This window comes from Aegilops tauschii, chromosome 2 (assembly GCF_002575655.3).
Source record: "Aegilops tauschii subsp. strangulata cultivar AL8/78 chromosome 2, Aet v6.0, whole genome shotgun sequence".
In the NCBI taxonomy this organism is placed as follows: Eukaryota; Viridiplantae; Streptophyta; class Magnoliopsida; order Poales; family Poaceae; genus Aegilops; species Aegilops tauschii.
The window spans coordinates 251,983,089-252,127,267 of NC_053036.3; positions in this window are offsets into that span (position 1 = coordinate 251,983,089).

Below are 144,179 nucleotides of genomic sequence, written 5' to 3' on the forward strand. Positions count from 1 at the left end.
ATCTTCGCGAAGGTAGCTTCACCGAGGACTTCAAGTTTTCTTCTAGACCTCCCCAGAATGCAAGCTGGCGTCGCACTCCCTCAATAGAAGATTCTGAGTATTCATCTTCGGCTGTAACTGTTGTTGCGGGAGTCGTCGATGAAGAATACGATGCCACTTCACCAACCATGGCTTCACTACGTCTCGACACTGCACCATGCCCCTCTGCACCACCAAACTCCAACGTCGACCCTGCACCTGCATCTACTCCTAATGGGAACGAGTAGATACTCTATGTCTTTGAACCTTTTTGGTCATTACTGACAAAAGGGGGAGAAGCTTATGAGTTGATAGTCTTCAAGCGGGTCCTTATGGGTGGTTGCATTATTCTTGGCTAAGTTTTTATAACTCTCGTCTTTTGAAACTTTTGGTTCTATGAGTTGTAACACTTAAACTCGATGGCGGTCTACTACCTTTTGTGCCACTTTGTGATGTGATGATAAATCTCGCATGAAGCCATTCCGCAGACGTCCATTTTTCATTATGCATGTCATTATCTTCGTTATCTTTTTATATGCATGATGAATTGTCTTCATAAGTTGAAGATGATCTCCACAAAGAAAACCTGTCATGTGCATTTGCATTCAAAGGCAAACTATACAACTATATATATATATATATATATATATATATATATAGGGTGAGTCTATTCTAATAACAGCCTTAAGACCTTATTCTAATAACACATAAAGCTTATTCTGACAACACCCTACTCAGTAGCTACCCGACCTGAACGACACAAACAGAAAAAAAGAAAAACAACGCCCCCACGCCCACCACTCGACCACCTCTTCGTCTCTCTTCCTCCACACCGACGCCTCCCCCAATTCCCCACCACCAACCACCTTCTTCTCCTCCCCCGGCGCCGCCCCCCTCCAGCTGCATCCCCAAGCCACCCTCCGCCGACGTGCCACTAGATGGGATCCGGCCTGCCCGGCACCTGACCCAGGCCACAGCGGGCCCCCGCGATGCCCTGCTGCTGGAGACAGGCCGCGACGCCCCCCCCCCCCCGCGCCGCCGCCCCACCTGCTCCCCCTCACGCCGCTGCCCCACCTGCTCTCCGCGCGCCGCCGCCCCACCTGCTCCCCCCGCACCGCCACCCCACCTCCGCGACTCACCCTTCCCTCCTCGGCCTCCTTCTACCTCCACCGTCGTGCCGGCCCGCCCAGCCCCGCCGCCATCCTCGAGCAGTGCGCCGTGAACCTGGAGCAGTGCACCACGAGCCTGCAATAGTGCACCACGAGCCCTCTACCAGCTCATCCATGGCGCGCCGTCATTTTTTTTTGCTTCTGCAGTTATGTACCCCTCCGCGTACAGCTCGGGCACGAGCATGATGTGGTTCGCTGGAGTCGATTTGGTCTCTGCTGTAGTGAACTTTAAGGAGAGCCGTGATGAGAGAAGTTCCCGTGGCATCTCAGTCTACTGCTGTTGTTTATGCGGCGATCTGTTGTGGTTCTCTTCTTCCCAAACGGCAGACGATGCGGTGTGGCTATGGCGGGGTTGAAGTTTAGGACATTTGTTTGCTTTTTCATATTTCGCGGGTCATGTGTCCGCAAGCTCTCCCCCAACGGGTCGTGTAGTTCGTCGGTCCACATCATGTGGTTCACCGGCCGCATGATTGCAGTGCAGTTGATCCCTAATGTGCGGCGTGTGCGGCGTGCAGCTCAGAGCAAAACTGCATGCAGTTTAGTCTCCTGTTGTTTGTGGTTTTTTTGTGTGTCTATTGAATGTATCTGGTTGGGATATGATGTATTTTGTGTAAAAAATATTTGTTGGGAAGTTCATTTCAAAAAGCATTAAAAATGGGTCACTTTTCAAGAGAAAAAATGGATGGATGCAGCCGACTTCGAGGAGTCTTGTGGTTCACTACATTTAACAAAAAACACGGTGGTGAATAAACAAACAAAAGCAAGCAAAAAAACAGTGTGGTTCACTCGCCTTGTCCTAGCGGTTCACTCGCCTTGTCCTCGAAGTGCGGAACAATTTCCAAAATTAAAAAGAAAACAAAAAATGTGTGTGGTTCACTTTTGAGAGTGATGTTGTTCACTTGCGCCCAACATGAAAATGCAAAAAAATTAGCAAAACAACAAGATGGTAATGCGGTACACTTTCATATATGTCGCGGCTCACTTGCCCTTGTCTTTGCGGTCCACTCTCGTCCATAAAAAAAGTTAAAAAAAAGACAACAAAAACTCGTATGAGAAAAATAACGTCGGACAAAAGAAATTATGCAGCTCGCTTGCCCGTCCGATGAAGTGCGGTTTTCATTCTGAAGCAGTGCGGTCCGCTGTGTGATGTTGTTCATCCCGTAAGTGCAAAAAAATTGTTACGGAAAGAGGAAAAAAGTAATGCGGATCACTTCTTGGTAGTGTTGTGGTTCATTTACACCCGATGTGAAGTGCACTCTACTTTCTCGTTCCTTGAAAAAATTACGTTTGAATAAAATAAACCATCAGTTCTCTAACACGTCTGATGCAGTGCGGTGTTTCGTCCGATGCAGTGCGGTTTTCACTCGGATGAAGTACCCACGTCGATTTTGGCGTTGCGAAAAACAGAGTGTCCGCATTTCGGTAAATTAAAAACTGCTCCCAAACCGTAAGGAATTAGAGAGAGTATTCTACATGAAAAAGTTGCGTCTCGTCGATATCTTTCCAACGGCATATCATTTGAATCGTTTCGACAACGCACGTCGTCCGCCACACGATTTTCAAAATTAACATAAAACTGTAAGGTATCTCAAAACCATTTCTACATATGAAAGTTGCGCCTTGTTCATAGCTTTCCAACGACGTATTACACGCCTCGTTTCGACAAATGGTTCAAAAACTAGAGCGAAAACAGTACCAAAAATTGCAAAAATAAAATAAAAACAGAATTCCGCGATTTAGTAAATTTGAAACTGCTCTTAAACCGTAACGAATTACAGAAAACAATAGTTATGAAAAAGATGCGCCTCGACGATATCTATCCAACGGTATATCATTTGCCTCATTCCGACAAGCGGTTTAGAAAAAAAGGCGAAAAAACGCTCGCTACCACTCTTTGTGGGCCGCACCGGTTTTGAAACTGCTCTTAAACCGCGGGCAATCTCAAAAAGTGTTCAACATGGCGAAGTTGCGCCTAATCCGTAGCTTTCCACCGGTATATTACACGCCTCATTCCGATAAACGGTTAAAAAATTAGAGCGAAAACAGTACCGAAAAAACACTACGCGTAGTTTTTTCCGACGCGAAGTTCACTAGTCTCTGTAATGCAGTGCTCTTGCCAAAGAAAGTGCAGTGCCCTCGCGTTGAGCATGCAGTGCGGAAGTGTTATCAGAATAACTATTCTGATAATATTATCAGAATAGACGGGTTGTATATATATATATATTACAGAAAACACCCAGAGCCAAAGAGTGTTCGGCATCACTAAAGTCTTTCTGTCCGCGTGATCTGAGGACTTGTTACACTTGAGGACTGTGAATCCTCCAGCCGGTTAGGCGTCGCATTCTGAGCATCCAAGAGGCATTGTGTATTGCCGGTGAACGAAGTTTGTGAAGGTTTGGAAGTCTACCTTGAAGACTTACCAGAGTGATAGGGAGAGGACTAAGTGTCCTTAGCTCAAGGGGAATAAGGTGAGGACACGGTCTTCTGAGTTGAATCTCATCCTCCCTAACCAGACGTACAGTTGTCATAGCAACTAGAACTGGTCCAACAAATCTTTGTCCTCACCAAACAACTGGTTCAATCTCTTACCTCTCTTTACTTACAGTTTGTCTTCGTGAAGTCATTGCCTGATTGCTTGAACTAATTGGCTTCACTGTACAAAGAATGTTTGCTATATGGCTTCGTACTATCTTCCATCCTAATCCATACTACCTAGCTGCTGATAGTCGTCGTGCTTTCACTTCATTGCTTACTTGACTATCGCTTGTCTAGTGTAGTCTACCTTCCGCTGCATATCAATAGGTTCATTTCTACTATTTGTCTTCAAAGCCCCCGTGTTTTGAAGACTTTCATGAAAATCGCCTATTCACCCCCATCTAGTTATAGGAAGAGATCCAGTGGAGATAGCTGGGCTTGTAGCTCAGAGGATTAGAGCACGTGACACTTTCAGAAACACATGACAAGAACAAGTTCAAAAAACATGGCTCAAGAATTTAAAATAAAAAGAAAAGAAGTTGCACATACTAGGTGGAGCAAGAGCTGCAGAAGCAAGATCCTCAAGGCTTAAAATTTTCTCAAGGCTCGAAGCAACCTCAGCAATCAGAGTCAAAGGAATAATAGGTGTTTTAGCCACATCAGATATTGGAGCATCAGTACTAACTTCTGAAGCTCCATCTTGATCATGGGCATTTTTTCAGAACTATTCAATTCATCACCAACTACAAAAAATGGAAGTAAAAAGGCCGCTGAGTTGTAATCCACAAACCTATACCAAAGGAAGTTCTACTTATACATGAATGTCCAATATCCAGAAGTTCAACAATACCTAACAAAGAAGTAAAACAATGAACAATCTAATATTTTACATACTAAAGATAGAACAATCTACACCAGAGGGAGTACTAAATATAGATGAATGTCCAGAAGTTCAACAATACATAACAAAGAAGTAAAACAAATTCACAAAAGAGAAGTTCAACCAAATTTCATTATAAACAACAATAATCTATACCAAAAGTTCAACTATGTGACCCAAGCAAGTAGTACATAAAAAAGATGTAGCATAAGCACAAATACTATTTCACAGCCAACCTAATTATCAATACCATGAAAATGATCACAAATATACAAAGATATACACTATAAATATGAAACATTTGGGAAGCCCAAGAACACTTGGTGACATAGTTCACCAGCAATTCATCAAATAAAAATTAAGCAACACTCTACTAACTTAAATTAAGGGTAAAATGCATACACATCACCTTTGTTAGAAGTTCACACTTTTAAGAATGGGCAGTCGAACAAGACAACCAAGTGAAGATATGGGAAAACATATAAAAGAAAACTGCTATTTAAAATACAAGATGCATATACATTAAAATACTTGGAGAAGGTTTTGAAGCCATGACAACACAACCCCCTTGATGAATGGTACTCCAAACCCTAGAACAACCTATAGAAAACAGGGAATAAATTGCATATAATTAGCAAGTAGAAAATCATACAACAAATACAAAAAGCAACTAAATCAAACCCTAGGATGAAACAACTAAAACACATAAACAATCATGAAAGATGTACAGTAGCACATCTAGGTGAGCACAGCAAAAGCAGTACTCATAAACTAACTTGCATGTGACAGAAACAATCTAGACTACGAAATCAATAAAAATAATGCATTAGGTACATCCGATCCAGCAGCAACCACCACACCACAACCTTCTTACATGCATCTCAATTGTGAAATTACCAAAAGGGCGAATCAACTCCACACAAGTATGACGGGTGAAATAGCACACACAAGCATCTCCCAGATAAAAAATGACCACGGGTGAATTGAATCCACCCACCACACGCACAAGAACCCTACCTAATCTCGCATCCAACCATCAGAAGAAAAGGGAGGAGGCGAATGCAAGAGCACACGGAGGGAATAGATAAAGCTCGTAAGATCTGGCGAGTACTAAGTGCAAGCATTGGGGGGAGGCAGCATTTGTACCTCTCCAACCGACCCAAACGCACGAATCCGCGGTGGTTCTTCCAAACCCACGACGCCACGTGCACCTTGGAACCGCGCAAACAGTTGCCGCCCTCGTTTCAAAGAAGAACAGAGCGAGCTAAGAGAGGGAGAGCGGGGAATGGGCAGAAATTGGATCGGGGCGGGCGCCGGTTACTCCACTCACCAGCGTAAGAGTCAGCGGCGGAGAAATCGGGGGAAGTTGGAGGAAGCGAGCGGAGCGACACAGAGGGAGAAGAGAGCGTGCGACAGGGGGCACTGCTTTCTGACAAGTTGTGCGCGAGCGAGTCGGGCAGTAAATGCCTCTCTCTAGCAAGTGTTGGAGCGCCAGGATTAATTACAGTTTTACCCCCAACCACTAAAAAGTAAATACATCTCCTCAAAAATGAATGCACCATTTGACCATTTGAATGCATCTGTTTTAAAAAGATAAGATCAAATGAACAATCTATTGGTATCCCTTATAACCAAAAATTGATGGCAAACAGAAGGTCAAGTACACTACCAAGGGAAATAAAATACATACACAAAGTAAGCAATTACAAACAAAGAAGAAGTTCAAAAAATAAATAACAGAAGTTCAAGTACACATCAAGAGAAGTAAGGCATATGAATAAATAAAGACTAAGAAACAAAAAGAAGAAGTTCAAATACAAAAACATATGAAGTCCATATCTAACTAAAATATACAACTTGGAAACAGTATAAAAGTTCAAAATTCACCTACACACAAAGTACACATGAGGCTCGGCCTCGCGCTACCGCATTGCTGCGCGCTAGGTTGACAGGCGCAATGCGGTTTTCAATGATTAAATATTTAAAATCCAAAAAAATTATCAAAATTTATTGATGAAGTTCAAATTGTAAAGACACAGAAGTTCGAGAGTTTGAAAAAACATTAGATGAACATGTCAAAAAAGCAAATTATACATCACCAAAAATCTAGTAGGTTAAATACGTACTTAAGTGCTACCACTGTTTGAGGTATGCAAACATGTTACAAAAAAATAAAAAAGTATGCATGCATAGTTGGGACTAATCCCATGGTTGCCCACGGGACAAACTCAAAACCAATTCGAAAATTGAAAATTACAAAAAAAACAAAGAAATATAGAGCAGAATGCTGCACCGCCTTGCAATGTGGAAACCCAGAAGTTCAATCACTGGTACCATAGAGGTACAACTTCTACTACAGACCGTGGATGATCCAAAAAACCACCCCCGAAGATAGATTAAAGATGAAGAGGATGCGTGTGTCTATGGACCAGCTCCACATTTACACATATGAGTACTGTGACATAAGAAAAAACATACACACAATTTTTATATCAACACCAACCAAAAAGATCGTATTGCAGCATCACCTAAAAACATGCATAAAAACGATAGATGTTCTAACACAAAAGATATAGAAGTCCAACTTGTAAAACAGACAGTAGAATGATTGGAAAAATACACACTATCGAATTTGGCTTCCAGATTTAATCACTTGGGTGACTACACCATGTCAGTCCGCGACCTCGAACGGTATCCTACAACCCCCTAACATCAAAACGATGCGCCACCAAGCTGTCTCATCAAAGAACAAACCAAGGCGGGCGGGAACGAGATCCAATCGCCGAATTTCAGAGCGTATGGGCTTGCCCGACCAAATTAACAACGTATGAAGGATTCAATGTCACTACTGCAAGCAAATCCACCGTCTATCTTCACAGAAAAACAACAAATCGACAGAAGCGGCGGAAACCACTCCCGCGGACAAAGACACAAACCCAAAATCAAATCCGTTGAAATTAACAACAAATTGTCCACAAAACTCGTACCTATACCCAATTCCAATCATGTTGGATGTTTGAGAACATCCAGTGCAACGAATTAGAGAAGTAATATATATGAACAATTTGCGCCTCGACGATATCTTTCCAACGGTGTATCATTTGCTTCATTCCGACGAGCGGTTTAGAAAAAATGCGAAAATACTCTCGCTGCCACTAATCGGGCACTGAACCGTTTTTGAAACTGCTACATGGTGAAGTTGCGCCTAATCCATAGCTTTCCAATGGTATATTATATGCCTCATTCCAACAAACGGTTAGAAAACTAGAGCAAAAAGGTACCGAAAAACACCGCGTGCAGTGTTTTCCGATGCGAAGTTCACTAGTCCATGTATTGCAGTACTTTTGCTACTAAAAGTGCAGTGCCCTCGCATTGAGTATGCAGTTCATAAGTGTTAGCAGAATAACTATTCTGCTAATATTAGAAGAATAGACCGGCTGTGTGTGTGTATTCTATCCATTTTTTATCGACAACAACAGTTGTCGTTTGACCAAGCGATAGATTCACTGGTCCGTCTTATGGTAGGTCATGGCGACATGCATGTATGACCAAAGTATCAGTATGTGCATCTGCCCTGCCGGCACGGAGTGGGAGGTGGGTCAAGCACCCTAGCTAGGTAGCTACGACATTATGTCTATATAGATATATCCAAGGGTGCTTTCGGGTTTCTGAGGCAGGTACCACCAAAGTTGTGCATTGTGTATTTAAAGTTTTGAACATCACACCCTATATTCCTACATATATTTGGCCACTTCCAGGTGGTTCTAGACTTCTGGCCCCTCTCATCGATCTTCGACGACGCGCCCAACCGTGGGCCCGCGCGGTCAAAGTTGTGCATTGGAAATTTTGAACATCATAGACCACCCATTTCATTCATATATATTTGGGCCACATGCGGGTTTGGCTGTCTTCTGACTCTCTCTGGCGTTTTTTTGGTGCGAAGACTCGAATGACACTCAAGGGACATGGGTGTACTGGCTTAACCATGTGCGATGCAAGTGCTTTGTGAAATCACCACGGCTGCGCAAATGCGAGCAAGGGTGGAAGTACCAGCTTAACCGTGTGCGATGCTAGTGCGCTGTAAAATCACCACCTGCGCAAGCTAAAGGCGGGTAGTTTATATAGATTGAATTCGACGTCTGCATCTGAAAATTAGGACGAACCGTGTGCGATAGACCAGCTAGCTAGAAATCTAAAAACAAACTACCCGCCTGGAGCATTGCAAAAATTGGCGGTTCTACCGATTTTTCTTATTATCATACACACATATTCTTATTGGACCGTGTGCGATCTTGGGTGCTCCCGCCCTGCATCAATTCCTTCACCCAAATTTTAGTAGCCGCAGTACTTCAACCATAGCCCCAACTCTTCTAGCACTGACCTCATAGTAAAATTGCAGTAGCCGAGGCATTTCAACCGTCGCCCTCCCTCGTCCAGCAGCATCTCCACCCACCATTACTAAAATTTTCAGTAGTCGTGGCGTATCCTCAAACACCAGCCCCCTCCACAGTCCCCCACGAACCCTAGCTCGCCACCAACCCCTGTCGGTCTGCCCGTTCCTCCTAGCTTAGATAATAAAGTTCAGGTTACCCATCCATACCGTCGACCCCCCCTGAGTTTTTATATGAGGCCTGCAGTGTCCCTCCCCGCCAGATACACATCCCTTGTTCCAGAGAGTCGCAACCTAAGCCCGACCACGTATCCCGGGGAGCCCAACGAGCGTTCGGCCAAGAAGAGGTTTATCATGGCCTCTCCGGCAGATGTTGGCGAGGTGGCTGTTGTTCCTCCAAACCTGTCGATCTCGGAGAAACACCTCACCGCGGAAGCCGGCGAGGACGTTGACTACATTGCAATGATGAAAGCTTCACGTCAGTGGGCTAGCGTATTACTGTATCTCGAGAAAGTTGGCTATGACATCAAGCTCGTCAATAGAGATGGCTTCACGCGGGCCATGTCACAGGTTAAGTGGTCCATCCCCAAACCCTCTGGGTCAACCGTCGTCGATCACTTTTGACAACCCTGCTGCTGATCTCCTCCACAACGCGGTCAAGGATTTGGGATCCTTGTACGCCATCGAGCCCATTTTGTCATCTCTATAGGACACGTTCTACGGGGGCGGCTTGGGATCCTCAATTGCCAAGTCAGGTCTCATCGACCAGGACCACGTGGAGGGAACCCACAAAGGTTCTTCCAAGGTGAAATAACCCATCTGTGACATCGGAGAGCGCACCATGGGTCTGTGCTCTTCCAACTGGAAGGATCCCATCCATGACATGTGAGGCAACATCCTATAAGCAAATCTTACCTTTTCTAGCTTGCCAACCTGTACCCTTTGTTGTAGTAGCTTTTTCCATGCGATGTTTTGAATGTGTCGTGTTTAATTATTTCAGTTATGCAAAAATGTAATGTTCCATAGGGCTATGTGATGTTTAAGTATGAATTTTCCACTTCAGTTTCACGAATGGCTATATTTGGTTGTTTATAGTGAGTAGATGCCTTGTTTATCTGTATTTGGTTGTTAGCTTGGTTACAGTGAGCATTTGTCCAGTTATCAAGCAGATGCCTTGTTTATCTGTATTGGGTTGTTAGGTTGCTTGAAGTGAGCATTTGTCCAGTTATCAAGCAGATGCCTTTTTACCTGTATTTGGTTGTTAGGTTGGTTGCAGTGAGCTTTTGTCCACTTTTCCAGCATATGCCCTGTTTATCTGTATTTGCTTGTTAGGTTGGTTGCACTGAGACTCTGTCCAGTTTTCAAGCATATGCTATGTTTATCTGTATTTGATTGTTAGGTTGGTTGAAGTGACACTCTTTCTAGTTTTCAATGGTTATATTTGGTTGTTATACTGATCATTTATGCCTTGTTTATTTCAATCATTCACAATGTGATGTTCATTTTGTGCAAGTCGGAATTGTGCCGCTCGATTTTATCAATACCAGTTTGAACGACTATATTTGGTTCCAGTTATGCCTAGTGTAGTTAACACATGCCCTTTATTTCAGTTTTACACATTTATCAAATGTGATGTTTAAGCGTGAGCTACGTTCTATTCATTTTCAACAATACTAGTTTGAATTGCAATATTTAATGGCTATTAAGCCTGTTGTGGGTAACATTCCCTTCAATTTTATATCTGCTTTAACAACATGTTGAAACCAACACATTCAAGCTATCATTTGGAGATGATGCATGTTGTTTACCTTTGGTATATTTGTTTGATGTTAAGGTTGTTGTACTTATCATGCATTTCCACTAGTTATGCAGCACAACAATGGGAGTGGCCACCATTTTCTGCCGAAGTTAGTTTCATCCCTCGGCTTGTACTACCCCCGTCGTTCCATAATGTAGTACATATAGATCCAGGCATGGACACTTGTTAGCTTCTAATATTGACTTGTTGCTTGTCGGTACATATTCCCTTGGCAAAGATCCATGCATCGACTCTTTTTGCGTATGGGGCAATGAGATATTCATGAACAAGCATCAAGTGAGTAAACTGATAAGGATTATTAGCAAAAAGATATGAACGGTGGCAAGAAAATTATTTGTTTACACTCTATCCAACACAACAATGAGCAGTTTACTCAAGATTACCTCACAAAGTACATGATTGGTGGACATGCAATGAAGGTTATAGTATTTCATCCAGACTACAATGAGCATCGAGAAGTCCTGATGAAGACAATGAAGGATGGGCAGGCAGCCATCACAAGGGGTTGGCCTAGAGTCGTGCGTGCATTACGCATGGAGGAGGGCACAATATGGGCATTCCGCCTTACCTTCTCCAGCAACCAGAATGTCTTTCTCCTCTCTATTTATAGTCTTTAGTACAACCGTGGTCCATCATTCTTACTTGGTGCTTCTGTAGTTCTTCAGTATATGTACTTGTACGTGCATCGAATTATGCATTCGTGGCTGAACCTATATTTGTAATAAACATGGTTTGATATCAAATAAGTGTTTGCCTACTTTCAGATTCAAAATCTGTGATTTTTAAATGCAGGGATTAAATTAGGGTTAAATTAGGGATTACACTGCACACCGTTTGCGAAAGGAAAACGTCTGCGATAAGTGTTTAGATCAGACACGTTTCTCGGATCCACTACGTGTGCGATCAATCTCTACTGCACACACGGCTAGCCAAGAAAAAATGTGTGAGATTAACAACAGAATCGCACACAGTTCCTTCTTATTAAATGTTTCTGAAAGTCACCTTATCACACACGCTTGGTAATTATGGACTGTTTATGATGTTGTGCGCATCACAAACGTTTGGTCATAGAAGAATGCATGCGATAGGTCTTCATCTGACACGGGTACGACGGATGAATCGTGTGGGATATATTCAAGCTTCCCATACATTTTTATAGGGTAAACTGTATGCACTCTTACATCGAATCGCATACAGCCCAGGAAAGTAAATGTGTGTGATTGTCTGCTTACCATACATGCTCTATAATCGTGAAATGTTTGTGATGGGTCGCGCATCATAAACATGTCACCATAAAATACCGGATGCGATGGCAATGCGAGCACAAACGAGTAGCAAAGATGGAGCATTTGGGATATTCGAGATATTAGAAACAGTTTTATATGCACAACTATATGCATCATGGTTCCCTATCCCCGGCGGTTTTTGGGTCGTGTGGGAAGGACCCCCTATCGCACACACTCACTTGGCGACGGTTTAAAATGCCATCGTGGAAAGGGGTTAAAAATTGTTTGTATAGCAGCTCGATGTACCAGTGATAGTAGCAGCCCTTAAGGCTTCGTATGGGCGAATGGGACCGTAGCAAGGCTATAATAACATGCAGTGCATGCTGCCTTTAACAGGAGGCTTGTTTGAAGAATGACCAGCTAGCCAAGGCGCTTACCCAAACAAAGGGAAAGCTGAAGACCGCTTTGGCCGAGGTGGAGTAGGTGAAGAAGTTCACCAGAGAAGCGCACTGGAAGTGCTATTTCTGGCATTTTTGTTAGTGCCATGGGGGAAATTAGATAGCCTGATGCCATAGTCCCTTGTACCAGCAGATGCCCTGGGTCATCTTGAGAGGGACCTTAAGTAGGACCGCGAGGATTGGATATATGCGGAGTCACAGCGTCAAGCGAACCAACATGTTATTACTCAAAGAGTAGAGGGCGTCAACGCGCTCAGGGCTGAAATCGCCCGACTCAGCCAGGAGATTGAGAGCTTAAAAGCTTGACTGGCAGCCGCTAAATTGAAGAATCATCAAACTGATGACATGACTTTTGGTAAGTCATGCTTGTTCGTGTAGTATGTTTGGAATGTAATGTAGCCGTGATGACTAGTAGGTTGACTTTCGTCCTTTTGTCAGCTTCTCTGTCCGGTTTGCCTCTTGACGCCTGAGGTCAAATATCCAAAGACGTGGCGGCTCATCTATCCATGGTGCGTGAGAGTGCACGGAAATTGAAGAAGGACGTTTTCAGGATTTATGGCTCGAACTAACGCGGGTGCCTGAAGACATGGCCATTCTGGCCGAACAACGGAAAAGAGCTCGGCGCCAGATCCATGCTTGGAAAGTGTTTGCTTGTCGAGAAGGCATGAGGGAGGCCTGGGCCATGGTGAAGACCCATTATATAGGTCTGAAGACGACGCAGCAAGCCGATGTAGGACCCATGGGGTCAGAAGGGGAGGAAATCCCTACTAGCTACGCGTACGAGAGTGTGATGTGTAATGTGTTGTTTTTGTAGAAGGATTGTCCGCTGGACTAGACCGTGTGCAATAATTGTGCATGACTTTATGTATCAAGGTACTTTATGTCAATTTTCAGACCACGCGTCCGAACTTTATCAGCCAGCCATCGGCTTCCACCTCCTCGGCTAATGGCCGAGGAGTGTCCCATACAACTGGCCAAAGTCATCAGACCAGGTGCTTCAAGTGACAAGGCAATCCTGCTATACGGCTCGAAAGAAAAGACGGTTGCAGAAAGTTATGTTATATTACTATTTAATGTAAGAAACATCTTCCAAGGAAAATAGTTCTTCCAATAGTTCCTTTCCTCGGGTGGCTGTGTCGAGCACATCGGTCCAAAGACGGGTGACCTCGGAGGTAAAGTCCCTGGTCGGGGATGGAAAAGATCCCTTCCACATTAACCCTATGTCATGGCCGACCGATTTGTACTGTAAGAATGCTAGCTTTCGGCTTTTTCCATCTAAGGTACTGCGCCGGCTGACCCAAGAGTAACAATCACAGCGGTGCTCCCTTTGCCCCTAGCCAAAATATCGGGAACGGAAGGGGCAAGCACAGGTGCTGGGCAACCCAGCTTGGCCAAATCTTATATCAAATCGATGCATATGGTGGCTTGAAAGACAATAGTCTATAAGAGGTGGAACGACGCGTGTTTTGAAAAGAACATGCCTTATTATCCCCTGAGATTATTTGATAATGTTCTCAGGTGGAAAAAACAAAAAAAACAAAGAAAAAGGTGTAAGTTATATAAATAAGCAGTGCTCGGGATGTCAATCGTAAAAGCGTCGGAGTAGCTCCGCGTTCCATGGGTTGGGTTCTATACGACCGTCCTCTGGTTCTCAAATTCAGTAAGCTCCTCTAATTAGTACTTGGTCAATAATGAATGGCCCATCCCATCTGTCGGATTTTGGGTTCCGGCAAAACCCTTGAGGTTCGAACACTGGGGTGCGCAGGAAGATCTCTCCCCTCCCACGCTCTCACACTCCGCGATCTCACGGACTAGCTTGCCGAACCCAAAGAACACGAGGACACAAGATTTCTACTGGTTCGGGCCACTGTTGTGGTGTAATACCCTACTCCAGTGTGGTGGTGGTGGATTGCCTATCGGGCTGAGGATGTACAGTACAAGGGGAAGAACAGCCTCCTGAGGTGAGGTGTTCTTGTGCTTGGTGGGTGTGAGGATGAACTGAATGAGTTCGAGACGAGTTGAGGCTCAGTTCCCCCTTTGCCTCCTACTGTGGTGGCTAGTCCTATTTATAGAGGCCATGGTCCACTTCGCAAATATTGAGCGGGAAGGGATCCCACAACGGCCAAGTTTGAAGGGGGACTGTTAGTACAACTTACCCTGACAAAAGTAGTCTTCGCCTGCCAAAGGCTCTGGTGGTGACGCCATCTTGGCCTCCACGATGACCTCCATTTGCCGTCCTACTAGTCTTGCTCTCGCTGCACCGATATGGAAACCTTTGCTTGACGCCTCGCTACTCCTCGCCTGCGCTTGCCTCCTTAGCACCAAAGAGGAAGCAAGGACACTGTGTGCACTGGCGCCCGCCTGGTCTCGATTGTCATGGCTTGCGTCACGGGAAACCTCGCGAGGTACCCCCTTGCCTTCATCTCTCCGCCCCTCACGAGCCAGCCTGGTGAGGCCGCTCCCGAGGAGGTCTTGTGACGTCCGCCTCGCGAGGCTTGGCCCCTTGCGAGGGTCTTGAGTGCTTGCTGGTGACGATGGGCCGCACGGGCCCACTCATAGAGCCACGCCGTGGGCCGCAGGCGGGCAAGTCTGGGGACCCCCATTCCCAGAACGCTGGCAGTAGCCCCCGGGCCCAAGGCGCGCTCGGACTTGGCTTCCAGGCGAAGCCAAAGGGCAAGTGCGGGGCGTCGCGGGCCCCAACAGCCTGCGGCCTTATTCGACGCGTGGCGGTTGATTGGACGTGGGTATCTCCGCTTCCCCACGCTGCCTCGCCAACTGCCTGACTCGACGAGTCCCTGCTGCATGCAAGGTAAAACCATCACCCGTGATCATGGGGGGTGCTGGTTGGCCTTCTCCTGCTATAAATGGGGAGGGGGCGGAGCCCCCGTCGCCCATCTCTTCCCATTCCGCTCGCTTCTCCCCCTTTGCTCCATTGCTAGTAGCGACACCAATGGCGCCCGTTCGAAGGTTTTCAGCTGCGGAGAAAGGAAAGACTTCCCGCGATGAGCCAAGGCTGGTGGTGATGCAGTAGTTCTCAGATTTGCCATCTCTGCACCGTCGGATTGGCTTCATCCAACGACCATCTTTCAAAGTTATTCGCACACTATATAGGGGAATAGATATAGATACGTGATGCGAAAGCCACCCATCATCTCCAATTTGAATAGCGTGTCCATGCATGGATGCAATATGGCCAAATGATGCCTGCCATCGGTATCTCAAATTCAAATCATTCTGACCTTCTTCAATGTGTATACTGTATAGAATGCTCGTTTCCAAACCACACCGTGCATATCTCAGTTATATCCATGAATGCATGGGTTTCAAACATCACGATCTCTTATTCAAATATTTGAATTCAACTTTACATTGATTATGACCTCACCTAGACTTTTACACCCACACAATCGTCTTCTCTTTCTAATTGTACCACTAACTTTCTCTCGTGCATGCATGCACACACTACCACTCGGCATTATCCATCGCACACATGCAATCTTTTTCTTCAGGTCGGTCTCCCATGCATGCACGCACACACCTCCCCCTCTTCATCACTTTGGGCATTCTTTATCTCTCACATGCATGCGCAACGATCGATGTTCCTCTATGTGTGTGTATATATATAGGTAGGTCTTTCCCAGTTTTCCACACAAACCGATCGATCTATATATCTAGTCAGGTCTCACCCTCTTTCCCATGTAGACATCGATCAATCTATACCTCTCTATATAGGATTACGTAGCTAATACACCCACATTATATATCCATCGTCCCCCTCTTATCATCCATGCCTTCCGCTTCATCTCTCAGACGCGCGCACAGTAGTGAAGACAGGGCCGGCAAGGGCCCTGGCCCCCCCCTAACATCACTATATACTGAGGCTAATATGAATGTGATCAGTAGATCAATTGCTGGTAAAATGCTTTAAGTTGATGAATTGGCCCTCCCCGTAAAGCATTAGCAATGCTCGGCCCCCAAGCTCATTTATTCTTCATGGCTCCGCCACTGCGTGCAACCGCGCACTCGCCCCCTCTCTTTAAATCTCGATCTCGCACTTGTGCACTCCTTCATAGTATCCCTCCATGTGGCCCCTCCAACCATCTTCCAGCCCCCACCCCCCGTATCCCAGTGCGTGTACGCTCGTAGAGCTCTTCCCTCTTTTTGCCTATACCGATATCTCGCGCGGTCGACCCCTCCCCTCCCTTCTCATATATCACCCCGGCCCCATGCACATACATATATGTATATAGGCCTCTCCTTCACACAAATTGCATTGACTCATATTCCCTCACCATATCTTAGTATCTCTCACACACATAGACTACGTGTGTGAAAGAGAAGAGGTTCACACATGCACTCGTTCCCACATACAAACGCGTCGGTGCACGGTGGAGCACATTTGTGCAAAAAATGAGTGTGTGGAAAGCCTTTAGATGATGTGCCAAACTAGTCTATATCTATATCTATACACCTATATTTAGTGCGAATAAATTTGAAAGATGGTCGTTAGATGAAGCCAATCAGACGGTGTAGAGATGGAAAATCCGAGCACTTCTGGCTATTGGACATCATCTATATTCCACCAGATTCTGCCACATGTACAATCTAGAAGACTCCATGGTTGAACTTAAGCATAATGCACAAACCTCCAAACACAAGTACTTCTCCTTTGTTCTAGAAACTGCCCAAACTTTTTTTCTAGTTGAATTGACATTATTTGTTTTTACTTTATGCTTTACAACGCACAATTCCATGAATCATAAAATAGATTAACTTTTTTATAAAAACTAATTGATTTTGAATGAGATGAACTACAATAATTAAATGAACGTCTACATCATGTATATATGACTTAATGATTACATGCTATAGTGTGGTATTTATTCATAATTTGGTTGCCAAATCTCATGCGTGCAATGCACGTGTACCTTACTAGTACTACCAGTATGAGCAAAACACGTAAATTATAATTCCAATGGCACGCTACTCGGTGTCTTTCCCTTTTTTAGTTAATATATTATTATTAAAATGATGTGGGGGCATCCATGAAGCCATGTGGCACATGTGGAGGCGTTGTCGCGACCTCCTTGTCTGGATTGATCACAGTTATGTGCTGCTGGTTCCAGAAGAATGTACTCGTCCTCTCGCACGCACACTGGCAGTACATGCACGAAGCGATGATGTGCACGCACACAATCATTCCCTGGCATGGACAGGTGGGTACATGGTGGGACGCATTTTTGTACGAAGATCCACCCCATGTGATAATTTGACACCTGTAAAGTCATTCACTTCATTGATGGCCAATTAATACAATGGATGCGAATTGGAGTGGACATGAGGGAGGAAGTAGTTGAGAAAGACATTACTATTGTACTGCGTGCATGCGAGTAGTTAAATCATGAGTTGCTACTTCTGTTGGTCTCCTTCGTATTTTGTGCCAATTTTTGACCGTAATTTTGAGTAACACAATATTTATGCATGTCATAAAAATTAATGTCATCGAAAACTACCTTCAAATGTGATTCCAATGACATAAATTTTTATGACATGCATTAACATTTTGTTAGTTAAATTTTGACATGCATTAACATTTTGTTAGTTAAATTTTGGTCAAAAATTGGCACAAAATAAAAAGGGGGCCAATAAACCAGGACGCGGGAAGGATGAATAATATTTGCCTGGGTTACTTTTGTTGGCCTTTGTATCTAAATATGGACGGAGTGGAGTAGTACTATCTTGATCTTAGCCTCGTAGGGCGCTCCCAGCGCCTAGGCTCGCCTCCCCGCCTCGCCCACCGGATCTCGCCTTGGATAATACTTTAGATCCCAGGATCCCGTGGGCTGCCCTCTCGCTGTTGCCCACAGCACTGCCGCCTTTGAGCGAAACGCACATGTGTTTCAGAGGGGATCCATTGCTATGGAATAACATATCGGTGGCACCGGAGGACATGCCAGGGCTGCGTTTCAGGTGGTGGGCAGCAAGTGCAAATCGGATCGAGGAAGCGTCGCATCGATTGGAGACAAGTTTGAAGGAGTTGCGCCTGGCGAAGCACGAGGCGGAGGCGCAAGTCGATCTCAGGGGAGAGATGCCGAGGGATGTCAGCATCTGGCAGCGCCGCGTTGATTTTGAGCTGGCAGAGATCAAATTCACGGAGTCGACTGTGGAGGAAAGAACGTGCGTGCCTGCGGAATGGCATGAGCAGCCGGTGCAACTGTTCAAATGGGCGGTAGGAGAAGCCAAATCCCGGGACCAGCTAAGGCGGCGCCGCTGGGCATCCATCGTAGGCGAGGTGAGCTGTCGTCCTTCCCCACCAGCGATGCAGTGACCTACTCGGTTGCTGCTATAGTGAACTTGCGGCGCCATGTCGGTTTGCATCCGTTACAATCACTCCATCTATCTGTATTGTATTCCTGTGAAAATACTTGGTCATTTGGAAAAATGTGGTAATTGATTTATCACTAGTTTTTCAATGCTTGGTTGTGAAAATCACCCAAAGCCACAACTAGAAGTCCCAATCGTGTAATACTTACGGTCGGTCGCACCAACAGATGGTCGGTGGACCCACGTCTCACCGAAGGGACACGCATCGGCTTGGTCTAACATGTACGACCGCATTTGAGTAGTAGTACTTGAAATTGTTGGCGTTCTGGGAACGAGGGTACCCAAACTTGCCTGCCTGCTGCCCACGGCGTGGCTCCATCAGCGGCCTGGTACGGCCCACCTTCAGCATCAACAACTCAAGACCCTCACGGGCGACACCAAGACCTCCAGAAGGAGCGGCCTCCTCAGGCTGGCTCCTGAGGAGCAGAGATTCCTATGCAAGCCTAACCTCGCAAGGTTCAGATGACGTGAGCCATGACGACCAAGGCCAAGCGGGCGCTAGCGGGCGCAGGAGAGCAGTTTCCTCTTTGGTGCAAAGGAGGCAAGTGCAGGCGTGGAGTCCCGAGGAATCAGCCAAAGGTTTCCATTCCTGTGCAACAAGACTAAGACCGCCAAGATAGCAGGACGGAGGTCATTGCCGAGCCCACCATGGAGTCACGACCAGAGGCTTTGCAATAACTTTAGGCGAGCCACAAGGCTCCGGAAGAGTCGCGCGAGGGGGCTAGGCATGGGGGCTATGCTGAGGTCACGCCTGGCGTACGCCACCTTGCCAGGTCCCTCAGACCTGGTCTTCACACGCCCCCCCCCCCAAGCGAGAGCCCGACGAGGAAAGGTATGGAGGTTTGTTCGTACGTCAAGGGGGACCCCTGGGCATCGCGACCCAAGGGCCTAATTGGTCACGTAGCCCCTCACCCCTTGGACTCGCCCTGGTGATCCGGGCGACCCAATGGTGGCTCAGGTATGCGCGTGGTCAGGCCCTGCTGATGCAGAACGCTAAGACCTACACTCGCGTCTCCTTCCCGAGGGTTGTTCATACATCAAGGGGGACTCCTGAGCATCGTGACTTAGGAGCCTAACTGGCCACATTGCCCCTCACCCCTTGGTCTCATCTTGGTGATCCGGACGACCCAAAGGCGGCTGAGGTATGCGCGGGGCCGGGCCCTGCCGATGCAGAACACTAAAGCAAACGGAAAGGAAATCGGAGAACCCTAGCAAATTATTGCAAAACATACTGTCTCTTAAAGTTCCAATCATAAGTTCTTATGCCTCCACGAGGCACGATACATGTTGCAAGATAAGGATAGAGGGAAGCATCACTCTCGAGCCACTTCCTCAGCCCTGGATGCCACCATCGCCCGCTCGGGGAGCCCCGTCGTTGATGACGTCCGAACGTCATTGCCATCAGCCGCAGTCACGTGGTCGACGGCGAGGAACCGCCGCAGCAGGGCCTCCACCTAATCCTTCACGGCTTCGGCAGAAGCGGCGTAAAGCTCAGAGTCCATGGACTCAAGCAAGGCACCAAGGTCGAAGCCGGGGTCCCGAAGATAGAGGTGGCTGACGACGCGTGGCACGGCAGAGGTAGAAAGCGCATGGGCCTCTCCCTCCACCATGGGGCCTACTCCGACGATGATCCCCTCGAGCGTCGCGACGACCTTGAGGAGCAGCCCGGCGGGGCCTTCCTCCGGAGTCACCAGCGGCTTCTCGTACCAGCTCTCGTGGAGGTCCTGCAGTGCCTTGCGGGACATTAGCTCGAGGGAGTCGAAGGCGGCATGCCCCACGGTAGCTGCATCCTCAACAACGGCGAGGAGCTTCTCCTTGGCCTCCAACCGAGCTTCGTCCTCGGAGACGAGCTTGGTATGGGATGCCTGGGCCACCTCCACCTCCTTCTTCAGCTTCTCCAGCCGACCGCGCTCCGTGGCCTGTTCCCGGGCTGCCTCGTCCACCTCGGCATCGCGGTCGGCAATCGCAGACTCCCGGGCCTTCAGCCTCTCCTCATGCTCCTCGAGCTCGCGGGTGCGGGTGGCCTGCTCATCACGGAGGGCTTTCAGCTCGGCCTCCGACACACGGCAGTGCTTCTTGGAGGCCTTTGTGTCCTTCAACGCCACGTCGCGAGCGGCTGTTGGCCACCTTCCTGCCCTCCTCCGCAGCCGCCTCGGCTTGGCCCGACGCCGCCGTGACGAACGAGTTCGCCTCGAGCCACCCCGAGACCAGCTCCAGGCGCCCCGACGGCCTGCGCCGGTCGGGGCCACGAAGATCCTCCTAGAGGGAGTCCAGCACGGAGAGGGCCTCCTCGAGAGCGCCGGGTGCAGCAGAAGAACCATGGCCCACCGGCGTGACGACTGGGAAGGAGACGGCGCTGGAGTCAAGACTGGCGAAGCAGCAGCAGCAAGGATGATCGGGGGCTCCAGAGCCCTCGGGTCGTCAGCAGGCGCGCTGAAGGCGAGTGCCTTCGGAGTCGGCTTGGCCGCAGGGCCAGTCTTCTCCTGAGTCTAGGCCCCCGAGCCTCAAGAGGACAAACCTGCAGCAGGAGGACGCGAGGCAGCCTCGTCCTTCCACGTCCGAGTCTTCGAGGCCGCGACAGGCTGCTTGGCCTTGGAGGCCCCGAAATCCTCCTTCTTCCTCTTCGCCACCAACACCAGCCTGGTCATCAAGAATAAAATGTTGGGTACTGCTGCAAGTGTAGGAAGCAAGACAAGGTGATACACTTACTAGTCTCCGGCGACGTACTCCCTCTTCCTGCCGAGGAGTGCGGCCCCCCCGAGCTTCCTGGGCTTAGGCTTCGCCGCATCTTTAGGGACGGACGAGCGTCCGGCCGGCTCTGCGACGGCAGCGGCCAGCAACGAGGTGGAGGCACCGCCCCGAGGAAGCAGCGTCGACCTGTCCTCCTTTGGGGTCCCCTGCCTCAGCCTCTTCAGAGGGGTACTCCCGGACCTCATGGTGACCCCGGTGGAGCGCGGCGAGCCCTCGGCCAGGCGCTCGCCGGCGTCATCATCATCAGAGAAGGCGCGGAGGAGCTTTCTCTGCCGCAGGGGAGAGCTCTCCCCCACCTCCTCCAAGGTTGCCTCTGAGCCCTTGTTCCCTCCTCCTCGGAGGAACCGCCATAGGATACTGGCACCGGGGAGTGGGAACGCTTCAGCGTTACGAGCCCCCGCTTGTCGAAGACAGGCATGGCGGCGACCACCTTCTCTCCATTGGCACGGCGGTACAATGGTCCTTCCCGAGCAGGGTGCGCACGACCTTGCTCAGCTCCTCATCAGACAGGTCGTCCGGGCGCAGCCGGAGGTTGTCTTCCGCACCCTTGAAGCTCCACAGGGGCGTGAGTGCGCCTGGAGTGGAGCCAGGCACTGCGTCAGGAATTCCTTGACGATCATGGCCCCTGTCAGCTTCTCCGCCTCTAGGTCAGCCATCATCTTCTCTAGCAACCACTCCGCGCGGGGGTTGTTGAGCTTCTCATGAGCCCACCAGTCCAGCTTCGCCGGGAAGGCGGTCGGCAGCTCTAGCCGAACGTGGGAGCGCTTGGCCTCCAAGAAGATCCATTTGTGCCGGAAGTCCTCCACCTTCTTCCTGGCTCTCGAGATCGCATTGCTGTCGTGAGCCGCGATGAAGCTGGTGCACCCAGAACACTAGTTGCCGCTTACCCGGAGGTAGAAGGAGTGGCAGAACAACACAACATAGGGCACCACCCCCACGAATGCCTCATAGTAGAAGGCGAAGATCGACAGAGGGAGGATGGAGTTGGGATGAAGATGGAGGGTGTGGAGCCCGTAATGGCTATGGATGGCGTAGAAGAAGGTGGAGAAGGGGGGACGAACCCCGCAAGGACGGTGTGCAAAAAGAAGGGGTAAAAGGTTTCACCCAAGGCTTCCGGCTTGGCGGAGCCGACGCGGAGCGCCGTCTCTCCTCCCTCATTGCCGCTGCCCGCCGTCAGCGAGAGCACGGCGGCAAGGTGCCTCTCTTCAGCAATGGGGGACGTGCTCAGGGCCGGCTCAAACCAGGAAGCCGAGCGCGCGGCCGGGGCCGATTACTTGGCCTTGTCGGTGGCCATCGGTGGCGAGCTCGGGGGAAGGATTCAGCAGATCTGGAGGCGCTCTGAGCAGACAGAGAAGGGGATCTGAAGCAAGACGAAGGAAAGGCAATGAAGGCTCAGCGGCAGGCGCTAGCCTTTTTGTCAGCCTGGGATAGTTGCTGAGGGCGCGTGGGGGATCCGATACGCCCACGTCCCATCAATCGCCATGCGTCGACCAAGGCCGCAGGCGGTTAGGGGGCTACTGTCGGTGTTTCGAGAATGGGGATACCCAGACTAGCCTACCTACGGCCCACGGCGTGGCTCCATCGGCGGCCTGGTATGGCCCACCTTCAGCATCAACAACTCAAGACCCACGCGAGGGGCCAAGCCTCGCGAGGCGGACAACACCAAGACCTCCAGAAGGAGCGGCCTCCTCGGGCTGGCTCCTGAGTTGCGGAGATTCCTAGGCAAGCCTAACCTCGTGAGGTTTGGATGATGTGAGCCATGATGACCAAGGCTAGGCAGGCGCAGGACAACAGTTTCCTCTTTGGTGCAAAGGAGGCAAGCGCAGGCGCGGAGTCCCGAGGAATCAGCCTAAGGTTTCCATTCCCGTGCAACAAGACCTAGACCGCCAGGACGGCAGGATAGAGGTCATTGTCGAGCCCACCACGGTGTCACGACCAGTGGCTTTGCAGGCGAAGATTACTTTTGTCAGGATAAGATGTACTAGTTGTCTCCCTTCAAATTTGGCTGTTGTGGGATCCCTTCCTGCCTTCATTTGGGAAGAGGACCAAGGCCACTATAAATAGGACCTAACCACCACCATAGAAGGGGACAGATCATTCAGATCATCCTCTCCCGCATCAGCTCAATAACACACCTCCTGAGGTTGTTCTTCCACTGTGCTAGGTCAACCTTACCCCATCGAGGACAATCCAGCACAATGCAGGAGTAGGGTTTTACACCGCAAGGTGGCCCGAACCTGGGTAAACTGTTGTGTCCTATTTCCTTCCTATCGTCGAGCTAGGCCATGGGATTGGCGAGTAGGCAGACTGGGGAGGTTGAATTCTTCGCACGCGCCCCAGAGATTGAACCTCTCAAGGGTCTGCGGAGACCGAAATCCGACAGAAATTTATGTTCCACTAAACTCATCGGGAGCCGTTTCGGGCCTCAAAACCAAAACCATCAATTAATCTTTAGCTTGTTCCCATCACATTCCGAAGTAGTACTACCATGCTATAATTAAGTGCAAACCTACGCACACCTAGTACGTATCAAACCTAAATGTGTTCCCACTATGCATGTTTTAGTACTAGTGCTAGTAATAGGTTTTAAAAAGGGGAACTACCTAGCCAAAAATCACTCTACCTTCCTCCTCATAAGTCTTTCTTGTCCGTCCGTCCTCGCCATGGACGGTGTGCAGAGCTGTAGGTCGAGTACTACTCGTAACAAGGTAGCGGCGACCAAGGCTGCGGAAAAAAAGAGAGGGCTCGCAGGCAGGCGAGGGCTCCCAGGAGCGCCCTAGCCGCAGAGGCGAACATGCCGAGCTGGCGGCGCTGGAGTCGTTATCTAATCGATGACATGCCCGATCAGCTCAATAAGTAGAAGGAGTTCACCGATGGCTTGGTGGAGCTGCTGAAGGAGAGCCTCGGCGACATGCCCGCTGAACTCAATCAGCAGGGGGAGTTGACCGTCGGCTTGGTGATGCTGCTGAAGAAGAGCATTGCCTCAGATAAGAAGGCGACTGGTGAAATCCTGCAACTTCAGGAGGACAAGGCGAAGCTCTGCCACGAGCTCGACCTGCTGAAGGAGGAGAACTCCTACTGGAAGAAGCTGCATGAGAAGAGTAGTTCCTCGGTGAAGATGATGCACGCCCTCATCATGGAACATAAGGAGGAGTTGGCGAAGCTCCGCATCGAGCACCTGGCTGTTGTCAAGGTACATAATGTGGAAGTGGAAGAGATGATGAAGGCTCGCATCGAGAAATCCCGTGTCATGGACAGAATGAAGAAGATGGCGGAGGAGATGCGTGAGCAGATGGAGGTCATGGAGGCGATGAAGAAGTAGTTACGACTTCGCGGCCAGTAACCCTTCACGTAGTAGAGAGCAGCGCCCCAGACTTGTGTGTGCGTCTTCCTTCTTGTTTGGGGGATAATCTTCCTACCACTTTTGCTCCTGTGTTTCTTCTTTTGCTTCGGGTGTTTCGCCGCACGCGTCATGTTCTCTATGAGGCATGAATAGCACAATGCTAATGATGAGCGGCGCCGTGGGATCGATGACTAGAAAATTAGATCATTTATTATCGGCATATCGCCGTGGGATCGACTTGAGTATTCCAGTGGAAAACTTGAGTATACCGCACGATTCTTTGCTCCTCCTCAGGTCATCGGCAACACTTATATGAGCAGTGAAATCACAAGGCCCCGCCTTCTAGCAGTAATGAGCCGTCAAATCGCAAAGGCTTTCGCCGCTTGTGAAACTAAGCAAGCGAGACTGCTCCACCCTCTAGCCTTTTAAATGTACACTTTTGTATAGTAGTAGTATCGATGGATTGCACCATGGAGCGAAACTAACAAGATGAAATTAAATAAAAAAGGTGGTACATATAGAGAGCGCTCGTCACCAAAGTATGCATATAGTACTATTAAAAAAGCTAGTATGTGCTTAGATGGGGTGCTAAAGTCTATTTAAGAAATTAGCATACGTATTTAATTCTTTGACAACTAAACTGCTGGCTATATGATGTTGGCCATATATATTGGAAGTATATAATGTGAAGAAACGAGTGGTAGTACTACCAACTAGAAGATGAACTATAAGAAATACTAGTATGTACATACTGAAGAGTTAAAGAAACGAGAAGGAACATAACATAGTTCTGCTGGGGTCTCGGCACAACACACTCCTCAAATAAAACTAAGCACCCAAAAATTAAACTAAGCAACTAATCCAGTAGACACTGCATTACAACCACCATGAGGAACGACACTGCCACCTTACTCGGACTCCTCGTCCACGTGCTCGACTTCGTCCTTGTCCCTCTTCCTCATGGCCGATACTTCTTTGCTCGAACCGCACACTTGGCTCTCACTCTTCATACAACCCTGTTAGATATTGAAACAAAGGTAGGCATCCATTCCAGCGTGATGGATGTGGTCTCTATCTCATACATTCCACTTCCTTGCAAGATCAACCATGGTTTGGTTAGTTTACCATACGCAGGATCAACCATGGCTGCTGCTAGGGTCAGCATTGAAGGCTAACGGGAGGACACCAACCCATTCCTCTGGAGGTCAAAGGGCTGGCCTACAACGAGGCCTATACGACACAGGACTTCTATGTCATTTGTAAAGTCTACAGAAACGAATTTGACTGTGCCGCCCGCGAGGAAAGTTCTTAAAATCCTCGCACTCAACATATGCATGGCATATGTTGTAGACCAAGCACAAGTTATGCACGCAAACCTTGATCACGGCGGGCTTCTTCTTCTCTACCCCCTTTAGATTCTTCTCTTTTCCCAGGAGTGTGGTGTACTCAACATCTAGCCCAGCGACCCACTCATCAACCTTTGACTTTTCGAACATGCGTCTGAAGCGAGCAAGGCATCCTTTCACCGTCGCGGAAGAACGGGTGTAGATGACGTCAAACTCATCGCCGGTGATGGTTCTAACTTTGTACTCACCGCCGATCATGGAGATTTGGGGCACCATGGATTTGGGAGGAGGGTTAGGATTAGTAGAACTGCTATAATGTGAAAGGATGGGACGACTAGGAGCGAACTGCTATAATGTTAAAGGACAGCCGGGGACGAGTAGGAGCGAACTGCTAGCGGTTTTACAATTGTAAAAATGCTGAGTGGGGCGTGCGAACGGTAGGGTAGTGGGTTGCCTGGTGGTAAATGGATTAATGCACACTACTATGGGGGCCCAATTAGATGTCATGTCTACTAGACACCTAATTAAATTGCTTCATGCATCTGCGTGTTCGCATGTCAAGCATCGGGAAAATTACAGGTGATACGAAGCTTTCCATGCTCCCATGGTACGGGCTTCCGAAAGCCCTTGGATCTGAGATCGAACGGTTGCATGGTGTGATTCTAGACCTATGAGTGAATATCCTATCCTAGAGGGTTATTCTGCAAATTTTCAACAACTTAGGATGCGACCGTTCGATCTAAGATCCAAGGGCTGTCAACCGCCCGTATCATGGTTGCGCCTACCACGACCCTCGCCTAACTCGCGCGGTCGTGCCCTTGGAGATTTCAGACGGCTATAAATGAGCATTTTTTTGCCTACTTCGCATCCAGGAAACTACTTCCTCCGTCCAGGTGTGTTAGGCTATCTGATTTTTGCATGTAATACATAGTCATCACTTAGTCACTCATACAATAAGGTTAGCTATAAGGTTGGCTATAAGAGTATTTTTCTTTACTTCTCTCTATCTCTTTATTCATAGTATTTACTGCATTTGCCAAGGAGTAAGGACTATAGTACTTGGGACCTGTATACCATGCACCTATACAACGATTTTTTTCCTGCCATGCTTATGACACTTCTATGACGATAAATGTGACAAAACCCGGTATCATCATAGATGTGGTGGGCTCCTACTTATATGACAAAAAATCATGACAGAAACTGGGCTTTTCATCCCGGGCGGGCCGGAGACGTAGCTGCATGACATTCTTTGGACCGTCCATGACGGAAAAACCCGTGGTAGAAGTGAGGGCGAGGAAAATATCGGGGAGTTCCCGGTTACAATGGGTGGTCGGAGCCGAGGGATGTATGAAGGTTTGCGCATTTCTCTCATACACGTACGCGCATGTGTGCTAGGCGTTACGCTCTAACTGAACCCGAGCGAGGCGTTGGGCTCTAACTGAACCCGAGCGATGGCACTAGCTACGTTACTGAACCCTGATCGATCCTTCGCTGTTAACTGAACTCGAGTGATTCCTTCGCTACTGCTGCTAACTGAAGCCGATTGATGCTGCCTCTTGATGAATAGTGAGTGTTGTTGGGAAGGTTGGATGAATAGGACCCCGTGGTAGTAGAGGCCGTTGCCGCTAGATGAATAGGACCCCGATCGATCGAGCCAGTTGGGGGTGGATGAACAGGACCCCGTGGAGGGTTGGATGAACAGGACCCCATGGAGGGCTGATTGAATAGTAGCCCGTGGAGGGGTGGTTGAACAACACCCCATGGAGAGGGCTGGTTAAACAGTAGCCGGTGGAGGGGCGGTGGAGGTTGGATGAACAGGAGCCCGTGGAGGCAGGATGGGAGACGTTGTGGATGAACAGTCGCAGGTTGAGGCTGGAGGAGGTCGACAGTGGATGAACAGTATCCCGTGGAGGCAGTCGACGGTGGAGATGAACAGTATCCCGTGGAGTCCCGTTTTGCGGTGCGCCACACCCCTCACGATGAACAGGACCCCCGTCTCGACCGTCGCACTCCAATACAAGTCAGTTTCCTCCGTTTTGCGGTACGCCACACCCTTCCTGATCAACAGGACCCTGTTTCGACCGTAGGAAGTCCAAGAGAAGTCCGTTTCCTCCGTTTTGCGGTACGCCAGACCCCTCTTGATGAACATGATCCCATTTTGACCATGGCCGGTCGAACACAAGGCCGTTTCCTACGTTCTGCGGTACGCCAGGCCTTGTTTCGATCGGCTTTTCCATCCAAGCCGGTTGGCTCCTGATGAACACAAGGACGCAGTTTCTCCGTTCCGACCCAACCATGTACACGAGCCGTGGCCGTACGTATGCGCGAGTAGGCGTTCGAGACCCCGCCCGTATGTACGTACGTGGCCGTATTTACTTTCTTGCACCCTGGCTATATGTATGTGTAAATGCTACATGCACACCTCTACTACGACACGTGCCCTTCCTTACACGCCCACGGTTCATCGATGCAGCCTGCAGACAGACCGATCGACCAGTATGTACGTACACGTTCGTGACCAGAATGACAACGCTACGTATGCTTCCACCAGGTGGGTCTTGACTGTTAGGGAGGATAAGGAGGCACTTCCTTTCGTGCGAAGATGTAGCTGGTGGGTCCCCGCAGTCAGGGGGAAACGTATTTTTCGCGAAATACGGTGGCCCGTCCGGTGGGTCCCTGCTGTCAGGTGGAGGAATCATTATTTTCTGTGTAATAAGGAGGCACTTCCTTGCTGCGGTCGTGGACCCAACTATCAGCCTCTCCACGTACAATACTCTTTCGATGGAAGTCGTTCATTGACCATGTTGACCATGCCGCGCCGAGAGCACCAGGGCGGTCGACGACGGCGAGGCCTAGGAAGGGGATGACGCGGAGCCGGGCAAGACGCGGAAGTGGATGCCCACACGGAGAGGAGTAAGAGGGTTCATTGGTTAGGCTGCGGTGTGAGGCTGCCGTCGCTGCAGGGCCTGGCCAGCGGTGGGAATAATAGGGGCTGTGAGGCCTCCGCGGCAGCACAACCGACCACGGGAGGCAGGAGCACGCGGCACGACCGGCGCTGGTTTGGGCGGCTAGACCAAGGAGACCAGAGGTTGAAGAAGCACTACGGCCATTGGATGGACATCGTACGGTCACTCGAGCTAGAATCATTCATATTGACTAAGTTGACAAAGCCCTCTATCCACGTCAACTTAGTAGGCCCACAAGTCAGCCTCCCACTATGGTGGGTCCCAGCTAGCAGGGGGAGTATTCATTTTTGTGTGCGTAATAACGAGGCACTTCCTTGCGTGCGAAGATATAGCTCGTGGGTCTGACCTGTCAGCGGGGGAATGTTATTTTCGCGAAATACAGAGGCCCTTCCGGTGGGTCCCAATATCAGATGGAGGAATCATTATTTAGTGCGTCATAAGGAGGCATTTCCTTGTGTGCGGCCGTGGACCCAGCTGTCAGCTTCTCCACGTACAATCGACTTCTAATGGATGTCATTCATTGACCACGTTGACCATGCCGCGCCGAGAGTACCAGGGCGGTGGACGACGACAAGGCCTAGGAAGGGAACGACACAGAGCCGGGGAATACTCGGCAGTGGTTGCCCACGCGGTGTGGAGTACGAGAGTTTACTAGTTTTGCTGCCGTCGCCGGAAAATAACAGGAGGTGTGGGTGAGTAGAGGAATGGCATGGCCAGGAATGGAGTAGGGTGGGGCGGTGCGGCCTATGCGGCATCACAGCCGGCCACGGGAGTAGGCAGTCCCACCGGCGCTGGTTTGGGCGGTTGGAGTAAGAAGATCAAATATTGAAGAAGCAGCACGGCCGTTGGATTAACATCCAACGGTCACTGCTGCGAGAATCGTTTGTGGACTAAGTTGACAAAGCCTTTAGTACACGTCAACCTAGTAGACCCACAAGTCAGCCTCCAAATCTCTCCCAAACAGCATACAACCCAAAATTTGAAGCCAGATTCAAGTTAATTTAAAAACTAAACATACCCTAATTCAAATCCAATGAAATTTTACCCGCACAAAAACAATGAAATTTAAAATATCAAAATCTGAAGGAAAAAAGTATTTTGGAACTAATTGCCTGTTTGCTATATTTTTTCATTTTACTACCCATTTATTATTACTTATGGCCCATTTCTTATTACTTATGGCCCATTTTCTGGGCAAAATGCATCCCTCCTCGTCTTGAAAGATTTCCGGCCCAGCAGGGCGTAGAAAAGCAAGTAGGCCTACGTTGGTTATTCTGCAAAAAACAAAATAGCTGGGCTAGCCATTTTTAGAAAGGAAAAAAACAAACTGGTTTGGTCATCTAACAAACATATGAAATAAAAGCCTGAGCTAGACGGGCCACAACTCCCGCACAATCCAGTTGATACCCTCTCCGTCCCAAAAAAACAAAAATTACTGCGCGCGCTACTGGGTCCTTATTGTCATCCTCACCATATACAGTCATCTCCTTGTTCCTCTCGGTTGTTGACCATGTTGACAACACCGGAGGGCGGCGCCGCGGCGAGCGAACCAAGGCAGAGGATGATGGTGAGGCCTTGGATAGGAATGAACAGGAGCCGGGGAAGATGCGCAGAGTTTTAGGGTGCGATGTGGCCATGATGCGTGCGCGGCAGCACAGCCAGCCGTGGGAGGCGGGAGCAGGTGGTCCCACCGATGTTGGTTTGGCTTAGGCGGCTCGAGGAAGAAGAGACTGAAGAAACACGCAGACGTTGAAAGTCAATCCAATGGTCAAGGTAGGCACAATTGTTTGTTGACTAAGCCGACACCAAGTAGCATATTTTTTTATATATAGGAAGAAAAGAAAAACTGGGCTCGTTCACCTGAAAACATTCCCGAAACTGCGACCATTTGAAATTGTGTCGCAACTAAAACTGTGAGGAAAATGCGTTTGTTTGTCGTCCTCCTCCCAGGGAACGTTTGCCACATAAGGGACTAGCACCCTTGGTTTTCAACCGAGCGGTCTTGGGTTCGAGTCCCAGGAACTCTCAATTTTGTCCTCCTTCCTTCCTCGCCAAAAAAAAGAAAGAAAATCAAAGACTTGAGAAGGCGTACAGAACAAGTTAGTGTACCAGTAAAGAGATGTTGCTGAGTTTTATAAAAAAGAGAGACGTGCTCCTGTAGCGGGTTCGAATCCAAACCTAGACTATGACTATATATGGGGCTATCCTACTCTGCAAGTAATGAAACTAACATATCCAACATTCGCTTCTCCTCTTCTCTACTTACTTTGCCTAGCATCAGAAGCTCTGGCCGCAGCAACCATGTCCGCTGGCGGCTCGTCCCCCTGCTCTTCAGCGGGCAACAACCAGATATGCGCCAAGTCACCACCTGTACCATCGCCTGTCGGTCTCATCACACCCCCACCGGCACACGCACCGCAATCGGTTGCTCATCGCAACCCGCTGCCGTTGGTGTGGTGCCACTTCTGCAAATCACGTAGAGTCATCTGTCGCGTCTCAACCAAAATCCTCAACCCTGGCCGAGTCTTCTACAAATGCCCGAATCATGGGGTAATAATATGTCTAAGTGTTGTTCTGCTGCTTTTAGTTGCTGATTTTTTTAATAGTTTGGTTGATGATCTTCCAATTTGATTCGTGTAGAAAAGGGAAGATTCGTGTGATTTTTATTTCTGGGAAGTTGCTGATGTGGGGGAATGCAACTACGCTGATTATTTGGTTAGACGAGGAATCCCAATACCAGCAGGTTGGGGTGTTGGACAAGTAACTAAAGGAACGGCAGAAGAGGAAGATGCAGAGCAGAAGGTTAAAGATGCAGTTCCTTAGATCATGGCCAAGCAACAGCTGCTGAACGGCCTTGACCGCAATGAGGATATGATAGAGCTTGCCAAGATAATGGGCAAAATCGATGTGCTCTGTAGGATGATTGTCTATTTATTTGCAGTATATGTAGCACTCGTGATGTATTTAGTGGCTATGTCATGAGCACTTTGTGAAACTAGTAATGAATGAAACCTGTGTAGTAGGCTGGCCGCAGTGTTGTGAACATCTAATGATTTCTATTAATGGTAATCAGGGGGTATCCCCTTTTTCTCATAAATAAATAAATAGCAGAGGACCTTTTGGTAATAAATAAATAAATTAGCAGAGGCCCTGTCGGGCCAGCTTTGTTCCCATTCGAAGACGTCGAGCAAATTGCAGGCCAACAGCAAACTATGTCATCGAATTCAAGTTTCACAGCCAAATATGAGTACAACTAGACAACAATGTCATCATGTTTTAGTCGTCATACAATCAAACACAAATCAACATACATAACAAGTGATGTTCTCACAGAAAAATACTAAACAACACGTTCATCAGGTTTCAGTTGTCATAGCGAACACAATTTCACATAGTAGATAAAAAAGTCATCTGACAGGAAAATACGACAAAAGCAATCTAATCATCATCCGCAGCAGCAGCGTCAACATCCTCGCCATGTGTATCGGTCTGAATCGTAATTCCCCACAGTGTCATCTTCTTCTTAATCCCCAATGTCCTCGAACGTTGGCTTCTTCTTGATCAACTCTTGTATGTCCACAGCACGACAGGCAATCTTTTCGCCAGCGTCATGGACGTGATGGTTCTCAAAGATATTTGGAACATCTGTAGAATCTTGTACATCGGGAGCAGTGTAAGCATCATCCTGTTGTTCAACTCCATTAAACGAATTCCTCTGCTCAAACCTTTGCAATACTCAAAAGTCATCGCTACGTGCAAATGTGTCTTCCAAGAAAAATATTTGTGTTGCTTGATTTGCCAAAATAAAAGGCTCGTTGGTCTGGTACGCCGCCTTGTGACATTTGACGGATGTGAAATAATCATGAGCTCTGGGTTTTGTGATCCTGGAAAACAGGTTATACCAACGACAGCACAACAGAACCACACACCAATGATCCTCGAAACTGGAGATATACTGCAACTGAACAATGTCTGTTATGTTAGCATACATTTCAGTTGTCTCTCTGTCGTACGTATCCGTGCTCATGATGGCACTGTTTTGTGTCTTCCCGCCTTCGTCGCGTGCAAGGGTGTTGTAGAGCACATCTCCAACAACGCAAGATTCATAATGTCTTACCCGAGTATCAGGACCCATTGCTAGTGCATAAAGGGCATCATCAACTGCCTGCCCATCCTCCCGCATCTTCTTAACCTATGGTTAGAAAATAGACAAGCTGATCATCTTATGTACTCAATATATTAAAAAAATGACAGTGCAATTCAAAAGCTTACATGGTTCTCGAACCATTTCGCAAATCCTGCCATAACCAGTTTGACAATGTTTCTTGGATTTTGTGGCAGTAACTCATTTTTGTAGATGCTGCACAACATAGTGATCACATCAAACATCTAAATATATAAGAATGTGCTGCAAGTTTAGTAGATTATGATGTACAAGCTGCAGTACTTAGCACTTACTTGATATAAGGTAGTACCTCCGGACAGTTATTCAACACATACCAAACCATTTTGTCCAAATCTATAGGTTTGTCCTCTTGTCGACACTTCCCTATAATTCGAACAGAATAATCGAAAACATTGAGCCCGGGATTGTCTTCACCCACCTCTTTGCTAAGCTGATCAGCTGTTTCAATGTATTTTGAGCAGAATGTCAACGTTTCTATAGCAATGTAGGCCTCTGCAATCGAAGCCTCGTGTCTAGCTCTGTTCCTAACATAGCCCTTGAAAGTGCCTAGCCGCCTTTCAATAGGGTACATCTACCCATACTGTACTGGACCTCTAAGTATTGCCTCATCAGGTAGATGAACAGCCAAATGCACCATCACATCAAAGAAGGCTGGAGGATATATCTTCTCAAGGTCGCATAGGATAGTTGGTATCTTTTCTCTAAGACACTCCAAAGCATCTATCCTGATATTTGTATCGCAGAGTTCCTTGAAGAATTTTCCCAACTCTGCAACTGCTCTGTATAAGTCAGGGCGGCCCAATCCTCTAAGGAAAACAGGTAAAACCCTTTGAAGTAGGACGTGGCAGTCATGAGTTTTCAAACCTTGTACCTTGTTTCCATCTGCACTGACTCTCCTTTCATGGATGGAAGCAAATCCATGTGGGAATCTCACATGTGACAGGACCTCGCAATTCTTGTCTTTTTACCTTTTCCAAGACGTACACAAGTGGTGCCATATCCCATGGTTTACCTTCATCTTCCACCTGCAAATCCTTTCTGATACCCAGGTGTGTCAAATCAATCCTAGATTTTAAGGTATATTTCGTCTTGCCTTCAATATTAAGAAGTGTGCAGATAATGTTGTCGTATATATTTTTCTCGGTGTGCATCACATCACGATTATGCCGCAGATCCAAATCTTTCCAATACTCCAAGTCCCACAAAGTGGACTTGCGGGTAAACATAATCTCTCTTCTGCCCTTCCACGCTTCCTTTTCCCGCTACCATTACCAGGATGGTTTCTCGGTGTAATATGCCTGACCTTCTCTAATTCCACTTGCAACTGATCGGCGGTGAGGCTCTTTGGAGCATCACGGTTTTCATGCTTTGAAGTGAACACATGTCTTCGGTATTTTGTAGGATGCGGCTTGTCCTTAGCAAGGAAACAGTGGTGTCCACTGTAACAAATCTTGCTAAGTATTGCGTATGACAGCGGATTCCTGTCACAGTGAACACATGCATTGTAACCATGTGTCGTTTGCCCTGACATAGTGCCCAAAGCCGGATAATCATGGATGCACCAAATTATAACAGCACGCAAAAAGAAATCAGCTGGTGAGCTGCTATATAGGTCTCGAGTGAGAACACCCCTCCATAGCTGTTGAAGTTCCTCCACAAGAGGCTCCATGAATAAATCAAAATCCTTTCTAGGACTTTTTGGACCTGGGATGAGCAAGGCCATCATGTAGTTTGATTCTTGCTACGTCTCCAACATATCTATAATTTTTTATTATTCCATGTTGTTTTATTATCAACCTTGGATGTTCTATAATTATTTTATAGTCATTTTATATCATTTTTTTGGTAGTAACCTATTGACATAGTGCCAAGTGCCAGCTGCAGTTTTTTCCATTTTTTTACATCGCGGGAAACCAATATCAGACGGAGTCCAAATGCAACAAAACTTCACGATGATCTTTATGCACCAGAAGGAGGAAGTTGGGCCCAGGTTGCACCTGGGGGGAGTCCCGAGGAGGGGACAACCCACCAGGGCACGCCAGGAGGCCCAGGCGCGCCCTGGTGGGTTGTGCCCACCTCGGGTGCCCCTGGACCGCCTCTTTGCTCTATAATTACCCCAATATTCCAGAAACCCTAGAGGCATCGACAAAATATTCATCTAGCCGCCGCAGAGTCCAGAACCACCAGATCCAATCTAGACACCATCACGGAGGGGTTCACCACTTCAATTGGTGCCTCTGCGATGATGCGTGAGTAGTTCTTTGTAGACCTTTGGGTCCGTAGTTAGTAGCTAGATGGCTTTCTCTCTCTCGCTGAATTCTTAATACAATGGTCTCTTGGAGATCCATATGATGTAACTCCTTTTGCGGTGTGTTTGTTGGGATATGATGAACTTTGAGTTTATGATCAGTCATATCTTTTTATATCCATGAAAGTTATTTGAGTTTCTTTGATATGTTATATGCATGATCTCTTATAGCCTCGTATTTCTTCTCCAATATTTGGGTTTTGTTTGGCCAACTTGATCTATTTAACTTGCAATGGCAAGAGGTGCCCGGTAGGGGGTTCGATCTTACGGTGCTTGATCCCAGTGACAGAAAGGGAACCAACACGTATGTATCGTTTCTACTAAGGATAAAAAGATGGGATCTATATCTACCGCCATAGATACACAAATCTTGTCTACATGATGTCATCGTTCTTATTGCATTACTCCGTTTTTGCATGAACTTAATACACTAGATGCATGCTGGATAGCGGTCGATGTGTGGAGTAATAGTAGTAGAAGCAGGCAGGAGTCGGTCTACTAATCTTGGACGTGATGCCTATGTTATGATCATTGCCTGGATATCTTCATAATTATTTGAGGTTCTATCAATTGCCCAACAGTAATTTGTTTACCCACCGTTTGCTATCTTTCTTGAGAGAAGCCACTAGTGAAATCTACGGCCCCCGGATCTTCTTTCTCATATATTTGCTTTGCGATCTATTTTGTTTGCACTTTTTATTCAGATCTACTAAACCAAAAATACAAAAATACTTTGGTGCACTTTATTTTATTTGTGATTTATTTATTCAATCTATTAGAACTTTCTCCCATCAACACGCGATTTTTGGCACCGTTACCCGAAAGGGATTGACAACCCCTTTAACACGTCGGGTTGCGAGGTGTTGTTATCTTTGTGCAGGGGCTGTTTACGTTCTGTTGCTTGGTTCTCCTACTGGTTCGATAACCTTGGTTTCATATCTAAGGGAAATACCTACCGTCGTTGTGCTGCATCATGCCTTCCTCTTTGGGGAAATACCGACGTAGCTTCAAGCGACATCAAAAGGAATTTCTGGCGCCATTGCCGGGGAGGATCTTCAACATATACCAGGTTCCTAATCACAAACCTCATCTCCTCGCAATTTACATTATTCGCCATTTGCCTCTCATTTTCCTCTCCCCCACTTCACAAAAATTTGCCATTTTATTTGCCTCTCTTTTTCCGTTCGCCGTTTTCTTGCCGGATCTGTTTTTTAGTGCAATCTTGTTGTGTAGTCATCATGAGTCAAGAGAACACCAAGTTGTGTGATTTCTCAAATACCAACAACAATGATTTTATTGGCACTCCGCTTGCTCCTCCCGCCACTAGTGCGGAGACTTGTGATATTAATACTGCTTTGCTGAATCTTGTTATGAAAGACCAATTTTCTGGTACTCCTAATGAGGATGCCGCGTCCCATCTTAATACCTTTGTGGAATTATGCGATATGCAAAAGAAAAAAGATGTGGACAATGATATGGTGAAGATGAAATTATTTCCGTTTTCTTTGCATGATTCTGCAAAAAATTTGGTTCTCTTCTTTGCCTCGCAATAGTATCGATTCTTGGAATAAGTGCAAAGATGCTTTTATCACTAAGTATTTTCCTCCCGTAGAAATTATTTCCCTTAGAACCCAGATCATGAATTTCAAGCAACTTGACCATGAGCATGTTGCACAATCTTGGGAAAGGATGAAAATGTTGCTAAGGAATTGCCCAACTCATGGGTTAAATCTTTGGAGATCATACAAAAATTTTATTCGGGGTTGAATTTTGTTTCTCGTAATCCTTTAGATTCCGCCATGGGTGGTACTTTTATGGAAATTACTTTGGGTGAAGCCACCAAATTGCTTGATAATATCAAGGCAAATTATTCACAATGCCATACCGAAAGGGCTCCTACTAGTAAAAAAGTTCATTCGGTTGAAGAAATTTCTTCTTTGAGTGAAAAAGTTGATGCTCTTATGATATTGGTTGCTAGTAAAAGTACTCCTATTGATTTTACTGATATTCCTTTGTCTACTTTGAGCGAGCAAAATAGTGATGCCATAAATGTGAATTTTATCTCTCGAAATAATTTCAACAACAATGCTTACAGAGGTAATTTTAATCCTAGGCCTTTTCCTAGTAATTCCTCTAATAATTATGGTAATTCCTATGGAAATCAATCTTACAATAATAATAGGAATACCTCTGATCTTGAGAATAATACTAAAGAATTTATCAAAACACAAAAAGTTTTCAACACTTCCATAGAAGAAAACTTGAATAAGATTGATGATTTGTCTAGAAGTGTTGATAGAATTGCTCATGATGTGGAAAATCTTAAGATGAAAATCTTTGTGCCTAAAGTATAGGAATCAATTAAAGCTCTTTATGTTTATATGGATGAAAGTAAAAAAAGAACTGCTATGCTTAGAGCTAAAAGAGAATTTTTAGAGAAAGCTTTTTCTAGTGATTATTCTTGCAAAGATGATGAAGATCTTAAAATGATTGGTGTTTCTTCTATTGATTCCTTGTTTAGTAAAGTTAAGAATGATCAAAAAGGGACTAGAGAAGAGTCATTTAGGTAGAAGGCGTCCCAATATTTTGGAGGGTAAAAATCTTGTTGAGAAAATTGATAAAAGTGGGTTTGGAGAGGTCAAAACTTTAGCTAGTGATGCACCCACTATTTTGGATTACAAAGACTTTAATTATGATAGTTGCTCTTTGATTGATTGTATTTCTTTGTTGCAATCCATGCTAAATTCACCTCATGCTTACGAATAAAACAAAGCTTTTACTATACATATTGTTGATGCCATGATGAAAGCTTTTGAGGAGAAGTTCGAATTAGAAGTTTCAATTCCTAGAAAATTGCATAATGAGGGGGAACCTACTATCATAAGGCCATGATTTTCCAAGCAATTCAACCCAGCATTCAAAGGTGGAAAGCCATCTTCAGGGAGGAGCTCTCTCTTCTCAGATTCAGAATTAAAAAGAGCTATGCTGGAGCATACTGTTTTTGGCTGGATAATCTTGTGCTGTAATCCTTGTTTTTTCTTAGTTGTTTAGTTTTTTTTTCTTTCTTTCCTATTTCTTTTGTTTTTTCCTTCTTGGCTTATCTCAAGCCTTTTGTACTCTGGTTCCTTTCTGGGACTTTACCTTTTTTTAGATTAATATAAACAAAAAATTGCAGTGGGGTTTTGCCCTACTGTCTACAGTCAAAAAAAAAATTATGAGTGTTTTGCCTTGTCTGACTTGGGTGCTAGTGTTTCTACAATTCCGAAATCTTTAGGTGATGTGCTTGGTTTTACCAATCTTGAAGAATGTTCCTTGAATTTGCACTTGGCGGATTCTACTATTGAAAAGCCTATGGGAAGAATTAACGATGTTCTTATTCTTACAAATAGGAATTATGTGCCCATAGATTTTACTTTTCTTGATATTGATTGCAATCTGTCTTGTCCAATTATTCTTGGTAGACTGTTTTTACGCACTATCGGTGCCGTGATTGATATGAAAGGAGGCAATATTAAGTTCCAATTCCCTTTGAGGAAAGGTATGGAACACTTTCCTAGAACAAAAATTAGGCCACCTTATAAATCAATCATGAGGGCATCTTATGGATCTCGAATCAAAGATGACAAAACTTAGATCCTTGCTTTATGCCTAGCTAAGGGCGTAAAACTATAGCGCTTGTTGGGAGGCAACCCAATGAATAAAATTTATTTTTGCTTTTTGCTTTATGTTCTTGTGTGTTTACACAATTATGCTACTGGTATGATTGTGTTTTTTTAATTAGTGTTTGTGCCAAGTAAAGCCTTTAGGATCTTCTTGGGTGCTAGTTGTTTGATCTTGCTGAAAAAGACATAAACTTTGTGCTCACAAAAATAATTTTCATAAATCACAAAAAAGAGCTTTTGCTCTGATTCTTTTTGCAGAAGATTAATACACAAATTACCTGGTCTTCCTAATTTGGTAGAATTTTTGGAGTTCCAGAAGTATTCGTAAAAGTCAGTTTACTACAGACTGTTCTGTTTTGACAGATTCTATTTTCTTTGTGTTGTGTGCTTATTTTGATGGCTCTATGGTTTTCTTTGATTAGTTTTTGCCATAGAAAAGTTGGAATACAGTAGATATAATACAAAAACAAAGTAGTGGTTAGTTGAGTTTTCCCCATAGAAAAGTTGGTTTGATACAACACTTATAGTAGTGGTTTGCTTTCTTATACTAACGGATCTCACGAAGGTTTTGTTGAGTTTTGTGTGATTGAAGTTTTCAAGTTTTGGGTTATCTTACGATGGATGAAGGAGGGATGTAAGAGCCTAAGCATGGGGATCTCCCGACATCCCAAGCTATTATCCAAGAATTAGCAACCAACTAAGCTTGGGGATGCCCCTGAGTGGCATCCGCGCTTTCTTCCAACAACTATCGGTATTTTACTTGAGACTATTTTTTTATTCGTCACATGATATGTGTTTTGCTTGGAGCGTCTTGTATGATATATGTCTTTGCTTGTTTTATTTTGTGTTTTAAGTCATCAATCCTTGCTGGACACACCTATTTGAGAGAGCCAAAATTATATCATGACTTGTTAAAATTCCTCTCTATGCTTCACTTAAATCTTTTATGAGCTAGGACTTGCTCTAGTGCTTCACTTATATGTTTTTGAGCACGGTGTGCTTTGTTAATTTTGATTCTCTCTTGCTTAGCTTAGATTTATTTGAGAGTTAGTAAAATTTTGAATAAATTCTCTCTTGCTTCACTTAAATTATTTTGACAGAAAGAAAATTTGTTATGCTCATGATCTTCACTTATATTTGTTTGAGCTTATGAAAAGCAACACATGAAAATTAGTCCCAAAGTGATGGATATCCAAGAAGGATAAAGAAAAAAATGTCATGAAGATCATTGGACAAAAAAAGGTTGATTCTTAGTAATAGTTTTGAGATATGATGATGAGATATGTGAGTTATGTTGATGAGTAATTGTGCTGTAGTAAGAATATTGGTGTTAAGGTTGGTGATTCCCTATGCGTGCACGAAAGTCAATAATCATCCAATGAAAATTATATCCTACTTGTGGTGCATTATTTGGTGTTAATTATGCTTAATGCATGCTTATGAGATTATTCGTTTCTTGGTTGGTCACTTCTCAATCTTTTTGCTAGCCTTCATTTTGCACCAAGTATGATCTCTACTTGCGCATCCAAAATCCTTTAAACCAGTTTTGCCACATGAGTCCACTATATCTACCTATATGCGGTAATCTTTTGGCGTTCTAAGAAAATTTGCATGTGCCATCTCTAATTTTCAAAATAAACTTGTCTTTTGTGCGTTTATTTCGCTCGCGGAACGGTAACGGTAACGAGTGGCTAATATTTTCCATGTTGGATGTGTTATTCTCACGATGAGTGTTTATTCACTTGTCATTGCACGAGAGTAAGGCAAAGGTCTTAGGGATGCCCAGTCCTGAAATGCAAAAAAGAATTTACTTTATGGTGTCAAATAATAAATTCATTGGAAAGTGTTGGTATGGAGGGCACCCGTGGATACAGTTAGCCATGGAAAGTGAAAGAATGGTGGAAAAAGGAATAAACTTTATTTTCTGTTTGGGAACCGCCTATGGAATATCTAGCATGGAAAGTGTTCGGAACTCTGGGTCGTTTTCTTTGGTGGGATGGATACACCTACCAAAATGTTTTTATCTCTAATTTTTTCGCTTTGAGCTCTGGCACCTCTACAAATCCCTACTTCCCTCTGCGAATGGCCTTTCTTTTACTTTATGCAATTTTTATTTTGAGTCTCCATCGTTTCTCATGAAAAGCACAAACTAGGAGGCAATATGATCGTACTTATGTATTTGGTGTAGTTAATATTCGAGTGCGTTTCATGAATGGATCAATGTTTGAGCATGATGGGCTAGGGATAACTTGTTTTAGCATTGATATTTTGAAAGACATGGTTGCTTGTTGATATGCTTGAGTATCTAAATTATTATGTCAAAACTAGACTATTGCTTTGAATCACATAAAAGTACAAATGTCCATGCTATAAAGAAAAGAATATGATATGACATGATGAACAACACTCCACATCAAAAATTCTGTGTTTATCACTTACCTACTCGAGGACGAGTAGGAGTTAAGCTTGGGGATGTTGATACGTCTCCAATGTATCTATAATTTTTGATTGTTCCATGCTGTTTTATTATCAATCTTGGATGTTTTATAATCATTTTATAGTCATTTTATATCATTTTTTTGGTACTAACCTATTGACATAGTGCCAAGTGCCAGTTGATGTTTTCTCCATGTTTTTTACATCGCAGGAAATCAATATCAGACAGAGTCCAAATGCAACGAAACTACACGATGATTTTTTATGGACCAGAAGGAAGAAGTTGGGCCTTGGTTGCACCTAGGGGGAGTCCCGAGGAGGGGACAACCCACCAGGGCACGCCAGGAGGCCCAGGCGCATCCTGGTGGGTTGTGCCCACCTTGGGTGCCCCCTGGACTGCCTCTTTGCTCTATAAATACCCCAATATTCCAAAAACTCTAGAGGCATCGACGAAATATTCATCCAGCCGCCGCAGAGTCCGGAACCACCAGATCCAATATAGACACCATCACGGAAGGGTTCACCACTTCCATTGGTGCCTCTCCGATGATGCGTGAGTATTTCTTTGTAGACCTTCGGTTCCGTAGTTAGTAGCTAGATGGCTTTCTCTCTCTCGCTGAATTCTCAATAAAATGGTCTCTTGGAGATCCATATGATGTAACTCGTTTTGTGGTGTGTTTGTTGGGATATGATGAACTTTGAGTTTATGATCATATCTTTTTATATCCATGAAAGTTATTTGAGTTTCTTTGATCTCTTATATGCATTTTCACTTATAGCCTCATATTTCTTCTCCGATATTTGGTTTTTGTTCGGCCAACTTGATCTATTTTTCTTGCAATGGGAAGAGGTGCCCGGTAGTGGGTTCGATCTTACGGTGCTTGATTCCAGTGACAGAAAGGGAACCGACACATATGTATCATTGCTACAAAGGATAAAAAGATGGGATCTATAACTACCGCCATGAGGTTCTATCAATTGCCCAACAGTAATTTGTTTACCCGCCGTTTGCTATCTTTCTCGAGAGAAGCCACTAGTGAAATCTACGGCCCCCGGGTCTTCTTTCTCATATATTTGCTTTGCGATCTATTTTTTATCCACTTTTTATTTAGATCTACTAAACCAAAAATACAAAAATACTTTGCTACACTTTATTTTATTTGCGATCTATTTATTAAATCTATTACAACTTTCTGCCGTCAACACGCAATTTTTGGCACCATTACCCAAAGGGATTGACAACCCTTTTAACATGCCGGGTTGCGAGGTGTTCTTTTTTGTGTACAGGGGCGGTTTATGTTGTGTTGCTTAGTTCTCCTACTGGTTCGATAACCTTGGTTTCATATCTGAGGGAAATACCAACCACCGCTGTGCTGTATCATCCCCACCTCTTTGGGGAAATATCGACGTAGCTTCAAGCGACATCAATTCTTTGGTGCAGACATTTGGAGGCATGTTATAAGGTATAACAAGTGCTGGCCACATGCTATATGGGGCGCTCTGGTGGCCAAATGGGTTAAGTCCATCTGAAGCTAAGCCATGCCTAATGTTTCTCGGTTCAGCAGCAAACTTTTTGTGTTTCTTATTGAAGCTTTCCCAGTCACTACCATGAGGTGGATGGCTCATTACATTATGATCTCTGTACTCCTGGTTCCTAGAATGCCATAGTACATCCTCTCTTGTTTCAGCATCATGAAACAACCTCTGCAATCTTGGTATAATTGGAAAATGTCTCAGAACATTATGAGGAATCCTCTTTACAGCATCGCCATCTTTCCATCTTGATGATTTGCATTTCGGGCATTCACTTAAGTTGGCATAATCCTTCTGGAACAGAACACAATTATTCTTACAAACATGGATCATATCATATCCAATTCCAACTACACGAAGAAAATTCTTCATTTTACTATACGTGTGTGGCAGCTCAGACACATCTGGGAAAGATTTGCGAAAAGCAGCCAACATCGCATCGAATGATTTGTTGGTCATCCGCTCAGATGTCTTCACCTGAAGAAAGGTGACCATAGCGGAGAACACTGACAGCTTATTTCCTAGGGTGACAACCACATTGCATTGTTCCAACATGCGGGCCCATCGTTTTTCTTCTACAAGTGAAATTTCACGAAATGCACGAGCATTTCGTATCATTGTTTCAATGTTGGTGAAACTCACTGACTCCACCACCACCACCTCCTCCTCCTCTTCCACCTGAGCATCAGGCAGATCAAGATGGTGATATGTTGCTTCCACGTAGTCAGTAACATTGACGTTCACAGCTTCACCATGATGAACCCACCTACTATATGTGACCGACATTCCATACAAGTGTAGATGATTTTGCATAGTTGACTGGGTCTTGTAACTAAATTCATACAACTGCTACACGGGAAGAGAACATTTGATTTCGGACCACCGTACTCAGCTCTGATAAAGTTCATGAAGTTTTCAACCCCCTCGACATATGCAACGGAGAATCTTCGAGCAGAAGTTATCCAAGTCATGTCCATCTATTATACATATAAATTAGTTCGTCTACTATATATTACAGGAAAAACATATATGCTTTTTTATGAAGTCCAGAAAAAAAATACGTAGGTCAATGTCTAAAGCTATGGCAAGATATTCGGATGAGCAGATTTAAGTAATGAAATATATGTAAAGCTAATTCAGCAAACAGATTTGAGTGCTAAATTATGGCAGGCTGTTTCAGCAGTGAATGAGGACGAGCACACAGCCATCGAACTATTGAAGGTCATCTCAGCAACAAAGATGGTGTATAAAATGGTGTAGAGCTATTTCACCTAACAGATGGTCGGTTTCTCCAAGTGCAGTCCCACGTGTCTCCAGATGTTTTTTATAAGAGTGTAGATAAAAAGCAGAGTTGGTGATTATGGTGTGCCTGCCATCCTGCAATATAGGCCTTCCGATCTATATCTAACGGATAGGAAGGAAACTATGACAATTTACCCGCAGTCCTCTCCTTATTTGTAGATAAGGCCTTCCCTCGTTCATCCTTTTCTCCCACAAGATCTTGATGTTCCGTGCAACGCACTGGCATCTTGCTAGTTTTCTATAAATTTGGTCAAATTTTATTAAGTTTGACTTCAGAGGGAGTATCTTACTCTGTGACCAAGACGGAAGGGAAAATGAGACAACTTATTGTTTATTTGTAGGAGAACCCATCTAATAAGTCTAGGTTTAGCATCTTTCTTTTCCATAAGATATTTCATAGCAGCGTGATCAGTGTGAACAGTTACTTTAGAATCAACTATGTAAGGTCTAAACTTATCACAAGCGAATACAACTGTCGGTGTCAAAATCGGCGGATCTCGGGTAGGGGGTCCCGAACTGTGCGTCTAGGATCGATGGTAACAGGAGACGGGGGACACGATGTTTACCCAGGTTCGGGCCCTCTCTATGGAGGTAACACCCTACTTCCTGCTTGATTGATCTTGATGAATATGAGTGTTACAAGAGTTGATCTACCACGAGATCGTAATGGCTAAACCCTAGAAGCCTAGCCTATGTGAATATGGTAATGTATGTCCCCCTATCCGGACTATGCTCTCCGATTTATATAGACACCGGAGAGATCTAGGGTTACATGAAGTCGGTTACATAAGAAGGAATCTTCACAGCAGGTCGCCTAGCTTGCCTTCCACGCCAAGGAGAGTCCAATCCGGACATGAGTATGGTCTTCGGTCTTCATGTCTTCACAGCCCATCAGTCCGGCCCATGGATAACAGGCCGGACGACCGAGGACCCCTTAGTCCAGGACTCCCTCAGTAGCCCCTGAACCTGGCTTCAATGACGAGGAGTCCGGCGCGTAGATTGTCTTTGGCATTGCAAGGCGGGTTCCCTCCCTCCGAACTCTAGAATAGTCTTCGGATGTAGTACATATATTCGGACCTGTGTATATAATTGTAGAAAATACAATATTCCACAAGTCTAATTTGCTAATAACTGTTTATGACATTGCATCACGCCTGCCCGGTTACTATTTCCAACCGTTGGCTGTCACGTCGCCCCACGTCTCGGGACGCGGTTTTACTGGCACGTCTTGCCAAGGCAGAGATCGTGTTCCCTTATTCACGGGATTTTCATTAATGCAAGTGTGGGTAACCCAACCGTTCCCTGGGTACAATTCTCTAGGGATAGGTAAATTTCGAGACCCAGGTGGATACGCTTAGTATTTGGGGGTTTTTATAGGGTCCCAGACTCGTCTTCTTCCTTTGCGCTTGCTTCTTCCTCAACCCTAGCCACCCCAAGTTCCATCCCTCGGGTTCCCATCGCCACCAGCCCTAATCATATCCGGATCCAGCCGTCAAGTCCGGTGGGTGGCTTCTTCTGTCACATAGGAGGATACTGCGAAGCTCCGCGCAACGAGGTATCTGACCCCGGAAATCCTCCATTGGCTTCCTGCACAGGGGCAGATCGTTCCTACCCCCAAATCCGGCAAGAGGGTAGTGTTTGTGTCGTACTTCCTCCATGGGTTAGGGTTCGCGCATAACCCCTTCGTCCGGGGGCTCATGTTCTACTATGGGCTAGACTTTGAACATCTGGCCCCGGACTCTATTCTCCTCATCTCAAGATCTATCGTCACGTGTGAGGCCTTGCTCCGGACTCCTCCACACTTTGGTTTATGGCTCAAGACCTTTGACGTGAGGCCACAGGTGACAGAGGCGGAGCAGGCAGAGTGCGGCAGCGTCACAATAGGCAAGCTTGCCAGGGCGGTTTGGTTTCAAGGATCTTTCGCCAAGTCTTCCGACCTGTGGCAACAGGGGTGGTTTTGTATCAACGAGCCACGGGGCTCCAAGTGGCCGACTACGCCTGCTTTCCGACCGACCCTCCAATTCAGCTTGCTTCATGGATCAATAAGGGACTGGACTAGGGATCCGTCAATGAAGTGCAGACTCTGCAAGGTCGCATCCGAAGCCTTACCAAGAAGGGCATCGGTCTTGTGAACGTCGTTCAAGTAATGCTAGTCCGCCGGACCCTGCCATGTTAGCGGCGGCCTCTCCATATGTGGGAGATTAATCCAGAAGGGCGGCGGCCTCTTCAGCACTTCTTCGGATACACGCATGAAGGAATGTGGAAATTATATTTCGGGGAACGACAGCAATGGCCGGACACCACCGAAGACGTCGGCCTTGACTGCAATCATCCGGACACTGCGGTAAGTATTCAAACTCTGAACACCTTCCATTCAAGCATCTCTTGACAAGATACTGAACAATCCATCCCTATACAGGACTGGATAAAAAAAGCGGTGTTAATCTGGTGTCCGGCGCCCCTTCCCGAAGACTCTGTGACCGCCCTGCAAACGAGAATGCTGATTCCCACACCATACCAAGTGTCTACAGAGGGGGACGAGAGCGGGGAGCCCGAAGGTGATACCCGCCCTAAGGACGAATTAGACGTTGTGTTCGGGGAAACCGAAACTCTTTTACCCAAAGGGCAAAGGTGCGGAGGAAGCTCTCCATGGGAAAAAGAGGGCTGCTTCCAAAGATCAGGAGGGGAAGCCTTCCAAGTGATGAAAAATGCCATCGTCGGGCAGTTTGGGCCGGGCGAGCGATGCTGCCGTATGGCTTTCTGGCGAGGACGAACCTCTGGCCAAACCATAAGTGAGGCTGGGGCACTTTAAACGTACCTCATTCTTTTCCTATTAGTGAAGTAATCATCCGACATATGCACATCCATGCAGGTTAACGCATGGTGTTTCTCAATCGTCCTCCTCCTCGGGAGACCTTCTTCCGGAGATGATGGACAGTGACACGCTATCTCTGGCTTCTTCGCCTAACAGGGGGGATGATACCGAGGTATCGTCCCGAAGAGCTCCTCCCCATCGTCAAGCGGTACAGGGAACGAAGAAGGCATTACTGGAAGGTGGTGCCTCTGTCACCCAGGGTTCGGGAATCAAGAATGACGGCCCCGAACCATCCGGTTTACAGCTGGAGATGATTCTGGGGGGGGGGGAATAGGTAGATTCCTTCAAAGGAATGCCATACTCCGGTGGCGGTTTCCGAGGACCCCGGAGCGCCGGAAATGTTGACGGACATGCTGCGGCGAGCGTCCATTTCAGAGAAGCACCGTGCCTTGATGGTTATGGCGGTTGAAAAGGTTCTGTCCGCCAAAAGCGGTTTGAACGAGGCCTTCTCGAGCCTTCTAAGAGGTTTTGAGGTTTGTGATGTAGTTTTGCCAATTGAATGATATTGACAGAATGCAGCTGTTGTATATGAAGTAGCCCCTGAGACTCGGATTGCCTTCCGAAGGAAGCGATCGGAGGATCAAAAAGATATGCTCAGTTACTAACCTTGATTTAACTTGGAATACAGGCTGCCTCCCCTCCTGCGACTACCTGAAATACGGGAGTGGCCGAACTGCAGCGACAGCTAGATATTGCAGAGGATGATATTGGACTGATCAACACGCGTCTTGACGACTCGCAAGGTATATAGTTCAAGCATTCCTTACACCAATGTTCTTGTAATGTAGGCCTGACGCCGAAAAGGGTTTTGTATGAAATGTGCATGATTGTAGATGGTACCGCCGCCGTTGAAGCTATTCGGACGGAGCTAGCCCGGGCCAAGGAGTAGGCCCGGTGTAGTGATGCGGCTTCCGATAAGGCATCGGGTGATCTAAGAGTCGAACAGGCAGCTTGGCACCGAAGTGAGGAGAAAATATCCACACTGGCGCTTGAATTGAAGAATACTACCAGCCGCTGTGAATTCCTTGAGAAGGAGAATAAAGCCAAAATGGTTGACCTTGTTAAGTCCGTACAAGAGGCGAGTGAAGCTCGGTCTGAATCTAGGGCAGCTCGTGAAGAGATTCGGTAGGCTAAGGAGATAGTGGCCGGTAAGCCCTTTTTTCTTCAGACTAAGTTTGGCAATCCGGACTATGCTCAGCTAAACCAGGTCTGGAGTTCTCCGGCCGAATTTTTAGACTTGCCGAAGAGTTCTTCCGATGCGGCGCAATTTTACCAAGCGCAAGAGGGGTATGCAACGGAGAAGCTTTTCTGCTTACAATTTGGCGCATCAAAGTGCCCTCTGTTGCTAAATGAACAGATGTCCCAATGGGCCGAGCTTCATAGGATATCCGGCGACGCCATGAAGAACGTCATAATCCGGTTGTGGCCGAGTGAGCCTGTTCCCAAGAGCTATTTTGGCCTGGTGCGGCGTCTCGTTGATGCGGTGTCACGTATCGATGTTGCGAAGCGGTCGGCATGCATTGAGGGTGCACGGATGGCCTTTGCCCGAGTCAAGACATTCTGGGGAAGATAAAGGCCGTCGATGTTGCGGCGAAGAGTCCGCCCAAGGGCAAGGACCGTAATGAGCTGGAGCATTATTTTGAAGACGTCCTGGAAGCCGCCTGCCTGATAGAGGGTCAATGCTCGAAGAACATAATGTTCGAGTGAGGTGTATTAGATTTGTAAAAGACAATTTTGTAATTGGTCTATTTTATATTTTTGCTCCAAAGCTTGAATTCCTCCTATGCGGCCATTTTTAATATAATCTGAAAGTTTTCCAACGTCGGCTTCAGCCCCCTCATAGGAAGTACGGGGGTGTTCGGAAAAACATTTAGTCACTCTTTATCCAACGTCTTGGTCCGTAAAGGAGGTGATAATGCAGCGAACCAGGCGATCGGACTATAATGCGTTAACACTTTCACTTAGCCATAGGAGTTTTATGGTGGGTCTACGACATAGCCCCTGGTATGTATACGACGCATAGTGCCTTACATATGTTGATCTGAAAAAGATCCCTCGTGAGACACGGAGAATCACTAAAGATTCGAATAGGTCCTCAAGTGGTTGACCAGCTCTCGCCGCATCTTGACAATTAGTTTTCGGCTTTCTCTACTGAGGTGCTCATCCGGTCTAGGCCAGGGCACAATCGCAGTAGTTCTCCCTTTACTACCCTAGCCGATAGAGCGAAACGTAGGGTAGCAAGCACAGGAGCCGTGCAACCCAACTATTGACCAAAGACAATGATTCGGAGCAGATGCATATAAGGCCAAACTTGTGACGCCGAAGTACGCTACAGAGTTGTTGGACTTTTACTGGCGACTCGTTTGTTCCCATACCGGGCCCCTGGCAAGTTATGCCGAGGCGCGTCTTGTAAGGCAACCGTTACGGCCGGACTCATTGTAGAAAGAGCATGAAAGATTAGTTCGGATAAAGTTTACTGGGAGCGGAGCAATATGCCAATGATAAATATATATAAAGAGTAAAAACCACAACCCAGCTATTTGACATGCTTGGGGTTGGGAACAGAGGAGAAGGGCATGGTACAGGCTCAAAAGAAAGAGTGTGGTCTACAAAACCTTATTTGGACCTCCTGTCGCACGTCTGCGCCGCCCGTCCTCGGGGAGGGGAATCCTTAACGGGAGTGGCCCCTTAGGTGACTGTGTGGATCCGAACTTCGATAGAGTCCGATGTAGATGCTGTCCTGATGGTCACCTGTTTTTAAGAAATGATACAGAAATATAAGAAAAACGGATAAAAATGTTACGGGGATTCTTGCAGGGTTGTCCATATTGTGCTTCCGCCGATGCCCATGGTGTCTTGAGCGCGTAGTGATGTACGAGTGGTGTAAACTTTTCCAGTACAGTAGGTGGGTGGCGGAAGCCGAACTGCTATTTCCATTCTGGGAGTGGTCGAACTTCAGAGGGAAAGTGTTTCTGGCCCCTGTCGTTCGGCTGGCGAGCCGATTCGTCGTCTCTATCGCCTGGTGGCCTCCTCCCCTTGTGATTCGCGGTGCGCTTGCCTGCCTGCTTGAGAAACCAACAGTTTCCGTTGGTATGATTAGCTGGCCTATCAGGGTGACCGTGAATATGACAAGGTCGGTCCAATATCCTGTCAAGGGTGGATGGTCCATCCTGGTTTGCCTTTAGTGGCTTCTTCTGTTGACCGGGCTTCGGATTATGAAATACGGCGTTCACCGCTGTGTCGCATATATTACTGCGACTGTTGTGTTCGGTTCGTCGTGGCTTACCGTTGCCGTCTTGAATTTCGGAAGTGCCCGGGTCATTGGCGTTGTTGCTTTTACGAGCGAGCCAGTTGTCTTCTCCCGCACAAAAGCGAGTCATTAGAGAGGTAAGGGTTGTCATGGATTTGGGTCCTTCCTGGCCGAGGTGACGTGCTAGCCATTCACCCCGGACGCCATGTTTGAAGGCTGCGAGGGCTTCTGCGTCCGGACAGTTGACAATTTGGTTCTTTATGACTAAGAACCTAGTCCAGAGCTCCCTTGCTGACTAGTCGGGCTTCTGGACAATATAACTAAAGTCATCGGCAACTAGTGGCCGGACATATGTTCCTTGGAAGTTGTCTCGAAAGGCGTCTTCCAAATCTTCCCAGCTACCAATAGAATTTTCTGGTAAACTATTTAGCCACTAGCGAGTTGGCCCTTTAAGCTTGAGAGGTATGTATTTAATGGCATGAAGGTCGTCGCCGCGAGCCATGTGAATATGGAGGAGGTAATCCTCAATCCATACCGCGGGATCTGTTGTTCCATCGTATGATTCGATGTTAATGGGTTTAATCCCATCTGGGAATTCGTGCTCCATTACCTCGTCTGTGAAGCAGAGAGGGTGTGCGGCTCCTCTTTGTTGGGCCACACTGCGAAGCACCTCCGGCGGAATCCGCTTACGGTTTTTGGACCGAGCATGGTCGGGTCTGTTGTGTCCGAATAGATAACCGTCGTTACTGGTCGGGGCATGTCCCCGCGATCTGGGTGTCGGTTTTGTTTGTCCTGCTCTACCCTCCAGGTCTTGTTGGATGTCGCGAGTGTTCCCCCGAGCTGCTTTATTCTTGCTCGGGTGGCCGGATGGGTTGGTATGGTCCTCTGCTTGGGCTGCTATCATTGAGAAAATCCTGGCTTGCTTGAAGCTGCAGCTGCTTCTTCCTTAGGCTCCTTGCAGTGGCTATAAGCCGACGTTTAAAGTGTTCCTGTTCAAGAGGTTCCTTAGGCACGATAAAATCCTCGGTGCCGAGGATCTCCTCTTGCTCGGGGAGTGGGAGATAGTTGCTGTCCTCCGAGTCTCCATGTGTGGCCTGTTCATCAGGGCTGTCTTGCCTGCTTTCCTATTCCTCCTGTTCGTATTCTACCTCAACAGGGTCTTCATTGTCCGGAGTGTTATCTTTTCTGGTGCTAGCAGTGTTTTCTCTTGGGCGATGTGACTTGGAGCGGCGCCGTGGGCGTAGGTGTTCGGACTATGTACCAGGAGGTTTATTCTCGACTGGATCCTCCTTGTCATCGTCGAGAGCGTCGTCGGGTGTGTCTATCATACACACATCATACCAGGAAGTGGCCATCCCGTGTCTAGCGAGTAGAAAGCTCTGGCCCTGCCCCTCATCGTCGTCCATACCGGCGATGTCTTCGGAGCACGGGTCAGGCGTGTTGGTTGGGTCTTCGACGGTGGCTATAAAGTGGGTGGCGTGTGGGAAGCAAAATTCTCCATCATCCGCTGTAAGTTCGAACCGAACATAGTTCGGCGACGAGCCATCTACCAGGGATAGGTTTTTTAATGAGTTTAGTAGGTCGCCCATGGGCGAGTTTTGGAAGACATCTGCGGCGCTGAACTTGAAGATCGATAACCGATCGAGTTCGGTATCCGCGGGCTCGCAGGGTTCGGAACTCGACATCGGAGAAGAGTCCGGGGTTTCGTTGATGCAGATGCCGTACGCAGTGGAATTTGCGAGCGGCTCCAACGCCGCAGAATCGGTAGCCCCCGTGTTGGGGTTGAGCTTCCCATCTTCGGGGGACTTGATCTGCTCCGGATCTAAGGGCAGAGTTGCTATAGGAGCTCTCTCCTAGATGCGGCCCGATGATAGGTTTAAGCCATGTCCATCGGGGCGGCGGGGAGCGATTGCCGCGGTTTCAAATCCGTCGGAGATCAAGTCTCCACGGATGTCCGCAACGTAGTTCAAGCTTCCGAATCTGATCTGATGGCCAGAGGCGTAGCTGTCGATCTGCTCCAGATGGCCAAGCGAGCTGGCCCACAGTACGAAGCCGCCGAACATGAAGATCTGTCCGGGGAGAAAGGTTTCTCCCTGGACAGCATCATCATCGACGATTGAAGGGGCCATCAAACCTTTAGTTGACGGCATAGTGGAACTCTCAATGAAAGCACCAATGTCGGTGTCAAAACCGGCGGATCTCGGGTAGGGGGTCCCGAACTGTGCGTCTAGGATCAATGGTAACAGGAGACGGGGGACACGATGTTTACCCAGGTGCGGGCCCTCTCTATGGAAGTAACACCCTACTTCCTGCTTGATTGATCTTGATGAATATCAGTGTTACAAGAGTTGATCTACCACGAGATCGTAATGGCTAAACCCTAGAAGCCTAGCCTATGTGAATATGGTAATGTATGTCCCCCTATCCGGACTATGCTCTCCGGTTTATATAGACACCGGAGAGATCTAGGGTTACACGGAGTCGGTTACATAAGAAGGAATCTTCACAGCTGGTTGCCTAGCTTGCCTTCCATGCCAAGGAGAGTTCAATCCGGACACGAGTATGGTCTTCGGTCTTCATGTCTTCACAGCCCATTAGTCCGTCCCATGGATAACAGGTCGGACGCCCGAGGACCCCTTAGTCCAGGACTCCCTCAACAACTGCTAAAAATTCTTTTTGAGTAGTAGCATAATTTCTCTGGGCACTGTCTAGAGTTTTACTAGCATATTGGCTAACATTTAATTTCTTATCAACTCTTTGTCCTAAAACAGCACCTACAGCATAATCAATAGCATCACACATAATTTCAAAGGGTAAATTCCAATCAGGTGGCTGAACAATAGGTGCAGAAATCAAGGCTTTCTTAAGTATTTCAATTGATTCTACACAATCATCATCAAGGACAAAAGGAACATCTTTTTGTAAGAGATTAGTCAGAGGCCTAGAAATTTTTGAGAAGTCATTAATGAACCTCCTATAGAAACCGGCATGACCAAGGAAGCTTCTTATACCTTTAATGTCCTTAGGACACGACATATTTTCAATAGCATCAACTTTAGCTTTATGAACTTCAATACCTCTTTTAGAAACTTTATGTCCCAAGACAATACCTTCATTAACCATAAAGTGGGGCTTCTCCCAATTCAAGACAAAATTAGTTTCTTCACATCTGTGCAAAACTGGACCAAGCTTGCTTAAGCAATCATCAAAAGAAGTTCCCTAAACAGAGAAATCAACCATGAAAACCTCAACAATCTTTTCACAAAAGTCAGAGAATATAGCAGTCATACATCTTTGAAAGGTAGCAGGTGCATTACATAAACCAAAAGGCATACCTCTGTAAGAAAAGGTACCGAAACGGCAAGTAAAAGTGGTCTTTTCCTGATCCTCTTTTGACACGGGTATTTGAGAGAAACCAGAATAACCGTCTAGAAATAAAAAATGTGTATGTTTGGATAATCTTTCTAGCATTTGATCGATAAAAGGTAAAGGGTAATGATCTTTTCTAGTAGCTTTATTCAATTTGCGCAAATCAATTACCATTCTATAACCTTTAACAAATCTTTGTGGGATCAATTCATCTTTATCATTAGGAACAATAGTAATATCTCCCTTCTTAGGGACACAATGGACAGGACTTACCCATTGACTATCAGCAACGGGATAAATTATACTTGCCTCCACAAGCTTTAGTATTTCATTTCTTACCACTTCTTTCATCTTAGGATTTAACCATCGTTGGTGATCAACAACCGGTTTAGCGTCTTTCTCCAATTTTATTTTGTGCTGGCATAGAGTGGGACTAATGCCCTTAAGATCATCTAGAGTATATCCAATAGCAGCACGGTGCTTCTTCAGAGTTTTCAATAATTTCTCTTCTTCCTGCTCTGAAAGATTAGAACTAATAATAACAGGATATATCTTCTTTTCATCAAGATAAGCATATTTAAGAGTATTAGGTAATGGTTTAAGCTCAAACACATGATCACCCTTGGGTGGAGGAGGATCCCCCAGAATTTCAACAGGCAAGTTGTGTTTCAAAATAGGTCCCTATTTAAAGAATACTTCAGCTATTTCCCTTCTTTCATTCATAAACATATCATTTTCATGGTCTAACAAATATTGTTCTAAAGGTTCATTAGGAGGCACGAGAATAGAAGCAAGACCAATAATTTCATCTTTACTAGGAAATTCTTTATCATGGGGTTTGATAACCCACAAGTATAGGGGATCAATTGTAGCCTCTTTCGATAAGTAAGAGTGTTGAACCCAACGAGGAGCTAAAGGTGGAACAAATATTCCCTCAAGTTCTATCGACCACCAATACAACTCTACGCACGCTTAACGTTTGCTTTACCTAGAACAAGTATGAAACTAGAAGTACTTTGTAGGTGTTTTTGTATAGGTTTGCAAGATAAGTAAAGAGCACGAAAATAAAACTAGGGGCTGCTTAGATAAAGAAGCAAAAAATTAAATATAGCGAGTGTGGAAAAGTGGTGGTAGGAGTTGCAAAATTGTCCCTAAGCAATTGACTACTTTACTAGACCGATAGCAAGTTTTATGTGGGAGAGGCCACTGCCAGCATGTCATCCCTTACTTGGAATTCTATGCACTTATGATTGGAACTATTAGCAAGCATCCGCAACTACTAATGTTCATTAAGGTAAAACCCAACCATAGCATTAAGATATATTGGTGCCCCTTCAATCCCGTATGCATCAATTTCTATGCTAGTTTGAAGCTTCTGTCAATCTTTCCCTCCAATACATAGTCCTATCAACATACAACTAACCCTATAGTGCGATCCACGCGCGCGCTCATATGATGGGCTGTAACACCCCGCATGTAACTTGCCATATTTGTAACTCCGACTCTTGCCATTTCCGGCTATGTGATATGTTTTTCCCTCCATTGTCGGGTTTTGTCTTTCGTTTGTATTTTTGTCATGTCATGCATTTTCATATCATGTCATCATGTGCATTGCATTCACATACGTGTTCGTCTCATGCATCCGAGCATTTTCCACGTTGTCCGTTTTCCAATCCGGCGCTCCTATCTCCTCCGGTGCACCCTTCTAGTTTTCTTTCGTGTGCATGTGTCAAACTTTCTCGGAATGGACCGCGGCTTGTCAAGTGGTCTTATTATACCACCCGGAGACTACCGGTCAAGTTCCGTTCCATTCGGAGGTCGTTTGGTACTCCATCAGTTAACCGGGCCTCCGCAATGTCCATTTGAGTATCCAGCAAAAACCCCCTCCAAAACCAGCCCAAAGCACACCAAACTCTCTTCCATGCTCTAGGTCATTCGATCACGATCGTGGGCGTTACAAGTTGGTAATCAGAGCCATCCCCGACTTAGGAGCCCCCCTGCTTGATCGAATCGCTGACGTTGTTGAGTCTAGAAAAAAAGTTTTGAGTCTTAGGATTATATATATCGGAGAGTAGGATTCTTTTTACTCCTCAGTCCCTTCGTCGCTCTGGTGAGGTCTCCTGACGTAGAAGTTTTAACTATTCTCTCCTCAAATTTCACTAAATTTTTTTTTTAGGATCACGCGGGTATCTTGGAATCGTTCCGATCGATTTGTGACGAGAACATTGTTCTTGGTGCCTCCTGTCATTTAGGGGTTGTGGCAGTGTCCCGGGGAGTTGAGCTCCGAGGTGTTGTCGTCACAATTTTATCGTTGCAGTTCTGGAATACCTGAGTTTCGCCGACATCGAAATCTCTTTTATGCAGTTGTTGGTGAGATCACCTCGACGCCACCCAGTACTGGGGCGGGAGTTCGGGAGTATTGCCATAACTTGTATAACGGATGTTTTTCGAAGGTTGAGGTAAACGATTTCCGAAGGTTTCTTGGTTATGTGTTGACGGATGGATACAGCTGGATCTAGGGATTGTTAGTTTGGGTGATATATTTTGTGTCCCCTGTATCCCCTACACCAGATTGCATAACCAGAAAGTTTCGGGAGTTTATAAGTGGGAATTCTAGTAGCCTTAGGATTTCTTTCCGACAGACGCATGATATGAGATTGGGGTTCAACGTCTAGTGGTCCGCCTGTATACGGTTGATTTTACAGTGGTCTCGTTGTGTCTTAAAGAGTCCATGGCCTTGCCGACTCGGGGACGCTTCGTATGTCATGTGCACAGCCTTGTACATGATGGTGCTGTACGATTGAGCCCGTGTGGGCCCCACCATGAAAACTTCGGACGAAATATCTATCATATGTTTGTTCCGGCTTATTCTGCAAGCCAATACTTGGTTTTATTTTGTATTGTGGTATTCGAGTTTCTTCGAATTCATATGTTCATTCCATATCTTTTTCAAGTGGCTTCTCAACTTATGGAAGTGTGATGATTTACTACGGAAGTCATTCGTTCATCTTCGTTCGAATCTTTATTGTGAAGACTATATGTTGCAATTTCTATCCGTTGATTCTACTTATCTTTTGTCTATCAAGATGCTAACGGATGTCACCCTCTTCAGGATGGCTCCGCCAACGCGTCAGAATCCGGTTCGCAATGAAGGGAGTCAAGCGAACCCTCCGCCACCACCTCCACCTCCGGAGGCATGGCAATCAATCATGGCAGCCACCAACGCCAATGCTCAGATGATTCTGCAACTCTTGCAAGAACGTACTCAAGGGCAAGGCAATCAAGGCAATCGAGGTCAAGGCAACAATCAGTTCCACTTTGCCACTCTCAACCAGTTTCTCGCAAATCAGCCCAAGTCTTTCAGCTACTGTGCCGAGGCCACGGATGCCGATGATTGGCTCGTGGACATCAACAAGCATTTTGAATGTAGCAATGTCAGGCCTGAGGACTTTGTCAAGTTCGCTTCTTTCCAGCTCAAGGACCAAGCTGCTGATTGGTTTCAGCAATACAAAGATTCCAGAGGAGGTCGTGTGATCACTTGGACTGACTTCTGTCGGGACTTCAAAGCGCACCACATTCCACAAAGTGTTGTTGAGAGCAAGCGTGAGGAGTTCCGCAATCTCAAGCAAGGAAACATGTCTGTATATCAATATAACATTCAGTTTCAGAAACTTGCTCGCTTTGCTAAACAAGACGTTCCTGATGAGAAGAGCATGATCTATCACTTCCGAGGTGGTCTTAAAGAGGACCTGCAGTTAGCTCTCGCTCTTGTTGAGCCTACTCAGTTTGATCAATTCTACAATATGGCACTGAAGCAAGAGGCTGCTCAGCTCAAGTGTGAGGCTTCTAAGAAAAGAGTCAGGGACGCAGTTCAGTCTTCTTCTTCCTCACTTGTGTCAGCTAAGCAACAGAAGTTCTGGTTGCCTCCTCCTCCGTTTCGTCAGCCTTACCAGCAGAAGAACAAAGGTGGCCATGTTTCTTCAAACTCTTCCAACTCTAGCTATCAGAACAAGTCTCAGAATCAAGCTCCCAAGTCCAATGCTCCTTATCACCGTCCACTCTCAGAGGTGACTTGCAACAAATGTCAGCAGAAAGGTCACTATGCTAACAAGTGCTTCAACCAGAGGCGTCTTCCTCCTCCTCCTCCTGTCAGATCTTCCAGCAATGCAGTGGTCAAGCATAACCCAAAGTTTGCAAAGGTGAACATGATGAATGCAGCCCAAGCGGAGGAATCTACTGATGTGATAATGGGTAATCTCTCAGTTAATGATATTCCTGCAAAAGTTCTTTTTGATACTGGTGCATCGCATTCTTTCTTGTCATACCCATTTGCATCGAAGCACAATGTTGGCACAGAGATTTTATCCAAAGTTATGCAAGTTGTTTCTCCGGGTAAGCTTTTGTCGTCTAGTTTGGTTGCTCCCGATGTTTCCATCAAGATGGGCGACTATAGATTCCAGTCTTCTCCAATTGTTCTTGGTGACTCGGATATTGATCTTATTCTCGGGATGGACTGGCTTTCTAAGCACAAGGCTCAACTTGTTTGTGCTGCCAGAGAAATTCAATTGACACACTCGTCTGAGGATGTGATTATTTTTGCCGCTCGTGACGAAACCATTCGGTTTTTCTCTCTCAATGAGAAGGGCGAATTGGATGCCATATCTCAAATTCTAGTCGTTTGCGAGTATCAAGATGTTTTTCCAGAAGAGCTTCCGGGTATGCCTCCGCACCGGCCAGTTGAGTTCGTTATCGAACTAGAGCCTGGTACTGTACCCGTTTGCAAGCGTCCATACAAGCTTGGACCTAACGAGCTGAAGGAATTGAAGAAGCAGCTCGATGAACAAGAACGTCTGGGTTTGATCAGACCGAGTTCTTCTCCATGGGGTTGTGGTGTTCTTTTTGTCAAGAAGAAGGATGGCACGGACCGACTTTGTGTCGACTACCGTCCATTGAACAAGAGGACAATCAAGAACAAGTATCCACTTCCCAACATCAATGAGCTATTCGAGCAACTCAAAGGTGCTAAAGTATTCTCGAAGCTTGACCTTCGTATGGGGTATCATCAGATTCGCATTCGTGAAGAAGATATTCCTAAGACAGCATTCAGAACAAGCTTTGGTTCTTATGAATATACTGTCGTGTCTTTCGGCCTTGTCAATGCTCCTCCGGTGTTCTCTCGGATGATGAATTTCATCTTCAACCCCTATACCAATGAATTCGTTCTGGTGTATCTCGATGATATCTTGGTCTTCTCCAAGAATAAGCAGGATCATGCCAAACATTTGCGATTGGTGCTCGACAAGCTCAGAGAGTATCAATTCTATGCGAAGTTCTCCAAATGTGAGTTTTGGCTTGATGAAGTTCTTTTCCTTGGTCACATCATCTCCGCCAAAGGCATCGCTGTTAACCCCGAGAAGGTGTCCGCAGTTCTGGATTGGGAACCTCCTCAAAATGTCAAGCAGCTCCGCAGTTTCCTGGGTCTTGCAAGCTATTGCCGAAGATTCGTTGAGAATTTTTCCAAGATTGCAAAGCCTCTTTCCAACCTCCTGCAGAAGCATGTGAAATATGTCTGGTCTCCTGAGTGTGAAGTTGCTTTCAACACTCTCAAAGAGAAACTAGTCACAGCTCCTGTCTTGACTCCTCCTGATGAATCCAAGCCGTATGAAGTTTTCTGTGATGCTTCTCTCCAAGGTCTCGGTGCTGTGTTAATGCAAGAGAAGAAAGTTGTGGCCTATACCTCTCGGCAGTTGAAGCCCAACGAGAAGAACTACCCCACTCACGATCTTGAGTTGGCGGCAGTTGTCCATGCTTTGGTTACGTGGAGACATCTCTTGTTGGGAAGAAAAGTGGACATTTTCACTGATCACAAGAGTCTCAAGTATATCTTCACTCAGCCCAACCTCAATCTCAGGCAGACTCGATGGGTCGAAATGATTCAAGAGTACAATCCGAGTATCGAATATACTCCAGGCAAAGCAAATATCATTGCAGATGCTTTAAGCAGGAAAGCTTATTGCAACAGCTTAATTCTCAAGCCTTTCCAGCCGGATCTTTGTGAAGCTTTCCGCAAGCTGAATCTCCAAGTTGTTCCTCAAGGCTTTCTTGCCAACCTCATAGTATCTCCTACTTTGGAAGATCAAATTCGTGAGGCACAACTCCTTGATGCCATGGTGAAGAAGGTGAAACGTGGTATCGACAAGGGTCTTTCCAAATACAAGTGCTATCGCATTGATGACAGAGACACTTTGTTCTTCGAGGACCGGATTGTGGTTCCTAAAGGTGATCTAAGGAAAGTCATTATGAATGAGGCGCACAATTCCCTCCTTTCCATTCATCCTGGAAGTACGAAGATGTATCATGATCTCAAGCAGTCGTATTGGTGGACTCGAATGAAGCGAGAAATTGCTCAATTCGTGAATGAATGTGATGTCTGCCGAAGAGTGAAAGCAGAACACCAACGACCAGCTGGTCTCCTCCAACCTCTCGCTATCCCTGAATGGAAGTTTGATCATATCGAAATGGACTTCGTGACTGGATTTCCCAAGTCCAAGCGCGGAAATGACGCTATCTTCGTTGTCATTGACAAGCTCTCCAAAGTGGCTCATTTCCTTCCAATCAAAGAATCCATCACAGCAGCTCAGCTGGCAGAGCTCTACACCTCCAGAATTGTCTCCTTGCACGGCATCCCACAATTGATTTCTTCTGATCGTGGAAGCATCTTCACCTCTAAGTTCTGGGACTCCTTCCAGAAGGCCATGGGCACTAACATTCGCTTCAGCACAGCTTTTCACCCTCAAACTAGTGGCCAAGTCGAGCGAGTCAATCAAATTCTTGAAGATATGCTCAGGGCTTGTGTCATTTCTTTTGGCATGAAATGGGAAGATTGTCTTCCATATGCTGAATTCTCCTACAACAACAGCTTCCAAGCGAGTTCTGGCAAAGCCCCATTCAAGATTCTATATGGCAGAAAGTGCCGTACTCCTCTCAATTGGTCAGAGACTGGTGAACGCCAACTTCTTGGCAATGACTTAATCACTGAAGCTGAAGAAATGTGTAAAGCCATCCGTGATAATCTCAAAGCCGCGCAATCGCGCCAGAAGAGCTACTATGATAGTAAGCATCGTGATTTGGCTTTCGAGATCGGAGACCATGTCTACCTCCGCGTCTCTCCAATGAAAGGCACTCGTCGCTTTGGTATCAAAGGGAAGCTTGCCCCTAGATACGTGGGTCCTTTCAAGATCATTGGCAAAAGAGGCGACCTAGCCTATCAACTTGAGCTTCCTTCCAACTTCGCGAACGTGCACGATGTGTTCCACGTGTCGCAGCTCCGCAAGTGCTTCAAGACGCCTGAGCGCACTATCGACTTCGAAGAGATTGACCTCCAAGAAGATTTGTCTTACCATGAGCACCCAGTTGCTATTCTTGAAGAAACTGAGCGCAAGACTCGCAACAAGTCTATCAAATTCCTCAAAGTGAAGTGGTCGCACCATTCCGACCGGGAAGCAACCTGGGAACGCGAGGACCATCTCCGTTCCGAATATCCGGAGTACTTTCAGTCCTAGATCTCGGGACGAGATCCTCTCGTAGTGGTGGAGTGTTGTAACACCCCGCATGTAACTTGCCATATTTGTAACTCCGACTCTTGCCATTTCCGGCTATGTGATATGTTTTTCCCTCCATTGTCGGGTTTTGTCTTTCGTTTTGTATTTTTGTCATGTCATGCATTTTCATATCATGTCATCATGTGCATTGCATTCACATACGTGTTCGTCTCATGCATCCGAGCATTTTCCACGTTGTCCGTTTTCCAATCCGGCGCTCCTATCTCCTCCGGTGCACCCTTCTAGTTTTCTTTCGTGTGCGTGTGTCAAACTTTCTCGGAATGGACCGCGGCTTGTCAAGTGGTCTTATTATACCACCCGGAGACTACCGGTCAAGTTTCGTTCCATTCGGAGGTCGTTTGGTACTCCATCAGTTAACCGGGCCTCCGCAATGTCCATTTGAGTATCCAGCAAAAACCCCCTCCAAAACCAGCCCAAAGCCCACCAAACTCTCTTCCATGCTCTAGGTCGTTCGATCACGATCGTGGGCGTTACATGGGCACCAAAGGACAGCAACATAACCACAAGCAAATTAAATCAATCATAGTAATTCACCAACCACCGATAGGACAACGAAAATCTACTCAGACATCATAGGATGGCAACACATCATTGGATAATAATATGAAGCATAAAGCACCATGTTCAAGTATAGGGTACAGCGGGTTGCGGGAGAGTGGACCGCTGTAGATAGAGGGGGGAAGGTGATGGAGATGTTGGTGAAGATGGCGGAGGTGTTGGCGAAGATCGCGGTGATGATGATGGTCGCCACGGCAGCGTTCCGGCGCCACCGGAAGAGAAGAGGAGAGGGGCCCCTTCATGTTCTTCTTCCTTGACCTCCTCCCTAGATGGGAGAAGGGTTTCCCCTCTGGTCCTTGGCCAGCCGGCCACTTTTATTTTGATAACCTCACATGGGACAATGTTCTAATAATGATGATCATCACACTTTTATTTACTTACAACTCGATCTAGAACAAAGATATGACTCTATATGAATGCCTCCGGTGGTGTACCGGGATGTGCAACGATCTAGCATAGCAATGACATCAAAAAACGGACAAGCCATGAAAACATAATGCTAGCTATTTTACGATCATGCAAAGCAATATGACGATAAATGCTCAAGTCATGTATATGATGATGATGGAAGTTGCATGGCAATATATCTCAGAATGGCTATGGAAATGCCATGATAGGTAGGTACGGTGGCTGTTTTGAGGAAGATATAAGGAGGTTTATGTGTGATAGAGTGTACCGTATCACGGGGTTTGGATGCACCGGCCAAGTTTGCACCAACTCTCGACGTGAAAAAGGGCAATGCACAGTACCGGAGAGGCTAGCAATGATGGAAGGGTGAGAGTGCGTATAATCCATGGACTCAACATTAGTAAGAACTCACATACTTATTGCAAAAATCTATTGCTCATTGAAACAAAGTACTACGCGCATGCTCCTAGGGGGATAGATTGGTAGGAAAAGACCATCGCTCGTCCCCGACCGCCACTCATAAGGAAGACAATCAATAAATACCTCATGCTCCAACTTCGTTACATAACGGTTCACCATATGTGCCTGCTACGGGAATCACAAACCTCAACACAAGTATTTCTACTAATCCACAACTACCCACTAGCATGACTCTAATATCACCATCTTTATATCGCAAAACTATTGCAAGGAATCAAACATATCATATTCAGTGATCTACACGTTTTATGTAGGATTTTATGACTAACCATGTGAATGACCAGTTCCTGTCATCTCGCTAAATTGATATAAGTGAATAAAGAGAGTTTAATACTTTCTACAAAAGATATGCCCACGCTCTAACAAATATAAGTGAATCAAAAGAGCATTCTACAAATGGCGGTTTTCTATATAAAGTGAAACAGGCAATCCAAACTTCAAATGATATAAGTGAAGCACATGAAGCATTCTATAAAGCCATACTCAAAAGATATAAGTGAAGTGCAATGAGCATTCTATAAATCAACCAAGGACTATCTCATACCAGCATGGTGCATAAAATAAAAATGAAAACTAAATGCAAAAGACGCTCCAAGATTTGCACATATCGCATGAACGAAACGAATCTGAAAACATACCGATACTTGTTGAAGAAAGAGGGGATGCCTTCCGGGGCATCCCCAAGCTTAGACGCTTGATTCTCCTTGAATATTTACTTGGGGTGCCTCGGGCATGCCCAAGCTTGAGCCCTTTCCTCTCTTCCTTCTTCTCACATCGAAACCTTCTCGATCGTCGAACACTTCATCCACACAAAACTTCAACAGAAAACTCGGTAAGATCCGTTAGTATAATAAAGCAAATCACTACTCTAAGTACTCTTGCAAAACAATTCATGTTTTGTTTTTGCATTGTGTCTACTGTAATATAACCTTTTCATGGCTTAATCCACTGATATAAATTGATAGTTTCATCAAAACAAGCAAACTATGCATCAAAAACAGAATCTGTCAAAAACAGAACAGTCTATAATAATCTGAACATTTACCATACTTCTGGTACTTGAAAAATTCTGCCAAAATTAGGAAAAATAAAAACTTTGTACAGAAAGACAGTGCAAAAATAATCAGAACCATTTCACGTTCCAGTAAAACATTAAAATTCGCGCACTACAGCCAAAGTTTCTGTCCTGCACCGCACAAACCAACAAGCATTGTAAACATCCTAAAGGCAAACCTTGGCACATTATTTTTATAATACAATGGAATTGTACAAGGGGATAATTATTTTTGTTGAAAAGTTTCTGTAATCAAGATTCACAAAGTTTATGTGAGCATGAACAAAGTTCAAGGAGCTCTCCCACTTCAACAATGCTTGTCTTTCTCACTTTCACTTTCCTTTTTGAAAAAGTTTTGGGTTCCCCTCTTTATTTTTGTTGTTTTTAAACTATATGGGAGCACTCAACAGAAATAAATGACTCTCTAAAACTTCCGGGTTGTCTCCCTGGCAGCGCTTTCTTTAAAGCCATTAAGCTAGGCATATAGTGCTCAAGTAATGGATCCACCCGGATCCCAAGGTATATCAAAGCCAATTTTAATTAACAATGATTTGTGATTTAGTAGTGAGCACAAAGTAACATATATCAAGCAATGAGGAAGCCTAACTCTCTTCCTATGCATCGGCATGTCATAAAAGAACAATTCATGCACACAAAGTAAAGCCCAATGCATAGTATAAACAGTTTCTTGCAATTTTATCGTGTTGGAAATATAGAGAGGTGGAGATATAGTTCCTCTCTCGTAATAATTTCAAGTAGGAGCAGCAAGCACATGCGTATTATATTCATCAAAATCATCATGTGCAACAGTAAAAGGCAACCCATCAATATAATCCTTAATAAGGGCAAACTTCTCCGATATAGTGTAGTTTGGAGACTTCAAAAAGATAATAGGACTATCATGCGTGGGTGCAATAGCAACAATTTCATGTTTAACATAAGGAACTATATCAAGTTCATCTCCATAAGCATAATTCATATTGGCATCTGGGCCACAAGCATAGCAAGCATCATCAAAAAGGGATATTTCAAGAGAATCAATGGGATCATAACAATCATCATAGCATTCATCGTTCGGTAAGCACGAAGGGAAATTAAACAATGTATGAGTTGAAGAGTTACTCTCATTAGAAGGTGGGCACGGGTAGCTAATCCACTCTTCCTCCTTTTGTTCTTCGCTCTCCTCATCAACTTTTTCATCCAATGAGCTCACAGTTTCAGTAATTTCTTCTTCCATAGACTCCTGCAAAATATTAGCCTTTTCTTGGACAGCGGGGTAATCCTCAATATATGGTTCAACATAGGCATTATAACCATAATAATCATAGCAATATTTAAGTATGGCATAATTTCAGACTTGTAAAGAGTAGCATTGTACGTTTCAATCAAAGAAGCAATTTCATAAGCACCCTTAAAAGCAACAAATTCTTCAATTTGTTGAACATCATAGTAACTATAAACACCTTTAGTATACGAAGATAAGATTCCATTATCAATAAACTCACATTGGTAGGGAAGGTGTTTCTTAGGGTTTTCAGAACAACAAGTAACATCATACATATAACATAAACTCGAAGCATAACATTGCAAACGATGAATTTGACCTAGTAAAAGTTTCCCTTTTTCAGATATGCGGTGTCGGACATAACAAGCATGCTCATCTAAAGATCTTCCCTCAACTAAGCTAGTTGGGGTTTCAGCACGAGCACATAGGGATCGAAGATGATCCAAGTAATAAGCTTCAGGAGTGTGATAGATTTTGAGTGGTTCTTCAACCATTGGTTCAGTAGGTACAACTAATTTTTTTGGTATTTTGCGTTTTCGACCCATAACTAAAGATAGAAAACAACTAAGAACAACAAATAAAAATTACTTAGTGATAAAGCAAACAAGCGCACACGAGAATATTCACCCCACGCTATGAATCCCCGGCAATGGCGCGAGAAAAAGGTCTTTATAACCCACAAGTATAGGGGATTAATTGTAGCCTCTTTCGATAAGTAAGAGTGTCGAACCCAACGAGGAGCTAAAGGTAGAACAAATATTCCATCAAGTTCTATCGACCACCGATACAACTCTATGCACGCTTAACGTTCGCTTTACCTAGAACAAGTATGAAACTAGAAGTACTTTGTAGGTGTTTTTGGATAGGTTTGCAAGATAAGTAAAGAGCACGAAAATAAAACTAGGGGCTGCTTAGATAAAGAAGCAAAAAAGTAAATATAGAGAGTGTGGAAAAGTGGTGGTAGGAGTTGTGAAATTGTCCCTAAGCAATTGACTACTTTACTAGACCGATAGCAAGTTTTATGTGGGAGAGGCCACTGCTAGCATGTCATCCCTTACTTGGAATTCTATGCACTTATGATTGGAACTATTAGCAAGCATCCGCAACTACTAACGTTCATTAAGGTAAAACCAAACCATAGCATTAAGATATATTGGTCCCCCTTCAATCCCATATGCATCAATTTCTATGCTAGGTTGAACTTCTGTCACTCTTGCCCTCCAATACATAGTCCTATCAACATACAACTAACCCTATGGTGTGATCCACGCGCGCGCTCATATGATGGGCACCAAAGGACAGCAACATAACCACAAGCAAATTAAATCAATCATAGCAATTCATCAACCACCGATAGGACAACGAAAATCTACTCAGACATCATAGGATGGCAACACATCATTGGATAATAATATGAAGCATAAAGCACCATGTTCAAGTAGAGGGTACAGTGGTTTGCGGGAGAGTGGACCGCTGTAGATAGGGGGGGGGAAGGTGATGGAGATGTTGGTGAAGATGGCGGAGGTGTTGGGGAAGATCGCGGTGATGATGATGGTGGCCACAGCAGCGTTCCGACGCCATCGGAAGAGAAGGGGAGAGGGGGCCCCTTCATCTTCTTCTTCCTTGACCAACTCCCTAGATGGGAGAAGGGTTTCCCCTCTGGTCCTTGGCCTCCATGGCGTGGGAGGGGCGAGAGCCCCTCCGAGATTGGATCTATCTCTCTCTGTTTCTGCGTTCCTCCCTCCTGCCCTTTCACCGTTTCGTATATATATGGAGATGCATAACTCCGATTGGACTGAAACCTTCGCCGTGATTTTTTACCAAAAATTAGCTTCCTTGCTGCCGAAGAAGGGCATCAACCGCATTACGGGTGGCCCACGAGGGTCAGGGGCGCGCCCAGGGGGGCAGGCGCGCCCCCTTGCCTCGTGCCCACCTCGGACACCGTTTTGCCTTGATCTTTCTCCCAGATTTTAAAAATATTCCAAAAATAAGCTCCGTCCATTTTTATCCCGTTTGGATTCTGTTTGATATGGATATTCTGCGAAACATAAAACATGCAACAGACAGGAACTCGCACTGGGCACTGGATCAATATGTTAGTCCCTAAAATAGTATAAAAAGTTCCCAAAAAGTATATGAAAGTTGCATAATATTGGCATGGGACAATAAAAAACTATAGATATGACGGAGACGTATCAGGGTTGTCTACGAAATTTAGCAAAATTAAAATCATGAGACATATCCCCTAGACCAACAGAAACAATATCCTTTTTGCAGTCTATCTTAGCATTAGCAGTATTCAAGAAGAGTCTGCCAAATATAATGGGACCAAAGTCATCTTGTGGGGAACCAAGAACAAGAAAATCAGTAGGATATTTAACTTTCCCACACAAGACTTCATCATCTCTAACAATCCCAACTGGTGAAATACTATCTCTATTGGCAAGCTTAATTGTAACATCAATACCTTCTCACTCAGCAGGTGCAATATCATGCATAATTTCTTCGTATAAAGAATGAGGTATTGCACTCGCACTAGCACCCATATCACATCAGACATGATAACAATGATCTCCTATTTTAACAGAAATAACAGGCATGCCTACCACCGGTCTATGCTTATTTTTAGTATCGGGTCTAGCAATTCTAGCAGCTTCATCATAGAAGTAAATAACATGCCCATCAATATTATCGACCAAGAGATCTTTAACCATAGCAATACTAGGTTCAACTTGTAACGCCCACGATGTGGCTATATCTCCCACGTGTCGAGGCACGACTTAGAGGCATAACCGCATTGTGGTTTTGTCGCAAGAAGGGTCATCTCAACACAATCCCATGTAATGAACAAGAATGGGATAACGAGACTTGGCTTACAATCGCCACTTCACACAATACATAAATATAATTCATACATCATCCAAAATCCACACAAAGACCGGCAACGGTCAAATCCAAATGAAAATAAGATAACCCCAAATGCTAGATCCCCGATCGTCCCAACTGGGCTCCACTACTGATCATCAGGAAAAGAAACATAGTAACGACCATGTTCCTCGTCGAACTCCCACTTGAGCTCGGTTGCGTCATCTGCACTGGCATCGTCGGCACCTGAAACTGTTTTGGTAGAATCTGTGAGTCACGAGGACTCAGCAATGTCACACCCGCGAGATCAAGACTATTTAAGCTTATAGGTCAGGATGGTGTAATGAGGTGGAGCTGCAGCAAGCACTAAGCATATATGGTGGCTAACATACGCAAATGAGAGCGAGAAGAGAGGCAACGCAACGGTCGCGAAGCTAGAAATGATCAAGAAGTGATCCTGAAACTACTTACGTTCATGCATAACTCAAACCGTGTTCACTTCCCGGACTCCACCGAGAAGAGACCATCACGGCTACACACGCGGTTGATGTATTTTAATTATGTCAAGTGACAAATTCTCTACAACCGGACGTTAACAAATTCCCATCTGCCTCATAACTGCGGGCACGGCTTTCGAAAGATAATACCCTGCAGGGGTGTCCCAACTTAGCCCATCATAAGCTCTCACGGTCAACGAAGGATAAACCTTCTCCCAGGAAGACCCGATCAGTCTCGGAATCCCTGTTTACAAGACATTTCGACAATGGTAAAACAAGACCAGCAAAGCCACCCGAATGTGCCGACAAATCCCGATAGGAGCTGCACATATCTCGTTCTCAGGGCACACCGGATGGGCAAGACGTCGGGTTGGCATAGACCCTGGTTGCCCAGGGGGCGCCGGACATCGCCCAGTATGGGCCAGCACTCGAAGGAGCACTGGTCCGGGGGTTTAAATAAAGATGACCCTCGGGCTCGCGAAAACCCGAGGGAAAAGGCTTAGGTGGCAAATGGTAAAACCAAGGTTGGGCCTTGCTGCAGGAGTTTTATTCAAGGCGAACTATCAAGGGGGTCCCATAAATCACCCAACCGTGTAAGGAACGCAAACTCAAGGAACATAATACCGGTATGACGGAAACTAAGGCGGCAAGAGTGGAACAAAACACCAGGCATAAGGCCGAGCCTTCCACCCTTTACCAAAATATATAGATGCATTAATTAAATAAGAGATATTGTGATATTCCAAAAAACCATGTTCCAACAAGGAACCAACTTCAACTTCACCTACAACTAGCAACGCTATAAGAAGGGCTGAGCAAAAGCGGTAACTTAGCCAAACAACGGTTTGCTAGGAAAGGATGGTTAGAGGCTTGACATGGCAATATGGGCGGCATGATATAGCAAGTGGTAGGTAGCGCAGCATGGCAATAGAACGAACAACTAGCAAAGCGAAGATAGAAGTGATTTCGAGGGTATGGTCATCTTGCCTGCAAGGTTCTAGGAGTTGTCGAAAGCTTGATCCTCGTAAGCGTACTCAACAGGTTCCTCGTTCACGAACTCGTCTCCCGGCTCTACCCACAGCAAGAACACAAGCAAAGGAACGACAATCAATCACGGGAAAAGCACAAGCAACATGATGCAAAACATGCATGATATGCGGGATATGATATGCGATGCGTATGCGCGCTCCGAAAGAAAAAGGATGAACAAGGAAGTAACTTGGCAAACCAAGTATGCCAATGGAAATATGAGAAGATTTCGGTCGAAATCGATATAAAGATCACCGGAAACGGATGCACGGTTTGCAAATGGCAAGCAAAACAAGAATGACACGATTCTGCGATTAACAACATGATAGCACTTAAAATGCATCAAGTAACTATAGGAAATTAACATAGCAAAACAAGGCACGGAATGAATCCACTAAATGCATAGAACAAAAGTCCCTTACTGACCACAAGCCAAAGAGGACAAGAAGATATGATGGCAACCATGTAAACATAGCAAGTTTCGTTAACAGGTTTCAGACTTTGTAGAAATAGTATTATGAAGGCATCTTGGTGAGCTTTAATCACTCACCACAAAACAATGCATGACAAAACAAGTATACCTACAGAAAGATGGAATTTTTATGAAGCTATCCATGGCAAGATAAATTTCATAGCATGTATGAAACAACTACAACAACCTTGCAAAATTGAATATCATGTTAACAATCTGCCAGAAATATTTTATAGCAAAAGTAGAGCAAGATTAAGACATGCTATGGCTCTCCATAATTACAAACGGGGGCATTTATGGATAGAGCACAACTATATCTACAAAACATCCTTAATGAACATACTCAAAATAAGCATGGATCTCTTTTTAGACACATGGATACATGGCAACAAAATAACAGCAGTCACAGACTTAGTAAAGTTACTGTCTCTGAAAACAGAAACATCACGAAGCCTAGTTTGCATGCTTGTGCTAGTCACCACAGAGATCAGAAAAACACATGGCATACACCTTTGTAAAGATGGCATGGCATACATCAAAACACATGTAGAGCTCATACTCATAAGATGCACACATCAAATGCAACAAAAATAACAAACACCAAGTTCTGATAAGTAACAGCAGGTAACAGCATATAGCACTCTTGCACCAGAGATTTGGCCATCAAGATTGACTCAAATGAACATGGCACAATGGAACAAAATGAAGAGCATCTAGAGACGAACATTTTGATACATTACACGCACGAAACGGAGCTAAATGTAGAGTGTTATGATGCAATGAACAGGAGCATATAATGTCAAATCTCTGGGACTTGGAGAAATTAGAGGGAAGGGAAAGTGAACCGCGCGGTTTCAGATCCAGATCGGGCGCTGCCTTCGAGGATCGCCGGAGGGAGCTCGCCGGAGTTCGGAGTGGAGGAGGCCGGAGCTCGGGGGAGGTTGGTGAGGCGCGGGAGCGGCCGGAAGCGCCGGCGTTCACGGGCGGTGGAGCACGGGAGCTCGCCGGCTCGCGTGCGGGCGCGGGTGGCGTCGGCGGCTCGCCGGCCGGTGCGGGAGGGCGGCGGAGGACGGCGGCGAGGCGGCGGGGTGACGGGATCCGGCGGCGGCGCGGGGAGCCGTGGGAGGAGGCGCGGGCCGCGGGGGCGGCGTACGGGCCCGGCGGGCCGGCAGTGCGGGGCCACATGGCGCGCTGCAGTTGGGCGAGGGCGGCGGCGGCTTCGTCCGGCCGGCGGCGGACGTGTCCGGCGGCAGAGAGGGGAAGGGGACTAGGGTTGCACCGCGAATTTCGGAGGGGGAGGTGTTTTTATAGGTAGAGGGAGCTAGGAGACTCCAAATGGAGTGCGGTTTTCGCCCACACGATCGTGATCGAACGACCGAGAGCATGGAGGGGACTTAGGTGGGTTTTGGGCTGTTTGGAGGGGGGTTTTGCTGCAACACACAAAAGGACTTTGCGGTTGCCTGGTTAACCGTTGGAGCATCAAACGACCTCCAAATGGAACGAAACTTGACAAGTGGTCTACCGGTGTTATACCAAGGCCAGTTGCCAAGACTCGGTCCATTCCGAGAACGTTCAACACCCGCTTATGAAAGGAAACAAGAGGGGTGCGCCGGTGCACGTGGGAGTGTCTGATTGCAAAACGGACAACGGGGAAAATGCTCGGATGCATGACACGAACACGTATGCAAATGAGATGCACATGATGACATGATATGGGATGCATGACATGAACAAAATGCAAAAGGAAAAAAAAAACCGACCACGAAGGGAATATCATAACACATAGCCGAAAATGGCAAGAGTTGGAGTTACAAATATGGAAAGTTACATCCGGGGTGTTACAACACTCCACCAGTACGAGAGGATCTCGTCCCGAGATCTAGGACTGAAAGAACTCCGGATATTCAGAACGGAGGTGGTCCTCGCGTTCCCAGGTGGCTTCTCGGTCGGAATGGTGCGACCACTTGACCTTCAGGAATTTGTTTGACTTGTTGCGAGTCTTGCGCTCAGTTTCTTCAAGAATGGCAACGGGGTGCTCATGATAAGACAGATCTTCTTGTAGGTCAATCTCTTCGAATTTGATGGTGCGCTCAGGCGTCTTGAAGCACTTGCGAAGCTGTGACACGTGGAACACATCGTGCACGTTCGCGAAGTTGGAAGGAAGCTCAAGTTGATAGGCGAGGTCGCCTCATTTGCCAATGATCTTGAAAGGACCCATGTATCTAGGGGCAAGCTTCCCTTTGATACCGAAGCAACGAGTGCCTTTCATTGGAGAGACGCGGAGGTAGACGTGGTCTCCGATCTCGAAAGCCACATCACGGTGCTTACTATCATAGTAACTCTTCTGGCGCGATTGCGCGGCTTTGAGATTTTCACGGATGACTTTACACATTTCTTCAGCCTCTGTGATTAAGTCATTGCCAAGAAGTTGGCGTTCACCAGTCTCTGACCAATTGAGAGGAGTACGACAGTTTCTGCCATATAGAATCTCGAATGGGGCCTTGCCCGAACTCGCTTGGAAACTGTTGTTGTAGGAGAATTCGGCATATGGAAGACAATCTTCCCATTTCATGCCAAAGGAAATGACACAAGCCCTGAGCATATCTTCAAGAATTTGATTTACTCGCTCATCTTGGCCACTAGTTTGAGGATGGAAAGCTGTGCTAAAGCGAATGTTGGTGCCCATGGCCTTCTAGAAGGAGTCCTAGAACTTAGAAGTGAAGATGCTTCCACGATCTGAAGAAATCAATTATGGAATGCCGTGAAAGGAGACAATCCTGGAGGTGTATAGCTCTGCCAACTGAGCTGCTGTGATAGATTCTTTGATTGGAAGGAAATGAGCCACTTTAGTAAGCTTGTCGATGACAACGAAGATAGCATCATTTCCGCACTTGGACTTTGGAAATCCAGTCACGAAGTCCATTTAGATATGATCAAACATCCATTCCGGGATAGCAAGAGGTTGGAGGAGACCAGCTGGTCGTTGGTGTTCTGCTTTCACTCTTCGACAGACATCACATTCATTCACGAACTGAGCGATTTCTCGCTTCATTCGAGTCCACCAATACGACTGCTTGAGGTCATGGTACATCTTCGTACTTCCAGGATGAATGGAAAGAAGAGAATTGTGCACCTCGTTCATTTTGACTTTCCTTAGATCACCTTTAGGAACCACAATCCGGTCCTCGAAGAACAAAGTGTCTCTGTCATCAATGCGATAGCACTTGTATTTGGAAAGACCCTTGTCGATACCACGTTTCACCTTCTTCACCATGGTATCCAGGAGTTGTGCCTCACGAATTTGATCTTCCAAAGTAGGAGAGACTATGAGGTTGGCAAGAAAGCCTTGAGGAACAACTTGGAGATTCAGCTTGCAGAAAGCTTCACAATGATCCGGTTGGAAAGGCTTGAGAATTAAGCTGTTGCAATAAGCCTTCCTGCTCAAAGCGTCTGCAATGACATTGGCTTTTCCTGGAGTATATTCAATAATCGGATTGTACTCTTGAATCATTTTGACCCATCGAGTCTGCCTGAGGTTGAGGTTGGGCTGAGTGAAGATGTACTTGAGACTCTTGTGATCCGTGAATATGTCCACTTCTCTTCCCAACAAGAGATGTCTGCAAGTTATTAATGCATGGACAACTGCCGCCAACTCAAGATCGTGAGTGGGGTAGTTCTTTTCGTTGGACTTCAACCGACGAGAGGTATAGGCCACAACTTTCTTCTCTTGCATTAACACAGCACCGAGACCTTGAAGAGAAGCATCACAGAAAACATCAAATGGTTTGGATTCGTCAGGAGGAGTTAAGACAGGAGGTGTGACGAGTTTCTCTTTGAGAGTGTTGAAAGCAAGGTCACACTCTGGAGACCAGACATACTTCACATGCTTCTGGAGGAGGTTGGAAAGAGGCTTTGCAATCTTAGAGAAATTCTCAATGAATCTTCGGCAATAGCTTGCAAGACCAAGAAAACTGCGGAGCTGCTTGACATTCTGAGGAGGTTCCCAATTCACAATTGCAGACACCTTCTCGGGATTTACAGCGATGCCCTTGGCAGAGATGATATGACCAAGGTAAAGAACTTCATCGAGCCAAAACTCACATTTGCAAAACTTCGCATAGAATTGATACTCTCTGAGCTTGTCGAGCACCAATCGCAAATGTTTGGCATGATCCTTCTTATTCTTGGAGAAGACCAAGATATCATCGAGATACACCAGGACGAATTCATTGGTATAGGGGTTGAAGATGAAATTCATCATTCGAGAGAATGTTGGAGGAGCATTGATAAGGCCGAAAGACATGACAGTATATTCATAAGAACCAAAGCTTGTTCTGAATGCTGTCTTGGGAATATCTTCTTCACGAATACGAATCTGATGATAACCCATACGAAGGTCAAGCTTGGAGAACACTTTAGCACCCTTGAGTTGCTCGAATAACTCATTGATGTTGGGAAGTGGATACTTGTTCTTGATTGTCTTCTTGTTCAATGGACGGTAGTCGACACAAAGTCGGTCCGTGCCATCCTTCTTCTGGACAAAAAGAACACCACAACCCCACGGAGATGAACTCGGTCTGATCAACCCCAGACGCTCTTGTTCATCGAGCGATTTCTTCAATTCCTTCAGCTCCTTGGGTCCAAGCTTGTATGGACGCTTGCAAACGGGTTCAGTGCGCGGCTCAAGATCGATAACGAACTCAACTGGCCGGTGAGGAGGCATACCCGGAAGCTCTTCTGGAAAGACATCTTGGTACGCATAAACGACTGGAATTTGAGAAATAGCATTCAACTCTCCCTTCTCATTGAGAGAAAACAACTGAATGGTTTCATCACGAGCGGCATAAATGATAACATCCTCAGAAGAGTGTGTCAATTGAATTTCCCTGGCAGCACAATCAAGTTGAGCCTTGTGCTTAGAAAGCCAGTCCATCCCGAGAATTAGATCAATATCCGAGTCACCAAGAACCACCGGAGAAGATAATAATTTAAAGTTGCCCATCTTGATAGAAACATCCGCAGCCATCATTTTGGTATTCATGAACAAACCCGGAGAGGAAACCGCTATCGGCTTAGACAGATCAACAGTATGCAAATTATTCATGGATGCAAAAGGTCTTGAGATGAAAGAAAGCGATGCACCAGTATCAAATAAGACTTTTGCAGGAATATCATTAACTGAGAGATTACCCATTATCACATCAGTAGATTCCTCGGCTAGAGCTGCATTCATCATGTTCACCTTTGCAGACTTGGGATTATGCTTGACCATTGCATTGCTGGAAGATCTCATAGGAGGAGGAGGCGGAAGGCGCCTTTGATTGAAGCACTTGTTAGCATAGTTACCTTTCTGTTGACACTTGTTGCAAGTCACCTCTGAGAGTGGACGATGATAAGGAGCATTCGACTTTGGAGCTTGATTCTGAGACTTGTTCTGATAGCCAGGATTGGATGAGTGGGAAGATCCGTGGCCACCTTTGTTCTTCTGCTGGTAAGGCTGATGAAACGAAGGAGGAGGAGGCAACCAGAACTTCTCTTGCTTAGCAGCCACTAGTGAGGAAGAAGAAGACTGAACTGCGTCCCTGACTCTCTTCTTAGAAGCCTCACACTTGAGCTGAGCAGCCTCTTGCTTCAGAGCCACATTGTAGAAATCATCATACTTGGTCGGCTCAAAAAGCACGAGAGGTAATTGCAGATCTTCTCGGAGGCCACCTCTGAATTGATAGATCATGCTCTTTTCATCAAGAACGTCTTGCTTAGCGAAGTGAGCGAGTTTCTGAAACTGAGTATTGTATTGATACACGGACATGCTGCCTTGCTTGAGATTGCGGAACTCCTCACGCTTACTCTCAACAACACTTTGTGGAATGTGGTGAGCTTTGAAGTCTTGACGAAAATCATCCCAGGTAATCACACGACCTCCTCTGGAATCTTTGTATTGTTGCTACCACTCGGCAGCTTGATCCTTGAGTTGAAAAGAAGCGAACTTGACAAAGTCCTCAGGCCTGACATTGCTACATTCAAAATGCTTGTTGATGTCCACGAGCCAATCATCGGCATCTGTGGCCTCGGCACAGCAGCTGAATGACTTGGGCTGAATTGCGAGGAACTGGTTGAGGGTAGCAAAGTGAGGCTGATTGTTGCCTTGGCCTTGATTTCCTTGATTGCCTTGCCCTTGGGTGCGTTCTTGCAAGAGTTGCAGAATCATCTGAGCATTGGCGTTGGTGGCTGCCATGATAGCTTGCCATGCCTCCGGAGGCGGAGGTGGTGGCGGAGGGTTCGCCTGACTCCCTTCATTGCGTTCCAGATTCTGACGCGTTGGCGGAGCCATCCTGAAGAGGGTGACATCCATTAGCATCTTGATAGACAAATAGACAAGTTGAATCAATGGATAGAAATTGCAACATATAGTCTTCACAATAAACATTCGAACGAGGATGAACGAATGAATTCCATAGTAAATCATCACACTTCCATTAAGGTGAGAAGCCACTTGATAAGAGATTGATGAATAAAATAAAAAGGTACGAGTGGAACAAATAATTGGTAAGGATTACCCAATCACAAACCAAATATCTGCGGGAAGAAATGCTAAGAGCTACTTGAACCCCACCTATAAACTCCCGAAACTTTCTGGTTATGCAATCTGGTGTTGGGGATACAGGGGACACAAAATATATCACCCAAACTAGCAATCCCTAGATCCAGCTGTATCCATCCGTCAACACATAACCAAGAAACCTTCGGAAATCGTGTACCTCAACCTTCGAAAAGCATCTGTTATACGAGTTATGGCAATACTCCCGAACTCCCGCCCCAGTACTGGGTGGCATCAAGGTGATCTCACCAACAACTGCATAAAAGAGATTTTCGATGTCGGCGAAACTCAGGTATTCCAGAACTGCAACGATAAAATTGTGACGACAAGACCTCGGAGCTCAACTCCCCGGGACACTGCCACAACCCCTAAATGTCAGGAGGCACCAAGAATAATGTTCTCGTCACAAAACCATCGGAACGATTCCAAGATACCCGCGTGATCCTAAATTTTTTTTTGTGAAATTTGAGGAGAGAAGAGTCAAAACATCTACGTCATGAGGCCTCACCAGAGCGACGAAGGGACTGAGGAGTAAAAAGAATCCTACTCTCCGATATATATAATCCTAAGACTCAAAACATTTTTGTTCTAGACTCAACAACGCTAGCGATTCGATCAAGCAGGGGGCTCCTAAGTCGGGGATGGCTCTGATTACCAACTTGTAACGGCCACGATGTGGCTATATCTCCCACGTGTCGAGGCACGACTTAGAGGCATAACCGCATTGTGGTTTTGTCGCAAGAAGGGTCATCTTCACATAATCCCATGTAATGAACAAGAATGGGATAACGAGAGTTGGCTTACAATCGCCACTTCACAGAATACATAAATATAATTCATACATCATCCAAAATCCACACATAGACCGGCTACTGTCAAATCCAAATGAAAATAAGATAACCCCAAATGGTAGATCCCCGATCGTCCCAACTGGGCTCCACTACTGATCATCAGGAAAAGAACACATAGTAACGACCACGTTCCTCGTCGAACTCCCACTTGAGCTCGGTTGCATCATCTGCACTGGCATCGTCGGCACCTGCAACTGTTTTGGTAGAATCTGTGAGTCACGAGGACTCAACAATCTCACACCCGCGAGATCAAGACTATTTAAGCTTATAGGGCAGGATGGTGTAATGAGGTGGAGCTGCAGCAAGCACTAAGCATATATGGTGGCTAACATACGCAAATGAGAGCGAGAAGAGAGGCAACGCAACAGTCGCGAAGCTTGAAATGATCAAGACGTGATCCTGAAACTACTTACGTTCATGCATAACTCAAACCGTGTTCACTTCCCGGACTCCGCTGAGAAGAGACCATCACGGGTACACATGCGGTTGATGTATTTTAATTAAGTCAAGTGACAAGTTCTCTACAACCGGACATTAACAAATTCCCATCTGCCTCATAACCGCGGGCACGGCTTTCGAAAGATAATACTCTGCAGGGGTGTCCCAACTTAGCCCATCATAAGCTCTCACGGTTAACGAAGGATAAATCTTCTCCCAGGAAGACCCGATCAGTCTCGGAATCCCGGTTTACAAGACATTTCGACAATGGTAAAACAAGACCAGCAAAGCCACCCGAATGTGCCGACAAATCCCGATAGGAGCTGCACATATCTCGTTCTCAGGGCACACCGGATGGGCAAGACGTCGGGTTGGCATAGACCCTGGTTGCCCAGGGGGCGCCGGACATCGCCCAGTTTGGGCCAGCACTCGAAGGAGCACTGGTCCGGGGGTTTAAAAAAAGATGACCCTCGGGCTCGCGAAAACCCGAGGGAAAAGGCTTAGGTGGCAACTGGTAAAAAAAAGGTTGGGCCTTGCTGCAGGAGTTTTATTCAAGGCGAACTATCAAGGGGGTCCCATAAATCACCCAACTGCGTAAGGAATGCAAACTCAAGGAACATAATACCGGTATGACGGAAACTAAGGCGGCAAGAGTGGAACAAAACACCAGGCATAAGGCCGAGCCTTCCACCCTTTACCAAAATATATAGATGCATTAATTAAATAAGAGATATTGTGATATTCCAAAAAACCATGTTCCAACAAGGAACCAACTTCAACTTCACCTGCAACTAGCAACGCTATAAGAAGGCTGAGCAAAAGCGATAACTTAGCCAAAGAACGGTTTGCTAGGAAAGGATGGTTAGAGGCTTGACTTGGCAATTGGTAGGTAGCGTAGCATGCCAATAGAACGAACAACTAGCAAAGCAAAGATAGAAGTGATTTCGAGGGTAGGGTCATCTTGCCTGCCAGGTTCTTGGAGTTGTCGAAAGCTTGATCCTCGTAAGCGTACTCAACAGGTTCCTCATTCACGAACTCGTCTCCCGGCTCTACCCACAGCAAGAACACAAGCAAAGGAACCACAGTCAATCACGGGAAAAGCACAAGCAACATGATGCAAAACATGCATGATATGCGGGATATGATATGCGATGCGTATGCGCGCTCCGAAAGAAAAAGGATGAACAAGGAAGTAACTTGGCAAACCAAGTATGCCACTGGAAATATGAGAAGATTTCGGTCGAAATCGATATAAAGATCACCGGAAACGGATGCACGGTTTTGCAAATGGCAAGCAAAATAAGAATGACACGATTCTGCGATTAACAGCATGATAGCACTTAAAATGCATCAAGTAACTATGCTACAGCAACCCAACATAGCCACAAAGCATATGGCAGTAATCGACAGGAGATGCTTGACAAAATATGAGCACTGAGCTATGCTAGATCACAACATAACAGGCTCAAACAAGCATGGCAAAAGTGCAAAACATATCAGGTTCACAGACTTGGTGAAATTACTGGACATGTCTGAAACAGCATCAGGTAGCAATGTTCAGAGCAAGCAATCAACATGCTACAGGAAATTAACATAGCAAAACAAGGCACGGAATGAATCCACTAAATGCATAGAACAAAAGTCCCTTACTGACCACAAGCCAAAAAGGAAAAGAAGATATGATGGCAACCATGTAAACATAGCAAGTTTCGTTAACAAGTTTCAGACTTTGCAGAAACAGTATTATGAAGGCATCTTGGTGAGCTTTAATCACTCACCACAAAACAATGCATGACAAAACAAGCATACCTACAGCAATATGGAATGTATATGAAGCAATCCATGGCAAGAGAAAGTTCATAGCATGTATGAAACAACTACAACAACCTTGGCAAAATTGAATATCATGTTAACAATCTGCCAGAAATATTTTATAGCAAAAGTAGAGCAAGATTAAGGGATGCTATGGATCTCCATAATTGCAAACAGGGGCATTTATGGATAGAGCACAACTATATCTACAAAACATCCTTAATGAACATACTCAAAATAAGCATGGATCTCTCTGTAGACACATGGATACATGGCAACAAAATAACAGCAGTCACAGACTTGGTAAAGTTACCAAGTCTCTGAAAACAGAAACATCACGAAGCTTAGTTTGCATGCTTGTGCTAGTCACCCCAGAGATCACAAAAATACATGGCATACACCTCTGTAAAGATGGCATGGCATACATCAAAACACATGTAGAGCTCATACTCTTAAGATGCACACATCAAATGCAACAAAAATAACAAAACTCCAAGTTCTGATAAGTAATAGCAGGTAACAGCATATAGCACTCTTGCACCAGAGATTTGGGCATCAAGATGGACTCAAATGAACATGGCAAAATGGAACAAAATGAAGAGCATCTAGAGACGAACATTTCGATACATTACACTCACAAAATGGAGCTATATGCAGAATGTTATGATGCAATGAACAGGAGCATATAATATCAAATCTCTGGAACTTGGAGAAATTAGAGGGAAAGGGAAAGTCAACCGCGCGGTTTCAGATCCAGATCGGGCGCTGCCTTCGAGGATCGCCGGAGTGATCTCACCGGAGTTCGGAGTGGAGGTGGCCGGAACTCGGGGGAGGTTGGTGAGGCGCGGGAGGAGCGGCCGGAGGCGCCGGCGTCCACGGGCGGCGGAGCAGGGGAGCTCGCCGGCTCGGGTGCGGGCGCCGGCGGCGCCGGCGAACGGGCGCTCGGCGGCGGCTCGCCGGCCGGTGCGGGAGGGCGGCGGAGGACGGCGGCGAGGCGGCGGGGCGACGGGATCCGGCGGCGGCGCGGGGAGCCGTGGGAGGAGGCGCGGGCCGCGGGGGCGGCGTACGGGCCCGGTGGGCCGGCGGCGCGGGGCCACGTGGCGCACTGCGGTTGGGCGAGGCGGCGGCGGCTTCGTCCGGCCGGCGGCGGACGTGTCCGGCGGCAGAGAGGGGAAGGGGACTAGGGTTGCACCGTGAATTTCGGAGGGGGAGGTGTTTTTATAGGTAGAGGGAGCTAGGAGACTCCAAATGGAGTGCGGTTTTCGCCCACACAATCGTGATCGAACGACCGAGGGCATGGAGGGGACTTAGGTGGGTTTTGGGCTGTTTGGAGGGTGGTTTTGCTGCAACACACAAAAGGACTTTGCGGTTACCCGGTTAACCGTTGGAGCATCAAACGACCTCCAAATGGAACGAAACTTGACAGGTGGTCTACCGGTGTTATACCAAGGCCACTTGGCAAGACTCGGTCCATTCCGAGAACTTTCAACACCCGCTCACGAAAGGAAACAAGAGGGGTGCGCCGGTGCACGTGGGAGTGTCGGATTGCAAAACGGACAACGGGGAAAATGCTCGGATGCATGAGACGAACACGTATGCAAATGAGATGCACATGATGACATGATATGGGATGCTTGACATGAACAAGATGCAAAATGAAAAACAAAACCCGACCACGAAGGGAATATCATAACACATAGCCGAAAATGGCAAGAGTTGGAGTTGCAAATATGGAAAGTTACATCCGGGGTGTTACACAACTTTAATTTGCTCAGGGGGTGTAGGTGTTCTAGTATTACTCTTACGACCCACAGTTGAAGCTTTAGCATGATCCTTTATTCTAGTAGGGAAAGGTGGTTTCTCAATATAAGCTGTAGGAACAATAGGATCAACATTAGAAGTGATAGTCTTTTCTTCAACTTTAATAGGTTCAACTACTTTTACTTCAATGGGAGGATGATATTTAAACCACTTGTCCTTAGGAAGATCAACATGAGTAGCAAATGATTCACAGAAAGAAGCTACAATCTCAGAGTCAAGTTCATATTTAGTTGTAAATTCACGGAAAACATCGGTATCCATAAAAGATTTAACACAATCAAACTTAGGTGTTATACCTGACTCCTTACCTTCGTCGAGTTCCCAATCTTCAGAGTTGCGTTTAATTCTTTCCAATAAATCACATCTGAATTCAATAGTCTTCATCATAAAAGAACCAGTACAACAAGTATCGAGCATGGAGTGATTATTGAGAGAAAGTCGAGCATAAAATTTTTGAATAATAATTTCTCTTGAGAGCTCATGATTGGGGCATGAATATAACATTGACTTAAGCCTCACCCAATCTTGAGCGATGCTTTCTCCTTCGCGAGGCCAAAAATTATATATATAATTACGATCACGATGAACCAGATGCATAGGATAAAACTTCTGATGAAATTCCAATTTCAATCGGTTGTAGTTCCACGATCCAATATCGTCGCATAGCCTAAACCATGTCAATGCCTTTCCCATCAAAGATAAAGGGAATACCTTCTTCTTGATAACATCCTCGGGCATACCTGCAAGCTTAAATAATCCACAAACTTCATCCACACAGATTAGGTGCAAATCGGGATGCAATGTTCCATCTCCTGTAAAAGGATTAGCTAGCGGTTTCTCTATCATAACCGAAGGAATTTCAAAGTAAACATTTTCAGTAGGTTAAGTAGGTTGAGGAGCAACTCTTTACTCTACTGGTCAGGTTGAAGATACCCGGAACAAGCCACTCAAAGGATTACTTTCCAAAGTACTAAGTGACAGTAAATTTCAGCACACTATATAAATTTTTCCTTACCAAATTCCACTTACCAAAGGCTCTTCACTCCCCGGCAACGGCGCCAGAAAAGAGTCTTGATGACCCACAAGTATAGGGCATCTATCGTAGTCCTTTCGATAAGTAAGAGTGTCAAACCCAACGAGGAGCAGATGGAAATGACAAGCGGTTTTCAGTAAGGTATTCTCTGCAAGCACTGAAATTATCGATAACAGATAGTTTTGTGATCAGGTAATTTGTAACGGGTAACAAGTAACAAAAGTAAACAAGTTGCAGCAAGGTGGCCCAATCCTTTTCGTAGCAAAGGACAATCCTGGACAAACTCTTATATAAAGGAAAACGCTCCCGAGGACACATGGGAATTATCGTCAAGCTAGTTTTCGTCATGCTCATATGTTTCGCGTTCGTTACTTTGATAATTTGATATGTGGGTGGACCGGTGCTTGGCTACTGCCCTTCCTTGGACAAGCATCGCACTTATGATTAACCCGTCTTGCAAGCATCCGCAACTACAATAGAAGTATTAAGGTAAACCTAAGCATAGCATGAAACATATGGATCCAAATCAGCCCCTTACGAAGCAATGCATAAACTAGGGTTTAAGCTTCTTAGCAACCCATCAGCTACTTATTACTTCCCAATGCCTTCCCCTAGGCCCAAATAATGGTGAAGTGTCATGTAGTCGACGTTCACATAACACCACTAGAGGAAAGACAACATACATCTCATCAAAATATCGAACGAATACCAAATTCACATGACTACTTATAGCATGACTTCTCCCATGTCCTCAGGAACAAACATAACTACTCACAAATCATATTCATGTTCATAATCAGAGGGGCATTAATATGCATAAAGGATCTGAACACATGATCTTCCACCAAATAAACTAACTAGCATCAACTACAAGGAGTAATCAACAATACTAGCAACCCACAGGTACCAATCTGAGGTTTTGAGACAAAGATTGGATACAAGAGATGAACTAGGGTTTGAGATGAGATGGTGCTGGTGAAGATGTTGATGGAGATTGACACCCTAGCGATGAGAGGATCGATGGTGATGACGCTGGTGATGATTTCCCCCTCCCGGAGGGATGTTTCCCCGGCAAAACAACTCCGCCGGAGCCCTAGATTGGTTTCGCCAGGTTCCGCCTCGAGACAGCGGCGCTTCATCCCGAAAGCTTCCTTCTGATTTTTTCCAGGCGAAAACCTTCATATAGGAAAATATGGGCACCGGAGGCCTGCCAGGGGGCCCACGAGGCAGGGGGTAGGGCGCGCCCCCCACCCTCGTGGACAGGGTGTGGGCCACCTCTGGTGCTTTCTTCGCCTCATATTTTCAATATATTCCAAAACTGACTTCCGATTTCAGGACCTTTGGAGCTGTGCAGAATAGGTATCTAATATTTGCTCCTTTTCTAGCCCAGAATTCCAGGTGCCGGCATTCTCCTTCTTCATGTAAACCTTGTAAAATAAGAGAGAATAGGCATAAGTATCGTGACATAATGTGTAATAACAGCCCATAATGCAATAAATATCGATATAAAAGAATGATGCAAAATGGACGTATCAAGTCCCAAGGCATCAGGAAAAGGTTTCCATATTGGTGCAACAAGACCAAGACCAGCATGACTGCAGGACGGAGGTCACCGCGGAGCCCACGACGGCGTCACCACCAGAGCCTTTGGCAGGCGAAGAGCACCTTTTCTCAGGATAACTTGTACTAGCTGTCCCCCCTTCAAATTGGTCGTTGTGGAATCCCTTCCCGCCTAATATTTGGGAAGAGGATCCGGGCCTCTATAAATAGGACTAGCCACCACCATAGGAGTCAGATCATCTTGGACTGCATCCATTCCACCAAGGCCACCACACAAGCTCACCGAGGCTCAAGAACACCTCTCCTCAGGAGGCTGTTCATCCCGTGTACTGTTCATCATCAGCCTGCAAGGCAATCCACCACACCACACTGGAGTAGGGTATTACACCACAACGGTGGCCCGAACCAGTATAAACCCTTGTGTCCCTTGTTCTTTAGGTTCGGCAAGTTAAGCCTTGAGATCGTTGCGAGAGCGAGCCAGAGAGAAAGAGAGAGATATTCGTGTGCACCCTAGTGTTCGAACCTCAAGGGTTTGCCGGAACCCAGATTCCGACATTTGGCTCGCCAGGTAGGGGTGCGCTGAAGCCTTTCTTCTGTCGATCCGCGCTCCACTACTTCAAGCCGCCCTCGCACTAAGACGTGTGGTCCCACGGCATGACCCGCCATGCCGGGCGCCTGTGCATGAAGAAGGAAGCTGCCAAGAAGTCCCTCGGGCACAATAAAACGCTACTGCGCTCCCGGCACCACAGCATCAAGACCGCGCGCCGCCTGCCACGGCAGCGCGTGGATATCAAGACCAGCCTCCGCGACGGGCTCCGGTGACCACAGCAGGTTGTCGTGCCTTCATGCCCGAGCTGCGCAGCGTCGTCTGGCCTGGCAAGTTCAAGCCGGACCTGCCTCCCCTCTACGACTGCTCCCCCGACTCCACGGAGTTCCTGCAGCTCTACGAGCTAAGCATCGAGGCGGCCAATAGCGATGAGAAAGTCATCGCGAATTGGTTCCCTATGGCCCTCAAAGAAGGCGCGCGCTCGTGGCTCCTGAACCTGCCCGCGGGATCGATCTCCTCCTGGGGCGAGATGCGCGAGCGTTTCGTCGCCAACTTCCAGGGCACACGCGACCGCCCGCTGGCCACAGGTGACCTGCGGCGCATTAAGCAGCAGCCAGGGGGAACTCTGCAAAAGTACATCCCGCGCTTCAACAGCGTTCGCCTCAAGATCCCCAAGGTGACGGACGAAGCCATCAGCTCCGCGTTCTCCGATGGCGTCCGCGACATCAAGATGATGGAGGAGCTCGCCATCCACGAGGAGCTATGCACCGCCCTGGAGATGTTCAACATGGCGACCAAGTGCGCGAGAGCTGAGGAAGGGCGCCTTTCCCTCCTCGAGCTCCGGGCTGCCGACCAGGAGGACAAGAAGGCCAAGATCAAGGACGTGAAGCGCAAGGGGGCTACCGTGCTCACGGCAGAGCCAGAGATGAAGCGCGGCCGCGACCACCCCGAGTCGTCCAAGGCCAACCGCCCGTTCTGTGCCTTCCAGAAAGTTCATAGCCACAACACCAGCGACTGTCAGGAGCTCAGGTCCATCCGCGATGGGCGCTTCGGTCGACGCCCCGAGCGCCATGACCGGGGCTACGGCCGAGGAGGAGGACGAAGTGGGGGACGCTGGGATGACGGCGGCTCCCGCGAGGAGTGGCGCGACTGGCCTCGTGAGGACCGCTGGCAGGACCCACCTCACGAGGGCGCCTGGAGAAACTAGCCCCATGAGGACCGCCCTCAGGGCAACGCCGGGCTCCCTCCGCTTCCGCCACCACCAAGGAGGAACGATGACTATCATCAGGACGAGGGGGCAGGGGGCTTCCAAGAGCCTCACGCCATCGCCTGCATCTTGGGTGGCGCCCAAGCCCCAGCCTCTCAACGTATCTTCAAGCAGTTTGCTCGTGAGGTGAAGGCGGCCCTTCCCAGGCTCGAGGCCACGCACCCGCTGAGGTGGTCCAAGTGCGCCATCACCTTCAGCTCATCAGACCAGTTCAAGTGCGCGGCGATAGCCGGCGCCCTCCCGATGCTCTGCTCCCCCGTCATCAGCAATTTTCAAGTCACCAAGACCCTAATCGACGGCGGTGCAGGGCTCAATCTCCTCTCCGTTGAGACATTCGACAGCCTTCAAGTGCCATACGATCAGCTGCAGCCTACCAAGCCCTTCTCAGGAGTGACCGACGGCTCCACCACCCCGATAGGGCAGGTCCGCCTCCCTGGCACCTTTGGCCAGCGTGGCAACTACCGCACTGAGCTCATCGACTACGACATCGCCATGGCTACAGCCTCCTCAAGATGCCAGGGAGCGGCGGCATCATCACGGTTCCGTGTGAAGAAAGAGACGCGGTGTGCTCCCTCAAGCGTGCCTACCAGGCTGCAGCAGTCGAAAACCCCGACAACGAAGGCACCCTGTGCCCTCCTAAGGCCATCCCCAAGAGGAAGAAGCAGCTGTTCCACCCAGGACCTCATGAGAGCAGCGTTTCCAGCGGCACCACCTCAGGAGCTGCGCCCAGAGTCAGGGCGCCTCCCTCCCTCGCATAGAAAGGCGCGCCCGGCGCCCTCCTCAGGATGGGCTTGGGCGCTCTCTTCTAGAGGGCCTCAGACCTAGCCAACATCACGAGTGAGGCACTCGGGCACCACGTGGAGGCATGCTTCGCTGCATGTTTCTCTCAAGAGGGCACGAGGCGTAGACCGCCTAGTGCTTGGGAGTTCATCACCAAGGCGATCCAGGAGCTTCAAGAAGCAAGGAGCATACACGGCGACTGCCGCCTACCACCCGGTGTAGCTCCCCATCCTGGCGAGGACGGCGGGCTGCGCGTCTGCATCGATATTCTAGGGCTCAATAGGGCCACATCTCAGGGACGTTTCTAGCCTTCACGCGTTGGATGGTGCGAGGGTCCACCTCACAGCTATGTCCGCATGCCATTCGGCTTGCTGAACGCGGTTGTTACCTTCCAACGCCATCTGTGGAGCATCCTGGTGTCTCAGAAGGCCAGGCATCATGCCGTCCTGGAGGAGATCGCGGCGGTTCTCCAGGAGCCACCGGGCCACGCGGAGCCCCCCGAGGCTCAGGACCCTGGCGGGTCGTGAGGTACAACTCTTCGGCATGCATCTTCGGCTACTCCGACATCGCTCCAGCTACAGTATCAGGTGACTCTTTCTAATTCGTTCAGTTGGGGGCGCCCCTCGGGTAGCATTATCCCGAAGTCGCACGGGTCTGTCCCTGCGACATGTATCCTTTTGCATCTTTAGCTTACTATGTTGGGAGCGCCCCTCAGGCTGCATCTTCCCCAGGCCGCTCGGGTCCGTCCCAGTGGCATTTATCGTTCTTGCATCTATCTGAGCTAACCTGCCTCTTTGCTTGAATCGTTCTATGATTGTCACTTGCTTGTCTGGTACTTCGATACCCCACCCGCGACTGCCCTCGATACCACGGGAGCCATGCGCCGGTTGTCGTTCTTTAGGATTCCTCACATGAGTAGGCTAGGCATGGCGTCTGTGCTCGTGTCCGTTCCTGCAGCGTCGATAAACCCAACGACTGAGCTCTGTCTAGCAGGACCACTGAAGCTATGATGAACCAAGACCAGGCACAACCCACCTTGAGGTAGGGCCTCGTGAGTCCCGCGCTAGCTCACGGGTGCCCAGACACACCTCGTCTAGCCCTGCCGTGCAAGTCACATGCCACGGCGGGGCTGTACACGCCCCTGGGGCTCCACTCAGAGGGAGCCCTCACCCACGCACCAGTGGAAGCACTATGCTCTGCGCTGGCAGTCGACACGGTCGAGGAGCAGCTATGCCCGTGCAAGTGCGGAAGCGGTATGCTTCGCGCTGGTGATAAACAACTGAGGGCGGCCCCATGGCCGTACCAACCTCAGGGAGCCACCCGGCTCAGTGTCCAGCCTCACCGCAACGCTTCCCCTTAGGAGAGTCACGCGAGGGGGCTGGGCACGGGGGCTACGCTCAGGCATTGCCTAGCGTACGCCACCCTGCCAGGTCCCTTGGACCTGGTGGTCGTGCACCCCTCCCGAGCGGGACCTCGGCGACGGCAGGTATGAAGGTCTGTTTGAGCGTCAAGGGGGACTCCTGAGCATCGCGAGTCAGGAGCCTAACTGTCCACGTAGCCCCTCACCCCTTGGTCCCGTACTGGTGATCCGGACGGCCCAACGGCGGCTGAGGTATGCGCGGGGTCGCGCCCTGCCGACGTAGAACCCTAAGGCCTATTTTTGCATCTCCTTCCCACAGGTCGTTTACTCGTCAAGTGTGGCACCCCGGCTCAGAGCGACCGGTTTACCATGCATTGCCAGCCTAGAGACCAATGTCTTCTGGCAATACACAACATCTTGGTACAGAAAGCAACCGCTTTATTGATGCTAGCGGATCAGAGTTTATATTACAACAGATGTCGAGGCCAAGCTGCACGCCCGGTGCGGCTGAACAATATGTACATTATTTAGTGAACATAAAGGGGCCTCGATCATAACAACTATGCAGCAGCGGAACAACGTCGTAGCGGAAGCTCCATATCACAGGGACACCAATGTGGACACAATCTAGACTCGAGCAGCACTCCTTTCCTACGAGACATTCCTAAAATCTGGCATGACACGCCAGGTCAGTACATTGAATGTACTTGAAAGCTCAACATAAGCATAATCATAATGGCAAACAATATCATAATAATTAACCAATTAATAGCAATGCAACACTATATGTCCAACATGTTGTGTTCATGCTCGAACGTCCCTCGGGATGGACTTACCAACCGTGATCATTCTAGGATCACAAACAAACCACCATCGTGGTCTTGGCAAGAGTAACTCGTGATCCTTACGGCGATCACAACCACGACCAATATTTGGTCCTGAACATCTCGATGGCCTTTCTGCCATCATCAACGCTGCAAAGTTCATAACTTAGTGTGCAAATTTTATTAAACGTTGACTCATGGTGGGACCTACTACGAGGTGTCCGTGACCGTGGACTCGGCTATCGATAGATTATACACTCTGCAGAGGTAGCACACTGAACCCACACCACGGAACCCATGGCCTCGCACTCCCATTCGGGTGGACCAACGGCATTCCGACGAAACCCTTCCATTGCCATGACACTCTCCCGGCCACTCCCACCCAATCCCCAACGGGCTAGCCCTGGGTGGCCATGTGTCTACCAAAGACACAACGACCACCGTCGTGGCCAAAACGATCCCACTCTGGGACCCGGTACCATAATCTCAACAACGGGCACACAAGGTTATGTCTGCTTACCAGGCCAGGGTACACATGTCATAACCTTCCCTAGTTGGAGGCACCGACCAGAGGCAATGTCAAGGGACCGAATTAAGGCCATGGGTTGCACTGGGAAAAACTCGATTCAGTGGCACGATGACCCAGTCAACGATATGTTCAAGTTGAGTTATATTCAGGTTCAACTTAAAACGAGAATGACCGGTGTCATAGCATGCCATGAAATGCAAAACTATATGTGCATCACATATAAACGAACATGACTGATGCCAACCATATTCACACTAAGCATAAACATCAACAACTTATATTACATTCTTGGTCAGGATAGCTCACACTTTAACCAAAATATTTTGCAGCAAGTTTTATTATATTCTAATACAAGAAAGTAAGCTCGATAAATTTCTCACATGCATAACAAAGATTATACCACAAACAAATCCTAATATATTTACCAACCAAGTTAGGTTCAAACATTCTGTAAGTCAATTAAAATGACTAAACAAGTACTTAACAGAATATTTTCTAGCAAATTTTGCAATTTTATTTATGCAAGAAAATAACTTTACGTAATTACTAACATGCATAACAAAATTATTCGTATCATCAGCACAAATAGATCTTAGCTTTGCTTTGCCAACTAAGCTACTTTCAACATTCTGTAAATCAAGCATAATCACTAACAAACACTCAACCGAATATAAATAAAACAATAGTTATTTAAATGCATGGATTAATCATTTCATTCAAGTAAGAAAATCATAAATATTGAAATGACACCATGAAAATGTTGCTGTGGCTTGCCTTAGTGCAGATGAGGTTCACAAGCCTTCTGGTGATCCTCAACACAAGCCTCACCCTCTGAAAATAATTTTAAGCACAAAAAGAAAATATCAAGAACACTTCTGAAAATAACCAGAAATTCTAAACAGCTCAGAAAATTCTCATCTTTGGTGAGGTGCTAGACTTCTTTGCAGAGAACAACATGCAAAAAGAATCAATTTATTTGGACTTATGGTTGAAGAGTTATGGTTGTTTGAAGTGTTCTGTAAATTCAAATGAATTTGAATAAAAATAAACAGACTTGACTTCGAAGGCGTAAAGCCCAGGGGCACCACCACTCGTACCGCTTCGCGCGCATACAGAGTGGCTGACTAGCGGGCCCCGCTAGTCAGGTGAGGAGGAGGGGAGAAGGAAACAGGAGGAGTCGCGGCTTCGCCGAAGCTCTTGCCGGCGACGAGGGCTCCTTGGCCAAATCGAGAGGGAGGGATGGCGAGAGGGATGGAGGTGCACCTGCCCGTACCCGTAGCGTAGCTAGGGGTGGTCGGACGGCGTCGGAATCTATCTCGCAAGCGGAGGCAGAACACGGTGGTCGTCGGAGATGAGGAAGACGGCGAGCAGGGGCAACTCCAGGGGCTCCAAAGGGACGGGATGGCTTCACCGAAGAGAGGCGGAAGCCCTGGAAGGGTCGCCCTATCCTGGGAGGGGCTGGAGCTACCGCGGCGACCAGAGGAGATCTCCGGCGAGCTCGAGCTCGAGGACGGCGGCCCGCGGCCTGCCCGGCCGGGCTACGGCTTCCTACTCGCTTGTGGGTTGTGTGGGAGTGGAGGGCGGTGCTCGAGGAGGCTTGGGGCGGCTCCATTTATAGGCGAGCGGAGAGGGGGGTTCGGGCTCCGCCGGTGGACACCTGTCCACGGCGCCCGGCGACGAGCGGCATCAGTGAGAGGGGGAGAAGGCGACGCAGCTCGTGCGGCAACTGTTGGCGAACGGGGATGAGCACAGGAACGAGGAGAAGGCGACGAGCACAGTGCACACCGCACTATTGGGTTTGCCGGACCATGCCCGTGCTCGCTGCGGCGAGCTCCAGCATCGGCGAGCGCCAGAGGGGAGTTAATGGCGTTGAGACGAGGATGGTGGCGAGGTTTTGCACGCTCGGGCAGACGAGGGAAGCGAGCACGCGCGAACAGAGCGCTCGGCGGCACTCAGAGCGCGTCGACACGTAGGCATGACACCGTGGACACGCGTGGTCACCGCGCGAACTCTTCCCTCAGGCCAGCCTACGTCCAAAAATCATGTCTGGCATGTTGTTCGTGGTGGTTTTGAAGTTTACCACGCTTTGGTTTGGATCCAGGTGCAGTAGAGGAGTTTTTACATGCCAAGTAAGTTTCTGGTCAGTAACTTTGAGAGGTTACTGAGGTCAAACGACTGGGAGTTGGGGGATGTGCTTTGGAGGTTAGCCATGATCTACTAAGGTGAAAAGGCACAAGAAAATCCAGGCACAATGGAGCAAGTAAAATGGGAGTTGCTATAGAAACCACCATTTCTGTCCAGAACAGAAAATATTTTCTGTAGCAAAAATATTCCAAAAAGTGATGAAATATTTTTGCTCAGGAAGGTGCCCTAGGTTTCAAAGAATACTTTGAATTATCTCAGATTTTTCTGGTCCATAAAAATTGGGGTTGCTTTGGAGCATACTGAACTAGGTAGGGTTTTTGAGAGAAAAATGAATATTTTTCATTTAAGAAAAATATTCCAAAGATTATTTTGAGGTGGATCAGAAGGGAAATGATGATTAGGGAGGGAAATGAAGCACTTGGGTGAAAGAAAACGGTACCCAAGTGTTTAAGTCCATATGAAAGGATTCAAAAACTCCAAATTTCAAATGACTCCAAATGAAAATCAAGCAAATGAGAGAGGGCAAAAACCAGGCTGTCACAAACCTCCCCCACTTAGAATGAATCTCGTCCTCGAGATTCGGTTGCTTGGGGAAACCACTCTGGATAATGTGACTGTAGAAACTCTTCCCGCTCCCAAGTTGATTCTGACTCTGTGTGATGCTCCACTGAACTTTGTAAAATTTCCTTACTTTACTACGAGTGACCCTTTCCATCTGATCCAAAATTCTAAACGGTCTCTCTTCATAAGTTAAATCATTTGCCAACTCTGCCTTAGCCATAGCAGTCCTTTTCTCAGTCGGAGATATGCATCGTCTCAATTGTGAAACATGAAACACGTTGTGCACGTCTGCCAATTCAGCGGGTAGTTCCAGTTGATAAGTAACAGTACCCACTCGAGACATAACCGAGAATGGACCAATGAATCTGGGGGCCAACTTTCCACGAGTCTGAAATCTCTTGACTCCCTTCATAGGAGTAACTCGGAGGTATACGTGTTCTCCGGGTTCAAAACTGATCTGTTGGTGCTTTGCATCATAATAATTTTTCTGTCGAGATTTGGCCAATTGCAATCTGTCTCTGATTTCCTTAACTTGTTTCTCAGCTTCCATCATGAGATCTATTCCGAAGATACAGCTATCTCCAGTTTGAGACCAATTTAAAGGAGTGCGACACTTACGGCCATACAGAGCTTCAAACGATGACATTTTTAGACTGGTCTGGAAGCTGTTGTTATAGGAAAACTTGGCATATGGCAATCAGTCTTCCCATTTAGGTCCTTGGGCTAAAGCACAGGCTCGCAACATATCTTCGAGTATTTGATTTACCCATTCTGTCTGTCCATCTGTCTGAGGATGATTAGCAGTACTATATTTCAGTGCTGTCCCCAAGGCTTGATGGAGGCGTGACCAAAAAGCGGAGGTAAACAGGGAACCTCGGTTGGAAGTGATAGTTCGGGGTACTCCATGCAGACTGAGTATTCTAGATACATACAGCTGCGCAAGTTTATCTGCTTTGTATCTGGTGCTGATCAGAATGAAATGAACAACCTTGGTTAGGGTGTCCACTATGACCCAGATTGCATCATTGCCTCGCTGAGTCTTAGGCAATCCCGTTATGAAATCCATACAAACTTCATCCCATTTCCATTGTGAAACCGGCAGCGGTTGGAGGAGTCCGGCTGGCTTCTGATGCTCTGCCTTCACCTTGTTACATATGTCGCAACAGGCCACAAAATAGGCAATGTCTTTCTTCATTCCATCCCACCAGAATAGTTGTCTTAGGTTCTCATACATTTTCGTACCTCCCAGGTGAATGGAATATGAGGATTCATGTGCTTCTGACAGGATTGTCTTCTTTAAGTCCGGTTGATTGGGTACACAAATCCGTCCACAGAATTGGAGGGTACCGAACTTGTCCTTGGAGAAATCTGGGGTCTGCTCTGCCATCTGGCCCTTGGCACGTCTTTGCAGCTCGGCGTCAGCTGGCTGGGCCTTGCGGATCTCTACCTCAAGTGTGGGGGTAACTTCCAAAATATTAGCGAGGCCAGCATCCACAGTGACCAGGTTGAGCTGAGCGATCTCCTCTTGGAGTTCGGGAGGCAAGGATTTCAATATGACCTTTAAGCTGACGGGCTTTCAACTGAGTGTATTGGCAACCACGTTGGCCTTACCTGGGTGGTAATTTATTCCAAGGTCATAATCCTTCACCAACTCTAGCCATCTTCGTTGACGGAGATTTAAATCTTGCTGAGTAAAGATGTATTTGAGACTTTTGTGGTCGGTAAAAATTTGGCACCTTTTTCCGATGAGGTAGTGTCTCCAAATTTTTAGCGCATGAACCACCGCAGCCAATTCCAAATCATGAGTAGGATAATTTCCCTCATGGGGTCGTAGCTGTCGCGATGCATAAGCTACTACCTTGCTGTCTTGCATAAGTACGCAACCAATGCCTTGCCTGGAGGCGTCACAATACACATCAAAACTGCGAGAAATGTCTGGAAGAGTCAATACAGGTGCGGTGTCAGACGTATCTTCAGCTCATTAAAACTTTTCTCACAGTCCTTCGTCCATTCAAACTTCTTATCCTTTTTGAGCAGCTCCGTCATGGGTTTAGCAATCTTGGAAAACCCTTCAATGAAACGTCGGTAATATCCAGCTAATCGGAGAAAACTCCGGATCTGCGTCACAGTCGTGGGCGGCACCCAATTGAGCACATCCTTTACTTTGCTCGGGTCCATGGCTATACCTTCGGCGGATAGTACATGTCCGAGAAACCCAACTTGCTTGAGCCAATATTCGCATTTACTGAATTTTGCGTATAGCTGATGGTCGCGGAGTCGTTGTAGCACTGCTCGGAGGTGATCCTTGTGCTCTTCTTCACCCTTGGAGTAAATGAGGATGTCATCGATGAAGACTACCACGAATTTGTCGAGGAAGTCCATGAATACTTTGTTCATCATATGCATGAAGAAAGCAGGGGCGTCGGTGAGACCAAAGGACATCACGGTATATTCATAAAGACCGTACCGAGTAGTGAATGCGGTCTTAGGAATATCCTCCTTTTTAATCTTGAGCTGATGATACCCGGTCCGTAAATCGATATTAGAGAATACTTTAGCCCCACTGAGCTGATCAAACAGATCATCAATCCTTGGCAGCGGATATTTATTTTTGATGGTGACGTTATTCAGCTGGCGGTAATCTACACACATGCGGAGACTGCCATCCTTTTTGTCCACGAAAATAGCAGGTGATCCCCATGGTGAAGAGCTGGGACGAATATATCCTTTCTGGAGCAATTCATCAAGCTGTTTCTTTAGCTCCACTAATTCTGATGAGGGCATCCGGTAGTATTTCTTGTATAACAGTGCAGTCCCGGGCACAAGATCTATTGCAAATTCCAGTTCCCGATCTGGTGGCATGCCTGGCAATTCTTCTGGAAATACATCAGGGTACTCGCTGACCACAGGAATTAATTCCAACTCAGCCACAGTGGTGAAAACCAATTCTTGCTTGGGTATATTCTTGCGAGCATAGAATTTGGTAGCCTGCCCATTCAGACTGGTCAAAGTGACTTCTCGTGTCGCACAGTTTATGCAAACTTGATATTGGGTCAACCAATTCATACCCAATATAATATCCAACTTTTCAGACACAATGATTATCAGGGAGGTTGGAAAGTAGACTCCGTTGATATTGATTTCCACATCACGGTAGACCAGATTGCTCTTGATTATGGATCCCACGGTTTGTACCAGCATGTTTTTTCCCAAAAGCGTACAAGGAAATTTGTTTTGGGTAGCAAAACTCCGAGAAATAAAAGAATGGGAAGCCCCAGAGTCAAATAAAATTATGGCAGGAATGTCATTAACAGAAAACATACCAATGACGACTTCTGGTTTTTCTTGGGCTTCATCAGCTGAGATATGATGCACGTACCCAGTGAAGTTTTGTTGGGTCGGGCATGACTCCATAAAGTTGACTTGTGGCCTGATTAGGGCATTCGCCTTGTTGTTCTTGGGGCACTGTCTGGCATAATGTCCGTTCTGCCCACAACTGAAGCAAGAATTATTGCGCTGACGCTCCTCATGCATTTTTTTGGTCACGACATTCTTGACTTGAGTGGTGGTCTTGTTAACATTCGGTTGCCAATTTGGCTTCTATTCCACATGAGTCTGCTGCCAGGTACGAGCCTTTTGCACTGGTTGCCCATCCTTCTTTGGCTCAAACTTACGCTTGTTGTCGTTGTTAACAGGCCTATTATCTGATATAAGCTTGTGCTCCCATTCAGCAATGAAAGCCTTGTTCACCAGAGTTTGGAAATCTGGGAAATCAAGCATACTGAGAGTACACCGGAGTTGCGGATTTAAGCCTCCAAGAAATCTGTCAATCTTCCTTTCGTCGGTGGCCACGTCATAAAGAGAGTAACGGGCCAGATGATTGAATTTTTGCAAGTATTCACCCATAGACTGATTTCCTTGGACGAGTGCGAGAAATTCATGCTGCTTTAGTCTTCATAACTCCAGTAGGGATATGATATTTCCGGAACTGATCCTTAAACTTTTCCCAGGTGATTTCTTCATCAACAGGCCAAATGGCTTTTGCATTTTCCCACCATATGGCAGCTGCGCCTTCAAGGTAATGGCTTGCAAATGGAACTTTATCATTTTCTTCAGTACGAGCAATCTCAAGCTTTTTCTCAATGGTACACAACCAATCGTCTGCATCCAATGGGTCAACAATCTGACTGAAACTGGGTGGCTTGGTCCTTTGAAAATCTGACAGCTTTGAGTGATGACCATTCTGATTTCCATTCTCTCCAACCATCGCGTCCACACTTCTTAGTATTTCGATCAGATCATTGTTCCTTCTTTCCTCAAACATACGCAGAATTTGCTCCGTAGAGGGCGGATTTGGCGGTGGAGGCGGTGGCGGAACGTACGGCTCGGGAGAATGTCCTGCCTGTCGTGCGGAACGACGAACAGGAGTTCTCTCACTAACGTTGCTACTGTTGCCTCCCACATCATCCTATTGTGGATTTTTCCCAAGACAACGCAGTCGAGATGAGAAACATCAATAAATTTGGGAAAATCCAGCAAAAATCCCGGAAGAAAACAAAAGAGCAAAGAAAATACGGCGAATAAAGTCCCAACATAATTATACATAGACTCATACATGAAAGATAAACAACATGCCAGGTTCAACTACTCTCATACATGCAACAAAACATCATGATTCGTACGACTACATCCGTACATCATCCGGACGACTGCGAATACTCAAAGATACTACTGCTCAACTGGTGCTGCGGTGTCCTCCCCTGAAGCGGTCTTGGATCCTGAACTAACAAGGTTAACCAAAACCTCCGGGTTAAAGGTAACACGATGATGCTACCTCAAGGGCTCGCCCTCAGGGGCAGGGGTAGGGTGAATCATCGGAGTTACAGGAGTAACGAGAAGTGAAACCCACTCGGCAGGAGTACTGAGAGGATTCACGGCCGAGACGCCCGTGCTACTCGGAGGAGTAACCGGTGAAATAGGGGAACTAGAACTGGCTGGAATATACGGAGTAAATCCCAGAGAAGATGGAGTAGTGGCAGATCTAGTAGTGACTAAAGCAGCGGCTAAAGCAGTACGGGCACGAGTCAGCTCTCGAGCCAGCTCGTGGATCATAAGATAGCTAGCAGTGACATCACGAGCAAGGTGGCTAGCAACACTATCTGACTCCGGATTAATGATAGGGAAACGGACACGACCATTGTCGTGCAGAGAAGGCTAGTAATAGAAACCTTGGTGGTTCTGCATTCGGACCTCGTTGTAGCGAAGCTCGACAAGGACCTCGAATGCAGCAAACTGGATAGCCTGAGAAGCGGTGGAGGCGTAAACGCTCCGAGAAGTACGAGTGTTAGAGCTAGAATCGGAACTAGTGCGCAGAGTGACCACTGCGTGATACTCATACACTGAATCAGCTAGACGCTCCCGGTACACACGATAGACTGGGTAGTCTCCGAGAGGTTACAGCTGACGCCACACGTTGCGAAGGAGGTGCGGTGACGTGTACGTCATCAGCTGCAACTGGCACGGATACGGCACCGGAGCCATCTACACTCACAACCGTTAGCAGGTTAGCATAAAAATATAAACCAAATGCATGCAATGCAACAACCAGCTACAATTGCTACCGGCACTCAACTTAAACTCGTATCTAACATCCAGTTAACACGTCGTAGTCTAGCGTGGCCTACAGTCAGCGCAGCTCTGATACCAAGCATGGTGGCACCCGGCTCAGAGCGACCAGTTTACCATGCATTGCCAGCCCAGAGACCAATGTCTTCTGGCAACACAAAACATCTTGGTACAGAAAGCAACCGCTTTATTGATGCTAGCGGATCAGAGTTTATATTACAACAGATGTCGAGGCCAAGCTGCACGCCCGGTGCGGCTGAACAATATGTACATTATTTAGTGAACATAAAGGGGCCTCGATCATAACAACTACGCGGCAGCGGAACAACGTTGTAGCAGAATCTCCATATCACAGGGACACCAATGTGGACACGATCTAGACTCGAGAAGCACTCCTTTCCAACGAGACTTTCCTGAAATCTGGCATGACACGCCAGGTCAGTACATTGAATGTACTTGCAAGCTCACAACAGGCATAATCATAATGGCAAACAATATCATGATAATTAACCAATTAATAACAATGCAGCACTATATGTCCAACATGCTGTGTTCATGCTCGAATGTCCCTCGGGACGGACTTACCAACCGTGATCATTCTCGGATCACAAACAAACCACCATCATGGTCTTGACAAGAGTAACTCGTGATCCTTACGGCGATCACAACCACGACCAATATTTGGTCCTGAACATCTCGATGGCCTTCCTGCCATCATCAACAGTGCAAAGTTCATAACTTAGTGTGCAAATTTTATTAAACTTGACTCATGGTGGGACATACTACGAGGTGTCCGTGACCGTGGACTCGGCTATCGATAGATTATACACTCTACAGAGGTAGCACACTATACCCACACCACGGAACCCATGGCCTCGCACTCCCATTCGGGTGGACCAACGACATTCCGACGAAACAGTTCCATTTCCATGACACTCTCCCGGCCACTCCGACCCAATCCCCAACGGGCTAGTCCTAGGTGGCCCCGTGTCTACCAAAGACACAACGACCACCTTGGTGGCCAAAACGATCCCACTCGGGGACCCGGTACCATAATCTCAACAACGGGCACACAAGGTTATGCCTGCTTACCGGGCCAGGGTACGAATGACATAACCTTCCCTAGTTGGAGGCACCGACCAGATGCAATGTCAATGGACCGAATCAAGGCCTTCCCACAAAGGCAAATGTGGTTGCACAGGGAAAAACTCGATTCAGCGACACCATGACCCAGTCAACAATATATTCAAGTTGAGTTATATTCGGGTTCAACTTAAAACAAAAATGACTGGTGTCATAGCATGCCATGAAATTCAAAACTATATGTGCATCACATATAAACGAACATGACTAATGCCAACCATATTCACACTAAGCATAAACATCAACAACTTATATTACTTTCTTGGTCGGGATAGCTCACACTTTAACCAAAATATTTTGCAGCAAGTTATATTATATTCTCATGCAAGAAAGTAACTTCGATAAATTTCTCACATGCATAGCAAAGATTATACCACAAACAAATCGTAATATCTTTACCAACCAAGTTAGGTTCAAACATTCTGTAAGTCAATTAAAATGACTAAACAAGTACTTAACAGAATATTTTCTAGCAAATTTTGCTATTTTATTTATGCAAGAAAATAACTTTACGTAATTACTAACATGCATAACAAAATTATACTTACCATCACCAAAATAGATCTTAGCTTTGCTTTGCCAACTAAGCTAGTTTCAACATGCTGTAAATCAAGCATAATTACTAACAAACACTCAACTGAATATAAATAACACAATAGTTATTTAAATGCATGGATTAATCATTTCATTAGAGTAAGAAAATCATAAATATTGAAATGACACCATGAAAATGTTGTTGTGGCTTGCCTTAGTGAAGATGAGGTTCATAAGCCTTCTGGTGATCCTCAACACAAGCCTCACCCTCTGAAAATAATTTTAAGCACAAAAAGAAAATATCAAGAACACTTCTGAAAATCACCAGAAATTCTAAACAGCTCAGAAAATTCTCATCTTTGGTGAGCTGCTAGATTTCTTTGCAAACAGAATCAATTCATTTGGACTTATGGTTGAAGTGTTATGGCTGTTTGAAGTGTTCTGTAAATTCAAATCAATTTGAATAAAAATAAACAGACTGGGGGGTGACGTCGAAGGCGTAAAGCCCAGGGGTGCCACCACTCGTACCGCTTCACACGCATACAGAGTGGCTGACTAGCGGGCCCCGCTAGTCAGGTGAGGAGGAGGGGGAGAAGGAAATAGAGGGAGTCGCGGATTCGCCGGAGCTCTCCGGCGATGAGCGCACCTGCCCGTACCCGTAGCGTAGCTAGGGTTGGTCGCACGGCGTCATAATCAACCTCGCAAGCGGAGGCAGAACACGGTGGTCGCCAGAGATGAGGAAGACGGTGAGCAGAGGCAACTCCAGGGGTTCCAGAGGGACGGGATGGCTTCACCGGAGAGAGGCGGAGGCCCTGGAAGGGTCGCCCTGGCCTGGGAGGGGCTGGAGCTACCGCGGCGACCAGAGGGGATCGCCGGCGAGCTCGAGCTCGAGGATGGCGGCCTGCGGCCTGCCCGGCCGGGCTACGACTTCTTACTCGCTTGTGGGGTGTGTGGGAGTGGTGGATGGTGCTCGACGAGGCTGGGGGCGGCTCCATTTATAGGCGAGCGGAGAGGGGGGTTCGGGCTCCGCCGGTGGACACCTGTCCACGGCACCCGGTGATGAGCGGCGTCAGTGAGAGGGGGAGAAGGCGACGCAACTCACGCGGCAACTGTTGGCGAACGGGGACGAGCACAGGAACGAGGAGAAGGGGACGAGCACAGTGCGCACCGCACTGTTGGGTTGGCCGGACCGCGCCCGTGCTCGCTGTGGCGAGCTCCGGCGTCGGCGAGCGCCAGAGGGGAGTTAATGGCCTTGAGACGAGGATGGTGGCGAGGTTTGGCATGCTCGGGCAGACGAGGGAAGTGAGCACCACGCGAACAGAGCGCTCGGCGGCACTCAGAGCGCGTCGACACGGAGGCATGACACGGTGGACACGCGTGGTCACCGCGCGAACTATTCCCTCAGGCCAACCTACGTCCAAAAATCATGTCTGGCATGTTGTCCATGGTGGTTTTGAATTTTACCACGCTTTGGTTTGGATCCAGGTGAAGTAGAGGAGTTTTTACATGCCAAGTAAGTTTCTGGTCAGTAACTTTGAGAGGTTACTGAGGTCAAACGGCTATGAGATGGGGGCTGTGCTTTGGAGGTTAGCCATGATCTACTAAGGTGAAAAGGTACAAGAAAACCCAGGCACAATGGAGCAAGTAAAATGGTAGTTGCTGTAGAAACCACCATTTCTGTCCAGAACAAAAAATATTTTCTGTAGCAAAAATATTCCAAAAAGTGATGAAATATTTTTGCTCAGGAAGGTGCCCTAGGGTTCAAAGAATATTTGTGAATTATCTCAGATTTTTCTGGTCCATAAAAATTGGGGTTGCTTTGGAGCATACTGAACTAGATAGGGTTTTTGAGAGAAAAATGAATATTTTTCATTTAAGAAAAATAATCCAAAGATTATTTTGAGGTGGATCAGAAGTGAAATGATGATTAGGGAGGGAAATGAAGCACTTGGGTGAAAGCCAAGGGTACCCAAGTGTTTAAGTCCATATGAAGGATTCAAAAAATCCAAATTTCAAATGACTCCAAATGAAAATCAAACAAATGAGAGAGGACAAAAACCAGGCTGTCACATCAAGGGGGACTCCTGAGCATCGTGACTCGGGAGCCTAACTGACCAAGTAGCCCCTCGCCCCTTGGTCTCGTCCTGGTGATCCGGACGGCCCAACGGCGGTTGAGGTATGCGCGGGGTCCGGCCCTGCCGACGTAGAACATCAAGCAAACGGGAAGGAAATCGCGCAACCTAAATCAGTTATTGCACAGCATATTGTCCCCCAAACATCAAGCAGAGTTTTAGCGCCTCCACAAGGCACGTCTCATGTCACAAGGAAGTTCGCAGGAAAATAAAACGAGAAGGAGCGCCATTCTTCACCAGCAAGCCTTTTCTTCAGCCTTGGGCGCCGTCGTCAGGGAGCGCCTTCCCGTCGGCAATGTCACCGTCGTCTGTGTCATTGGCCTTGGTCACGGGATTGGTGGTGCCATCGGTTGGAGGTGCAGGCTCGACGGCAAGGAACTTCTTCAGCAGGGCCTCCACCTGGCCCTTCACGGCTGCGGTAGACGCTGCGCAGCGCTCCTCCTCCACGGGCTCGAGCAGCTTGCCGAGGTCGGCATCGGGGTTGCGAAGATGTAGATAGCTGAAGATGCGCGTCAGAGCTGAAGAAGAAAGCGCGGGAGCTTCGTCCTCCACCATGGGGCCGATCCCGTCAACGACACCCTCGAGCGCCACGACAAGGTAAGGAAGCAGCTGAGCGGGGCCTTCGTCGTCTGTCACCAGCGGTTTCTCCAAGCCCTTCTCATAGAGTGCCCCCAGCGCCTCGCGGGATCTCTCCTCGAGGGACTTGAAGGCCGCGCGATTCTCAGCCAGAACCTTCCCCTTGGCGTCCAGTGGGGCCTTCCTAGCCTCCCCCTTCTTTTCCAGCTCCTCCAGGCGGCTGCGTTCTGCGGCCTGCGCCCTCACCAATAGCTCCAGCTCGGCGTCACGACCGTCGAGTGCATCTTCCCGGGCCTTCATCTTCTCCTCCTCCACCTTGCGATCACGAGCCTCGGCCACGCGCTCGTTGCGCATGGTCTCCAGCTCGGCCTCCACCGACCAGCAGCGCTCCCTGGCGGCCTCAGCATCCTTCAGCGCCACCTCGCGGGCGGCCGCGGTCCGATCGGTGGCCCGCCTGTCCTCCTCGGAAGCTCCCATGGCCTGGCCCAGTGCCGCCCTAATAGACGCGTCGGAGTGCAGCCAACCAGAGATCAGCTCCAGGCACCCTGCCACCAGATGAAGGTCGGCGCCTTGAAGGTCACCCTGAAGCCGCTTCAGCATGGAAAGGGCCTCCTCCGGGTGAGCGAGTCCTGGATTAGGGGGTCCTCAGACAGCCGGACTATATCCTTTGGCCGGACTGTTGGACTATGAAGATAGTAGATTGAAGACTTCGTCTCATGTCCGGATGGGACCCTCCTTGGCGTGGAAGGCAAGCTTGGCGATATGGATATGTAGATTTCCTCCCTTTTTACCGACTCTGTGTAACCATAGCCCCCTCCGGTGTCTATATAAACCAGAGGGTTTAGTCCATAGGACAACAACAATCATACCATAGGCTAGCTTCTAGGGTTTAGCCTCTACGATCTCGTGGTAGATCAACTCTTGTAATACTCATATCATCAAGATCAATCAAGCAGGAAGTAGGGTATTACCTCCATCGAGAGGGCCCGAACCTGGGTAAACATTGTCTCCCACGCCTCCTGTTACCATCCGCCATAGACGCACAGTTCGGGACCCCCTACCCGAGATCCGCCGGTTTTGACACCGACACCAGGGCATCGGGCGGAGCGGAAGGATCGCGAGCCAGCGGTGCAACCAGAGGAGGAGGCTCCATCGTCGCCAAGACCTGCGAGCTGATAGCAGCAGAAAGAGAAACTGGGGGCTCTTGAGCCTTGGCAACATTAGCGGGCGAGCTGGAGATGGGCGCCTCCGAAGCCGGCTTGGATGAGGAGGTCACCTTCTCCTAGGGGTGGTCCACTGGGCCTTGCGAGGATGACCGAGTGGGGGAAGTAGGGGCGCCTTCACTGCCCTTCTGTGCCAGAGGTGGTGCGGCCAGGCCAGGCTGCTGGGCCTTCGAGGATGCGGCCGCCCCCTCTCTCTTCTTCTTCGCCGATAGAGTTGGCCTGACAGTGCAAGAAGGGAACATCAGTAAGCAGCAGCAGTACCAGGAGCAGGTACAAAGTCAGGGTGAGGTGCTTACTGGTCCACGACGGCATAGTCCCTTGGCCTCTTCAGGAGCGCAGAGCCCAAGGGCCTCGCGGCGTGGGGCGTCGGCACGCGAGCTCCCGGAGCAGATGAGGCCGCGGCAGCCGGACCGGCGCCAGCACTGGACAGCGTCAGGGCAGGAGCATCGCCCCGGGGGACCAGTGCTGACCTGCTCTTCGTCGGGACCCCAGCCGGCGACTTCTTCAAGGGGGTGACCTTGGACCTTGAGGTGACCCCAGAAGGCGGCAGGACCTCCCTCACCGGGCAGTCGCCGGCGTCATCATCATCAGGCAGGGCACGGAGGAGATCGGCCTGGCGCGGGGGGGAGGTCTCCCCGGTCCCCTCCGGGATCGCCTCCGAGTCCTGCTCCTCCTCCCCGTCAGAGTCGTCGGAGGACACCACCACCGGAGCCTCCACCACCGGGGCCTCGGAGGGCGCTGGCGGCACGAGCCCGCGCCCGTCGAAGGTGGGCATGAAGGCGGCTATCTTCGCCCCGTCCGGGAGGCGATACAGGGAAACGTGGGTGTCCGGCGGATACCCCTGGTCATCCCCGACCAAAAGGCGGAGAGCTCCTCTCGGCTCCTCGTCCGACAAGGCGCCGGGTACAGACGGAGGTCGTTCTCCTCGTCCCCAAGCTTCCACAAGGGGCACGAACGCGCCTGAAGTGGAGCTACGCGCCGCGCCAGGAACTCCTTCACAATCATGGCCCCCATCAGCTTCGCCGCCTTCGGGTCGTCAGGCTTCAGGTAAGCGGTCATCTTCTCTAGCACCTGCCCCGCCCGGGGGTCGGTAAGCTTCGTGCTGAGCCACTTGTCGCAAGGTGCGGGCATCTCAGTCGGCAGCACCAACCGAGGGTGGGAGCACTTGGCGTCCATGAGGACCCACTTGCATCTGAAGTTCTCGGCCATCTTCCTAGCCTTCGAGATCTCGTTGGTCCCGTTGGCCCCGACGAAGTTGGAGCACCCCGAGCAATGGCCGCCCTTGTTCCAGAGGAAGAAGAAGTGGCAAAGCAGAGCCACGGACGGCGTCACCCCCACAAATGCCTCACAATAGAAGGCGAAGATCGACAGGAGGAGGACAGAGTTGGGATGGAGATGAAGGGCACACAGCTTATAGTGGCTGAGGACGGCGTAGACAAATCGGAGAAGGGGGGAACCGGCCCTGCGATGACACTGCTCATGAAGAAGGGATGGAAGGTGCTCCCTGAATCCTCCGGCTCAGCGGAGGCGGCCTGGAGCACGGTCTTTCCCTTCTCATCGCTGCCCTCCGCCGTCATCAGCAGCACGGCAGCGAGGTTCTTCTCCAAGACGCTGGGCGCGCTCAGGGCCGGCTCATACCAGGCGGGCGGAGAGGTGGCCTTTGCCTTGCCGGACACCATCGATTGCGGACTCGAAGGGGAGTTGGCGCGAATCTGGAGTCTTTGGGAGAGAGGAGCAAGAAAGGGGATCTGGAGCAAGACGAAGGCAAGCAATGAGGGCATAGCGGCACGCGCCAGCCTTTTTGTCAGTCGGGCAGTTGCCGAGGCAGCATGGGGAAGCGGAGACACCCGCGTCCTACCAATCACCACGCGTCAATCAAGGCCGCAGGCTATTGGGGCCCACGGCGCTCCGCACTTGATGCTTGGCTTCGCCTCGAACCCAAGTCCGAGTGCGCCTTGGGCCCGGGGGCTACTGTCTACGTCCTGGGAATGGGGGTACCCAGACTTGCCTGCCTGCGGCCCAGGGCGTGGCTCATCCAGCGGCCTGGTACGGCCCATCTTCATCAAAAACCACTCAGGACCCCCACGAGGGGCCAAGCCTCGCGAGGCGGACGGCGCAAGACCTCCTCAGGGGCAGCCTCCCTAGGCTGGCACCCGAGGAGCGGAGATATATATGCAAGGGGCACCTTGTGAGGTTCGCATGGCGTGAGCCATGACGGCCAAGGCCAGGCGGGCGCCAGCGGGCGCAGAGTACTCGTTGCCTCTTTGGTGCTAAAGGGGCAAGCGCAGGCGAGGAGTCCCGAGGCATCAGGCAAAGGTTTCCATATTGGTGCAACGAGACCAAGACCAGCAGGACTGCAGGATGGAGGTCACCGCGGAGCCCACGACGGCGTCACCCCAGAGCCTTTGGCAGGCGAAGACCACCTTTTCTCAGGATAACTTGTACTAGTTGTCCCCCTTCAAATTGGCCATCGTGGAATCCCTTCCCTCCTAATATTTGGGAAGAGGATCCAGGCCTCTATAAATAGGACTAGTCACCACCATAGGAGGCAGATCATCTTGGACTGGATCCATTCCACCAAGGCCACCACACAAGCTCACCGACCTCAAGAGCACCTCTCCTCAGGAGGCTGTTCGTCCCTTGTATTGTTCATCATCAGCCTGCAAGGCAATCCACCACACCACACTGGAGTAGGGTATTACACCACAATGGTGGCCCGAACCAGTATAAACCCTTGTGTCCCTTGTTCTTTAGGTTCGGCGAGTTAAGCCTTGAGATCACTGCGAGAGCGAGCCAGAGAGAGATGTTCGTGCACACCCTAGTGTTCGAATCTCAAGGGTTTGCCGGAACCCAGAATCCGACAGATTGGCCGTGATCTACAGATACCTGAGGAGCAGCTCACTTCGGATAAGCTTATGGCTAATCCCAAGGATGACAAGGAGTCTGGTGGGGATGTTTAGTCTCTTTATGAGCTTTTGGGTTTGCCCTGCCCTTATGGTGGCAGTGGTGCTTGGCCAACTGGCTTTTTATTATCCATGTAATAATTTAGGGTTGAAACCTTCTTGTTTGTTGGGTTTGAACTATCTGATGTGCTACTATCTAGTGCTCTTTTGCTACTTTCAATTCTATGGTTTATTATGAGTACTTATAATTGCAAGAATTGGAGTGTGCTGTGTTGGAATGTGAGAGGTCTTAACTCACCTGCTAGAAAACGTGATGTTAAACAGAAAATTGAGGAGACCAATGTGTGGTAGCTTGTTTCCAAGAAACCGAATGTGAAAACTTTGATATCAGAGAAATTAGGGCTTTCTGTCCCAAGCATTTTGATACTTTTGCTTTTGCACCATCTGTGGGTGCCTCTGGAGGGATTCTTGTGGTATGGAATTTTGCTGTGTTTCCTGATTTGTTGGTGGAGGTGCAGCCTTTTGCTGTGATTGTGCGTTTCACTTCAAAGCAAAACAATGAACAGTGGTCTGTGGTGTCTGTTTATGGGCCCAGTCAGGGGGAGGCCAGAGATAACTTTGTGTCCTGGTCATATAATCTTAATATCCCACTGGATGATAACTGGTTAGTCATTGGGGACTTTAATTTCATCAGATCCTCTGAGAACAAAAACTTGCCAAGAGGAGATATAAATGATATTTTTTCTTTAATGAAATGATTGGTCATCTGGGTCTGCTTGAGTTGCCTCTTAAGGGGAGATCTTATACTTGGTCTAACATGCAGGATTCCCCTTTGCTGGAACAATTGGACTGGTTCTTTACTTCCACTAATTGGATTTCTGTCTATCCTTTTACTGAGGCTCTTCCTTTAGCTAGGACGGCTTCAGATCATGCGCCATGTGTTGTGGTGATCAAAACCTCTATTCCAAAGTGCAAAATATTTAGATTTGAGAATTTCTGGGTCCAAATGGAAGGTTTCCTTGAGTGTGTGCAGAAATCTTGGAGCAAACCATCACATAAATCACACTCCTCTGCAATCATTGCTGATAAGCTTAAAACTCTAAGGCAAGACCTAAAGAGGTGGCAAACTAGTCTTTCTGAGATGAAGTTGCTCATTTCTAACTGTAACAAAGTAATTTTGTTGCAGGATAACTTGGAGGAGCTCAGACCTCTCTTTTGGAAGGAATTTAATTTCAGGAAAATTGTCAAACTGAATTTTGAAAAGTTGCTGCACTTACAGTTTTTTTACTAGAAGAAGAGATGTACTATTAGGTACATCAAAGTGGGGGAGGAAAACACCAAAAAAATTCATGCCATGGCTACAGAAAGATTTAGAAGGAACTCCATTGCTAGCTTGTAGCAGCCTGATGGTACAGTTATTTCTGAGCACTCCCAAATGGAAGGAATGATCTGGAGTGCCTTTAAAGGAAGGATGGGAGTTTCCAGAGGTTTTGATCTGTCTGTTTTGCTTAAACATGTGTCTGGCCTAGAGGTGTCGACCAAGCCTTTCACTATTGAGGAAATGGACCTGGTAGTCAAACATATGCCCATTGATAAGGCCCCTGGACCAGATGGTTTCAATGGCCTCTTCTTCAAAAAATGCTGGCACATTATTAAGCATGAATTCTATGCCTTGGCTCAGGACTTTTATGATGGTAAAGCTAAATTGGAAAATATTAATAGGTCATTCATTACTCTCATACCTAAGAAGCTCTGACCTAAAGTGGTTGGGGATTACAGGCCAATTTCTTTGACTGGTACGGGTGTGAAGTTCCTGTCCAAAATGGCTGCTTATAGATTCCAAGAATTGATCATGATGTGCATTCATAAAAATCAATATAGTTTTATTAAGTCCAGGACCATTCAAGATTGTTTTGGATGGACTTTAGAGTATTTGCACCAATGCCATCAGTCTAAAAGGCCCATTTTGACTCTCAAGCTAGATTTTGAGAAGGCTTTTGACTCCATTGAGCATGAAGCTATCTTTGAGATTATGAAGCCCAAAGGGTTCAATGCCAAATGGATTAGCTGGGTGAAAGAACTCTTGACATCCGGGACTTCTTCTGTTCTTCTGAATGGTGTGCCTGGCAAGAATTTTGTGTGTAAAAAAGGTGTCAGGAAAGGAGATCCTGTCTCACCTCTTCTTTTTGTTCTAGATACTGATCTTTTGCAATCTGTGGTTAATGATATGCATCTCAGACGACAGCTTGATCTTCCAATTCCTTGTCGTGACAACGACTACCCAATTGTGCAGTATGCTGATGACACTTTGATTGTTGTCCCAGCTGATGAAAAACAACTGTTGGCTCTTAAGAAAATGTTGATTGTTTTTTCTCAGTCAACTGGGCTTGATGTTAACTACCACAAATCTTCTATGGTCCCAATCAATGTTTCGCAGGAGGAAACTCAGAGATTAGCCTCCATTTTTGGTTGTCAGGTGGGAAAGATGCCTTTCACTTACCTGGATTTACCTGTTGGTACTACCAGACCTACAATGTCTGATTTGCTTCCTCTGGTCACTTGCATGGAGAGGAGAATGTCTGCTAGTTCATCTTTTCTAGCTCAGGGTGGTAGACTGCAATACCTTAACTCTGCTAGTTCATCTTTTCTAGCTCAGGGTTTTTTTATCCCTGTTGGTATTTTGAAGCAGCTGCAGGAATTCAAAGGCAATGCTTGTGGAGGAAAAATAGACAGGAACCTGCTCCATCTTTGGCTGCTTGGGATCAAATTTGTAGGCCCAAGAATAAAGGAGGGCTTGGCATTCTTGATCTTGGTTTTCAAAATGTGGCTCTACTACTGAAACATGTCAACAAGTTCCTCAAAAAAGATGATATCCCATGGGTCCAACTCATTTGGAATTATTATTACCATGAGCTTGTACCTCAAGGAACTTCTCCATGTGGGTCCTTTTGGTGGAAGGATATTCTTAAACTGCTGGATCAATTCACAGAAGCCACTTGGGTTAAGGTCAATGAGGGTGACACTACCCTTTTCTGGCAGGATATATGGCAGATTGGTAATTCTGTTTTGCCTTTGCAGCACAGGTTTCCAATGTTGTTCTCTTATGCCAAAGATGCTCTAGTCCTAGTGAAGAATGGCTTTACTGCTCCAAACCTGCTATCTTGGTTTCATTTGCCTCTTTCTCAGCAGGCCCATAATGAGCTATAGTTTCTGCAAACTCTCTTACACAGTCATGAAAGGAACCCTCATTTGAAGGATGTTTGGTCTTGGCATAGGTCTGACAAACCCTATACTCCTAAGCAGTTCTATATATCCAGGAACATCAACCATACATTCAACCCTCTTCTGACTTGGATTTGGAAAAGCTGCTGCACCATGAAGATCAAGGTCATTGCCTGGATGCTCATCATGGATCGACTAAACACCAAGGAAATGGTTGAAAGAAGGCGGTGGCATATTGATGATGGAGTTAATTGTGTGCTTGCCCCACACACATCAGGGAAGATAGGGATCATCTGTTCTTTAATTGCAACTTCGAGGGTCTGGAATTTCCTTCAGATTGATTGGGAGGCTGGTAATGATATGGGTCAGGTTGTTCTCAATGCCAAGAGAAACTTTGCACACCCTTTCTTTGCTGCGGTGGTCTTCACTGCTTTCTGGAACATTTGGATCATCAGGAATGGGAAAGTATTTAGGCAGGAAAGACCTAGTTTTAATAGATGGAGAGGGGCTTTTGTAAGTGATATGCTTTTACTTTCACACAGGATCAAGGTCAGATTTAAGGAGGACTTGGTTAGATGGGTGTCCTTTCTCCGTCCATAGATGTATTTTTCTTTCTTATTTCTAGATGTACATAATTAGATTCTTCTTTCTTTGGTTACCACTGGTAGACCTTGTAATCCTTTGTATATCAATAAAAGGCTGTGGGGGTTTTCCCTACAGTGTTCAGTCAAAAAAATCCCTTCTTCGTCACGAAAGGTATACACATTTGCGTTCTTGAACTCCGTTCTGTTGTCGCTGCGAACCTTCTTGATCTTCACATCAAATTGATTTTGGGCCTTCCTAGCGAAGTTCTTGAAGATCTTTTGGACCTGCGATTTGTCATCAAGAAAGAACACCCACGTAAATCTTGAATAATCATCGACTATAACTAGACCAAATGAGTTTCCACCGAGACTTTTGTAGGCATTGGGACCAAAGAGATCCATATGAAGTAGCTCGAGCGGTCTTCTCGTGGTCATGATGTTCCGCACGGGGTGGCTTCCTCCAACCTGTTTTCCTGCTTGACAAGCACTCCACAATCTATCTTTGTCAAGTATAACATCTTCTACTCCAAGTGTCGTGGAATTGGCACTTCAGATGTCCTAGCAGAAGGACTTAGTCGTGGAGCCATTGCAATAGGGTTAGCTTAAAGGGGTTAAACCGGACAAAAGACACAAGGAGTTTATAATGGTTCGGCCCCTTGCGGTGAAGGTAAAGGCCTAATCCAGTTTGAGGTGGTATTTCTTATGCCTCAATTACCAGGGAGCGAATACGCTTAACCTAGCTTTCGATCTCTTGTTTTCTTGTCCTAAGCCGCCGCCGGGTCCTCCCTTTATATACACAGGTTGACGCCCAGCGGCTTACAGAGTCCCGGCTGGCTCGTAAACAACGTGTCCGGCCTGGTGACTAATTATACTTGTCTTACAATACAAGTTATACATATATGGTGGTTTATACTTATGGGCTTAATGCCGCCTTTGGGCTTTGTGCCCTTTAACAAGTATGCTTCATGAACCGCCATCTTAACATCTTCATGGGCTTCGTCTTGATGAACCGCCATTGGGATAACCCGGCCCCTCCTGGGCGGGTCATACCCAATAGTCATATCCCCAACATTAGGCCCTAGGTTGGTTTGATCTTGTTCATGTCAATCTTCAAGCACTTAGAAAAAATCCTTCTCTGTTTGTTCTCACGAGATTTTGTAACCCGCCATGACGTCATCTCCTAGAATTATGGAAACCCGCCATGATGTCATCTGTCATTAATTTTGCACAATACTCAGCATATCTTAACAGATCCTTATCTTTAATAACCATCCTGAAAATCGAGGCGTTTCCTTTTTCATGTATCCATTTTTTGGTCTCCTCGATTCCCGCGCATGCCACTTATCCTTCCAACCTTATAAATAGGGCCAGGGTACCTTATTTCCCCCTTGCCTCTTCATATCTTTCTTCTTCCTTGCGTCACTCCAGCGCCTGAGCTCCGCCGCCGTCCTCGACCTCAGCTACTACCTCGACATGGGCCGCTGCATCAACCTGATCTGTCCAGAGTTTGGTCCCGTGCCTCCGCCGCTTAACACCTCAGGTAAGTTTCCCTCCTTCCCTTTCCTCTAGATCTCATTAGGGTTTCCTACGAGTTCATCGGAGTTCATCCTTGTTCTTCACTGCAGATTGTGACTTTGATTCAGACTTAGCACTCCTCTCGTATTGCGGCAGTCATGATACTTGCCTTTGTTATTCGACCATCTCCTTTGTGTAATAAAAAACCAATCTGAACATATGAACTGTTCGAGCACCGTAATTTAGGTCAAAAATATTTTCCATTATCTGAAGTGTCCCAGATCCGAAATCCTAGCATCAACCTGTGAAACCTGTTTCCTTCAACACTTAGTGGAATTCACTCTTGATAGATCTTGAATACCATTGCTATCATGGCCGCTTACATCACCGGTTTATAACTATCCATATGTCATTAGGCCACGTTTAAGCCGCCAATCTGAATATATACTGCAGTGTTCACTTCCGGCTAAATGATACGACTTAAACCGGCAAATTTTTCTTTCTTTTAGGCTTCTTTCTTCACAATGTCGAAGACAGTCACTTCATGCAATTGGGTTCCTTCTATCGTCACTGAAAACACGCTCAAGGACTTTGTTAAAATCGGCTTCTTACCAGCAAAAGACATTCTGCATTGGTGTGTTCCCAAGCAAAATGAGAAAAAACCTCAGCCGCAGGATGGTGAGATCATTGTTTTTACTGATCATATGAACTGGGGCTTCTCACCACCTGGATATAAATTCTTCCGAGATGTTATGCACTTCTTTCAATTGCATCCTCAAGACATCGGACCCAACTCCGTGTCAAACATTTGTAATTTTCAAATCTTCTGTGAAGTATACCTTCAAGAGGAGCCCAGTGTTGAACTCTTCAGGGAATATTTCTATCTGAACCGGCAGAATGAATTTACCAACGGACCCAGCTTAGTACTTGGCGGGGTCTCAATTCAACGGAGAAGAGATGCTATCTTCCCCTATGCTCGCCTGCCAAGTCACCCAAAAGATTGGAACCAAACATGGTTCTATTGCAAAGATACCTCTCCGGCTGACGAGAATCCTCTGCCGGGTTATCGCATCCAGCGGCTCGACCCAAAGCATCATCTTCCTGAAAAGCTTACCACTGCCGAACGTGCCAAGCTTGCCCCCACTATTGCAAAGGTCAAGGCCCTGCAAGGAAATGGGTTAACCGGTGTTGACTTGATTTGGTGCTGGGTTTCTTGGCGAATCATACCCTTGAGCCGCCGCCCCGGCTTAATGTGTACCTACACAGGTGGTGCAAAGGATCCACTGCACCATAGCTCCGTGTGCGTAACTGATGATGCCATGAATGAAATGACAAAGACCCTTCTGAACGAGAGCCTGGAGAGTTGCAGCAAAGCGGGATTTAACCCTTTCTACAAGCTTAACCCGCCACCAGATGTGAGTCTCTAAATAACTTATTTCACCTTATTACTCAAATGTTCAATTCACTCAACTTTGATGATTTTCATAGGCTAAATTCGATTTTTGGAATAAGGAATATGACCATGAAGCTGCCAAAAAGGCGAGGGCCAAAGTGAAAGCCGCCAAGAGAGCTGCGAAGAAGAATAGGAAGAAATCGACCGCTTCCGAGATGTTTGAGTTGGACGACAGTTCTGAGTCAGAGGTAGCCCTTGATTCCCTGGGCTCCTTTTTCAACCATCTTATTGACACTGATTTTCATCAGGACGACATGGGGGCCAGTCAAGCAGTCGAAGAAGAGGTAATGATTATTTCCTCTGACTCATATCTGTTCCCAAGACAAAAAATTCGGCGGGTAACCCGGAAAGTAAGCTTTTCACACCCCTTAGCTCATTTGGATCTCACTTTCTTTTGAAGCAACAGCAGCACGAGAATCGGCGACAAACTCGAACCAGCGGAGGTGAAGAATTATCCTCCGGCTTACCATACACTCCAACTCCGCAGAAACGTCGAAATGAGGTCCTTCCTAAATTAAACTCTTTTTATCCACTGCTGGGTCTCATTCGCCAGCCACTTAATTCTTCCGATTCAAACTATCAGGAGGCTTCTCGCTCTTCTTCCGGCGACTCATCATAGACCCAGCTGCCGGCTTTCAAAACTGCCCCTGGGTAACAAAAATTACTTATATTCGTTATCCCCTTATGCTCTTATACTTGTACTGACCTCTCATAACCCATGCAGTGGACAAGCAAAGCCTAGCAAGAAAACGAAGGTGGTCAAGCCGGCTAAAACCCCAAAGTCCATGAACCGGAACAACAAGTTCCAGTATCTGACACCTCCGCGCCACAACCCGAAGAGCCTGTCCATGATGTTCCACCAGAAATTCCTGACCTCTCCAGTGACCATACAAATCTCAGTCCTTTGAGCACTGAATCATCAATCCCAATTAAACCGCCAGAAACACATGCCAACAATCTTATGATCACTGGCACCGGCTTCAAAGAACCGGGACAACCTACTATCTTGGCCAAGCACTCCGCCAAAGAGGAGTTCGTTGAAAGGCGGAAAGTGAGATTTTATATTGCCAATTATTCTCAGCTAAACATTAGTGGAGTACTCTCTGGTTATCTTAACCAAGTGCAAACCAGCCGCGATCTTGAAATTGACATGGTGAAGCAGATGCATCAGAAATATGAGGTATGAACTCCGGCTTAATACATTATGCATATCCTGTCAGCCCCCAAGTCTACTGCGTATGATAAGATTGAATATGCGGTAGACTTAGAATAGCCATGATTATAAAAAAGCATCTTTGGTAGAATCCTTGAAAGGCCGGCTTTCACCTTGAAACTTAAACCGGATCTTTAAAGATTAAAATTGCATCTGTAGCCCCCAAGGGCAGGTTTAATCAGCATGAATGGACCGGCACTTGTTCATCGTTGTTTTATAAAGCAAAGCTTACTCGCATAGCCCCCATGAGCCAGCTATGGTCGTTTGCAGTACAACCGGGTCATCATGAAGTAGTAATAAAACATGAGCAATATGCATTAGCCCCGAAGTGCCAAGTGCTCTTGCTTGCAAAGTGCTTGGGACTTATTTATATGAGCTGTTGCATGAATAATTTTTCAGTACACATTAGCCCCCAAGTGCCAAGTGATGTTGCTTGCAAAAGGCTTGGGACTTTTATTATTGTCATTCGAATGTGAATATGGTTGCAAATATGTACAGGATACCACTGCTCAACTTCAACCGCAGTTGGCTGATGCAAAGACCCGACTGGAGAATCAAGAATCGGAGACCCAAAAGCCGACTCAAAGTTCCAGTTTAGCTTGACTAAAACGGAAAAACTGAAGACCAGCTTTGATGCTGAAAGAAGCGCCTGGGCTGAAGAGAAAACTGCTCTGACGCAGCATGTTGAAAAAGCGGAAATTGCTCTTCAAGTAGTGACCACTGAGCTTACCGGTTTAAAACACCGTATATCCCAGATGGTTTCTGCTATCTTTGGTGAGTAACTTTGACAACGTCAAAATAGAAACGTTTTTCTTTTATGCCATAAACTGCCGCTGATCACTCCGCCATTATTACACAGGTTCGAGGAGCAGCAACCTTAGTTAAGACTTGCTAGTGAAGCTTAAAGCCGTATATACGCTTGTTGAACAGCTATATACCGGAACTCAGCGCATGTTGCCCATGATTTCTCCAACTAATCAGGCCCCCACTCTGTTGAGTGACGTTTTGAAGAAACTTTCTGTTTTGCCAGCTAGGATTGAAGAGATAAAACAGTCATCTGCAAGAGCCGGTGCCGTGACGGCCTTGAGCCGGGCTAAGGCATGGTACCAGAGCTAGACCCGGCCGAGGTATCTATTGGATACCCAAGCTTGAAACAAGATGGCACGCCTTTTGATCAAAAAGACTTTGCTGCATGTGTGAAGGAAATACATCCTCTGCCGAGACAAATCTATCAAAATATCAGCCAACTTATGATACAGAAAATCAGAAGATGCCCACGCTGGCTTATAAAGTGATGGATCTGATTCCCCCAATCCGTAAGCATACTTTCACCCATGAAGTTGATCTGTCTGACCTTATAGATGATGAAGCTGAATTCCAAGCCTTGTGTGGCATTGATTGGTCATCACCAAACTTCCATACGGCGGAGGAGGACGAAGAACCGGAGAAGGATGATCCAGAAGCCTCAAGTCGTCAAGGCCAAGAAGATTGATCTGCGGGGCGGTTCAAATATTTGATCTTCTGAAACACACATGATCTTTTTGGCTCCCTGAGTCATGTAATAGGCTAGTAAACCTTTGATCTGTCGTGCCATCATGTACGTTTTGTTTGCGCAAATTGCTGATCCACCAGTTGAAAGACGACCACTTTACGCTTATGATAGTGTCGATTTATGCAGATCAGATTTAGTAATATCCTACACAGAAATAGATCACAAGTGCCGTGGCGGTTTACCACGGGGCGGGTCACAATACCCCATATTAAACCACTAGGGACCAATAGTCCATAACCAGGGCCGGTAGAACCGCAATCCGTATATAATTGTCAAAAAAATATCATACCTGCGGTACTTGATCACACTGCCGGTTTATCATACCAGTGCAGTAAGGGTGACAACCCAAAGATGGAACACATAATGCCTTGTTTAATTGTCATATACTACCGTCTTGCGCGCCTTATACAGCAAGGGGTAATGTCCCAAGACTTAGAATACGATGCTTCCAAGCATCATATACCGGCAACTTGTAGTCTGCCATCATGGCGGGTTATAAAACCCAAAGATGCTCAAATATGAGAGAGACTGGGCTACTTGTCCCGATTTGTGAAAACCATAAGGTGAGAAAAAAGAGTGACATAAATCCAAGATAAAGAAAATTCATAAAAAACGAGGCTGTTAGAAATCTCGAAAGCCAAATCTCAACATAAAACTTCAATGAAACTAGCATGATAGCCACTGGATTATCTTTGCTTTCCGTAAGCCGGCTCTCACATGACCAAATCGATGTTTTAACCTGGATAAGTTTAGATTTGACTTATCAAGAGTAAACGAGGTCGGAGTAGCATCATGCAAACAGGCAGGTTTAACCAAGTTTCAATGAAGGCGGCTTAATAGCCTGGATTCATCCTCGCTATCCGTAAGCCGTGCCCTCACATGACAATCCGGCGTTTTAACCTTAACGAGTTTAGGGTCTTGTTTAAAGATTGATTGTTAAGAGTTCGACGGGCCAATCAGGATTACCTGATGGAGAAACAGCTAGCATACAGGCAGGATGACCCGGAAGGGTTACATCCTCTTTGGTGAATACACCTATGTTTGAACAAGATAACCCAGTCAAAAGGGTAGTAACGTTATGTTCTCTTTAGTGAAGACACCTATGTTTGAACAAGAAGCCCCCAAGTGACATATGCATGAGCTGTGCTCGCCGGGTACCTATGTTTAAGTTGTGATGTGCAACAAAACTCTCTTTGGTCCTGGTAAACCAGGCGTCAGGCCGCGTAAGTTAATCATATGTCAAGACAATAACGACTCAGATTCTGAGATTTGAAGACGACAGAGGCCCTGAATTATTAGGGGTGCTCATTTTATTATATTTCTCATAGTATATACACTGATATAAATATGTACATCACGAGAGCCGGTGACTCAAGTGTATTAAGGCCGAAGATGAGCAATATTCCACGGCCGCAGGTTCTTGCTGACCACAAAGGGCCCTTCCCAAGGTGGGGATAGCTTGTGCATATCAGATTGATCCTTCATAAGCCAGAGGACCAAGTCACCTTCTTGAAAGGTTCTGGTTTTAACCCGGCGACTGTGATAACGGCGCAGATCTTGTTGGTAAATCGCCGAACGAGCCGCCACAAGGTCACGCTCCTCATCTAATAGGTCAAGTGCATCCTGACGTGCTTTTTCATTGTCAGCTTCAACATAAGCCGCCACACAGGTCGAGTCGTGACGGATGTCACTAGGAAGAACCGCCTCCGCTCTGTAAACCAGGAAGAAAGGCGTGTAACCCGTAGATCTGTTGGGGGTAGTATTGATACACCATAACACTGAGGGTAACTCCTCCACCCAACAACCCGGCGTCCTCTGCAAAGGAACCATAAGCTGGGGCTTAATGCCTCTCAGGATCTCTTGATTGGCTCTCTCAGCTTGACCATTAGACTGGGTGAGCTACTGATGATACATCAAGCCGAATATGCTCACGTTGACCAAATTCTTCCAAAGCACCCCTGGATAGATTAGTGCCACTATCAGTTATAATGCTGTGGGGCAAACCAAAATAGAAAATCACCTTTTTCATGAATTGAACCGCCATCGTCGCGTCACATTTACTGACCGGCTCTGCCTCAACCCACTTTGTGAACTTGTCAACCGCCACCAGGAGGTGTGTCTTTTTACATTTGGACCTTTTGAAAGCTCCAAGCATATCAAGCCCCCAATCTACAAATGGCCAAGTAATTGGAATCATCCTCAATTCTTGAGCCGGCACATGGGCTCAGCGTGAAAACTTCTGACACCCATCACATTTACTGACTAGATCTTCAGCGTCAGCGTGAGCCGTCAGCCAATAAAACACGTGACGGAAAGACTTGGCTACAAGGGATTTAGAGCTGGCATGATGACCACAATCTCCTTCATGAATCTCTCACAGAATTTCACAGCCTTCTTTAGGAGAAACACAACGTTGAAACGCCCCATAACACTGCGATGATGCAACTCTCCATTGACAATAGTCATTGACTTAGACCGCCGGGTTATCTGCCTGGCCAAAGTTTCATCCTGAGGTAACTCGCCCCGGTTCATATAAGCCAAATATGGAACTGTCCAATCAGGAATAGCATGAAGAGCTGCCACCAGTTGTGCTTCCGGGTCAAGAAGAGCAAGATCCTCCTCTGTAGGCAATTTGACAGAAGGGTTATACAGAATATCCAAGAAAGTGTTAAGTGGCACTGGCTTACGTTGAGACCCTAACCGGCTTAAAGCATCAGCCGCCTCATTTTTCCTGCGATCAACATGTTCAACCTAATAACCCTTCAAATGCCCAGCAATAGCATCAACCTCTCGACAGTAAGCCGCCATGAGTGGATCCTTAGAATCCCAAGTGCCAGAAACTTGCTGAGCTACCAGATCTGAGTCGCCGAAGCACCGCACCCGGCTTAAATTCATTTCCTTAGCCATCCGGAGCCCATGGAGCAAGGCATCATACTCAGCTGCATTGTTAGTACAAGGGAAAATCAACCGGATAACATAAGAAAATTTATCACCTTGTGGGGAAGTCAATACAACTCCAGCCCCCGAGCCTTCCAACTTCCTGGACCCATCAAAGTTAATAGTCCAATATGTGTTATCCGGCTTCTCCTCAAGCATCTGCAACTCTGTCCAATCATTGATAAAATCCACAAGTGCTTGAGACTTGATGGCTGTATGAGGCACATACTTTAAACCACGAGGTCCAAACTCAATGGCCCATTTGGCTACCCGACTTGTGGCTTCTCTTTTTTGAATGATATCCCCTAAAGAGGCAGAACTAACCACAATGATAGGATGACCCACAAAATGCTGCTTAAGCTTCCGGCTAGCCATAAAAACCCCATATACAAGCTTCCGCCAATGTGGATACCTCTGTTTGGACTCAATAAGGACCTCGCTTATGTAGTAAACCGGCCGTTGAACCGGCTATTCTTTGCCTGCTTCCTTCCTTTCCACCACAACGGCTATGCTAACAGCTCTACTATTGGCAGCCACATATAATAGCAAAGGCTCCTCGTCAATGGGAGCCACAAGAACGGGCGGCTCAATCAACTGTTTCTTTAAGTCCTCAAACGCTTGATTAGCAGCATCACTCCAAACGAAGTGATCTGTCTTCTTCATCATCTGGTAAAGAGGAATAACTTTCTCACCCAACCGGCTTATGAACCGGCTTAAGGCCGCAATACGACCCGCCAAATGCTGGACATCATTAATACATGCCAGTTTAGCGAGAGAGGTGACAACCTTTATCTTCTCCGGGTTAGCTTCAATACCTCGTTCGGAAACCAGAAAACCCAAAAGCTTACCAGCTGGTACACCAAAAACACACTTGGCCGGGTTAAGCATCATCTTATATACCCGAAGATTGTCAAAGGTCTCCTTCAAATCATCAATCAGTGTCCCTTTCTTCCCGGATTTCACCACAATGTCATCCACATAAGCATGAACATTACACCCAGTCTGATTATGAAGGCAATTTTGAACACTCCGTTGGTATGTCGCCTGGGCACTCTTGAGCCCAAAAGGCATGGACGCATAGCAGAAGGCTCCAAATGTGTTCGGGGAGAAAAATCAGAGAAAAAGATTCATCGCATTTTACGATACGGAGCCGCCGCCAAGCCTAAACTCTCTCGGGAGGGCTGATCTAGAGTCTGTTCGGGGCTTCGGAGAGGGGAATCCATCGCCATCGTCATCATCAACCATCCTCCATCACCAATTTCATGATGCTCACCACCATGCGTGAGTAATTCCATCGTAGGCTTGCTGGACGGTGATGGGTTGGATGAGATCTATCATGTAATCGAGTTAGTTTTGTTAGGGTTTGATCGCTAGTATCCACTATGTTCTGAGATTGATGTTGCTATGACTTTGCTATGCTTAATGCTTGTCACTAGGGCCCGAGTGCCATGATTTCATATCTGAACCTATTATGTTTTCATGAATATATGTGAGTTCTTCATCCTATCTTGCAAGTCTATAGTCACCTACTATGTGTTATGATCCGGCAACCCCGAAGTGACAATAATCGGGACCACTCCTGGTGATGACCGTAGTTTGAGGAGTTCATGTATTCACTATGTGTTAATGCTTTGGTCCGGTACTCTATTAAAAGGAGGCCTTAATATCCCTTAGTTTCCGCTAGGACCCCACTGCCACGGGAGGGTAGGACAAAAGATGTCATGCAAGTTCTTCTCCATAAGCACGTATGACTATATTCGGAATACATGCCTACATTACATTGATGAATTGGAGCTAGTTCTTTGTCACCCTATGTTATGACTGTTACATGATGAACCACATCCGGCATAATTCTCCATCACCGATCCAATGCCTACGAGCTTTTCACATATTGTTCTTCGCTTATTTACTTTTCCGTTGCTACTATTACAATCACTACAAACCCCAAAAATATTACTTTTGCTACTGTTACCGCTACTATCATACTACTTTGCTGCAGATATTAAGTTATCCAGGTGTGGTTGAATTGACAACTCAACTGCTAATACTTGAGAATATTCTTTGGCTCCCCTTGTGTCGAATCAATAAATTTGGGTTGAATACTCTACCCTCAAAAACTGTTGCGATCCCCTATACTTGTGGGTTATCAATGTCTAAGACTCCCCAACGTAGACTCATCCATCTTCCTCCAATGGTGAATAAACCAAAGCAGTGGAGACCAAAGCTATGATACCAATTGAAAGGATCGAGAAGAGGTGTCTAGAGGGGGGAATTGACTCTTAACAAAGAAAAGTAGCAGTTTTTAATTTGTTCAAGTTAAGGTGGAGTTTTAGCACAAGTTTAAACATTTACAATACATTCAAGCAAGCATGGCAAGAGTATATAAGCAGCGGAAAGTAATGCATGCAAGTTGCAAGAATGTAAAGGGATGGGATTGGAGTGTGCAAACACAATTGGAGAAACGAAGATTTTTTCTGTGGTTCCGATAGGTGGTGCTATCGTACATCCACGTTGATGGAGACTTCAACCCACAGAGGGTAACAGTTGCGCGAGTCCACGGAGGGCTCCACCCACGAAGGGTCCACGAAGAAGCAACCTTGTCTATCCCATCATGGCCATCACCCACGAAGGACTTGCCTCACTAGGGTAGATCTTCACGAAGTAGGCGATCTCCATGCCCGTACAAACTCCTTGGTTTAACTCCACAATCTTGACGGAGGCTCCCAAGTGACACCTAACCAATCTAGGAGAGACCACTCTCCAAAAGGTAATAGATGGTGTGTTGATGATGAACTCCTTGCTCTTGTGCTTAAAATGATAGTCTCCCCAACAGTCAACTGTCTCTCATGGATTTGGATTTGGTGGAAAGATGATTTGAGTGGAAAGCAACTTGGGGAAGGCTAGCGATCAAGATTCTTGTGGTTGGAATGGAATATCTTGGTCTCAACACATGACTAGGTGATTCTCTCTCAGAAAATGTATGCTAGAAGTGTAGGCACATTCTGGTGGCTATCTCCATGAATGAAGAGTGGGTGGAGGGGTATATATAGCCTCCACACAAAACCTAACCGTTACACACAATTCACCAAACTCGGTGGGACCGAATCATAAAACTCGGCCAGACCAATTTAGTTCAAAATGTGAATGTTAGGATTTTCGGTGGGACCGATATGATCAACTCGGTGGGACCGATGTGCTAGAGTTATGGTAAAACCTCAAGTCGGTTTGACCGATTACACAAACCCGATGGGACCAATTTTGGTAATAAGCTAACCAGAGGGTTGGTCAAGCAAACTCGGTGGGACCGATTGCTTATCTCGGTGAGACCGAAATTATTGCAACATGCACCAGAGAGTTTGCAAGCCCATCTCGGTGAGACCGAGATCCCATCAGTGAGACCGAACTGACTAGGGTTTCCGGTAGTGGCTATGTCAAATGAACTCGGTGGCGCCGGATAGATCAAATTGGTGGGGCCGAGTTTGACTTTTGGTTTAGGACGTATGTGGAAATGAGAAAGTGGTTGAGGGCTTTGGAGCATATCACTAAGCACTTTGAGCAAGTAAGCCATTAAGCAACACCTCATCCCCTTTTAATAGTACTGGCTTTCATATAGACTCATGGTGATCTTGGATCACTAAAATGAAAATGTAGAGTCTTGAGATTTTGAGCTTTTCCCAATCTTCTGTCCTTAGCATCTAGAAGGGGTTCCACATCCTCTTGTCCATGCCACTCCACTGTTGAACTCATATGAAATATACTAGATAAAAGTATTAGTCCAACAATAGATATGTTGACATTAATTACCAAAACCACCAAGGGAGCACTTGTGCTTTCACCTTCATCCACGGCGACGACTACGAGATGGTTGAGCATGGGATTTTCCCTTCGACCACGGCGACGTATGATGACTTGAGTGATTTTAGCCACCATATTGAGGGAGAGAGAGTGACTTCACCACTAGCCCCATATATGATGAGTTGCCCCAATTCCCATGTGAGGAGAGCCACAACCACCACCGCTTAAGTGATTGGAGTGACTCCACCATATGTGACATTGAGTGCACCTACCTTGAGAGAGTGAGTGAGCCACCACCACATAGAGGGAGTGAGGTAGTTGATAGGGCATATGAGGCCATTTTGATTTCTAACGACTTAACTCTACCTCTATTATGTCTTCTCATTTGGTGCTAGGTCCCATATATGATGACGCGCCGATCCTCGACGACTCCATCCTTCCTTTGGACAAGATGATTGCCATGGTGGACTATGATGTACCGCCCACATGGTTCCATCACGATGATGATGACCACACTTTGGTTCCTACCACCTCACCTACACCACATGACTGGAATGAGAAAGGTAACATAGGTGAAGGTGATGCTCTTGTCCCACTAGTGGACATTATTGACATTGATTGCTTGCATGATGTTGATCCACCTATTACCATGCTTCATGCTAGTATGATTTCCCCATGCGATGATTTACCCATTTATGAGGAGTTTGATGATTGTTGTGAGGAGTCTATTAGTTGTGATGCCATGTTACATAGGATTTCTTGTGATAATTCTCTTGGTCACACCATGTTTGATAATCCGCTTGACTTGTCATATGCTATGCATGAGATCAATCATATGTCTTATTTGCAATCTCATCGTAGTGACTATGCATATGCCATTAAAATAAACCCAATTTGCACATATTGCATAGATGACAAGCCCATGGTGATTGGAATTTGTTTTTCTTGTGATGATATTTATATGCTTCCTTTGAATCATTTATCTCATATGCCATGCCATGACCACCTAGCTTCGTACATGCATTATTTACCATGTTATCAATATTCTCCATATGATGTTTCCGATATTGCTCATGAGGAGACCACCATAGTTCACTCATACATGTTAGAGATTTTGATCCATCCCATCCATTGCATGACCCCAATACTTGTGTGCACCATATTCTCCCCATAAAAAAATGATATTGTTGTGCCACATGCTTGCTGTAATTCGTGTCCCCATCGTGCTATACATGACAACTATTTTTTCATGATGGATGACATGTTTCTCTACCGTGCCCCAAATTTCTTTGAGCAATGCTTATCTTGTGCTAACGCTCACATGCACATACACATCATGATGGATGATGTGTACATTTGACATGCACACACGTTCTTTCGTTTGTGTCTCTTTTGTGTAGGTACCCATGATTACTTGTCAACCTCACAATCCCATGAGTTGACAAAACGAGCACTAGAGAGCAATGATGACTTGGGATTCCATGAATTTTCATTCCCACCGCTCCCTTCGCGCAAAGAGTTCGCGCATATCTTCTACATGGCTCTCACATGGTTATTGGTTATTTACCACTTCTCACTTTATGCCCATGTTGCCATGTTCACTTTGCATGATCTGCTCATTCCTATGCCTTTGCCATGCATTTTCGACCCATGGTTTGCATCCCACATGACATTTGATTCTCATACTGGTATGTGTATTTGCATGCTTGGTGGAGATATTGCTTGTTATTGCCATGTTCCATTTATGACCCATTCCAATGATGATACTGTATTCCTATCTTGTTTTCGTGATTGTGATATGTCATGTGCATTATCTATGCCCACTTTTTGCACCCACAACATGATTGCCATGATTACCTCTAGTATGTTGCATCTTCGCACTACTAGCTTGCATGACTTGATTCATATGATTACTTGCTATGTTGCCTCATGGATGATTCATACTTGCTCGTTTCATGCGGTTGATGGCATCCATTTCCATGCTTTGCACATGATTGCTATTACATGTTGTCATATGTCTTCATATGTTGCCTCTCTCATGCTAGATGATTTGTCGTGTATTGAGTGCAACAATGCTTTTAGTCATGCTAATGAGATTACCCCCATAGCATTCTCACATATATTTGGAGATTTTGACATTTTCCTTGTGAAGCATGCTTATCTTCCCTCTTTGCACCATATGCCTAGTGCCATGAGTATAGCCATTGCATCATATTACTCATGCACTTTTGCTTCTAATGGTTATGTGCAAGAGAAGAGAACCATCATGATGGATGATGTGTTTATCTACCATGCACATACATTGTTTGCCTTCTTTTGTGCATGTGTAGGATACTTGGACTTCGTGTCTACTTTCACTCCACGTGAGTTGACCATTCGAGCTCTTGAGAGCGAGCCTCATACATTCGACCACGACTCGCTTCTACACCACATTTCCTACCACTTGCGCATTGTGAAGGATGCACAAGGACATGCTTTCGAGGTGATATCCTTCTACCTCAAGAACACCCAAACCATGAGCATGCATATTGTGGATCATACTTCATGTGTTGCTTGCACCATGACACTTTGCACACATGCTAGCAATCTTGCTTTGACTTATCCTTGCCACATTGCTATGCCTCATGACATATATGCCTTGTGTGTTGCATCTAATTCTTGGATTTCTTGCTCCTATCATATGTTTGGTTGCAACAATGTCATTTCTTCACATATGCATGTCCCATTGCTTGTCACATGATTGACTTGATTGCCTCACACATGTTGAACAATTGCTCTTTCGATTGTGTTATGTGCCACACTATCTTCACCACACCATATGCACATTATGTTTGGATTTCCTTGCACTTGCCCCATGTGTTTAGACATATCATTACATTTGGTGTTGTGAATGACTCTTATGCCTACCATAAAACTTTTGTTGAGAACTTTGTGCATTCTTGCTATGACCTTGAGGTAAATGCTTGTTCACTTCTCAAACATATTTGCATCTCTACCTCTCATTTGCATGCTTGTTTCCATGATGTCCTTGATTGTGCTCAATTTATATGCTTAAATGCCATGACACACTTCTTTCTCAAACCATATGCTATGCTTGATGACAACACTTGTTGGGTGAATCACCTCTCGAATGCTTGGTTTTGCTCTAATGCCAACCACATTTATTTTTACAAGTGCTTGTTATCTTTGCTCGTTTTGAAGGAGTTAAAAGACGATGCGACATTGGAGAGTGCCCATTTGGAACTACAAGATGACAAATGCTTGGTGATCGTCCAGTTCTACACGGCGACATCATCTCTTTCCCATGGTGATTTGGATTTCGACCCGAGGTCGGATCTTTCCCAAGGGGGAGGGGATGATGCGGAGCATCCTATGGTCATCACCATGTCAAGAGTCCATTTGGCAAGTGACACGTGCCACATCTACTTCATGCAAACAAAGGTGAATCATCTCCTTTACACATGTTCACTTGTACCTTTCGAGGATGGTATACTACTTGACCCCTCTCTCGTGTGCATACATAGGTGTGAGCGGAGCTACACATTCATCGAGGAGGAGTCCAAGAAGAAGAGAACATCTACACCATCCAAGAGGGAAGCCAGGAAGCGGAGAAGGAAGCGCCAACAAGAAGGCAACAGCTTCCAGGGGACCCCCTGCGCACGGGCGTGTACCGTGCCCACGGGCCTCACGGACCCTGTGCGCACGGGCTCATGCATCGGGTCTCTGGATACCCCGTGCGCACGGGCTCCACTTACCCCGTGCACACGGGGCCCCCTATGTGTGGCTATTGGGCTTGGCCCTTGTATCCCCATCTGATCCCTACTTACCCCTTCTGTAACGCCCACGATGCGGCTATATCTCCCACGTGTCGAGGCACGACTTAGAGGCATAACCGCATTGTGGTTTTGTCGCAAGAAGGGTCATCTTCACACAATCCCATGTAATGAACAAGAATGGGATAACGAGAGTTGGCTTACAATCGCCACTTCACACAATACATAAATATAACTCATACATCATCCAAAATCCACACATAGACCGACTACGATCAAATCCAAATGAAAATAAGATAACACCAAATGCTAGATCCCCGATCGTCCCAACTGGGCTCCACTACTGATCATCAGGAAAAGACACATAGTAACGACCACGTTCCTCATCGAACTCCCACTTAAGCTCGGTTGCGTCATCTGCACTGGCATCGTCGGCACCTGCAACTGTTTTGGTAGAATCTATGAGTCACGAGGACTCAGCAATCTCACACCCGCGAGATCAAGACTATTTAAGCTTATAGGAAAGGATGGTGTAATGAGGTGGAGCTGCAGCAGGCACTAAGCATATATGGTGGCTAACATACGCAAAAGAGAGCGAGAAGAGAAGCAACGCAACGGTCGCGAAGCTAGAAATGATCAAGAAGTGATCGTGAAACTACTTACTGTATCACCCAAAATTTTGACTTTGTTTTATTTATTAAAATGTTGCCAGGAAATAAAACTTTTCCATTTTTGTCAAGTTTTACCTTTTGTGATTTTTGGATTTTTGCTTCAAGTGGGGAAAACCTTCAAAGGTATTGTTGGGCTTGTTTGATCTCCAAAGTAAACAATTATTTATCAGTGGATTCAAATGTTGCAAGATTTATTTTCCTCAAAGCTTTATTTCCTTAAAATGATTCCTTTTGCATTTGGAGCCTGTTTTGCACTACAACCATTTTACAAATGCATTCAAATATTCCACCAAAATTTAGGGGTGTCATGTGATGGTTCCAAATCACTTTTATGCAAAAATACCTTTAGGCCATCGGAGATTTTGAGCTCTACACCAACTTTTCCAATCTGGTCCAGTAGGCACTTTTGCACTACAACCCATCTAAATAAAAATTCTTCCAAGTGTTTGGAGCTGTCAGTAGAGGCATACCATTCATCTTCAAGCAAAAACCCAGTGATGTTCTTTGAAAAATTTGAGTGGATCAACCTCTTTTGCATTCTGACCCAATTTGGTGAATTGTACTACAACCTTGTTTTTCTTTGCTCTAGTAACCCTGAGCTTTTTCCTACTTGTAGCCCTCCCTACCAAACTCTAAACCTTTTTTTCTTTCTGCCCAAAACTGGAGTTTTGCAAAACTTGCACTATCAACTTTCTGTCTTTGCCAAACTAACCTTACCACCATCTCCTGCATCTAAGGAGACACTGATCTGGAGACTTTTGGCCACTCCAAGAGTTGCCTAAGTGCACTTGACTTTCTGTCGAACACCTAGTGTGCACAGTCATTTTTGGCAAGCTCTCTGGTTTGCATTGTGGACTGGAACCCCTGACCTATCCACCTTGTCCACTGAGTGCTTTGCTACCCCTACTTCCATCCTGTGCAGTGCCAGCTCCACCCTCGAGCTCTAGAGCGCGCTGGAATTTCGTCGAGCAGGTGCCGTGCGTGCTCTGGGCGCGCCCAGAGCACACGTTTTGCACGCGCGTGCACTGCGCCGACACGCCGCACTGCCGCCCTCGTCGCGTCCCATCTTTGACCCCTGCCCACCTGCCGAACCCCGCCACGCACTCGCCCTCTCTCCAGTACCCTCCAAGCTCGCCCTGGCACCCTGCAGCGCCGCCTTGGCAGCACGCCGGCATCGGCAGCGGATTCCGCCGCGGACGGCGCCGCCCAAACCACCAGCGCACGCCAGCTGCCTCAGAGCACAGGCCGTGCTTATCCTCCCGCTCGTCGGAACGCGTTCGTCGCCGCCACAATGCCCTGCAGCTACAGCAACGGCTGTCGCCGGCGATCCTATCTCCTGCCGCCATGACCCAACCTCGAGCGTCTATATAAAGGGAACCCCGAGCCCCTCCGAGCACTCAGGCGACATCAGGCCCTCCCCGTAGAGCTCCCCTAGCAGTAGATTGACCGGAGAGGACCGTCCTCCCCAACTCCGGCCAGCTCGGCCGCCGCCAAGCTCCGGTGCGATTCGTCGCAGCCGGCCACCCTTTCGCCAATCCAGCGCCACCAAGAACTTCCCCGTAGTCTTGCGGAGCTGCCCAGCTACCCAACTCCGGTCGGAGACCACCGGAGCACCAAAGTCACTTCACCACCGTAGCTTTTCTCTACCGCGGAGCTCGCCGCCGGCGATTCCCTCCACCTCCGATGACCCATCAACCACCCTAAGGACCGCCTCGGTCTAGCGGTTCCATCCCTGCCCTTGGATGCCCGTGAGGCGCTGCCGTTCGTCGACGGCGATCGCTGGAGCCCCGCTCCCGTCGGGTAGAAGAGAGGAGAAGGAGGGAAGAAACGGTCAAACCTGACCAGTGGGCCCTCTAGACCCACTGTCAGTGGCCCGCGCGTCCGCCCTCTCTGGTTAAGTGGTGGCGCAAAACCCCGCGTGCGTTTCTCTGCTGCGTAAGCGTATTTCCCTCGCAGCGTTTTCCTTTTTCTGATTTTTATAAAAATAGAGTTTGACCAAACTTTGACTGGCTATAACTTTTAAAATAAAACTCCAAATGAGTTGATTCTTTTTCCTACCTCTCTCAAATTTCATCTAGTTTATTATAAGATTTATTTAAAAAATATTTGAGACAACTTTTGGTACTGTGTTTGAAATATTGTATTTGTGTATTTTGTAAAATAGGATTTTTGGAGGAAAAGGAAAGCTTCCAATAAGTGCATCCTTTGCATACTCTTGAAGGCAAGCATTTCTGAACTCTGGCATAATATTTTGTTGTGGTGTTTGGATGCGATCACAACACCTTTTGACTTGGCGTATGTGATAGTTTATGTATCGTTATGGTCTCGTGTATGAGTACACTTTGGAGTTGTTTGTGGCCAGCAATGGATACACTGATGATTTGGATCATCCTCGTGAGCTTATCTTGCACGCCGGTAGGAAGCTGGGAAAGTCGTGGTCTTGGGTAGACACGATGTTGTCCCTATTCCCTCGTCGAGACGAGTATGCCCGGCATAGCATGGTGAGGCTCGAGGAGTGGTGATTTATTTCACTAGTGGTAATATTGTTGGTGGATACTTGGACCACCTGAGTCGGTTGTAGACCGAGTCTTGATCAATAGCTTCCTTCTTTGTCGGTACCACCATTTGTCCCTGCAGAGGACAGGGTATGGTTCAGTAGGTTATCAACCCCTTTCCAAAGCACATACCGTACAGAGAGGCCGTGATGAGGGTCCCATGGCCATGGATTAAAGCCAGTCATCCGGTCCGGGGGCATGGGTGTTTCGGTGGTAGCCGAAGGGGATAGCTTCCCCAGTTTGCGCGCGGTATAAATTTTGTGATCCCGTGCTACGTCGAGGTTGTAGCCTCCCCACTTAGAGTTTTGCTTGGCAGGTGTCGTGGGTGATTCCAGACACTGGTGAGTTAAGCTGGTGTGTGCAGGTCAGGCGTGTTTTCAATCAAAAGACCGTAGACGGAATTAGTCCCAAGGGACTGAGTAATCCCGTTACTCGTGGAAAATGGTACTCCCTCTGCAGAGGATATATCCCGTTGGATAGTCATGTCCTTGAGTAAGAACCACTGTCTGAATAGAAATCTGGTAACGGTATTCGGATGGAGAACGATTTGACTAGAACTCTGTAACGGTATTCGGATGGAGACATGGTTAACTAGATCATAGCAACGGTATTCGGATGGAGATACGGCTTGACTAAATTATCGGTTTTCGGATGGAGAAACGACTGTACTATATATTGTTTATGATTGTGGCACATGTGGATTTTGATCCTTATTTATTTTTGGGCTAACCATTATACTACGTATATTATTGAGTATCCCTGGGAGGGTTCTACCTCCTGGATATTCACTGTGATTATTCTCTTATAAGCCCTTTCCGTGGCGTCACTCAGACGCCCGACTACGGCATGCTTGTTGTTCATTTATCTTTTATAAGCCCTTTATGTGGTGTCGCCCCGACGCCCGACTGCGGCATTATTATTTCTACATTTTCCGCTCGAGGAGTCTTTCAGACACTCGTTTGGCACCAGTATTACTATTCCGCATTTTCCGCTCGAGGAGTCTTTTAGACACTCGTTTGGCACCAGTATTACTATTCTGCATTTTCCGCTCGAGGAGTCATTCAGACACTCGTTTGGCACCCAGTATTTTGTTTTGGTATATTTTTTTAACCATATGTGTGCATCTTGGTCTTTCGTATTTTTTCGCGACAGACGTGTGATCACATAATAATCCAGAGCATGTTTTTGATTTATTATACCCGTGTTCTTTATGTTTGCGAGTACATTCAAACGTACTCACTGGCTTGTCCCTGGCCATTGTCTTGGCCAGATTCCTTGCTTGGAGATAAGCATCGCGGTGTCAACCTCGGAACCTACGCGTTGACGTTTGCAGCCTCGCGAAGATAGGAGTTATCCTGGTCAGCTGTTCTTGTGGGAAATGGAGTTCCATAGACGCAGATGTATCCAACCGCTTCCGCCCTCAACCATTAGAAACCAAATGTTGTACTCCTAGGCCTAAATGGTCTTGTACTACATATTTTTGTACTTGCTTGGAATTCTTGTATCAAGTCGGTACCTCATCAGCTAACAGTAATCCTGGGGCTGATGAGCGCACAGGCCGTTTTTTTGGGAATTTATATCCCAAAAATCCGTTCGCGACAGACTTGGTATCAGAGCCAGGCTGACCATTGGCTAATCCTATCTTAGCCAGGTCAATAAACCTAGGTTAACCCAAACCATCAGACCTTAGCTTAACCCCGGTCAAGCTTCCCGCGTAAGGTAGCCCCACAGTGACCCGACGCCCTTTTCGGCAGACGGTGCCCAACCTATCAGCCTAGCCCGTCGATCACGCGCCAGTGACCGACACCCAACCCGTCTCTATCGCAAGCGTGCGGAGGAAGACTCCGTCCCCTTTCCCTATAAAAAGGGCATGCTAGCCTCAATCACAACACAGCCTCTTTCCCCCAAACCGAGCCACGATGCCTGGCCCCATTGTTCACAATGAGACCACAGCGACCAACCTTGGAGGTTTTGTGACCGTGCTCGCAAACCTCACCCGCCGTGCCTATGCGTTAGAGGAGCCTCCTGAGTATGTTGTGTACCAAGGACCCATGTACGGTGAAAGCCGTCAGTACTGGGCCACTGTGCACATCTACGGTAGGGGTCTGTCACCAGAGCGCCCCTACAGGTTCACTGGAAGGACAACTTCCTTTGAGCCACAAGCCATCCAACTAGCAGCCCGCGAAGCTATAGTTCAACTCCGGCACCTGTCGCCCAGAGTTAACTGTCGCTCGTTCTACTACTACCCCAGTCGTGACGGGTATGGTAGCCGCCCCAGGTTGCCAACGGAGACCAGGAGACAGATCCTGCGCTGTTGCATCTGGTGCGCTATGTAAGCGCACTAGAGCAACTGTTCGATCAGGTCACTCTCGATCTGATCGCAGCTCGTGGAGAGCTGGTTCGCCGAGCCCCGGCGAGAAGAGAAGCGGAGCCCGACACCGACAACCCAGTCGTGCTGTTCGGACACCCGATCGATCCCTTGAGGTCTGCGCCGGCCATCAACCAGAGCACTTTGGTGACCCCAGAAGCACTTCGTCGCCTTTTGGAAACCCATTCCAACGGGATTTGGGCCAACAACCCCCGGAATGGCCATCACCATTTCCCCGACCCTGCAGCACCTCAGCCTCAACCAGCAAATCCCGACGGTGAGAACCGTGGAGAAGCATCGGCGTCCGCAAGGCCAGCCCACTTAGACATTAACGAAGTAGACTAAGTTGCTCAAAGTTGTATCGAGTCTTAGTTTTCCTACGCTTTGTAATGTGTGGCCTTGTATAGCTTTTGTTTCATGCTGTCTGTTTGAGCGCTCTTATTTTTGGAGTAGTAGCTATGCATGTGTACGTTGGCGTATAGTTGCATTTTTTTTCGGGCGCAGCTACCTAGACCAACCCCGTCGGCACCCACAGTAATGCGTCCCATTTATGTGATGTGTATATCTATGGCTTTGACCCGAGTACAGGATCGTCAGCCAGTTACCTTTCACCCCGGTAGATATCCCAGCCCCGGTGCTATATAAAGGCCACTTCGTGACCTTGCCGAGCACCCCTCACCTTTGTGCGCAGCGCTCACAGCCATTCCTTGCCATGTCGACCCCCAGCATTTATCTGAGAACCCCAGATGCAACCCCCGACAGTTTTGTCAAATTATTGTGGGACTTTACCTGCAGTACTATGAGCGCCACCCGTCCACCCCAGTACGAGTTGCTCAAATCGAGGATCACTCCATCCACCTCGAAATATTGGGCAGTGGTGCACATCCCTCCCGCCTACCCAAACCAAGATCCCACGGAAGTCTCCTTCGTGGGGAAATCCATGCCTACTCCGCATATGGCCATAGAAGCTGTTGCGTACGAGGCACTCACCCGCCTTCGATTCGCGGTACCCTATGCCAGCGAGCGAGGATACTATTATTTTCCGAGTCGGGCAGCACCCGGAGAAGTTGCATCTTTTCCCGGTGGGCACATTGAGAGAGATCCAGTACTGGCCAACCTTGCCCAGTACATCATCGCTCAGGAGCGTTTAACTCAGCGAGTAATGGGTTATCTCCAGAGCCTCGCTGATTTAAATCCTCGGATCGCTATTGGCAGACCACTGAGGCCTGACCAAGAAGGGCGCATTCATCGGCTGGTCAACCCGCTTCCCCCGATAGAAGAGGAGTGTGCCCCAGTGCCAGAGGCATTTTCTCAGGACCCTGTCTTTTTACCGTTTTCCATGTAAACGCCTCCAGCGTATTTATCGTTCAGTACTTGTGTTTATGGGTTGCAGCATGTTCGTAAAACCTTTGTGCAACGGATCCGAATTTTTCTTTAGTTCCTGTTTTGTGAGCAGTTTTACTGCCGTTAGTTTTGTTTAAATTAATTTTTCCTCTCGCAACATGTTTTCGAGGAGATTTCTTTTCCCCGAGTTATTGCTGCGTATATATGCATTTTCACGACATAGATCTTTATTCGCGCAGCATCGTTACAGCAAACTCTCGTGCAGCAACCACTCGACCTCGAGCACTGTTACAAATCTCTGAGCACATTTTTGCGCCTATCTAACCACACTCGAGGACACCACAGTCTCCGTGAGAGGGATTTCTGTGTGTCCATTCGAGCGCGAGCTGCCCCGGCACCCCGACGGCAGTCAGCCCTGGTGCCGCGCCTAATACACGTGATCGCCGCCACTGCGAAGAGCTAACACTCGTGCCGCAGCATCACGACAATCATCCAGGATCATCGCACACAGCAGCACGGAGAACCCCAGCAGCACCGCCAAGCCTCCACACACCAGGACCACATACCAGTCCGGCATTGCCTCCGCCATTAGAGCCTCGGCTCGAGCTCCTGCCAGCAGCTATGGAGGAGAAGGATGGAGCAGTGGAAGCGAGGCCGGGTGTGAGGGAGAAGAGAGGAGCACTGCGAGCGTTTTATAGCCCGAGATCGGTGTACGGTGGGCGAGGTCCACCAGCGCCACCCGTCGCTCGGCCGCCGGTGTTCGGAGCCGAGTCCGCGAGCAGTGCCGACAGCGCCCTGGCCCGCGAGGTGAGTGCACGCTGCACCAGCAGCTAGCACGCCCCGCACTACCGCGGTACGGCCTCGATGCTCTACGAGCTAGGCACCGCCGGTGGAAGAAGCGCGGGAGAACGCGAGAGAGAGAGAGCCAGAGGTAGGAGAAGAGGCCGACAGTGGGCCCTGGGCCCACCTGTCAGCCAGAGAGAGCACTGTGCTCTCGGGTGCGACCAGCATATTTTAGTAATTTAGAATAAAATCCTCGTAGAAATGTCTCGTTTTCCCTAACCGTGGATTTTTCCACACTACACCAGTGTACCACGCTGTGGTTTTGCCACTTATTGCCCTCTCACTGTAGCCGTTTGTTTTTATGCAATTGGAGGATTTCTTTGATAAAAACAAATTTATTTCAAAACAATTCTTGTTCAAGACAACTTTTAACAAATCTCGAGGACGAGATTTCTCTTAAGGGGGGTAGTGTTGTAACACCCAAAATTTTGACTTTGTTTTATTTATTAAAATGTTGCCAGGAAATAAAACTTTTCCATTTTTGTCAAGTTTTACCTTTTGTGATTTTTGGATTTTTGCTTCAAGTGGGGAAAACCTTCAAAGGTATTGTTGGGCTTGTTTGATCTCCAAAATAAAACAATTATTTATCAGTGGATTCAAATGTTGCAAGATTTATTTTCCTCAAAGCTTTATTTCCTTAAAATGATTCCTTTTGCATTTGGAGCCTGTTTTGCACTACAACCATTTTACAAATGCATTCAAATATTCCACCAAAATTTAGGGGTGTCATGTGATGGTTCCAAATCACTTTTATGCAAAAATACCTTTAGGCCATTGGAGATTTTGAGCTCTACACCAACTTTTCCAATCTAGTCCAGTAGGCACTTTTGCACTACAACCCATCTAAATATTTCTTTAAAAATTCTTGCAAGTGTTTGGAGATGTCAGTAGAGGCATACCATTCATCTTCAAGCAAAAACCCAGTGATGTTCTTTGAAAAATTTGAGTGGATCAACCTCTTTTGCATTATGACCCAATTTGGTGAATTGTACTACAACCTTGTTTTTCTTTGCTCTAGTAACCCTGAGCTTTTTCCTACTTGTAGCCCTCCCTACCAAACTCTAAACCTTTTTTTCTTTCTGCCCAAAACTGGAGTTTTGCAAAACTTGCACTATCAACTTTCTGTCTTTGCCAAACTAACCTTACCACCATCTCCTGCATCTAAGGAGACACTGATCTGGAAATTTTTGGCCACTCCAAGAGTTGCCTAAGGCACTTGGCTTTCTGTCGAACACCTAGTGTGCACAGTCATTTTTGGCAAGCTCTCTGGTTTGCATTGTGGACTGGAACCCCTGACCTATCCAACTTGTCCACTGAGTGGTTTGCTACCCCTACTTCCATCCTGTGCAGTGCCAGCTCCACCCTCGAGCTCTAGAGCGCGCTGGCATTTCGTCGAGCAGGTGCCGTGCGTGCTCTGGGCACGCCCAGAGCGCCCGTTTTGCACGCGCGCGCACTGCGCCGACACGCCGCACTGCCGCCCTCGTCGCGTCCCATCTCTGACCCCTGCCCACCTGCCGAACCCCGCCACGCACTCGCCCTCTCTCCAGTACCCTCCAAGCTCGCCCTGGCACCCTGCAGCGCCGCCTTGGCAGCACGCCGGCGTCGGCAGCGGATTCCGCCGCGGACGGCGCCGCCCAAAGCACCAGCGCACGCCAGCTGCCTCAGAGCACAGGCCGTGCTTATCCTCCCGCTCGTCGGAACGCGTTCGTCGCCGCCACGATGCCCTGCAGCTACAGCAACGGCTGTCGCCGGCGATCCTATCTCCTGCCGCCACGGCCCAACCTCGAGCGTCTATATAAAGGGAACCCCGAGCCCCTCCGAGCACTCAGGCGACATCAGGCCCTCCCCGTAGAGCTCCCCTAGCAGTAGATTGACCGGAGAGGACCGTCCACCCAAACTCCGGCCAGCTCGGCCGCCGCCAAGCTCCGGTGCGATTCGTCGCAGCCGGCCACCCTTTCGCCAATCCAGTGCCACCAAGAACTTCCCCGTAATCTTGCGGAGCTGCCCAGCTACCCAACTCCGGTCGGAGACCACCGGAGCACCAAAGTCACTTCACCACCGTAGCTTTTCTCCGCCGCGGAGCTCGCCGCCGGCGATTCCCTCCACCTCCGATGACCCATCAACCACCCTAACGACCGCCTCGGTCTAGCCGTTCCATCCCCGCCCTTGGATGCCCGTGAGGCGCTGCCGTTCGTCGACGGCGATCGCCGTAGCCCCGCTCCCGTCGGGTAGAAGAGAGGAGAAGGAGGGAAGAAACGGTCAAACCTGACTAGTGGGCCCTCTAGACCCACTGTCAGTGGCCCGCGCGTCCGCCCTCTCTGGTTAAGTGGTGGCGCAAAACCCCGCGTGCGTTTCTCTGCTGCGTAAGCGTATTTCCCTCGAAGCGTTTTCCTTTTTCTGATTTTTATAAAAACAGAGTTTGACCAAACTTTGACTGGCTATAACTTTTAAAATAAAACTCCAAATGAGTTGATTCTTTTTCCTACCTCTCTCAAATTTCATCTAGTTTATTTTAAGATTTATTTCAAAAATATTTGAGACAACTTTTGGTACTGTGTTTGAAATATTGTATTTGTGTATTTTGCAAAATAGGATTTTTGGAGGAAAAGGAAAGCTTCCAATAAGTGCATCCTTTGCATACCCTTGAAGGCAAGCATTTCTGAACTCTGGCATAATATTTTGTTGTTGTGTTTGGATGCGATCACAACACCTTTTGACTTGGCGTATGTGATAGTTTATGTATCGTTATGGTCTCGTGTATGAGTACACTTTGGAGTTGTTTGTGGCCAGCAATGGATACACTGATGATTTGGATCATCCTCGTGAGCTTCTCTTGCACGCAGGTAGGAAGCCGGGAAAGTCGTGGTCTTGGGTAGACACGAGGTTGTCCCTAATCCCTCGTCGAGATGAGTATGCCCGGCATAGCATGGTGAGGCTCGAGGAGTGGTGATTTATTTCACTAGTGGTAATATTGTTGGTGGATACTTGGACCACCTGAGTCGGTTGTAGACCGAGTCTTGATCAATAGCTTCCTTCTTTGTCGGTACCACGATTTGTCCCTGCAGAGGACAGGGTATGGTTCAGTAGGTTGTCAACCCCGTTCCAAAGCACACACTGTACAGAGAGGCCGTGATGAGGGTCCCATGGCCATGGATTAAAGCCAGTCATCCGGTCCGGGGGCATGGGTGTTTCGGTTGTAGCCGAAGGGGATAGCTTCCCCAGTTTGCGCGCGGTATAAATTTTGTGATCCCGTGCTACGTCGAGGTTGTAGCCTCCCCACTTAGAGTTTTGCTTGGCAGGTGTCGTGGGTGATTCCAGACACTGGTGAGTTAAGCTGGTGTGTGCAGGTCAGGCGTGTTTTCAATCAAAAGACCGTAGACGGAATTAGTCCCAAGGGACTCAGTAATCCCGTTACTCGTGGAAAATGGTACTCCCTCTGCAGAGGATATATCCCGTTGGATAGTCATGTCCTTGAGTAATAACCACTGTCTGAATAGAAATCTGGTAACGGTATTCGGATGGAGAACGATTTGACTAGAACTCTGTAACGGTATTCGGATGGAGACACGGTTAACTAGATCATAGCAACGGTATTCGGATGGAGATACGGCTTGACTAAATTATCGGTTTTCGGATGGAGAAACGACTGTACTATATATTGTTTATGATTGTGGCACATGTGGATTTTGATCCTTATTTATTTTTGGACTAACCATTTATACTACGTATATTATTGAGTATCCCTGGGAGGGTTCTACCTCCTGGATATTCACTGTGATTATTCTCTTATAAGCCCTTTCCGTGGCGTCACTCAGACGCCCGACTGCGGCATGCTTGTTGTTCATTTATCTTTTATAAGCCCTTTATGTGGTCTCGCCCCGACGCCCGACTGCGGCATTATTATTTCTACATTTTCCGCTCGAGGAGTCTTTCAGACACTCGTTTGGCACCAGTATTACTATTCCACATTTTCCGCTCGAGGAGTCTTTTAGACACTCGTTTGGCACCAGTATTACTATTCTGCATTTTCCGCTCGAGGAGTCATTCAGACACTCGTTTGGCACCCAGTATTTTGTTTTGGTATATTTTTTAACCATATGTGTGCATCTTGGTCTTTCGTATTTTTTCGCGACAGACGTGTGATCACATAATAATCCAGAGCATGTTTTTGATTTATTATACCCATGTTCTTTATGTTTGCGAGTACATTCAAACGTACTCACTGGCTTGTCCCTGGCTATTGTCTTGGCCAGATTCCTTGCTTGGAGATAAGCATCGCGGTGTCAACCTCGGAACCTACGCGTTGACGTTTGCAGCCTCGCGAAGATAGGAGTTATCCTGGTCAGCTGTTCTTGTGGGAATGGAGTTCCATAGACGCAGATGTATCCAACCACTTCCGCCCTCAACCATTAGAAACCAAATGTTGTACTCCTAGGCCTAAATGGTCTTGTACTACATATTTTTGTACTTGCTTGGAATTCTTGTATCAAGTCGGTACCTCATCAGCTAACAGTAATCCTGGGGCTGATGAGCGCACAGGCCGTTTTTCTGGGAATTTATATCCCAAAAATCCAGTCGCGACACTTACATTCATGCATAACTCAAACCGTGTTCACTTCCCGGACTCCGCCGAGAAGAGACCATCACGGCTAAACACACAGTTGATGTATTTTAATTTAAGTCAAGTGACAAGTTCTCTACAACCGAACATTAACAAATTCCCATCTGCCTCATAACCACGGCACGGCTTTCGAAAGATAATACCCTGCAGGGGTGTCCCAACTTAGCCCATTATAAGCTCTCACGGTCAACGAAGGATAAACCTTCTCCAGGGAAGACCCGATCAGTCTCGGAATCCCGGTTTACAAGACATTTCGACAATGGTAAAACAAGACCTGCAAAGCCGCCCAAATGTGCCGACAAATCCTGATAGGAGCTGCACATATCTCATTCTCAGGGCACACCGGATTGTCCAAGCTTCCGATAGGCGAGCCCAGAGGTGCCCCTGGTGGCCACCGGCGACTGACAGGTTGGGCCAATACTCAGAGGAGCACTAGCCCGGGGGTTTAAATAAAGATGACCCTCGGGCTCGCGAAAACCCGGGGGAAAAAGGCTTAGGTGGAAAATGGTAAAACCAAAGTTGGGCCTTGCTGGAGCAGTTTTATTCAAGGCGAACTGTCAAGGGGGTCCCATAAATCACCCAACCGCGTAAGGAACGCAAACTCAAGGAACATAATACCGGTATGACGGAAACTAGGGCGGCAAGAGTGGAACAAAACACCAGGCATAAGGCCGAGACCCTTTACCAAATATATAGATGCATTAATTAAATAAGAGATATTATGATATTCCAAAATATCCATGTTCCAATATGGAACCAACTTCAACTTCACCTGCAACTAGCAACGCTATAAGAAGGGATGAGCAAAAGCGGTAACTTAGCCAAACAACGGTTTGCTAGGAAAAGATGGTTAGAGACTTAACATGGCAAAATGGGAGGCATGATATAGCAAGTGGTAGGTAGCGCAGCATGGCAATAAAACGAACAACTAGCAAAGCAAAGATAGAAGTGATTTCGAGAGTATGGTCATCTTGCCTGCAAGGTTCTCAGAGTTGTCGAAAGCTTGATCCTCGTAAGCGTACTCAACAGGTTCCTCGTTCACGAACTCATCTCCCGGCTCTACCCACAGCAAGAACACAAGCAATGGAACCACAATCAATCACGGGAAATGCACAAACAACATGATGCAAAACATGTATGATATCTAAGATGTGGTATGCGATGCATATGCGTGCTCCGGAACAACAAATGATGAACAAGGCAGTAACTTGGCAAACCAAGCATGCCACTAGAAATATGAGATGATTTCGGTTGAAATCGATATAAAGATCACCGGAAACGGATGCACGGATTGCAAATGGCAAGCAAAACAAGAATGACACGAATCTGCGATTAACAGCATGATAGCACTTAGAATACATCAAGTAACTATGCTACATCACTCCAACATAGAAACAAAGCATATGATAGTGATCTCCAGGAGATGCTTGACAAAAGATGAACACTGAGCTACGGCTAGATCACAACATAACAGGTTCAAACAAGCATGGCAAAAGTGCAAAAGATAAACACATGCTACAGGAACTTAAAATAGCAAAACAAGGCGTGGCATGAATCCACTAAATGCATATGACAAAAGTCCCTTACTGACCATAAGCCAAAAAGGGCCTGAAGATATGAGGGCAACCATGTAAACATAACAAGTTTCGTTAACAGGTTTCGGACTTGGCAGAAAACAGAGCATGGCAGAAACAGTAATATGAAGGCATCTTGGTGAGCTTGATTCACTCAACACAAAGCAATCCATGACAAAACAAGCATACCTACAGAAAGATGGCATATTTATGAAGCTATCCATGGCAAGAGAAAGTTCATAGCATGTATGAAACAACTACAACAAGCTTGGAAAAACTGAATATCATGTTAACATTCTGACAGAAATATTTTATTCCAAAAGGAGAGCAAGATTGAGACATGCTAAGACACTCCATAATTGCAAGCAAGGGCAAGGATGGATAGAGCCCAACTATATCTACAAAACATCCTTACTGAATATCCTCAAAATAAGCATGGATCTCTCTGTAGCCAAATGGATACATAGCAACAAAATAACAGCAGTCACAGACGGCAAAATTACAAGTCCCTGAAAATCAGAAACATCACGAAGCCTAGTTTGCATGATTGTGCTAGTCACGGCAGAGATCACAAAAATACATATTATACACCTGTGTAAAGATGGGATGGCATACATCAAAACACATGTAGAGCTCATGCCCATAAGATGCACACATCAAATGGAACAAAAATCACAAATCCTCAAGTTCTGATAAGTAACAGCAGTTAACAGCAGTTACCACTCTTGCACCAGATATTTGGGCATCAAGATGGACTCAAATAAACATGTCACAATGGAATAAAGTGAAGAGCATCTTGAGACGAACATTTTGATATATTACACGGACGAAACCGAGCTATATGCAGAGAGTTATGACAGGTCAAAGTATGCAACATATTGTGAAAATGTTCGGGACTTGGAGAAATTTGAGGGGGGAGTCAACCTCCACTGAGATCTGGATCGGGCCTGGAGCTCGGGCTCGGGCTGAGCTCGCCGGAGCAGTGGCTGTGGCCGGCGTGGAGAGGAGGGAGAGGACGAGGGAGAGGAGCCGGAGCTCGGGGGAGGCGGGGCCGGCTGGAGAGGGCGTGGGGAGGCGCGGGCGTCGGGGAAGACGGCGGCCGCGGGCGGCGTCGGGCGACGGAGGCGGTGGCCGGCGACGAGGAAGAGGGCGGCGCGGACACGGGCCGGCGGGGAAGGCGGCGCGGCGAGGCGCGGGCTCGGGCGCGGGGCGAAGGAGGCGCGGGCCGGGAGGACCCCGCACGGGCCCCGGCGGGCCGGCGGCGATGTGGGCGCGGGGCACCATGTGGCGGCGTCCCGTTGGCTGCGGGCAGCGGCGGCGGAGGCGTCCGGCGGCGGTGGACACGGCCGGTGCCGGCAGGGGCGATTTGATCTAGGGTTAGGGTGGTTTTTGCCCGAGATTTTTGAGGGGGGGAGGTATTTTTATAGGTAGAGGGAGCTAGGAGACTCCAAATGGAGTGCGGTTTTCGCCCACAAGATCGTGATCGAACGACCTAGAGCATGGAAGTGACTTCGAGTGGTTTTGGGATGTTTGGAGGGGGGTTTTGCTGCAACACAGAAAAGGACTTTGCGGTTACCCGGTTAACCGTTGGAGCATCAAACGACCTCCAAATGGAACGAAACTTGACAGGTGGTCTACCGGTGGTGTACCAAGGCCACTTGGCAAGCCTCGTCCATTCCGTGAACGTTCAACACCCGCTCACTAAACGAAACAAGAGGGGTGCGCCGGATTGCAAAACGGACAACGGGGAAAATGCTCGGATGCATGAGACGAACACGTATGCAAATGAGATGCACATGATGACATGATATGAGATGCATGACATGAACAAAATGCAAAACGAAAAACAAAACCCGACCACTAAGGGAATATCATAACACATAGCCGAAAATGGCAAGAGTTGGAGTTACAATTATGGAAAGTTACATCCGGGGTGTTACAACACTCCACCACTACGAGAGGATCTCGTCCCGAGATCTAGGACTGAAAGAACTCCGGATATTCGGAACAGAGGTAGTCCTCGCGCTCCCAGGTGGCTTCTCGGTCGGAATGGTGCTAGCACTTCACTTTCAGGAATTTGATAGACTTGTTGCGAGTCTTGCGCTCAGTTTCTTCAAGAATAGCAACGGGGTGCTCATGATAAGACATATCTTCTTGGAGGTCAATCTCTTCGAAGTTGATGGTGCGCTTAGGCGTCTTGAAGCACTTGCGAAGCTGTGACACGTGGAACACATCGTGCACATTCTCGAAGTTGGAGGGAAGCTCAAGTTGATAGGCGAGGTCGCCTCTTTTACCAATGATCTTGAAAGGACCCACGTATCTAGGGGCAAGCTTCCCTTTGATACCGAAGCGACGAGTGCCTTTCATTGGAGAGACGCGGAGGTAGACATGGTCTCCGATCTCGAAAGCCAAATCACGGTGCTTACTATCATAGTAACTCTTCTGGCGCGATTGCGCGGCTTTGAGATTTTCACGGATGACTTTACACATTTCTTCAGCCTCTGTGATTAAGTCATTGCCAAGAAGTTGGCGTTCACCAGTCTCTGACCAATTGAGAGGAGTACGGCAATTTCTGCCATAGAGGATTTCGAATGGGGCCTTACTCGAACTCGCTTGGAAGATGTTGTTGTAGGAGAATTCAGCATATGGAAGACAATCTTCCCATTTCATGCCAAAGGAAATGACACAAGCCCTGAGCATATCTTCAAGAATTTGATTGACTCGCTCGACTTGGCCACTAGTTTGAGGCTGGAAAGCAGTGCTGAAGCGAATGTTTGTGCCCATGGCCTTCTGGAAGGAGTCCCAGAACTTAGAAGTGAAGATGCTTCCACGATCTGAAGATATCAATTGTGGAATGCCGTGCAAGGAGACAATCCTGGAGGTGTATAGCTCTGCCAACTAAGCTGCTGTGATGGATTCTTTGATTGGAAGGAAATGAGCCACTTTAGTAAGCTTGTCGATGAAAACGAAGATAGCATCATTTCCGCGCTTGGACTTTGGAAATCCAGTCACGGACTCCATTTAGATATGATCAAACTTCCATTCTGGGATAGCAAGAGGTTGGAGGAGACTAGCTGGTCGTTGGTGTTCTGCCTTCACCCTTCGACAGACATCACATTTGTTCACGAATTGGGCGATTTCTCGCTTCATTCGAGTCCACCAATACGACTGCTTGAGGTCATGGTACGTCTTCGTACTTCCAGGATGAATGGAAAGAAGAGAATTGTGCGCCTCGTTCATAATGACTTTCCTTAGATCACCTTTAGGAACCACAATCCGGTCCTCGAAGAATAAAGTGTCTCTGTCATCAATGCGATAGCACTTGTATTTGGAAAGACCCTTGTCGATACCACGTTTCACCTTCTTCACCATGGTATCCAGGAGTTGTGCCTCACGAATTTGATCTTCCAAAGTAGGAGAGACTATGAGGTTGGCAAGAAAGCCTTGAGGAACAACATGGAGATTCAGCTTGCGGAAA